Genomic DNA, 143,763 nt, shown 5'->3' with positions numbered 1-143,763 from the left:
ATACCGACTGTACCAGAGAGACTATACCGACTGTACCAGCGAGACTATACCGACTGTACCAGGGAGACTATACCGCGGCTGCAAACGAGACTCCAGAATGGTGTGTTGCCTCCCTGGTGCAAGGGTCAATGATGTCTCAGAGCGGCTGCAGAACATCTTGGAAGGGGAGGGTGAACAGCCAGTTGTCGTGGTGCTTATAGGTACCAACGATATAGGTAAAACCGGGATGAGGTCCTAAAAGCTGAATATAGGGAGTTAGGAGGTAAATTAAAAAACAGGACCTCAAACGTAGTAATCTCAGGATTGCTACCAGTGCCACGTGCTAGTCAGTGTAGAAACAGAAGGATATTTCAAATGAATACGTGGCTAGAGGAATGGTGCAACGGGGAGGGATTCAAGTTCCTGGGAGATTGGAACCAGTTCTGGGGGAGTTGGGACCAGTTCAAACTAGACGGTTTTCACCTGGGCAAGGCTGGAACCGATGTCCTAGGGGGAGTGTTTGCTAGTGCGCTGGGGGAGGGTTTAAACTAAACTGGCAGCGGGTTGGGAACCTGAGCAGGGAGACAGAGGAAAGGGAAACAAGGATAAAAGCAAAAGATAGTAAGGAGAAAAACAAAAGTGGCAGTCAGAGAAATCAACGGTTTAAATCAAATGTGGCCACAGTAAATAATAATTCTAATAGGTCTAAGAGCACTAAAAAACAAGCCTGAAGGCTTTGGCCTAGAAATTCAGTTGCTTGCGCCAGCCGTTAGCGCCTTAAGAGAAGTGAAATTTCGGGCGCTATGCGTGTAGCGTCCGGGCGCAGTGCGATCTGCGCCTCGCCCCAAATTAAGTAGACATTTAGCGCCGGCACAAAGTTTAGCGCGCGCAGAAAATGACGTCATATCCTCGTGCAACGCCCTTTGCGCGCCCCGATCCAGAACTTCAGTGGGACCGCCCCATTGTGCGGCCGGCGGCCCGCACGCTTGTTTAGTGGAACGCAACAGAGCCGACGCGGGCCCCGGGGAGCATAAATTAAAGGGCACTTACCCTGCACTATAAAGGGCAGGCATTTTGCAGCAAACACTCTTGTGCAACGGATTTCTGGAGAGAGACCAAGGAAGACAGCTTTCTGGTTTGGGCCAACACTAGCTCAGGTATTTTTGGCTTCAGGCCAGTGCGTTGCAAGTGGACTCTTGTATATTTGACTGTTTGGCAGCATATTATGAGGGCTGCATGGGGTGCCAACGCTGAGTTTCAGCGTCATGTCCGTAGGGCTCGCAGACGCGGTGTGAGAGGGGCAGCCCTGGCTAGACGCAGAGGGGGCAACAGGCGTCGGCAACATAGGCCTTACCCAGTCAGGGCATACCGCCAGCAGCGCACCTACCTCAACATGAGTGGCGCGAGATGTGTAAAAAGGCTGAGATTCCGAAAGGAGGTGGTTGCAGAGATCTGCCATCTGCTTCGCAGAGATCTGCGTCCAAAGCTCAGGAGCAGGACGTCTCTGTCAGTGGAGGCGAAGGTGACGGTGGCCTTGAACTTCTATGCCACCGGCTCCTTCCAATCCGCTGCTGGGGACATAGCTAACATATCCCAGTTCGCCGTGCATTGCTGCATCCGCCAGGTGACCGATGCCCTTTTCAGAAGGAGACGCCAATTCATCTCCTTCCCCATGGCCCTGGAGAGGCAGCATCAGCGTGCACTGGGATTTGCAAGATTCGCGGCCTTCCCCTTGGTGCAGGGCGCCATTGACTGTACGCATGTGGCTTTGCGGGCACCTGTGGAGCATGCCGAGGATTACCGCAACCGGAAGGGCTACCATTCCCTCAATGTGCAGCTGGTGTGTGACCACAAGCAGCGCATCCTAGCTGTCAATGCCCGCTTTCCAGGCAGCAGCCACGATGCCTTTATCCTGCGGCAGACAACTGTGCGTGACATGTTCGAGGCACAGCCTCCCCCAAGAGGATGGCTTCTCGGGGACAAAGGCTATCCTTTGTGTACCTGGCTCATGACCCCGCTCCGCGCGCCCAGGACCCCTGCTGAAGAGGCATACAACGAGAGTCATCAAGCGAGCAGGAACATAATCGAGCAAACAATTGGCGTCCTCAAGCAGCGGTTCCGCTGCCTGGATCGTTCCGGCGGATCTCTGCAGTATTCCCCGGACCGAGTGTCCCAATTCGTCGTTGTTTGCTGCATGCTGCACAACCTGGCTCTCCGCAGGACTCGGGCACTGCCACCTCACGTTGGACCACCACCTCAGGAGGAGGAGCAGGAGGAGCATGAGGAGGAGGAGCAGGAGGAGGAGGAGTACCATCCCAGGAGGGAGCGAGAAGGTCCAAGGGCCGTCCGTCAGCGGCTTATTGAACATCACTTCTAAGCCCCCTGTCAGGGAATGCCTTGTAGCCATGAAGGAACATGAACGCAGCCGCTCCGCAAGCCCTCAGCCGGCGAAGGCAACAAACACTTACAGCAACAAACATGGACACTGTCTGAATAAAGAGAAATCTTTATTTTAGACAAATGAAACCCCTTCACACATGAAACCCAGAAACATTAAATGGCCCCAAAAAACAGTACATCAAATGACTCACTCCCACAACCTGGGGAGGAATAACTGAACTTTTGTTCAAAAATGGCCTTCATCCTCGGCCTTAACCCAAAAAACATCCCCAGAAACAAAACAACCATGGCCAAAAGAAACATAGGCATCGCCATATAAAATAACACTTGGCCACACCGTCTACTTCTTGGGCCGCGAGGGCGAGACCTTGTCGAGCCTTTTGGGGCCCCTGCCCGGCCTGCTGCTCCTCCGCAAGCTCTGCCCAGTGGCTGCTGCGAGGCTGGGGAAAGGCTCCTGAGGGTTAGATGTCCTTCCAGCAGATGCCCTTGGGGGGCGGCCTAGACGGGGTTTGCCCCTCGAGGGGCCGGCTGGTGATTGGCGCAGCTGTGCCTGGCCAACATCATTCGCAGCCGCTTGCCGTTGAGGCGCCACTGGGGGAGTGGCGGTGACGGCTGGAGGAATGTGTGCAATCTGGCGGATGGTCGGCCCTGGCTGGTGATGTGCCACTCTGGCACTCGCACGGGCCCGCACTGCAGCATGCGCACCAATCTGCCGAAGGGCAGCCCGCTGTGCTGCTGCAGCGCGGCGGGTGTCCAGGCGATGCCTGGCTGATGCAGCGCGTGTGGCAGCAGTCAGTGCCCCTGTTGCCCTGGTCTGCGACCGCAACAGAGCAGCCACTGTCTGGACGGCATCACTGATCAGCCGGCCACTCGCGGCATGTGAGGCCCTGAACTCGCGCACACTACTAGCCAGGGACTCGATGGCCTCAGGCATCCGTGCCACTACCCCCATCAGCTCGGTGTGCCGGCGATCCGAATCCTGGGCCATTTGATCGAGGTGGCGCACCTCCTCTGAGTTGAAGGTGGCCGGACTGGAGTCCGGACTCTCCCGCTGGGGAGCAGGGGGCAGAGCTGGCCGACCCTTGCCACGTTGCCGGCGGCGACTGGGCCCAGCAACTGCACTCCCCTCCGATCCTTCCCCCCTCTGGGGGGAAGGCCGCGGACCAACCACAGCCCTCCTGGGTTGCTGGACGCCACTGGTCCCAGCAGCTCCACTCCCCTCCGACACTTTCTCCAGGCTCTCCTCCAGGGAAGACGTGTCCACTACTTCGGCATCTGCAGCCGCACCTGACTGCTGCCCTGATGGTCCGCCTTCCTGTTCCTCCTCCTCCTCCTCCTCGGAGGGGCTGTCACTGGCAGCTTCAGGGAGCTCCTCGTCACCAGCTGAAAGTAGGAAGGCACAAGAGTAGCTTTAGAGTGAGGAGAGGGCGTCAGCGAGGGAGGCATGACTGGTGGCATTCAGCGCATTGGTCGGACAATGGCAAAGGAGGTAGATCGGATGCGCAAGTGCGACGAGAGAGGTCCAAAAGGTGATGTCCATACCATTGTGGCCCAGAAGAGGGTCGGCATCTCCACAGGCGACGGGCCCAATCACCCGGGGTCCCATGAGGCGACTCACGCGCTCCTCCAGGGGAGTGAGCTCCTGGATCTGGGGGCGGCCTCCCCCGGTCTGCTCCTGGTGCCTTCGGTTGTTGGCAAGTTTTGCCTGCAAGAGAAAGGACGGCCTGTAAGTACGGTGTGTAGCCCTGATGTGGTGTGCGCTGCCTCCCATGGTGGAATAGCTTGGCCAGTGTGTAGCCCTGATGTGGTGTGCGCTGCCTCCCATGGTGGAATAGCTTGGCCAGTGTGTAGCCCTGACATGGTGTGCGCTGCCTCCCATGGTGGAATAGCTTGGCCAGTGTGTAGCCCTGATGTGGTGTGCGCTGCCTCCCATGGTGGAATAGCTTGGCCAGTGTGTAGCCCTGATGTGGTGTGCACTGCCTCCCATGGTGTAAAGTGCAGAATGTGCAATTGATGTTCATGACTGTCCCATAGCTGCTGGCTGAGGGCTGGCCATTAGGGCTTTCAGGTCCCTTTGCCCATCATGTCAGGTGTACATGCAAGGATGAGGAGGAGACTGTAAAGGGTACTCACCCTGACAATCCTGGTCAGGTCATTAAACTTCTTCCGGCATTGGACATTGTCCCTGGGGGCATCGCCGGTGGCCGACACCCAGCGGGCGACCTCCCTCCAGGCTTTCCTATAGACGCTGGTGGGAGGCTTCCTGCCAGTGTCCGGGAACAAGATGTGCTGTCTCTTCTCCAAGGCCCTCACCATCACCTTCAAGTCATGGGCTGAGAAGCGCAGGGCACGCTCACGGGCCTTCTGGACCGTTGCCATGGCTCCTTCTGATCACCAGCAGTGTTCAGGCCTAGCTGGAAGGCTGCAGTGTGCAGGCCGTTGCAGCAGAGCAAGTCGACCCTTCCCCCTTTAAGAGCTGGCCAGCGCCACGGTGTCTGCTGTCAATCAAGAAATGACCGCACCTGCGCTGCGCCCGGCCTCGGCGCTATCCCTCTGCACCGCCAGCTTAGCGCCTAAAGATAGGCGTGCAACGCCAGTTTTAGTGCTCAAGCAACCTCTTAGGGCGAAGCTACTGAATATCGGCGAAGTGCCATCGACTTTGCGCCGGGCGCAAACTTTAGCGCCCACCCGACTTTACCGCCCCAAAAGTGGCTATACTGAATTTCTAGGCCTTTGTGTCTTAATGCGAGGAGCATTCGTAATAAGGTGGATGAATTTGCTGCACAAATAGAGGTAAACGAATATGATTTGGTTGGGATTACAGAAAGGTGGCTCAAGGATGGCCAAGGCTGGGAACTCAACATCCAGGGGTATTCGATATTCAGGGAAGATAGGCAAAAAGGAAAGGGAGATGGGATAGCATTACTGGTTAAAGAAGGGATTAACACAATTGTAAGGAAGGATATTAGCTCTGATGATGTGGAATCTGTATGGGTAGAATTGAGAAATACTAAGGGGAAGAAGACGTTAGTGGGAGTGGTATATAGACCTCCAAACAGTAAGGTGGAGGTTGGGGATGGCATTAAAAGGGAAATTAAAGAAGCGTGCAATAAGGGCACAGCAGTCATCATGGGTGACTTTAATCTACATATAGATTGGGCTAACCAAATTAGTAACAATACTGTGGAGGAGGAATTCCTGGAGTGTTTACGGGATGGTTTCCTGGACCAATATGTCGAGGAACCAACCAGAGATCAGGCCATCTTAGACTGGGTATTATGTAATGAGAAAGGATTAATTAGCAATCTTGTTGTACGAGGCCCCTTGGGTCGGAGCGATCATAATGCTTCATTAAGATGGAGAATGAAGTAGTTGACTCAGAGACTAGGGTCCTAAATTTAAATAAAGGAAACTACGATGGTCTGAGGCGCGAGATGGGTAGGATTGATTGGGGAATGTCACTCAAAGGGTTGATGGTGGATAGGCAATGGCAAACATTCAAAGACTGCATGGATGAACTACAGAATTTGTTCATCCCAGTTTGGCATAAAAATAAAACAAAAAAGGTGGCTAACAAGGGAAATTAGGGATAGCATAAGATCCAAGGAGAGGACATATAAATTGGCCAGAAAAAGCAGTAAACCTGTGGATTGGGAGCAGTTTAGGATTAATTAAGAAGGGGAAAATAGAATATGAGAGTAAGCTTTCAGGGAACATAAAAACTGACTGTAAAAGCTTTTATAGATATGTGAAGAGAAAAAGATTGGTGAAGTCAAGTGTAGGTCCCTTGCAGTCAGAATCAGGGGAATTTATAATGGGGAACAAAGAAATGGCGGAACAACTAAATACATATTTTGGTTCTGTCTTCACAAAGGAGGACACAAATAACCTCCCAGAGATGCCGGGGAACATAGGATCTGATGAAAGGGTGGAACCGAAAGAAATCAGTATTTGTAGGGAAATGGTGTTAGGGAAATTGATGGGACTGAAGGCCGATAAATCCCCAGGGCCTGATAATCTACATCCTAGGGTACTTAAGGAAGTGGCCCTAGAAATAGTAGATGCATTGCTGATCATCTTCCAACATTCGATGGAATCTGGAACAGTACCCATGGATTGGAGGGTAGCTAATGTTACCCAACTATTCAAAAAAAGTGGTAGAGAGAAAATGGGGAATTATAGACCGGTAAGCCTGACATCGGAAGTGGGGAAAAGGCTAGAGTCCATTATAAAAGATGTAATAGCAGAGCACTTGGAAAACAGTGACAGGATCGGACAAAGTCAACATGGATTCACAAAAGGTAAATCGTGCTTGACTAATCTACTGGAATTTTTTGAGGATGTAACTGGTAAAATAGATAAGGGAGAACCAGTGGATGTGGTGTATCTGGACTTTCAGAAGGCCTTCGATAAGGTCCCGCATAAGAGATTAGCGTGTAAAGTTAAGGCACATGGGATTGGGAGCAAGGTATTGACTTGGAGAGAGAACTGGTTGGCAGACAGAAAGCAAAGAGTTGGAATAAACGGGTCTTTTTCCAAATGGCAGGCAGTGACTAGTGGGGTACCGCAGGGATTGGTCCTTGGACCCCACCTATTCACAATATATATATAAATGATCTGGAAAAGGGAACTAGATGTAATATCTCCAAATTTGCAGATGACACAAAGCTGGGTGGGCGTGTGTGCTGTGAGGAGGATGTCGAGAAACTCCAGGATGATTTGGACATGCAGAAACATGGCAGATGCAATATAATGTGGATAAATGTGAGGTTATCCACTTTGGTGGCAAAAACAGGAAGGCAGATTATTATCTAAATGGCAATAGATTGGGAGAAGGGGAAGTGCAACGAGACCTGGGTGTCCTTATGCATCAGTCGCTGAAGGTAAGCATGCAGGTGCAGCAGGCGTTTAAGAAGGCAAATGGTATGTTGGTCTTCGTAGCGAGAGGGTTTGAGTACAGGAACAAGGATGTCTTGCTGCAGTTGTACAGGGCTTTAGTGAGACCACATCTTGAGTATTGTGCGCAGTTTTGGTCGCCTTATCTGAGGAAGGATGTTCTTGCCATGGAAGGAGTTCAGCGAAGATTCACAAGGCTGATGCCTGGAATGGCAGGAATGACATATGAGGAGAGATTGGGTCAATTGGACTTGCACTCGCTGGAGTTTAGAAGAATGAGAGGTGATCTCATTGAAACTTATAAAATTCTGACCGGACTGGACAGACTAGTTGCAGGAAGGATGTTCCCGATGGTCGGGGAGTCCAGAACCAGGGGACACAGTCTAAGGATACAGGGTAGGCCATTTAGGACAGAAATGAGGAGGAATTTCTTCACCCAGAGAGTGGTGAACCTCTGGAATTCTCTACCACAGAAGGCAGTGGAGGCCAGTTCATAAAATATATTCAAGAAGGAGTTGGATATATTTCTTAAGCCTAAAGGGATCAAGGGGTATGGGAAGCAAGCCGGGACTGGGTACTGAATTTGGATGATCAGCCATGATCTCATTGAATGGCGGAGCAGGCTCGAGGGGCCGAAAGGCCTACTCCTGCTCCTATCTTCTATGTTTCTATGTACCAGGGAGATTATACCGACTGTACCAGGGAGACTATACCAACTGTACCAGGGAGACTATACCGACTGTACCAGAGAGACTGTACCGACTGTACCAGAGAGACTATACCGACTGTACCAGGGAGACTATACCGACTGTACCAGGGAGACTATACCGACTGTACCAGGGAGACTATACCGACTGTACCAGAGAGACTATACCGACTGTACCAGAGAGACTATACCAACTGTACCAGAGAGACTATACCGACTGTACCAGGGAGACTATACCGACTGTAGTAGGGAGACTAAACCGACTGTACCAGAGAGACTATATCGACTGTACCAGGGAGACTGTACCAACTGTACCAGGGAGACTATACCAACTGTACCAGGGAGATTATACCGACTGTACCAGAGAGAATATACCGACTGTAACAGAGAGACTATACCGACTGTACAAGAGAGACAAACCGACTGTACCAGAGAGACTATACCGACTGTACCAGGGAGAATATACCGACTGTACCAGAGAGACAATACTAACTGTAACAGAGAGACTATAAAGACTGTACCAGGGAGACTATACCAACAGTACCAGGGAGACTATACCGACTGTACCAGGGAGACTATACCGACTGTACCAGGGAGACTATACCGACTGTACCAGGGAGACTATACTGACTGTACCAGGGAGACTATACCGACTGTACCAGGGAGACTATACCGACTGTACCAGGGAGACTATGCCGACTGTACCAGGGAGACTATGCCGACTGTACCAGGGAGACTATACCGACTGTACCAGGGAGACTATACCGACTGTACCAGGGAGACTATGCCGACTGTACCAGGGAGACTATGCCGACTGTACCAGGGAGACTATGCCGACTGTACCAGGGAGACTATACCGACTCTACCAGGGAGACTATACCGACTGTACCAGGGAGTCGGTACCGACTGTACCAGTGAGACTTTACCAACTGTGCCAGGGAGACTATACCGACTGTACCAGGGAGGCTATAACAACTGTGCCAGGGAGACTATACCGACTGTACCAGGGAGACTATACCGACTGTACCAGGGAGACTATGCCGACTGTACCAGGGAGACTATACCGACTGTACCAGGGAGACTATGCCGACTGTACCAGGGAGACTATGCCGACTGTACCAGGGAGACTATGCCGACTGTACCAGGGAGACTATGCCGACTGTACCAGGGAGACTATACCGACTGTACCAGGGAGACTATACCGACTGTACCAGGGAGACTAGACCGACTGTACCAGGGAGACTATACCGACTGTACCAGGGAGACTATGCCGACTGTACCAGGGAGACTATACCGACTGTACCAGGGAGACTATACCGACTGTACCAGGGAGACTAGACCGACTGTACCAGGGAGACTAGACCGACTGTACCAGGGAGACTATACCGACTGTACCAGGGAGACTATACCGACTCTACCAGGGAGACTATACCGACTGTACCAGGGAGACTATACCGACTGTACCAGGGAGACTATACCGACTGTACCAGGGAGGCTATAACAACTGTGCCAGGGAGACTATACTGACTGTACCAGAGAGACGATACCGACTGTACCAGGGAGACGATACCAACTGTACCAGGGAGACTATACCGACTGTACCAGGGAGACTATACCGACTGTACCAGGGAGACGATACCGACTGTACCAGGGAGACGATACCAACTGTGCCAGGGAGACTATACTGACTGTACCAGAGAGACGATACCGACTGTACCAGGGAGACGATACCAACTGTACCAGGGAGACTATACCAACTGTACCAGGGAGACTATACCGACTGTACCAGGGAGACTATACTGACTGTACCACGGAGACGATACCGACTGTACCAGGGAGACGATACCGACTGTACCAGGGAGACTATACCGACTGTACCAGAGAGACTATACCGACTGTACCAGAGAGACTATACCGACTGTACCAGAGAGACTATACCGACTGCACCAGGGAGACGATACCGACTGTACCAGAGAGACTATACCGACTGTACCAGGGGACTATACCGACTGTACCAGGGAGACTAGACCGACTGTACCAGGGAGACTATACCGACTGTACCAGGGAGACTATACCGACTGTACCAGGGAGACTATACGGACTGTACCAGAGAGACTATACCGACTGTACCAGAGCGACTATACCGACCGTACCAGGGAGTCTATACTGACTGTACCAGAGAGACTATACTAACTGTACCAGAGAGACTACACCGACTGTACCAGGGAGACTATTCAAACAGTACCAGGGAGACTATTCAAACAGTACCAGGGAGACTATACCGACTGTACCAGGGAGACTATACCGACTGTACCAGGGAGACTATACCGACTGTACCAGGGAGACTATACCGACTGTACCAGAGAAACGGTACCGACTGTAGCAGAGAAATGATACCGACTGTACCAGGGAGACTATGCCGACTGTACCAGAGAGACTGTACCGACTGTACCAGGGAGACTATACCGACTGTACCAGAGAGACTATACCGACTGTACCAGGGAGACTATACCGACTGTACCAGGGAGACGATACCGACTGTACCAGGGAGGCTATAACGACTGTACCAGGTTGTCTATACCAACAGTACTAGGGAGACTATAACGACTGTACCAGGGAGACTATACCGACTGTACCAGAGAGACTGTACCGACTGGACCAGGGAGACTATACCAACTCTCCCAGGGAGACTATACCGACTGTACCAGGGAGACTATACAAGGGAGACTATACAAACTGTACCAGGGAGACTATACCGACTCTACCAGGGAGACTATTCCGACTGTACCAGGGAGACTATACCGACTGTACCAGAGAGACTATACTGACTGTACCAGAGAGACTATACTGACTGTACCAGAGAGACTATACCAGCTGTACCAGGGAGACTATACCGACTGTACCAGAGAGACTATACCGACTGTACCAGGGCGACTATACCGACTGTACCAGGGAGACTATACCGACTGTACCAGGGAGACTATACCGACTACCAGAGAGACAATACCGACTGTACCAGGGAGACTATACCGACTGTACCAGGGAGACTATACCGACTGTACCAGGGAGACTATACCGATTGTACCAGAGAGACTATACCGACTGTACCAGGGAGACTATACCAACTGTACCAGGGAGACTATACCGACTGTACCAGGGAGACTATACCGACTGTACCAGGGAGACTATACCGACTCTACCAGGGAGACTATACCGACTCTACCAGGGAGACTATACCGACTGTACCAGGGAGACTATACCATCTGTACCAGGGAGACTAGACCGACTGTACCAGGGAGACTATACCGACTGTACCAGAGGGACTATACCGACTGTACCAGAGAGACTCTACCATCTGTATCAGGGAGTCTATACCAACTGTACCAGAGAGACTATACCGACTGTACCAGGGAGACTATACCGACTGTACCAGGGAGACTTTACCGACTGTACCAGAGAGACTATAGCGACTGTACCAGAGAGACTATAGCGACTGTACCAGAGAGACTATAGCGACTGTACCAGAGAGACTATACCGACTGTACCAGGGAGGCTATACCGACTGTACCAGGGAGACTTTACCGACTGTACCAGAGAGACTATACCGACTGTACCAGGGAGACTATACGGACTGTACCAGGGAGACGATACCAACTGTACCAGGGAGACTATACCGACTGTACCAGGGTGACTATACCGACTGTACCAGGGAGACTATACCGACTGTACCAGGGAGACTATACCGACTGTACCAGGGAGACTATACCAACTGTACCAGGGAGACTATACCGACTGTACCAGGGAGACTATACCGACTGTGCCAGGGAGACAATACCGACTGTGCCAGGGAGACAATACCGACTGTGCCAGGGCGACTATACCGACTGTGCCAGGGCGACTATACCGACTGTACCAGAAAGACTATACCGACTGTACCAGAGAGGCTATACCGACTGTACCAGAGAGGCTATACCGACTCTACCAGTGAGCCTATAAAACATTATACTGCAGGACGCTGTGAAGTGTAACTGGGAGTAATTATTTAATCTTGTCTGAATCTCAGCTCCGTCATTTAATCAAATGCACTGTGCATCGTTGCAGCTGTCATCGCTCAGTGATTCTGTCAGAATGATCTGTTGAATTCGGCCGTGTGTAAACTTGTTTGATGGGCCATGTTGTTGCTGTTTAGAGAGAGAGAGAGTGGAGAGAGAGAGAGAGAAAGAGCGGAGGGGAGGGAGGGTGAGAATGAGAGAGAGTGGAGAGAGAGGGAGCGAGAGGGAGGGAGAGAGGAGGCGAAGGAGGGAGAGAGAGAGGGAGAGAGAGGTAGAGAGAGAGAGGGAGGGGGAGGGGAGAGAGCGAGGGAGAGAGCGAGGGAGGGAGAGGGGAGGGCAGAGGGGAGGGCAGAGGGGAAGAGGGGGAGGGGAGGGAGAGGGCGAGAGTTGGAGAGAGAGAGAGAGGGGAGGGGAGAGAGAGGGAGAGAGAGAGAGGGGAGTGGGAGAGAGAGAGAGAGAGAGGGGAGGGGAGAGAGAGAGAGAGGGAGAGGGAGGGAGAGGGAGAGAGAGGGAGAGAGAGGGAGAGGGAGGGAGTGGGAGAGAGAGAGAGGGGGAGAGAGAGGGAGAGAGTGTGAGAGAGTGAGGGAGAGGGAGAGGGGAGGGGAGAGAGAGGGAGAGTGAGTGAGAGAGGGGGAGAGAGTGAGAGAGAGTGAGAGAGAGTGAGGGAGAGTGAGGGAGAGGGGAGGGGAAGGAGAGAGAGGAGAGAGGGAGGGAGAGAGAGGGAGAGAGAGGTTAAATTCCTCCTCTATGCAGATGACCTGGTTCTGCTGTCACCAACTAAGGAGGGTCTCCAACAGAACCTGGATCTGCTGGAGTCATTCTGCCAGACTTGGGCCCTGACAATAAATCCCCAAAAAACCAAAGTCCTTGTGTTCCAGCAAAGATCCAGACATCAGGGACCCAAAATAAATTTCACACTAGGAACAACCAAAATTGAACAAACCACTAACTACACATACTTGGGCTTAAAAATCAGTTCTATGGGAAATTTTCATCTGGCTGTGAATGAACTGAAAGAGAAAGCAAGAAGGGCTTTCTATGCCATTAAAAAATCAATCCAAATAGAAATCCCAATTAGCATTTGGCTCAAATTTTTTAAATCAGCAATTGAACCAATTGCACTCTATGGCAGTGAGGTGTGGGGACCGCTAACACAACAAGAATTTGCAAAATGGGACAAACACCCAATTGAGATCCTACATGCAGAGTTCTGTAAAAGTATCCTCCGGACTCAAAGGAAAACCGGAAACAATGCATGCAGGGCAGAACTAGGCCAATATCCATTAATAATCACTATCCAAAAAAGAGCCACCAAATTTTGGAAACACCTAAAAATGAGCAACCCCCACTGCTATCATTACGAAGCCCTGAAATGACAAGAGAGGACCATAAAGAAGAATACCCTCAGTCAACTAGTCCTGGGACTCAGTGAAGTAACTACTAACACTACTAACAATAACCAGCCCCAGGACAGCGACAGCGTAATACAAAGAATTCGACCCAACACAATTGTCACTAAGCAAAAGGAAAAATATCTGTCATATTGGGCAGAAACAACAAAAACCCAAAACAAACTCAATTGCTACTTGGCCCTAAACAGACAATAAAACATGGCTGATTACCTGACCATGGTAAAGGATAGCAAACTGAGAAAAACCTTGACAATGTACAGACTTAGTGAACATAGCCTGGCGATCGAAAAAGGTAGACACAGGCAGACCCGGCTACCAAGAGAGGACAGGATATGCTCTCACTGCAGTCAGGGAGTGGTGGAGACAGAGATGCACTTCCTCACAGCTTGTAGAAAATATCAGGGCATAAGGGAGAATTTCTACCCAAAATTCACAAAAATATGCCCGGAATTCAGAAATTTGAATGACAACCAAAAACTCCCATACCTACTAGGGGAAGAGAGAAATTGTGTAACCTTAGCGGCACACTATGTTACAGCTTGACATAAACAGAGGGACAACCACTAAATATAAGAAAAGAGTATATACAAATTATATGAATGTATATTTATACACTCAGGGATATATCTGTTTATACACTGTATGAATAGACCTGCGTTTATGTGTTCAACCATAAATGTTTTTCGATGCTTTGGCAACATAAGATGTACCTTGTCATGCCAATAAAGTGATTTGAATTGAATTGAATTGAGAGAGAGAGAGGGAGGGGGAGGGAGAGAGGGAGGGGGAGGGAGAGAGGGAGGGGGAGGGAGAGAGGGAGGGGGAGGGAGAGAGGGAGGGAGGGAGAGAGAGAGGGGGGAGAGAGAGAGAGAGAGAGAGAGAAAGAGGGAGAGAGGGGGAGAGGGAGAGAGAGAGAGGGGGAGAGGGAGAGAGGGGGAGAGAGGGGGAGAGGGAGGGAGGGGAGAGAGAGAGGGGAGGGGAGAGAGAGAGAGAGAGAGAGAGGGAGGGGAGAGAGAGGGAGAGAGTGTGAGAGAGAGGGGAGGGGAGGGAGAGGGAGAGGGAGAGAGAGGGAGTGCGTGAGGGGAGAGAGGGAGAGGGAGAGAGAGGGAGAGGGAGATAGAGGGAGGGAGAGGGAGGGAGGGAGAGAGAGAGCGAGGGGAGAGAGAGGGAGAGAGCGAGAGAGAGAGGAGGGAGGGAGAGAGAGAGAGGGGAGAGAAGCAGATAAGAGAGGGGAGCATATGTGAAATAGGGAGGAGCGAGGGGGTGGAGAGAGAGGAAAGGAGAGAGAGGGGAGGGGGAGAGGGGAGGGAGGGGAAAGCAGATTGGAGCAGAAAGAAAAGGGGATCATATGGGAAGAAGGGAGGAGAGAGAGGGGAGAGGAGGAGGGGAGGAGAGAGGAGGAGGGGAGGAGAGAGGTGAAGGGGAGGGGAGGGGAGAGGGGGAGGGGAGAGGAGGAGGGGAGGGGAGGAGAGGAGGAGGGGAGGGGAGGAGGGGAGGGGAGGGGTGAGGAGGGGAGGGGGGAGTGGAGGGGTGAGGAGGAGGGGAGGGGAGGAGAGAGGAGGGGGGAGAGGAGGAGGGGAGGATAGAGGAGAGGAGGAGAGAGGAGAGGGGAGGGGAGGAGGGGAGGGGCGGGGAGAGGAGGAGCTGAGGGGAGGAGAGGAGGAGCTGAGGGGAGGGGAGGAGGGGAGGTGAGAGGTGTAGGGCAGGAGGGGAGAGGAGGAGGGGAGGGGAGGAGGGGAGGGAGGAGGGGGGGAGGGGAGAGGAGGAGGAGGGAGGGGAGGGGAGGAGAGGAGGAGGGGAGGGGAGGAGAGGAGAGGAGGGGAGTGGAGGAGGAGAGGAGGAGGGGAGGGGAGGGGAGAGCGACGGATGGGAGGAGAGAGGAAAGGGGAGGGATCATGAATGAAGGATAAATAGCCACTCCTGCATCACTATCCTTCATTCTACATTTCCTGCTCACAGATCTGCGAAGCTCAGCACTGAAGAAATGTCGATCCAACCACTGTGGAACTGGACTCCGGTAAGTAACATGTCTTCTGCAGGTGGAACGTGTGTCTGTAGATCACTAACTCTTATTTAAGGAATGTGAGATCTAAAGATCTGTTTGGCAGTGACTGGACAGGGAGGGGGAGAAGGGCTTGTGAGTCCTGCTACTCTCCGAATTTGAAACCAGAACTCAGCATCACGAGAATGGGACATTAATATTATTCTATCTAGCTCACTGCAAAAACTAACCACAATCTCTGATAGATCTCTCCAATTCACTCCATCCAACTTTCAATAAATAAGAACTAAAAGTGTGAGTTCCTCAGTTAACGGGAATGAGTAATGGAATGTTTTACAGCAGCTGTTCCTGTGATAAACCCGTTGGGCAGTGGGTGGACTGGAAGTGGCAGGGCGATTGGGAGGGTAGAGAAGGTGGGTGGAGGGGTGTGTTAGTGCAGCTGTGTGTGTGTCAGTGTGTGTTAGTGCATCTGTGTGTGTGTCAGTGTGTGATAGTGTCAGTGTGTGTGTGCGTCAGTGTGTGATAGTGTCAGTGTGTGTGTGCGTCAGTGTGTGATAGTGTCAGTGTGTGTGTGCGTCAGTGTGTGATAGTGTCAGTGTGTGTGTGCATCAGTGTGTGATAGTGTCAGTGTGTACGTCAGTGTGTGATAGTGTCAGTGTGTGTGATAATGTCAGTGTGTGATAGTGTCAGTGTGTGATAGTGGCAGTGTGTGATAGTGGCAGTGTGTGTGTGTCAGTGTGTGATAGTGTCAGTGTGTGATAGTGTCAGTGTGTGTGTGCGTCAGTGTGTGATAGTGTCAGTGTGTGTGTGCATCAGTGTGTGATAGTGGCAGTGTGTGTGATAGTGTCAGTGTGTGATAGTGTCAGTGTGTGTGTACGTCAGTGTGTGATAGTGTCAGTGTGTGTGTGCATCAGTGTGTGATAGTGTCAGTGTGTGTGTACGTCAGTGTATGATAGTGTCAGTGTGTGTGTACGTCAGTGTGTGATAGTGTCAGTGTGTGTGTGTGCGTCAGTGTTTGTGTATGTCAGTGTGTGATAGTGTCAGTGTGTGTGTGCATCAGTGTGTGATAGTGTCAGTGTGTGTGTACGTCAGTGTGTGATAGTGTCAGTGTGTGTGTACGTCAGTGTGTGATAGTGTCAGTGTGTGTGTGTGCGTCAGTGTTTGTGTATGTCAGTGTGTGATAGTGTCAGTGTGTGTGTACGTCAGTGTGTGATAGTGTCAGTGTGTGTGTGCATCAGTGTGTGATAGTGGCAGTGTGTGTGTACGTCAGTGTGTGATAGTGTCAGTGTGTGTGTGCATCAGTGTGTGATAGTGGCAGTGTGTGTGTACGTCAGTGTGTGATAGTGTCAGTGTGTGATAGTTTCAGTGTGTGTGTACGTCAGTATGTGATAGTGTCAGTGTGTGATAGTGTCAGTGTGTGTGTACGTCAGTGTGTGATAGTGTCAGTGTGTGATAGTGTCAGTGTGTGTGTACGTCAGTGTGTGATAGTGTCAGTGTGTGATAGTGTCAGTGTGTGTGTACGTCAGTGTGTGATAGTGTCAGTGTGTGATAGTGTCAGTATGTGTGTACGTCAGTGTGTGATAGTGTCAGTGTGTGTGTACGTCAGTGTGTGATAGTGTCAGTGTGTGATAGTGTCAGTGTGTGTGTACGTCAGTGTGTGATAGTGTCAGTGTGTGTGATAGTGTCAGTGTGTGTGATAGTGTCAGTGTGTGTGTACGTCAGTGTGTGATAGTGTCAGTGTGTGATAGTGTCAGTGTGTGTGTACGTCAGTGTGTGATAGTGTCAGTGTGTGATAGTGTCAGTGTGTGTGTACGTCAGTGTGTGATAGTGTCAGTGTGTGATAGTGTCAGTGTGTGTGTACGTCAGTGTGTGTGTACGTCAGTGTGTGATAGTGTCAGTGTGTGTGTACGTCAGTGTGTGATAGTGTCAGTGTGTGTGTACGTCAGTGTGTGATAGTGTCAGTGTGTGTGTACGTCAGTGTGTGATAGTGTCAGTGTGTGTGATAGTGTCAGTGTGTGTGTACGTCAGTGTGTGATAGTGTCAGTGTGTGTGTGATAGTGTCAGTGTGTGTGTACGTCAGTGTGTGATAGTGTCAGTGTGTGTGTACGTCAGTGTGTGATAGTGTCAGTGTGTGTGTACGTCAGTGTGTGATAGTGTCAGTGTGTGTGTGTGCGTCAGTGTAAAAACATAAGAAATAGGAGCAGGAGTCAGCCATTCGGCCCCTCGAGCCTGCTCCGCCATTCAATAAGGTCATGGCTGATCTTCTACCTCATCTCCACTTTCCTGCACTATCCCCATATCCCTTGGTTCCATTAATATCCAAAACTCTATCGATCTCTGTCTTGAATAGGCTCAACGACTGAGCCTCCACAGCCCTCTGGGTAGAGAATTCCAAAGATTCACCGCCCTTGAGTGAAGAAATTTCTCCTCATCTCAGTCCTAAATGGCCGACCCCTTATTCTGAGACTGTGACCCCTGGTTCTAGACTCCCCAGCCTGGGGGAAACATCCTCCCTGCATCTACCCTGTCAAGCCCTGTGCCAATTTTGTACGTTTCAATGAGATCACCTCTCATTCTTCTAAACTCTAGAGAATATGGGCTAAAAATTCAGTTGGGCGCCATTTGGGGAGCCACTTGCGCCATCCCGATATTCAGTTTCTGCGCCCCAAGCGGAAGCGGGCCGCTACTCGAGGCTCCCCGCGCCCCGCTTGGGGCGCTCACCCTGAATATCGCTGCGCTAAGGACCGCAGCGCCACCCGCTGCGGCATGGCACGCTGCGGTACTGCAGGCCTTCCTCCCACTGTTAAGGGGGAGGTGCCTGCAACAGCGCGATCCCCACTCGCGAGTGCCGGCAAATGAGCCCGGCACCAAGGAGAAGTGCCAGGCTCTCGGGAAACAGCTGGCAATGCCGCGGGGGGGGGGGGTTTAGGAGGCTGGGGACGGAGGTGCGGGGCGGGCGCCCCCCACCTCCACCTTAACTAGCGCCACTACCGCCACAGGTAGGCCCTGTGAACCGGTCGCGATTTGCGACCGGCGTTAAAGAGGCGGGCGCGACCAAATATGGTCATCGGGGCGGGAGCGGGGCGCTGCGCACACCGATGACGTCATCGGTGGCGGCGCAGCGCTACAGGCTAACGCCGCCATTAGCGCCCCGCTAAATATCGCGGGAGGTGTGGCCAGTGGCGCTAAAGCCACTGAGTGCCCTCTTTGGGCACAAACTGGTGGCGCAGCCGACTGAATTTCTAGGCCCTTAGGCCTAGTCTACTCAATCTCTCCTCATAGGACAATCCCTCCATCCCAGGAACCAGTCTGGTGAACCTTCGTTGCACTCCCTCTGTGGCAAGTGTATCCTTCCTTAGGTAAGGAGACCAGAACTATCCACAATACTCCAGCTGTGGTCTCACCAGGGCCCTATATAATTGCAGTAAGACGACTTTACTCTTAAACTCAAATCCTCTTGTAATAAAGGCCAACATACCAGTTTTTTGCGTCTTCTTCCATGAAGACAGACACAAAATATTTGTTTAATTTCTCTGCCATTTCCTTATTCCCCATTATAATTTCTCCTGTCTCAGCCTGTAAGTGACCCACATTTACTTTTGCTAATCTTTTCCTTTTTGCATACATACAGAAGCTTTTACAATCTGTTTTTATGTCTCTCGCTAGTTTACTCTCATTCTATTTTCCCTTTCTCTATCAATTTCTTGGTCCTCCTTTGCTGAATTCTAAAATCCTCCCAATCCTCAGGCTTACTACATTTTTTGGCAACATTATAAGCCTCTTCCTTTGATCTAATACCATCTTTAACTTCTCTTGTTAGCCACGGTTGGACCACTTTTCCTGTGGGGTTTTTGTGCCTTAAAGGATTGTATATTTGTTGTAAATTATGTATTAATTCTTTAAATGCTAGCCATTGCTTGTCTACCATCATACCTTTTAATGTAGTTTCCCAATCTACCTTAGCCAACTCGCCCCTCATACCTGTGTAGTTTGCTTGGTTTAGATTTAAGACTCGAGTTTCAGATTTAACTAAATCACTTTCAAACTCAATATAAAATTTTATCCCATTATGGTCACTCTTCCCTAAAGGCCCCTTTACTACAAGGTTATTAATTCTCATTGTCCAATACTAGATCGAAACTAGCCTGTTCCCTCGTTGGTTCCTCAACATACTGATCTGGAAAACTATCTTGTATACATTCCATGAATTCGTCCTCCACACTATTACTGCAAATTTGGTTTGCCCAGTCTATATGTAGATTAAAGTCCCCCATGATTACTGTATTACCCTTGTCACATGTGCCTCTAATTTCCTGATTTATACTCTGCCCTACAGTACAACTAATGTTTTGGGGGCCTATAAACAATCCCACCAATGTTTTCAGCCCCTTGCTGTTTCTTAGCTCCACCTAAACTGATTCTACTTCTTGATTTTCGGAGCTAAGATCCTTTCTCTCTGCTGTCTTTATCCCATCCTTTATTACCAGGGCTACCCCTCCTCCTTTTCCATTTTGCCTGTCTCTTCTAAAAGTTAGGTATCCTGCAATATTTAGTTCCCAACCTTGGTCACTTTGCAACCGCGTCTCCGTAATGACTATTAGATCAAACCTGTTCATTTCTACCTGGGCTATTAATTCATCTATTTTGTTGCGAATGCTTCATGCATTCAGATATAGTGCCTTTAGCTTCGACTTATTTCTATTTTTCCCTGATGTAACCTTAGTCACTGATGCCTTATTACCTGTTACTCTCTCTGTCCCTTCCTGACCCACGCTGCTTATTTTTACCCCAAACTCTGCTCTGCTCTCGAGCCTCGACATTTCTCTCGCTGCTTTTAAATTTACTCTTTCCTGAATCCTCCCGCCTCCCCTTCATTAGTTTAAAGCCTTGTCTACTGCCCTAGTTATTCGATTCACCAGGACACTGGTTCCAGCCCAGTTTAAGTGGAGCCCATCCCAACGGAACAGCTCCCTCTTTCCCCAGTACTGGTGCCAGTGTCCCATGAACCGAAACCCCTTCCTCCCACACCACTGTTTGAGCCACGCATTTAAACCTCTAATCTGTTTGTCCCTATGCCAATTTGCACGTGGCTCAGGTAACAATCCAGTGATTATTACCTTTGAGGTTCCACTTTTTAATTTGGATCCTAGCTCCTCAAACTCCCTCAGCAGAACCTCATTCCTAGTTCCACCTATGTCATTGGTTCCTATGTAGACCGTGACAACTGGATCCTCCCCCTCCCACTCCAAGTTCTTCTCCAGCCGCGAGGAGATGTCTTTATCCCTGGCACCGGGCAGGCAACACAACCTTCAGAACTCTCGGTCGCAGCTGCAGAGAACAGTATCTATCCCCCTGACTATGCTGTCCCCTACCACAACTACATTCCCTTTCACTCCCCCCACTTCAATGGCCTCCTGCACCATGGTGCCATGGTCAGCTTGCTCATCCATCCTGCAGGCTTTTCCCTCATCCACACAGGCAGCAAGAACCTCATACCTGTTGGACAAGGGCAAAGGCTGAGGCTCCTCCAGCACTGCACCTGGGGTCCCCTCACCTGCCTGAGTTGCAGTCACACTCTCCTGTCCCTGACCACTAACCAGACCTGTACAACTACCTAACCTAAGGGGTGTGACTGCCTCCTGGATCAAAGTGTCCAGGTAAATCTCCCCCTCCACGATGCCCCGCAATGTCGGCACCTCAGACTCCAGCTCAACAACTCTGAGCTGAAGTTCAAGATGCAGGCACTTACTGCAAACGTGGTTGTCCGGGATCACAATGCTCTCCGCAAACTTCCACGTGCTGCAGTTGCGGCACACCGCCGTGTATGTGTGCGCATGTCAGTATTTGTGTGTCTGTACGTGCGCGTGTGTGCGTCAGTGTCGGATAGTCAGTGTGTGTGTTTCAGTGGCTGTGCGTGTGGCAGTCCGTGTGTGTGTTTTCGTGTGTCAGTCTGTGCGTGTGGGCATGTGTCAGTCTGTGTGTGTGTCTTCATGTGTCAGTCTTCTTATGTTCATTAATAACTAGACATTCTTATTATGAACACAGCTAGCTTCTAGCTAGTCATTTATTCAGTACACGTTCTCTAGGTACAGTATCTGTAGAGATGCAGCATGTGTGCTCCTGTGTGCAGGCTGCCATCTTGACTGTTGCCTTGTGGGTAGCCTAGTGCCTCATGGGTAATGTAGTCTTAATATCTATACGGCTGGGTAGTGTAGTCTTATACATACAGCTATATACAGCTCTACGGCTCCACCTAGTGTCCACTATAGAATGACATGTTATTGATCACTACAAGTCTGTGTGTGTGTTTTCGTGTGTCAGTCTGTGCGTGTGTTTTCGTGTGTCAGTCTGTGCGTGTGTCAGTCTGTGTGTGTGAGTGTGTGTGTCAGTTGTATGTTTGCGTGCGTGCCTGTGCATGTGTCGGTTGCCATGTTCCGATCCCTCACCAGATGTCTGAGATTTATTGTCTGTCTCTTTTCCAGACTGTCCCATTCACCAAACAGTTCCCGACTGTGTTAAAGGAGCAGATGATGCTTGTGGTGTGTGGAAAGGTTCCAGCAGATGCCGAGCAGTAAGATCCCTCGGTCTCAGTGCCTCACGAGTTGTCTTGTTATCCCTCAGTATCTCACTGCCCCAGCGTCATTATTTGTGTCTGAGTATGGCTCATTTCCCCATCACCCAGTCTTTCCTGTCCTCACTCTCACCTTCTGTGCTGTGTTCAGTACGTCTGTCTCTTGTTCTGCACAATATAATTTATTGTGATAATAATAATAATTCAACTTTATTGTCATTGCACAAGTACATGAACAACGAAATGTGATCTTGCAAGCTCCCATGACTGGGAGAAGCAAAGCCGCTGCGTCTGTGCACGCCACCATTCCATTTCTACCATTCCTCCTGTCCGACAATCTTCAGCCCACCGCCCGGGCCTGCTCACCAGCCGCTCCTCCTTCCGTGACCTTCTCACCAACCGCCCCCCCTCGGGGCTCCTTCCGTGACCTTCTGCACCTGGTCTATCCCTGATGGTCACCCCTCCAGGATACTAACCAGGCCTGGCTCTAGCTTAGCTTCCAAGCCTTGCCAGTGACCCTGTCCCTAGTCCCTAGTCCCTAGTCCCAATGGCAAGTTCCTTGGCCAAAGGTGTGCAGTTAAAGATCCACTGTCTCCAATAAATGTTGGAAATCCTCAGTTTCACCTCTACAGAACACAGATCCTGCACCTCCCATACCTTCCTTGGTGAAGACAGATGCAAAGTACTCATTTAGTACCTCAGCTATGCCCTCTGCCTCCATGCGTAGGTCTCCTTTTTGGTCCTTAATTGGCCCCATCCCTCCTATTACTACCCGCTTACTATTTATATGCCTATAGAAGACTTTTGGATTACCTTTTATGTTAGCTGCCAATCTATTCTCATACCCTCTCTTTGCCCCATTTATTTTCTTTTTCACTTCTGCTCTGAACTTTCTATATTCAGCCTGATTCTCAGATGTATTCTCGTCCTGACATCCACCATACGCGCTCTTTTTCTGCTTCATCTTACTCTCTATCTCTTTCATCATCCAGGGAGCTCTGACTTTAGAGCATTGCACTGTCAGAGGGGCAGTACTGAGGGAGTGCTGTACTGTCAAAGGTGCCGTCTTTCGGATGAGACGTGAAACCAAGGCCCAGTCTGCCTTCTCTGGTGGATATCAAAGACCCCACAGCACTACACAAAGAAAAGCTGGGGAGTTCTTCCAAGTGTCAGGACTGGACAGACTAGATGCAGGAAGGATGTTCCCGATGGCGGGGGAGTCCAGAACCAGGGGTCACAGTCTAAGGATAAGGGGTAAGCCATTTAGGACAGAGATGAGGAGGAATTTCTTCACCCAGAGAGTGGTGAACCTGTGGAATTCTCTACCACAGAGGGCGGTGGAGGCCAGTTCATTAAATATATTCAAGAAAGAGTTGGATATATTTCTTAAGGCTAAAGGGATCAAGGGGTATGGGGAGAAGGCAGGGACCGGGTACTGAATTTGGATGATCAGCCATGATCTCATTGAATGGCGGAGCAGGCTCGAAGGGCCGAATGGCCTACTCCTGCTCTTATCTTCTATGTTTCTGTGTTCTGGCCAATTTTTAATCCCTCAACCAACATCACTAAAACAGATGATCTGGTCATTTATTTAAATGCTGTTTGTGGGAGCTTGCTATGTGCAAATTGGCTGCCGCGTTTCCTACAAGAGTGACCACTTTTTTATTTTTTTATTTTAAGTACTTCATTGGCTGTCATCACAGAAACCCCACAGTGCAGATAGAGGCCATTTCGGCCCATCGAGCCTGCACCGACACATATCCCACCCGATCCCCGTAACCCCTACACCAACACATATCCCACCCTATCCCCACGTATTTAATCCCCCCTAACACTAAGGGTCAATTTATCATAGCCAATCAACCTAACCCGCACATCTTTGGACTGTGGGAGGAAACCGGAGCACCCAGGGGATGTGAAAGGCAGTGCAAAGATGCAAGTCTCTCTTTCCTTCTGGCTGTGAGTTGTGTCATGTCGAGCCTGGTGTTTGCTTGCACTGTGAGCCTCTGCTATGTGATGGGTCTGTGATCCTCTGATGTAGACACCGAGCTCCTCTCGCATGCTGCTTTATTACTGGGCGATGTTCGTGTTCCAGGGTATTGACGATATCGGTTTCTCTCTTCAGTTTTATCATCAACCTCCAGCAGGGGCAGGAACCCAAAGCAGTTCCCTTCCAGTTCGCAGTCCGCTTTGACGGCAACAAGGAGAAAGTGGTCTACAGTTCGCAGGAAGGGAATACATGGGCTCCGATGTTAGATAAATGCTGCGACCTTGGCATCAAAGGGAAGGATTTCAAACTCACCTTCTTTATCTGGAACAATTGCTATCAGGTAGAGTCTCCGACTGGCACCCGGCAAGTTTAAGATTTGATAAAGTTAGAAAGGTTTTAGAAAACAAGGGTTTGTTTTTAAAATTGTTCTCTTGGATTGAGTCTAAAATGGGGGGACTGGGGATACAGCGACACAGATCCTGACTGGACTGGAGCGGGCTGGAGTGTTCCACTGAGGCGTCCCTTTCACTCCCGTCTGATTTTAATCTTCATTCAGATCAACAATTGTAAAATGGGCCAGGGTGGGGTCCGGGCAGGGTGGCGTCTGGGATGGGTGGGGGCGGGGTGGGGTGGGGACGGGCGGGGTGGGTGGGGACGGGCGGGGAGGGGACGGGCGGGGTGGGGATGGGCGGGGCAGGGTGGGGACGGGTGGGGCGGGGACCGGGCGGTGACCGGGCGGGGTGGGGACCGGGCAGGGACCAGGACAGGTGGTGACGGGGCGGGGTGGTGACGGGCGGGGTGGGGACCGGGCGGGGACCAGGACAGGTGGTGACCGGGCGGGGTGGTGACCGGGCGGGGTGGTGACCGGGCGGGGTGGGGGACCGGGCGGGGTGGGGGACCGGGCGGGGTAGTGACGGGCGGGGAGGGGACGGGCGGGGAGGGGACGGGCGGGGTGGGGACGGGCGGGGTGGGGACGGGCGGGGTGGGGACCGGGCGGGGTGGGGACGGGGTGGGGACCGGGCGGGGTGGGGACGGGCGGGGAGGGGACGGGCGGGGTGGGGACGGGCGGGGAGGGGACGGGCGGTGTGGGGACCGGGCGGGGTGGGGACGGGAGGGGACAGGCGGGGTGGGGACCGGCGGGGTGGGGACCGGCGGGGAGGGGACCGGCGGGGAGGGGACGGGCGGGGCGGGGTGGGGACGGGCGGGGAGGGGACGGGCGGGGAGGGGAGGGGATGGGCCGGGCGGGGTGGGGACCGGGCGGGGTAGTGACGGGCGGGGAGGGGACGGGCACGGGCGGTGAGGGAGGGGGACCGGGCGGGGTGGTGGACCGGGCGGGGTGGGGACCGGGCGGGGTAGTGACGGGCGGGGTGGGGACGGGCGGTGAGGGGACGGGCGGGGAGGGGACGGGCGGGGAGGGGACGGGCGGGGAGGGGACGGGCGGGGAGGGGACGGGACGGGTGGGGACCGGGCGGGGTGGGGACGGGCGGGGACGGGCGGGCGGGGACGGGCGGGGTGGGGACGGGCGGGGTGGGGACGGGGCGGGGTGGGGACCGGGCGGGGTGGGGACCGGGCGGGGTGGGGACCGGGCGGGGAGGGGACGGGCGGGGTGGGGACGGGCGGGGACCGGGCGGGGTGGGGACCGGGCGGGGTGGGGACGGGCGGGGTGGGGACGGGCGGGGACCGGGCGGGGTGGGGACCGGGCGGGGTGGGGACGGGCGGGGTGGGGACGGGCGGGGAGGGGACGGGCGGGGAGGGGACGGGCGGGGTGGGGACCGGGCGGGGAGGGGACGGGCGGGGTGGGGACCGGGCGGGGTGGGGACCGGGCGGGGTGGGGACCGGCGGGGAGGGGACGAGCGGGGACGGGCGGGGCGGGGTGGGGACGGGCGGGGAGGGGACGGGCGGGGGAGGGGACGGGCCGGGCGGGGTGGGGACGGGCGGGGACGGGCAGGGGCGTCGCGTAAATACAGCCCTTTCTCCCGCGAGATCAGAAGCTGAGCTCATGGACCACGTTTGCTTTCTTTAGGCGTGTGTGAATGGTGAACACATCCTGACCTTCGACATCAGAAAATCTGCCTCCAAGATCGACACCGTCAACATCTATGGAAATGTTCAAGTTGACAGTTTCAAGGCCTACGATCTAAAGTGCAGTCAGACAGTAAGTGGCTGAGGTCCCTCTGTTACTCCGGAGGGAAGTGTGAGAGCCAAGAGTGGATCTAACAAAGGGGCACTGACAGCGTAGAGCACAGAACCATTGGCGGGGCAGTACTGAGAGAGTGCTGCACTGTCGGAGGGGCAGTACTGAGGGAGCGCCGCACTGTCGGAGGGGCAGTACTGAGGCAGCGCCGCACTGTCAGAGGGGCAGTACTGAGGGAGCGCCGCACTGTCGGAGAGGCAGTACTGAGGGAGCGCCGCACTGTCGGAGGGGCAGTACTGAGGGAGCGCCGCACTGTCGGAGGGGCAGTACTGAGGGAGCGCAGACTGTCGGAGGGGCAGTACTGAGGGAGCGCCGCACTGTCGGAGGGGCAGTACTGAGGGAGCGCCGCACTGTCGGAGGGGCAGTACTGAGGGAGCGCCGCACTGTCGGAGGGGCTGTACTGAGGGAGCGCCGCACTGTCGGAGGGGCAGTACTGAGGGAGCGCCGCACTGTCGGAGGGGCAGTACTGAGGGAGCGCCGCACTGTCGGAGGGGCAGTACTGAGGGAGCGCCGCACTGTCGGAGGGGCAGTACTGAGGGAGCGCCGCACTGTCGGAGGGGCAGTACTGAGGGAGCGCCGCACTGTCGGAGGGGCAGTACTGAGGGAGCGCCGCACTGTCGGAGGGGCAGTACTGAGGGAGCGCCGCACTGTCGGAGGGGCAGTACTGAGGGACCGCTGCAGTGTCATAGGGGCAGTACTGAGGGAGTGCTGCACTGTCGGAGGGGCAGTACCGAGGGAGCGCAGCACTGTCGGAGGGGCCGTACCGAGGGAGCGCCACACTGTCGGAGGGGCCGCACTGAGGGAGCGCCGCATTGTCGGAGGGGCAGTACTGAGGGAGCGCCACACTGTCGGAGGGGCAGTACTGAGGGAGCACTGCATTGTCGGAGGGACAGTCCTGAGGGAGCGCTGCACTGTCGGAGGGGCAGCACTGAGGGAGCACTGCACTGTCGGAGGGGCAGTACTGAGGGAGCACTGCACTGTCGGAGGGGCAGTACTGAGGGAGTGCTGCACCGTCGGAGGGGCAGTACTGAGTGAGAGCTGCACTGTCGGAGGTGCAGTACTGAGGGAGCGCTGCACTGTCGGAGGGGCAGTACTAAAGGGAGTGCTGCACTGTCGGAGGGGCAGTACTGAGGCAGCGCTGCTCTGTCGGAGGGGCAGTACTGAGGGAGCGCTGCACTGTCGGAGGGGCAGTACTGAGGGAGCGCTGCACTGTCGGAGGGTCAGCACTGAGGGAGCGCTGCACTGTCGGAGGGGCAGTACTGAGGGAGCGCAGAACCATCGGAGGGGCAGTACTGAGGGAGCGCTGCACTATCGGAGGGGCAGTACTGAGGGAGCTGTGCATTATTGGAGGGGCAGTACTGAGCGAGCGCTGCACTGTCGGAGGGACAGTACTGAGGGAGCGCCGCACTGTCGGAGGGACAGTACTGAGGGAGCGCCGCACTGTCGGAGGGACAGTACTGAGGGAGCGCTGCACTGTCGGTGATGCAGTACTGAGGGAGCGCCGCATTGTCAGAGGCGCATTACTGAGGGAGCGCCGCGTTGTCGGAGGGACAGTACTGAGGGAGCGCTGCACTGTCGGAGGGTCAGTAGCTAGGGAGCGCTGCACTGTCGGAGGGACAGTACTGAGGGAGCGCCGCACTGTCGGAGGGGCAGTACTGAGGGAGCGCCGCACTGTCGGAGGGACAGTACTGAGGGAGCGCCGCACTGTCGGAGGGGCAGTACTGAGGGAACGCTGCACTGTCGGAAGGGCAGTACTGAGGGGGTGCTGCACTGCCGGAGGGGCAGTACTGAGGGGGCGCAGCACTGTCGGAGGGGCAGTACTGAGGGGGCGCAGCACTGTCGGAGGGGCAGAACTGAGGGAGCGCAGACTGTCGGAGGGGCCATACTGAGGGAATGCTACACTGTCGGAGCGGCAGTACTGAGGGAACGCTGCACTGTCGGAGGGGCAGTACTGAGGGAGCACTGCATTGTCGGAGGGCCAGTCCTGAGGGAGCACGGCACTGTCGGAGGGGCAGTCCTGAGGGAGCGCTGCACTGTCGGAGGGGCAGTACTGAGGGGGCACTGCACTGTCGGTGAGTCAGTACTGAGGGAGTGCCGCAGTGTCGGAGGTACAGTACTGAGGGAGCGCCGCAGTGTCGGAGGGGCGGTACTGAGGGAGCACCGCACTGTCGGAGGGGCAGTACTGAGGGAGCGCTGCACTGTCGGAGGGGCAGTATTGAGGGAGCGCTGCACTGTCGGTGGGGCAGTACTGAGGGAACGCTGCACTGTCGCAGGGGCAGTACTGAGGGAGTGCCGCAGTGTCGGAGGTACAGTACTGAGGGAGTGCTGCATGTCGGAGGTACAGTACTGAGGGAGCGCCGCACTGTCAGAGGGGCAGTACTTAGGGAGCGCTGCACTGTCGGAGGGTCAGTACTGAGGGAGTGCTGCACTGTCGGAGGGTCAGTACTGAGGGAGCGCTGCACTATCGGAGAGGCAGTACTGAGGGAGCGCTGCACCATCGGAGGGGCAGAAATGAGGGAGTGCTGCACCGTCGGAGAGGCAGTACTAAGTGAGAGCTGCACTGTCGGAGGTGCAGTACTGAGGGAGCGCTGCACTGTCGGAGGGGCAGTACTGAGGGGGCGCTGCATTGTCGGAGGGGCAGTACTGAGGGGGCGCTGCATTGTCGGAGGGTCAGTACTGAGGGAGCGCCGCTCTGTCGGAGGGGCAGCACTGAGGGAGGGCTGCACTGTTGGACGGGCAGTACTAAGGGAGCACCGCATTGTTGGAGGGGCAGTACTGAGGGAGCGCTGCACTGTCGGAGGGGCAGTACTGAGGGAGCGCCGCACTGTCGGAGGGGCAGTACTGAGGGAGCGGCGCATTGTCAGAGGCGCATTACTGAGGGAGCGCTGCACTGTCGGAGGGGCAGTACTGAGGGAGCGCTGCACCGTCGGAGGGGCAGTACTGCGGGAGCGCCGCACTGTCGGAGGGGCAGTACTGAGGGAGCGCCGCACTGTCGGAGGGGCAGTACTGAGGGAGCGCAGAACCATCGGAGGGACAGTACTGATGGAGCGCCGCACTGTCGGAGGGGCAGTACTGAGGGAGCACCGCACTGTCAGAGGCGCAGTACTGAGGGAGCGCCGCACTGTCGGAGGGGCAGTACTGAGGGAGGGCAGCACTGTCGGAGGGGCAGTACTGAGGGAGCGCTGCACTGTCGGAGGGGTAGTATTGAGGGAGCGCTGCACTGTCGGTGGGGCAGTACAGAGGGAGCGCTGCACTGTCAGAGGGACAGTACAGAGGGAGCGCTGCACTGTCGGAGGGGTAGTATTGAGGGAGCGCTGCACTGTCGGTGGGGCAGTACTGAGGGGGCGCTGCACTGTCGGAGGGGCAGTCCTGAGGGAGCACTGCACTGTCGGAGGGGCAGCACTGAGGGAGCACTGCACTGTCGGAGGGGCAGTACTGAGTGGGCACTGCACTGTCGGTGGGTCAGTACTGAGGGAGTGCCGCAGTGTCGGAGGTACAGTACTGAGGGAGAGCTGCACTGTTGGAGGGTCAGTACTGAGAGAGCGCTGCACTGTCGGAGGGGCAGTACTGAGGGAGCGCCGCACTGTCGGATGGGCAGTACTAAGGGAGCGCTGCACTGTCAGAGGGTCAGTACTGAGCGAGTGCTGCACTGTCGGAGGGGCAGTACTGAGGGAGCGCTGCACTGTCAGAGGGGCAGTACTGAGGGGGCACTGCACTGTCGGTGGGTCAGTACTGAGGGAGTGCCGCAGTGTCGGAGGTACAGTACTGAGGCAGCGCTGCTCTGTCGGAGGGGCAGTACTGAGGGAGCGCTTCACTGTCGGAGGGGCAGTACTGAGGGAGCGCTGCACTGTCGGAGGGTCAGCACTGAGGGAGCGCTGCACTGTCGGAGGGGCAGTACTGAGGGAGCGCAGAACCATCGGAGGGCCAGTACTGAGGGAGCGCTGCACTATCGGAGGGGCAGTACTGAGGGAGCTGTGCATTATTGGAGGGGCAGTACTGAGCGAGCGCTGCACTTTCGGAGGGACAGTACTGAGGGAGCGCCGCACTGTCGGAGGGACAGTACTGAGGGAGCGCCGCGTTGTCGGAGGGACAGTACTGAGGGAGCGCTGCACTGTCGGAGGGTCAGTAGCTAGGGAGCGCTGCACTGTCGGAGGGGCAGAACTGAGGGAAAGCTGCACTTTCAGAGGTTCAGTACTGAAGGAGCACTGCACTGTCGGAGGGGCAGTACTGAGGGAGCGCTGCACCGTCGGAGGGGCAGCACTGAGGGAGCGCCGCACTGTCGGAGGGGCAGTACTGAGGGCGCGCCGCACTGTCGGAGGGGCTGTACTGAGGGAACGCTGCACTGTCGGAGAGACAGTACAGAGGGAGCGCTGCACTGTCAGAGGGGCAGTATTGAGGGAGTGCTGCACTGTTGGAGGGGCAGTACTGAGGGAGTGCTGCACTGTCAGAGGGGCAGTACTGAGGGAGCGCCGCACTGTCGGAGGGGCAGTACTGAGGGAGCACTGCACTGTCGGAGGGGCAGTACTGAGGGAGCGCTGCACTGTCGGAGGGACAGTACTGAGGGAGCGCTGCACTGTCGGAGGGGCAGTACTGAGGGAGCGCTGCACTGTCGGAGGGGCAGTACTGAGGGAGCGTCACTCTGTTAGAGGGGCAGTACTGAGGGAGCACTGCACTGTCGGAGGGGCAGTACTGAGGGGGCGCTGCATTGTCGGAGGGTCAGTACTGAGGGACCGCTGCACTGTCGGAGGGGCAGCAATGAGGGAGGGCTGCACTATCGGAAGGGCAGTACTGAGGGAGCTGTGCATTATTGGAGGGGCAGTACTGAGCGAGCGCTGCACTTTCGGAGGGACAGTACTGAGGGAGCGCCGCACTGTCGGAGGGACAGTACTGAGGGAGCGCTGCACTGTTGAAGGGGCAGTACTGAGGGAGCGCCGCACTGTCGGTGATGCAGTACTGAGGGAGCGCCGCATTGTCAGAGGCGCATTACTGAGGGAGCGCCGCACTGTCGGAGGGACAGTACTGAGGGAGCGCCGCGTTGTCGGAGGGACAGTACTGAGGGAGCGCTGCACTGTCGGAGGGTCAGTAGCTAGGGAGCGCTGCACTGTCGGAGGGGCAGAACTGAGGGAAAGCTGCACTTTCAGAGGTTCAGTACTGAAGGAGCACTGCACTGTCGGAGGGGCAGTACTGAGGGAGCGCTGCACCGTCGGAGGGGCAGTACTGAGGGAGCGCCGCACTGTCGGAGGGGCAGTACTGAGGGCGCGCCGCACTGTCAGAGGCGCAGTACTGAGGGAGCGCTGCACTGTCGGAGGGGCTGTACTGAGGGAACGCTGCACTGTCGGAGAGACAGTACAGAGGGAGCGCTGCACTGTCAGAGGGGCAGTATTGAGGGAGTGCTGCACTGTTGGAGGGGCAGTACTGAGGGAGTGCTGCACTGTCAGAGGGGCAGTACTGAGGGAGCGCCGCAATGTCGGAGGGGCAGTACTGAGGGAGCACTGCACTGTCGGAGGGGCAGTACTGAGGGAGCGCTGCACTGTCGGAGGGACAGTACTGAGGGAGCGCTGCACTGTCGGAGGGGCAGTACTGAGGGAGCGCTGCACTGTCGGAGGGGCAGTACTGAGGGAGCGTCACTCTGTTAGAGGGGCAGTACTGAGGGAGCACTGCACTGTCGGAGGGGCAGTACTGAGGGGGCGCTGCATTGTCGGAGGGTCAGTACTGAGGGACCGCTGCACTGTCGGAGGGGCAGCAATGAGGGAGGGCTGCACTGTTGGACGGGCAGTACTAAGGGAGCACCGCACTGTCGGAGGGGCAGTACTGAGGGAGCGCTGCACTGTTGGAGGGGCAGTACTGAGGGAGCACCGCACTGTCGGAGGGGCAGTACTGAGGGAGCGGCGCATTGTCAGAGGCGCATTACTGAGGGAGTGCCGCACTGTCGGAGGGACAGTATTGAGGGAGCGCTGCACTGTCGGAGGGTCAGTACTGAGGGAGCGCTGCACTGTCGGAGGGGCAGTACTGAGGGAGCGCTGCACTGTCGGAGGGGCAGAACTGAAGGAAAGCTGCACTTTCGGAGCGGCAGTACTGAGGGTGCGCTGCACCGTCGGAGGGGCAGTACTGCGGGAGCGTCGCACTGTCGGAGAGGCAGTATTGAGGGAGCGCAGAACCATCGGAGGGACAGTACTGATGGAGCGCCGCACTGTCGGAGGGGCAGTACTAAGGGAGCACCGCACTGTCAGAGGCGCAGTACTGAGGGAGTGCCACACTGTCAGAGGGACAGTACTGAGGGAGCGCTGCACTGTCAGAGGGACAGTACTGAGGGAGCGCTGCACTGTCGGAGAGGCAGTACTGAGGGAGCGCTGCACTGTCGGAGGGACAGTACCGAGGGAGCGCTGCACTGTCGGAGGGGCAGTACTGAGGGAGCGCTGCGCTGTCGGTGGGGCAGTACTGAGGGAACGTTGCACTGTCGGAGGGGCAGTACTGAGGGAGCGCAGACTGTCGGAGGGGCAGTACTGAGGGAACGTTGCACTGTCGGAGGGGCAGTACTGAGGGAGCGCAGACTGTCGGAGGGGCAGTACCGAGGGAGCGCCACACTGTCGGAGGGGCCGCACTGAGGGAGCGCCGCATTGTCGGAGGGGCAGTACTGAGGGAGCGCCACACTGTCGGAGGGGCAGTACTGAGGGAGCACTGCATTGTCGGAGGGACAGTCCTGAGGGAGCGCTGCACTGTCGGAGGGGCAGCCCTGAGGGAGCACTGCACTGTCGGAGAGGCAGCACTGAGGGAGCACTGCACTGTCGGAGGGGCAGTACTGAGGGAGCACTGCACTGTCGGAGGGGCAGTACTGAAGGAGCGCTGCACTGTCAGAGGGGCAGTACTGAGGGGGCACTGCACTGTCGGTGGGTCAGTACTGAGGGAGTGCTGCACTGTCGGAGGGGCAGTACTGAGGGAGTGCTGCACCGTCGGAGGGGCAGTACTGAGTGAGAGCTGCACTGTCGGATGTGCAGTACTGAGGGAGTGCTGCACTGTCGGAGGGGCAGTACTGAGGGAGTGCTGCACCGTCGGAGGGGCAGTACTGAGTGAGAGCTGCACTGTCGGATGTGCAGTACTGAGGGAGCGCTGCACTGTCGGAGGGGCAGTACTAAAGGGAGTGCTGCACTGTCGGAGGGGCAGTACTGAGGCAGCGCTGCTCTGTCGGAGGGGCAGTACTGAGGGAGCGCTGCACTGTCGGAGGGGCAGTACTGAGGGAGCGCTGCACTGTCGGAGGGTCAGCACTGAGGGAGCGCTGCACTGTCGGAGGGGCAGTACTGAGGGAGCGCAGAACCATCGGAGGGGCAGTACCGAGGGAGCGCTGCACTATCGGAGGGGCAGTACTGAGGGAGCTGTGCATTATTGGAGGGGCAGTACTGAGCGAGCGCTGCACTGTCGGAGGGACAGTACTGAGGGAGCGCCGCACTGTCGGAGGGACAGTACTGAGGGAGCGCCGCACTGTCGGAGGGACAGTACTGAGGGAGCGCTGCACTGTCGGTGATGCAGTACTGAGGGAGCGCCGCATTGTCAGAGGCGCATTACTGAGGGAGCGCCGCGTTGTCGGAGGGACAGTACTGAGGGAGCGCTGCACTGTCGGAGGGTCAGTAGCTAGGGAGCGCTGCACTGTCGGAGGGGCAGAACTGAGGGAAAGCTGCACTTTCAGAGGTTCAGTACTGAAGGAGCACTGCACTGTCGGAGGGGCAGTACTGAGGGAGCGCCGCACTGTCGGATGGGCAGTACTGAGGGAGCGCTGCACTGTCGGAGGTGCAGTACTGAGGGAGCGCTGCACTGTCGGAGGGGCAGTACTGAGGGAGTGCTGCACTGTCGGAGGGGCAGTACTGAGGGAGCGCAGAACCATCGGAGGGGCAGTACTGAGGGAGCGCTGTACTATCGGAGGGGCAGTACTGAGGAAGCTGTGCATTATTGGAGGGGCAGTACTGAGCGAGCGCTGCACTGTTGGAGGGACAGTACTGAGGGAGCGCCGCACTGTCGGAGGGACAGTACTGAGGGAGCGCCGCACTGTCGGAGGGACAGTACTGAGGGAACGCTGCACTGTCGGAGGGGCAGTACTGAGGGGGCGCAGCACTGTCGGAGGGGCAGTACTGAGGGGGCGCAGCACTGTCGGAGGGGCAGAACTGAGGGAGCGCAGACTGTCGGAGGGGCCATACTGAGGGAATGCTACACTGTCGGAGCGGCAGTACTGAGGGAACGCTGCACTGTCGGAGGGGCAGTACTGAGGGAGCACTGCATTGTCGGAGGGGCAGTCCTGAGGGAGCACGGCACTGTCGGAGGGGCAGTCCTGAGGGAGCGCTGCACTGTCGGAGGGGCAGTACTGAGGGGGCACTGCACTGTCGGTGAGTCAGTACTGAGGGAGTGCCGCAGTGTCGGAGGTACAGTACTGAGGGAGCGCCGCAGTGTCGGAGGGGCGGTACTGAGGGAGCACCGCACTGTCGGAGGGGCAGTACTGAGGGAGCGCTGCACTGTCGGAGGGGCAGTACTGAGGGAGCGCTGCACTGTCGGAGGGGCAGTACTGAGGGAGCGCTGCACTGTCAGAGGGACAGTACAGAGGGAGCGCTGCACTGTCGGAGGGGCAGTATTGAGGGAGCGCTGCACTGTCGGTGGGGCAGTACTGAGGGAACGCTGCACTGTCGGAGGGGCAGTACTGAGGGAGTGCCGCAGTGTCGGAGGTACAGTACTGAGGGAGTGCTGCATGTCGGAGGTACATTACTGAGGGAGCGCCGCACTGTCAGAGGGGCAGTACTTAGGGAGCGCTGCACTGTCGGAGGGGCAGAAATGAGGGAGTGCTGCACCGTCGGAGGGGCAGTACTAAGTGAGAGCTGCACTGTCGGAGGTGCAGTACTGAGGGAGCGCTGCACTGTCGGAGGGGCAGTACTGAGGGGGCGCTGCATTGTCGGAGGGGCAGTACTGAGGGGGCGCTGCATTGTCGGAGGGTCAGTACTGAGGGAGCGCCGCTCTGTCGGAGGGGCAGCACTGAGGGAGGGCTGCACTGTTGGACGGGCAGTACTAAGGGAGCACCGCATTGTTGGAGGGGCAGTACTGAGGGAGCGCTGCACTGTCGGAGGGGCAGTACTGAGGGAGCGCCGCACTGTCGGAGGGGCAGTACTGAGGGAGCGGCGCATTGTCAGAGGCGCATTACTGAGGGAGCGCTGCACTGTCGGAGGGGCAGTACTGAGGGAGCGCTGCACCGTCGGAGGGGCAGTACTGCGGGAGCGCCGCACTGTCGGAGGGGCAGTACTGAGGGAGCGCCGCACTGTCGGAGGGGCAGTACTGAGGGAGCGCAGAACCATCGGAGGGACAGTACTGATGGAGCGCCGCACTGTCGGAGGGGCAGTACTGAGGGAGCACCGCACTGTCAGAGGCGCAGTACTGAGGGAGCGCCGCACTGTCGGAGGGGCAGTACTGAGGGAGGGCAGCACTGTCGGAGGGGCAGTACTGAGGGAGCGCTGCACTGTCGGAGGGGTAGTATTGAGGGAGCGCTGCACTGTCGGTGGGGCAGTACAGAGGGAGCGCTGCACTGTCAGAGGGACAGTACAGAGGGAGCGCTGCACTGTCGGAGGGGTAGTATTGAGGGAGCGCTGCACTGTCGGTGGGGCAGTACCGAGGGGGCGCTGCACTGTCGGAGGGGCAGTCCTGAGGGAGCACTGCACTGTCGGAGGGGCAGCACTGAGGGAGCACTGCACTGTCGGAGGGGCAGTACTGAGTGGGCACTGCACTGTCGGTGGGTCAGTACTGAGGGAGTGCCGCAGTGTCGGAGGTACAGTACTGAGGGAGAGCTGCACTGTTGGAGGGTCAGTACTGAGAGAGCGCTGCACTGTCGGAGGGGCAGTACTGAGGGAGCGCCGCACTGTCGGATGGGCAGTACTAAGGGAGCGCTGCACTGTCAGAGGGTCAGTACTGAGCGAGTGCTGCACTGTCGGAGGGGCAGTACTGAGGGAGCGCTGCACTGTCAGAGGGGCAGTACTGAGGGGGCACTGCACTGTCGGAGGGACAGTACTGAGGGAGCGCTGCACTGTCGGAGGGGCAGTACTGAGGGAGCGCTGCACTGTCGGAGGGGCAGTACTGAGGGAGCGTCACTCTGTTAGAGGGGCAGTACTGAGGGAGCACTGCACTGTCGGAGGGGCAGTACTGAGGGGGCGCTGCATTGTCGGAGGGTCAGTACTGAGGGACCGCTGCACTGTCGGAGGGGCAGCACTGAGGGAGGGCTGCACTGTTGGACGGGCAGTACTAAGGGAGCACCGCACTGTCGGAGGGGCAGTACTGAGGGAGCGCTGCACTGTTGGAGGGGCAGTACTGAGGGAGCACCGCACTGTCGGAGGGGCAGTACTGAGGGAGCGGCGCATTGTCAGAGGCGCATTACTGAGGGAGTGCCGCACTGTCGGAGGGGCAGTACTGAGGGAGCGCCGCACTGTCGGAGGGACAGTACTGAGGGAGCGCCGCATTGTCAGAGGGACAGTATTGAGGGAGCGCTGCACTGTCGGAGGGTCAGTACTGAGGGTGCACTGCACCGTCGGAGGGGCAGTACTGCGGGAGCGTCGCACTGTCGGAGAGGCAGTATTGAGGGAGCGCAGAACCATCGGAGGGACAGTACTGATGGAGCGCCGCACTGTCGGAGGGGCAGTACTAAGGGAGCACCGCACTGTCAGAGGCGCAGTACTGAGGGAGTGCCACACTGTCAGAGGGACAGTACTGAGGGAGCGCTGCACTGTCAGAGGGACAGTACTGAGGGAGCGCTGCACTGTCGGAGAGGCAGTACTGAGGGAGCGCTGCACTGTCGGAGGGACAGTACCGAGGGAGCGCTGCACTGTCGGAGGGGCAGTACTGAGGGAGCGCTGCACTGTCGGTGGGGCAGTACTGAGGGAACGTTGCACTGTCGGAGGGGCAGTACTGAGGGGGCGCTGCACTGTCGGAGGGGCAGTACTGAGGGGGCGCTGCACTGTCGGAGTGGCAGAACTGAGGGAGCGCTGACTGTCGGAGGGGCCATACTGAGGGAATGCTACACTGTCGGAGGGGCAGTACTGAGGGAGCACTGCATTGTCGGAGGGGCAGTACTGAGGGAGCGCTGCACTGTCGGAGGGGCAGTCCTGAGGGAGCACTGCACTGTCGGAGGGGCAGCACTGAGGGAGCACTGCACTGTCGGAGGGGCAGTACTGAGTGGGCACTGCACTGTCGGTGGGTCAGTACTGAGGGAGTGCCGCAGTGTCGGAGGTACAGTACTGAGAGAGCGCTGCACTGTCGGAGGTACAGTCCTGAGGGAGCGCCGCACTGTCGGAGGGGCAGTACTGAGGGAGCGCTGCACTGTCAGAGGGTCAGTACTGAGCGAGTGCTGCACTGTCGGAGGGGCAGTAATGAGGGAGCGCTGCACTGTCGGAGGGGCAGTACTGAGGGAGCGCTGCACTGTCGGAGGGGCAGTACTGAGGGGGCGCTGCACTGTCGGAGGGGCAGTACTGAGGGGGCGCTGCACTGTCGGAGGGGCAGTACTGAGGGAGCGCTGCACTGTCAGAGGGGCAGTACTGAGGGGGCACTGCACTGTCGGAGGGACAGTACTGAGGGAGCGCTGCACTGTCGGAGGGGCAGTACTGAGGGAGCGCTGCACTGTCGGAGGGGCAGTACTGAGGGAGCGTCACTCTGTTAGAGGGGCAGTACTGAGGGAGCACTGCACTGTCGGAGGGGCAGTACTGAGGGGGCGCTGCACTGTCGGAGGGGCAGTACTGAGGGGGCGCTGCACTGTCGGAGGGGCAGAAATGAGGGAGTGCTGCACCGTCGGAGGGTCAGTACTGAGGGAGCGCCGCACTGTCGGAGGGTCAGTACTGAGGGAGCGCTGCACTGTCAGCAGGGCAGCACTGAGGGAGCGCCGCTCTGTGGGAGGGGCAGCAGTGAGGGAGGGCTGCACTGTTGGACGGGCAGTACTAAGGGAGCACCGCACTGTCGGAGGGGCAGTCCTGAGGGAGCGCTGCACTGTCGGAGGGGCAGTACTGAGGGAGTGCTGCACTGTCGGAGGGGCAGTACTGAGGGAGTGCTGCACTGTCGGAGGGGCAGTACTGAGGGAGCGCTGCACTGTCGGAGGGTCAGTACTGAGGGATCACCACACTGTCAGAGGGGCAGTACTAAAGGGAGTGCTGCACTGTCGGAGGGGCAGTACTGAGGCAGCGCTGCTCTGTCGGAGGGGCAGTACTGAGGGAGCGCTGCACTGTCGGAGGGGCAGTACTGAGGGAGCGCCACACTGTCGGAGGGGCAGTACTGAGGGAGCGCTGCACTGTCCGAGGGGCAGTACTGAGAGAGCTCTGCATGTCGGAGGGACAGTACTGAGGGAGCGCAGAACCATCGGAGGGGCAGTACTGAGGGAGCGCCGCACTGTCGGAGGGGCAGTACTGAGGGAGCACCGCACTGTCGGAGCAGTACTGAGGGAGCGCTGCACTGTCAGAGGGGCAGTACTGAGGGAGTGCCGCACTGTCGGAAGGGCAGTACTGAGGGAGTGCCACACTGTCGGAGGGGCAGTACTGAGGGAGTGCCGCACTGTCGGAGGGGCAGTACTGAGGGAGTGCTGCACTGTCGGAGGGGCAGTACTGAGGGAGCGCTGCACTGTCGGAGGGGCAGTACTGAGGGAGCGCTGCACTGTCGGAGGGTCACTACTGAGGGAGCGCTGCATTGTCGGAGGGTCACTACTGAGGGAGCGCTGCACTGTCAGAGGGGCAGTACTGAGGGAGCGCTGCACTGTCAGAGGGGCAGTACTGAGGGAGTGCTGCACTGTCGGAGGGGCAGTACTGAGGCAGTGCTGCTCTGTCGGAGGGGCATCACTGCGGGAGCGCTGCACTGTCGGAGGGGCAGTACTGAGGGAGCACCGCACTGTCGGAGGAGCAGTACTGAGGGAGCGCTGCACTGTCGGAGGGGCAGTACTGAGGGAGTGCTTCACTGTCAGAGGGGTAATACTGAGGGAGCGCTGCACTGTCGGAGGGACAGTACTGAGGGAGCGCAGAACCATCGGAGGGGCAGTACTGAGGGAGCGCTGCACTGTCGGAGCGTCAGTACTGAGGGAGCGCTGCACTGTTGGAGGGTCAGTACTGAGGGAGCGCTGCACTGTCGGAGGGGCAGTACTGAGGGAGCACCGCACTGTCGGAGGAGCAGTACTGAGGGAGCGCTGCACTGTCGGAGGGGCAGTACTGAGGGAGTGCTGCCCTGTCAGAGGGGCAGTACTGAGGGAGCGCTGCACTGTCGGAGGGTCACTACTGAGGGAGCGCTGCATTGTCGGAGGGTCACTACTGAGGGAGCGCTGCATTGTCGGAGCGGCAGTACTGTGGGAACATTACAAGAAACAGGAGCAGGAGTAGGTCCTAGGGACCCTCGAGCCTGCTCTGCCCTTGAATAAGATCATGGCTGATCTTCAACCTCAACTTCGTTCTCCCGTTCGATCTCCATATCCCTTGATTCCCCTTGAGCTAAAAATCTATTTCAGCCTTGAATATACTCAATGATTCAGCAACCACAGTCCTTCGGGGTAGAGAATTCCAAATATTCACAACTCTGGGTGAAGAAATTCCTCCTCATCTCAGTCTTAAAATGCCGACCCCTTATCCTGAGATTATGCCCCCTAGTTCCAGACTCCCCAGCCAGGGGAAACAACCTCTCAGCCTGTCAATCCCCCCCAGAATCTTGTATGTTTCAATGAGATCACCTCTCATTCTTCTAAACTGCCGAGAGTATAGGCCCAACCTGCTCAATCTGAGGGAGCGCTGCACTGCCATCTTTTGGATGAGACATTAAATCGCAGCTGGATGTAAAAGTTCCCATGGTCACTAATGCGGGACGAGCAGGAGAATTCTCCCCGGTGGCCTTGCCAATATTCTGCCTCCAACCAATATCTGAAAGAGATGAAAAGGTTAATCAGCTCATTTACTGGTTGTTGGATCTTGCTGTGCACAGATTGGCGGATATGGTTGCACAGAGACTGCACTCCAAGCGCCAATGGCGAGGAAGAGCTTGAGATGTTGCAGAGAGCTGGATCATCCTTTCTAGAAAAAACAGAAAGGCAGAGTATTTCCTAAATGGTGAAAGATTGGGGAATGCAGATGCTCACAGGGACCTGGGTGTCCTTGTACATGAGTCACTGAAAGTGAATGTGCAGGTGCAGCAAGCCATTAGGAAGGCAAATGGTATGCTGGCCTTCATTACAAGAGGATTTGAGTACAGGAGTAAAGAAGTCTTACTCCAATTATATAGGGCCTTGGTGAGGCCACACCTGGAGTACTGTGTACAATTTTGGTCTCCTTACCTAAGGAAGGATATACTTGCCATAGAGAGAGTGCAACGAAGGTTCACGAGATTGATTCCTGGGATGGCGGGACTGTCGTATGAGAAGAGATTGAGTAAACTAGACCTGTATTCTCTTGAATTCAGAAGAATGAGAGGGGATCTCATTGAAGCATAAAAAATTATTACAGGTCTTGATAGGGTGGATGCTGGGAGAACGTTTCCCTTGGCTGGGAGTCTAGAACCAGGGGCCACAGCCTCAGGATAAAGGGTCGGCCATTCAGGAGTGTGATGAGAAGAAATTTCTTCACTCAGAGGGTGGTGAATCTTTGGAATTCTCTACCCCAGAGGGCTGTGGAGGCTCAGCCATTGGGTATATTCAAAACAGAAGTCGATAGATTTCTGACTAGTAAGGGCATCAAGGGATATGGCGATAGGGCCGGTGAATGGAGTTGAGGCAGAAGATCAGCCATGATCTCATTGAATGGCGGAGCAGGCTCGAAGGGCCGAATGGCCGACTCCTGCTCCTATTTCTTCTGTTCTTAGGTTCCTCCTGCGTGGGCTGTAGACCCTTCACACTGGATAATCCAGATTAATGATTGGGCACTAACCCTACTTGTCTTTGATTTTACTCCGCTCTGCATAGTGAGAAGTTAAGACAGCCGGAACCGTTCAACAGGCTCCAGCCCGCAGTGGAAGAAAGACTCCCTGCAGCCCGGGAATCGTCGCTCATTCATTGAGTCCGTGACCAGATGTGGCCGCCTTAGAACTAGTCACAGTATTTAGGATAGATTGAAACATTACGTTCTCTGTACAATGAATCTCTATTAAAGCAGCTGCTGATGTATTGACTGTCTCCATCCTTGTTGCACTCGTACAGTTTCGCTCCACGTCAAACAATGTGACCGTAAACTGAACAAAAATAACATTTCCACAGGCACTAACTATATTATGCACTATAAACTATCCGTGTTATTTGCACCACCTACATTCACCGCCCGCAGCATCCAAAATATAAACCGTCCGCATTCTCCGCAGTGTCTGCACTCTCCCCAGTATCACCGTCCACACTGATCACAGTCCACGCACTATCGGCACTAGAATCAGAATCATCGAAAGTTACAGCATGGAAGGAGGCCATTTCGGCCCATCGTGTCCGCGCCGGCCAACAAAGAGCTCTCCAGCCTAATCCCACTTCCCAACTCTTGGTCCGTAGCCCTGCAGGTTAGAGCATCCCAAGTGCACATCCAAGTACTGTTTAAATGTGGTTAGGGTTCCTGCCTCTACCACCCTTTCAGGCAGTGAGTTCCAGACCCCCACCACCCTCTGGGTGAAGGAATTTCCCCTCAAATCCCCTCTAAACCTTCCCCCAATTACTTTAAATCTGTGCCCCCTGGTTTTTGACCTCTCTGCTAAGGGAAATAGGTCCTTTCTATCCACTCTATCCAGGCCCCTCATAATTTTATACACCTCAATAAGGTCTCCCCTCAGCCTCCTCTGTTCCAAGGAAAACAGACCCAGCCTATCCAGTCTTTCCTCATAGCTAAGATTCTCTACTCCCAGCAACATCCTTGTAAATCTCCTCTGTACCCTCTCTAGTGCAATCACATCTTTCCTGTAATGTGGTGACCAGAACTGCACGCAGTACTCTAGCTGAGGCCCAACTAGTGTTTTATACAGTTGAAGCATAACCTCCCTGCTCTTGTATTCTATGGCACGGCTAATAAAGGCGAGCATTCAGTATGCCTTTTTAACCACCTTATCTACCTGGCCTGCTACCTTCAGGGATCTGTGGACATGCACTCCAAGGTCCCTTTGTTCCTCTACACTAGTCATGGAGGGATAGATAGGAACGTCTTAAAGGAGGAGAGAGAGGCGGAGAGGTTTAGGGAGGGAATTCCAGAGCTCGGGGCCCAGGCAGCCCATAGAGTTATACAGCACAGAAAGGGGCCCTTCGGCCCATCGTGTCCGCACCGGCCAACAAGCCCTGTCTATTCTAATCCCATTTTCCAGCACTTGATCCGTAGCCTTGTATGCTATGGCGTTTCAAGTGCTCATCTAAATGCTTCTTGAATGTTGCGAGGGTTCCTGCCTCTACCACCCTTTCAGGCAGTGAGTTCCAGATTCCAACCACCCTCTGGGTGAAAGTTTTTCTTCAAATCCCCTCTAACCCTCCTGCCCCTTACCTTGAAACTATGCCCCTGGTTATTGACCCCTCTATTAAGGGGAAAAGTTCCTTTCTATCTACCCTATCTATGCCCCTCATAATTTTGTACACCTCAATCAGGTCCCCCCTCAGCCTTCTCTGCTCCAAGGAAAACAAACCCAGCCTGTCCAGTCTCTCTTCATAGCTGAAGCGCTCCAGCCCAGGTAACATCCTGGTGAATCTCCTCTGCACCCTCTCCAATGCAATCACATCCTTCCTATAGTGAGGTGACCAGAACTGCACACAGTACTCCAGCTGTGGCCTAACTAGCGTTTTGTACAGCTCCATCTGGTGCATGAAACACAGAAGGGTAGTATGCAGGTACAGCAGGTGATCAGGAAGGCCAATGGAATCTTGGCTTTTATTGCAAGGGGGATAGAGTATAAAACCAGGGAAGTCTTGCTTCAGTTATACAGGGTACTGGTGAGGCCACACCTGGAATACTGCGTACAGTTTTGGTTTCCATATTTAAGAAAAGATATACTTGCTCTCGAGGCAGTTCAGAGAAGGTTCACTCGGTTGATTCCGGAGATGAGGGGGTTGACTTATGAGGAAAGGTTGAGTAGGTTGGGACTCTACTCATTGGAATTCAGAAGAATGAGAGGCGATCTTATCGAAACATATAAGATTGTGAGGGGGCTTGATCGGGTGGATACGGTGAGGATGTTTCCACTGATGGGTGAGATTAGAACTAGGGGGCATAATCTAAGAATAAGGGGCTGCCCTTTCAAAACTGAGATGAGGAGAAACTTCTTCACTCAGAGGGTAGTAAATCTATGGAATTTGCTACCTCAGAGAGCTGTGGAAGCTGCGACATTAAATAAATTTAAAACGGAGATAGACAGTTTCCTAGCAGATAAGGGAATTAGGGGTTACGGGGAGAGGGCAGGGAAGTGGACGTGAGTCTAGATTGGGATCAGCCATGATCCTATTGAATGGCGGAGCAGGCCCGAGGGGCCGTATGGCCTACTCCTGCTCCTACTTCTTATGTTCTTATGTTCTTATTTATCCCATATGCCTTTTTAACCACCTTATCTACCTGTCCTGCTGCCTTCAGGGATCTATGTACATGCACACCAAGGTCCCTCTGATCCTCTGTCCTTCCTAGGGTCCTACCATTCATTGTGTATTCCCTTGCCTTGCTAGTCCTCCCAAAATGCATCACCTCACACTTTTCAGGGTTAAATTCTATTTGCCACTGTTCTGCCCATCTAACCAACCCATCTATATCGTCCTGTAGCCTGAGGCTTCCCTCCTCGCTATTTACCACTCCACCAACTGTCGTGTCATCTGTGAACATACTGATCATACCTCCTACATTCATATCTAAATCATTAATGTGCACTACAAACAGCAAAGGACCCAGCACCGATCCCTGCGGTACACCACTGGACACAGGCTTCCAGTCACAAAAACAACCTTTGACCATCACTCTCTGCCTCCTGCCACTAAGCCAATTTTGGGTCCAATGTGCCAAATTGCCCTGAATCCCATGGGCTCTTACCTTCTTGACCAGTCTCCCATGTGGGACTTTGTCAAAAGCCTTACTGAAGTCCATGTAGACTACATCAACTGCACTCCCCTCATCCACACCCCTAGCCACCCCCTCGAAAAATTCAATCAAATTGGTCAGACATGATCTTCCCTTCACAAAGCCATGCTGACTATCCCTGATTAATCCTTGCCTCTCCAAGTGGAGACCAATTCTGTCCCTCAGAATTTTTTCCTATAAATTTCCCTACCACTGATGTTAGGCTCACTGGCCTGTAATTCCCTGGTTTATCCCTATTACCGTTCTTGAATAATGGCACTATGTTAGCTGTCTTCAGGCACCTCCCCTGTGGCCGAAGAGATTCTGAAAATTTGTGTCAGAGCCCCTGCAAACTCCTCCCTTGCCTCACACAGCAGCCTGGGATACATCCTGGCGATTTATCCACTTTTAAGCCCGCTAAAACTGCGAGTGTCTCCTCCCTCTCAATACTAATTCGTTCAAGTATATCACAACCCCCTGCCTGATTTCTATGCCGATATCGGCCTTCTCCATAGTGAACACAGATTAAAATATTCATTTAAAATCTCACCTACATCTTCCGGCTCTACACGCAGATTGCCACTTTGGTCCCTAATGGGCCCTACTATTTCCCTGGTTATCCTCTTGCCCTTAATCCACTTAAAAAACACCTTGGGATTTTCCTTTATTTTGCCCGCCAGTGTTTTTTCATGCCCCCTCTTCGCACTCCTAATTTCTTTTTTAAGTACCCCCCTGCACTTTCTATACTCCTCTAGGGCTTCCACTGCTGTTAGTCCTTTGTATCTGCCAAAAGCCTCCCTTTTTTTCCTAAACCATTCTTGTATGTCCCTCGACATCCAGGGTTCCCTGGGCTTGTTGGTCCCACCCTTGACCTTTACGGGAACATGTTGGCGTTGTACTTGCTCTATTTCCTTTCTGAAAGACTCCCACTGCTCTGGATTTTCCTACAGGTAGCTGATCCCAGTCCACTTTGACCAGATCCTACTTTATCATATTAAAATCGGCCTTCCCCCAATTTAGAACTTTTATTTCAAGTCCATCTTTGTCCTTTTCCATGACTACCTTTAATCTCACCGAATTATGGTCACTGTCACCAAAATGCTCCCCTAACACTTCTACCACTTGCCCGGCTACATTCCCTAGAATTAGGTCCAGTACCACCCCCTCTCTTGTAGGACTTTCTACATGCTGGCTCAGAAAGCTCTCCTGGATGCACTTTAAGAATTCTGCACCCTCTAAGCCTTTCACACTCTGACTATCCCAGTTAATATTGGGGAAGTTGAAATCCCCTACTATTATTACCCTATTATTTCTACACTTCTGAGATTTGCCTACATATCTGTTCCACTATCTCCCCCTGACTGTTTGGGGACCTATAGTACACTCCCAGCAAAGTGCTCGCCCCCTTTTTGTTTTTAAGTTCTACCCATATGGCCTCATTAGAGGAACCTGCTAAGATATCATCCCTCCTTACAGCAGTAATTGACTCCTTGATTAATATTGCAACACCCCCTCCTCTTTTACACCCCCCTCTGTCTCGCCTGAAGATTCTATACCCTGGAATACTGAGCTGCCAGTCCTGACCCTCCTTCAACCATGTCGCTGTGATAGTAACAATATCATACTCCCAGGTGTTCATCAACACCTTGAATTCATCTGCTTTACTCGCAAGACTCCTTGCATTAAAATAAATGCCATCCAGCCTTGCCATACTCCCTTGTGCCGTTACATATTTGCTCTGCCTTCCAGGCTGACTTGTTTTTTCCTCTATATTTGGCAGTGCATCACCCCCTACTATAGCTCCACTCTGTAACCGCCCCCCCCCCCACCAAGTTAGTTTAAATCCCCTCCAACAGCACTAGCAAACCTCCCCGCAAGGATGTTGGTCCCGTTCCGGTTCAGGTGCAACCCATCCGACTTGTACAGGTCCCACCTTCCCCAGAAGCAGACCCAGTGATCCAGGAAACTAAAGCCCTCCCTCCTGCACCAACTCTTTAGCCACGCATTCATCTGCTCTATCCTCCTATTCCTATACTCACTAGCACATGGCACCGGGAGTAATCCAGAGATTACAACCTTTGAGGTCCTGCTTTTTAATCTGCTACCCAGCTCCCTAAATTCTTGTTGCAGGACCTCATCCCGCTTTCTATCTATGTCCTTGGTACCAATGTGAACCACGACCTCTGACTGTTCGCCCTCCCCCTTCAGAATGCCCTGCAGCCATTCAGTGACACCCCTGACCCTGGCACCAGGGAGGCAACATACCATCCTGGAGTCATGTCTTCAGCCACAGAAATGTCTATCTGTTCCCCTTACGATAGAATCCCCCATCACTATTGCTCTCCCACTCTTTTTCCTCCCCTCCTGTGCAGCTGAGCCACTCGTAGTGCCACGGACTGGGCTCTTGCTGCATTCCCAAGAAAGCATCTCCCCCAGCAGTATCCAAAACGGAAAATCTGTTGGAGAGGGAGATGGACCCAGGGGACTCCTGCACTACCTTCCTAGTTCTTTTACTCTGTCTGGCGGTCACCGATTTCCTGTCTGCCTGTGCACTCTTTACCTGCGGTGTGACCACCTCATTAAACATGCTACCCACAAAGATCTCAACCTCGCGGATGCTCCACAGTGACTCCAGCCGCAGCTCCAGCTCCAAAATGCGGATTTCGAGCAAATGCAGCTGGAGACACTGCCTGCACACGTGTTCGTCCTGGACATTGAAAGTGTCCCTGGCTTCCCACATAGCAGAGGAGGAGCACTCCATGCAGCCGAGCTGCCCTGCCATGTCCTACCCTTAATTTACTCCCTTTACTTCCTTTAAATTAAAGAATATTAAATACACTAGGGACCTTACTTCCCTTTAAACACTACTTACTCTAAACTAGAGACCTTACTTTTACTTTACCGACTGGACCATAGAAATACTCACCAGGTCCTACTTACCAATCAGCTCCTTCCCTGGTTGTGACGTCACTTTAGCGGTTTCACAGTTGTTGTTGTTTGACTGCTCCCACTCTCGGACTCTTTCCTTGGTGTAAAGTAAGAATCAATTCCGACAGGGTGAAAAGTTAGGAAAAACAAAGGTGAAGCAAGGGAGCTCCTCCTTCCACTCCTCACCTAACTCCCTGACTCGCCCAACTCACAACTTTCCATTTAAACCGCACTCAGTGCAAAATCTCACTGCAAAGCCTGTTTTTATAGGTCCTGAAACAAAGGAGCTTGCTGCAGGAGAACCAGTTTAATCTAATTTCCCTAATTAACTGCCTTCAGCTGCTCTGAATTGTAGGCCTTGTATATCCCTTTATAACCCTGCTTAAAGCTGGGAAATTTAGATTTTTAAATAGTAAACAGTAACAGTAAATGTGAAAGAAACAAAAGTCTACAGAGGGCGATAACAACAGAAAACGCTGGAAAAACTCAGCAGGCCAGGGCAGCATCTGTGGAGAGAGAAACAGAGTTAACGTTTCAGGTCAAAACCCTTCTTCAGAACTGAGAAAAAAGCAGGAAATGAAACAGATTAAAAGGCCAGTTAGGGGGCTGGGAAATGGGGGAGGGGGTGAAAGAACAAAAGGGAAGGTCTGTGAGAGGTGAAGAGACATTAAGAGATATTCAAGGCAAGACGAGATGGTAATAGGACAGGTAAAGAGACAAAGGATGGCCCTAGATGCAGTGTGAACAAGGTTGAAGAGACGAACGGAGCTCCCGTCGAAGAGAAGAGCAGAACTTCTTCAAGGTAGGCATTCCTAGAAGAGAGGTGGCAGTGGACCAAACACTAAAGTCTACAGAGAGCTGGCATGGACTTGATGGGCCGAATGGCCTCCTTCTCTGCCGTTATGACTCTATGGGCTGGATTTTCATTGGGCCGTGGAGGCGGGATTGGAGGCGTGTGGGGGGTTTATAACACTGAAATCGGGGGTCCCGACCCCATCCCGCCCCCAACCCACCTCCATGCCAGTTTCAAAGGAGGCGGGTACCCACCCCGCACTGGGACCCGCCTCCCTGAGGCGGGAGGGGGATTAGTGCCAATTAACTGCCTGTTAACAGGCAGTTTTTAGCCTAATCCCTATTTTCATTGCTGAAATATGGGATTCCCGACGGCTCCAAATCACGGCAAGTTAGCGAGGCGGACCGTCGGGATGAAGGGCTTGGAGGGTTCGAGATGTCCGGTGTTCAGGTGAGTGATGGGTGCATGAGTGCAGAGGTAAGTGTGTTTGGTGTGTGTAAAGTGTTTAAATAAGTTCTACTAACCTTTACTTACCTTTACAGCCTTCCTTCCTTCAGGTCTATAACAAGCAATAATTCCCTTAAAAACAGCTATGGTGGACTATAATTCCACCCCTATCAACAAATTACCCAGTCGCATAAACCCCTTCACCTGGCTGAACCAAACGAAGCTCCCCCCCTCGGAATAGCCCAAAAACTTCATTTCTGAGAGACCTTAAGCCCCCTACACCTCACCCAGCTTGCCTAGGATATCTGGTTACCGGCTTGGCTCACTCGAGACTGTGCTTACCCCGGTTTCGATTGCTCTGCTCGTCGGCTTCTCTGGTACTTGTCTTGTTGGAGCAGGAGCGGGCGGGAGAGAATGGTGGAAAAGAATCTATCTTTATAGATAGTCTGCCTGTCTTTTCCCACCAATCTTAAAAATCCATTTGCTTCTGAGCCCTCAGGTGCTAAATCTGTGATGAGTCATCCTCAGACCCATGCATATTGGGTTAATGGCCCGAAGTCTGGGACATCTTTCGGTGTTTGCTGGGTGTAGCTAGTGGGTTCATTGTTCTGCTTCTCTTCTGAGATGGAGGTGAGAAGTGTTTTGCATATTAGAGTGGTTTTTCTGATCAAGTTCAATGGCCCCCTTCCTTTTTCCAGGACTGCCGGGCGAACCCATGCATACTGGATGAGTTCTTTTGTCACAGCCAATTGTCATGTGTTCTCTGGAGTTTTTTTTAACAAAACCAGTCTTTCACTTATCTGCACAGGGCGATCCCATAACAGGGAATATACCCTCAGGAAAATCCCATGAAGCCCACAAAAAATATTCTTGACTGAAACCATTCTTCAGAGACATTGCGATCTCTTCACCTGTTGCAGGCCCAACAAGGTCAATCAAGTCTAAATCGCGTGGGTTGGCTAAAACCCGATGGAGGCGGGACTACAACCCCAAAAGTTGTAGTCCCGCCTCCTACCCACCTCCTCAATGAAAATCCAGCCCTATGACTCTCTGGTTCTCTGGGAATTGGTCCTCAGTTTCTCTTACTGTTTCTCTAGGAATTTGGGAGTGATCAAATAGGAGAATGAAAAATGTTTTATTTAAATTTGGAGAGACAGGCGGTGACAGTCCCTGGGTTACATTCTGGGACCAGTGGGGTACACACGCAGGCTGTACACAGACTCGTGTCCTGTATCTCTAATACTTTCATTATATCTCTACCGCTCTCTCTATGTGCTTCTCTGTATATTGATCTCTCTGTATAGTTCTGTATCTCTCTGTACCTTTCCTTTATTACTTTATATTTTGTATTTCTTGAAATCCCTACACCTCTCTCTTTGAAACTCTCAGTATCTCTGTTCTCAATTTCTCTCAGGCCTATTATTTGAGAGAGACATTTTAAAGTTAAACAGAACCTGCTCCAAAGACACAAGAGTATCAGAACTAGAATGTGAGCCAACACCTTCTGCCTCATCTGGTCTGGGAACCTTGGGTTTTGTATATTCCACCATCTCCTGTGTTTGAAGTCTCTGGCATTGGCCAGACATTGTTTAACCATTTCATTGTCTTGGGCTGTTTACTATGATCACCTTAAACATGTTTCTGATCTACACAGGATGCAACAGAGTGCTGCCCTGGGCAAAAACTGCACCTCCATTCAACAATGCCATTTCCTGCCACTGCAAAGATATCATACTGTTCCACAATGCAGGAATGTCACAAACAGCCTTTGATCCCATATCCTAGATCAACTTTAAACACTCAAATCTTTCACGTAAAGAAACTAGATTTACCAGACAGATTCCGAGCCACAAACTGAATCATTTAAGACGTTAAAAATGTCACCGAAATGTGATTTATTGTTGTTATTTTAAACAGTCAGACTGAAATATTTCAGTGTACTTTTCAATCAAGAATTGAGTTAGATACAGAGTAAATTCTCTAAATTGTCCCCATCAAACACTCCCAGGGCAGGTACAGCATGGGTTAAATACAGAGTAAAGCTCCCTCTACTCTGTCGCATCAAACACTCCCAGGGCAGGTACAGCACGGGTTAGATACAGAGTAAAGCTCCCTCTACACTGTCCCATCAAACACTCCCAGGGCAGGTACAGCATGGGTTAGATACAGAGTAAAGCTCTCTCTACACTGTCCCATCAAACACTCCCAGGGCAGGTAAAGCACAGGTTAGATACAGAGTAAAGCTCCCTCTACACTGTCCCCATCAAACACTCCCAGGGCAGGTAAAGCACAGGTTAGATACAGAGTAAAGCTCCCTCTACACTGTCCCCATCAAACACTCCCAGGGCAGGTACAGCACGGGTTAGATACAGAGTAAAGCTCCCTCTACTCTGTCGCATCAAACACTCCCAGGGCAGGAACAACACGGGTTAGATACAGAGTAAAGCTCCCACTACACTGTCCCATCAATCACTCCTAGGGCAGGTACAGCATGGGTTAGATACAGAGTAAAGCTCTCTCTACACTGTCCCATCAAACACTCCCAGGGCAGGTAAAGCACAGGTTAGATACAGAGTAAAGCTCCCTCTACACTGTCCCCATCAAACACTCCCAGGGCAGGTAAAGCACAGGTTAGATACAGAGTAAAGCTCCCTCTACACTGTCCCATCAAACACTCCCGGGGCAGGTACAGCACGGGTTAGATACAGAGTAAAACTCCCTCTACACTGTCCCATCAAACACTCCCAGGGCAGGTACAGTACAGGTTAGATACAGAGTAAAGCTCCCTCTACACTGTCCGATCAAACACTCCCAGGGTAGGTACAGCATGGGTTAGATACAGAGTAAAGCTCCCTCTACACTGTCCCATCAAACACTCCCAGGGCAGGTACAGCACGGGTTAGATCCAGAGTAAAGCTCCCTCTACACTGTCCCATGCAGGTTGTTGTCAAAAGGAATCATAAAACTCCAGAAATGGTGTAATGATGGATTGTTAAAGAACAAAAACCTTAAGAAGGAGATGAAAGACCCATAAAATGTTTAGCTACCAATATCGGAAGTATTAGAAATTGCAAGCACAGACTGCATTACGGAGAGCACAGGTTTTATGCAGTTGAGGCTCGGTTAGATGTGGATAATGATCAAGAGATTTATTGAAAGGGTGGAGGAGGTCGTAAAGGTGGAGGAGGTCGGAAGGGTGGAGGGGTTTAGGGCTCATGGGATTGGGCTAATATACCAGCATGGATTGAGGATTGGTTAATGGACAGAAAACAGAGTAGGAATAAACGGGTCATTTTCAGGTTGCTGGCTGTAACTAGTGGAGTACCGCAAGGATCAGTGCTTGGGCCTCAGCTATTCACAATCTACATCAATGATTTGGATGAGGGGACTAAATGTAATATATCCAAGTTTGCTGATGATACAAAGCTGGGTGGGAATGTAAGTTGTGAGGAGGATGCAAAGAGGCTTCAAGGGGATATCGACAGGCTAAGTGAGTGGGCAAGAACATGGCAAATGGAATATAATGTGGAGAAATGTGAAGTTATCCACTTTGGTCGGAAAGATAGAAAAGCAGAGTATTTTTTAAATGGTGAGAGATTGGGAAATGTTGGTGTTCAGAGGGACCTGGGTGTCCTTGTACACAAATCACTGAAAGTTAACATGAGGTGAGGGAGGGGACCCGAGTAGGTCCCGCATTGGACTCATCAGTCAACTGCAAACTCATTTTTAATGTGGAAGCAAGTCATCCTCGGTTCCGAGGGACTGTCTAAGAGAGAAGAGACTACAGGTAAATCTCTCGCTCGCCCTCTGTAGGTTTATCAATGTCACTGCACTACAGGTAAATCTTTCGCTCGCCCTCTGTAGGTTTATCAATGTCACTGCGCACAGGTAACGCTCTCGCTCGCCCTCTGCTGGTTTATCAATGTTACTGCGCACAGGTAACGCTCTCACTCGCCCTCTGCTGGTTTATCAATGCGATAGCCAACGCCCCTCCGGAACCTTCTTCCCCTTCATTTTCCTCTGAACCTCCTTTTCCCAATCTCACCCCCTGCTGTGTTTTCACTATCCCCTCCGACCTTCCCCTCTCTGACCCCGAACGATCAGTCCTCAGCAAAGGACTGAGCTTCATCCCCTTACGCCCCTACCTCAATGAATTTCGAGCTCGGCACGATGTTGAGCTCTTTTTCCGCCGCCTTTGTCTCCGTGCCCACTTCACTGGCCAGGAGTCTTCCCCCCGCACGACTGACCCTTTCTCCCGCTTTCAGAATTCCCGTTCTACCTGGACCCCTCCCCCTGGCCTCTTACCCTCTCTAGATCTTTTCATCGCTAACTGCCGCCGTGACATCGGCCGTCTCCATTTCTCTGCTCCCCTCACTCACTCCAACCTACCTCCCTCTGAACTTGCAGCACTCCATTCTCTCAGATCCAACCCTGACATTGTCATTAAACCTGCTGACAAGGGCAGTGCTGTTGTTGTTTGGCGTACTGACCTCTACCTAGCGGAAGCTGAACGCCAACTCTCCGACACCTCCTCCTACCTCCACCTGGACCATGACCCCACTACCGAACATCAAACCACCGTTTCCAAGACTGTCACTGACCTCATCTCCTCTGGAGATCTTCCCCCCGCGGCCACCAACCTCATAGTTCCCCAACCCCGCACAGCCCGCTTCTACCTCCTTCCCAAGATCCACAAACAGGACTGCCCTGGTAGACCCATCGTTTCAGCCTGTTCTTGCCCCATGGAACTTATCTCTTCCTATCTCGACTCTATCTTTTCTCCCCTTGTCCAGTCTCTTCCCACCTACATCCGCGACTCTTCGGACGCCCTCCGCCACTTTAACAGTTTCCAGTTTCCTGGCCCCAACCGCTTCCTTTTCACCATGGACGTACAATCCCTCTACACCTCCATCCCCCACCCGGATGGCCTGAGGGCGCTCCGCTTCTTCCTTGAACAGAGGCTCGTCCAGTCCCCATTCACCACCACCCTCCTCCACCTGGCTGAACTTGTTCTCACATTGAACAACTTCTCCTTTGACTCCACTCAGTTCCTCCAATTCAAAGGTGTTGCTATGGGTACCCGCATGGGTCCTAGCTATGCCTGCCTTTTCGTGGGATATGTGGAACACTCTTTGTTCCAGTTCTATTCAGGTCCCCTCCCTCACCTCTTTTTCCAATACATTGATGACTGTATCGGTGCCGTTTCCTGCTCTCGCCCCGAACTGGACAATTTCATTCACTTTGCCTCCAATTTCCACCCTTCCCTCACCTTCACATGGTCCATCTCTGACTCTTCCCTTCCCTTCCTCGACTTCTCCATCTCCATCTCTGGGGATAGGTTATTGACCAATATTCACTACAAGCCCACTGACTCCCACAGCTACCTGGACTACACTTCCTCCCACCCCACCTCCTGTAAGGACTCTATTCCATTCTCCCAGTTTCTCCGTCTCCGCCACATCTGCTCCGACGATGCCACCTTCCACACCAGTGCTTCCGACATGTCTTCCTTTTTCCTCAACCGAGGATTCCCCTCTACCGTGGTTGACACGGCCCTCGACCGTGTCCGTTCTATCTCCCGCACTTCTGCCCTCACCCCTGCCCCTCCCTCCCGGAACCATGATAGGGTTCCCCTTGTCCTCACCATTCACCCCACCAGCCTCCACATTCAACAGATCATCCTCCGCCATTTCCACCACCTCCAAAGTGATCCCACCACCAAACGCATCTTCCCCTCCCCTCCCCTTTCAGCATTCCGTAGGGACTGCTCCCTCCGAGACACCCTAGTCTACTCCTCTATCACCCCCAACAGCCCTTCCCCTTCGCCCGGCACCTTCCCGTGCAAGCGCAGGAGATGTAACACCTGCCCCTATACCTCCCCCCTTCCCACTGTCCAGGGCCCCAAACACCCCTTCCAGATGAAACAGTGATTTACTTGTACTTCTTGCAATCTAGTATACTGTATTCGCTGCTCACGATGTGGTCTCCTCTACACTGGAGAGACCAAACGCAGATTGGGTGACCGCTTTGCGGAACACCTCCGTTCAGTCCGTAAGCGTGACCCCGAGCTTCCGGTCGCCTGTCATTTTAATTCACCGCTCCATTCCCACTCGGACCTCACCGTCCTTGGCCTCTTGCATTGTTCCACGGAAGCTCAACGTAAACTCGAGGAACAGCACCTCATCTTCCGATTAGGCACTTTACAGCCTTCCGGACTCAATATCGAGTTCAACAATTTCAGATCATAACCTCGGCCCCTATTATATTTTTACTTGTATTTTATCCACATATTTTGGCCTTTCCCTTCCCCCTTTTTCTCTCTCCCACATGGCAGCTGTCTCTCATTCTGCCAGCGCATTTCACACCTAATCTAGAGCCGTCTTTTGTCTCCACTAGTCCTATCACCATCTCGTCTGGTTTTGAATACCTCTTAATGTCTCTTCTCTTTTGTTCTCTCCCAGCCTGGCCTCTTAATCTATTTCATTCCCTGGGCCTCTTTAGTCTTGATAAAGGGTTTGACCCGAAACGTCGACTCTAATTTCTCTCCACGGATATTGCCTGGCCTGCTGAGTTTTTCCAGCATTTTCTGTTGTTATTTTAGGTTTATTAATGTACAGGTAGAGCTCTCGCTCGCCCTCTGTAGATTTATCAATGTCACTGCACTATTCAATTCAATTCAATTCAAATCGCTTTATTGGCATGACAAGGTACATCTTATGTTGCCAAAGCATCGAAAAACATTCATGGTTGAACACAAAAATACAGATCTATCCATACAGTGTATAAACAAATATATCCCTGAGTGTATAAATGTACATTCATATAATTTGTATATACTCTTTTCTTATATTTAGTGGTTGTCCCTCTGTTTATGGCAAGCTGTAACATAGTGTGCCGCTAAGGTTACACAATTTCTGAATTCCGGGCATATTTTTGTGAATTTTGGGTAGAAATTCTCCCTTATGCCCTGATATTTTCTACAAGCTGTGAGGAAGTGCATCTCTGTCTCCACCACTCCCTGACTGCAGTGAGAGCATATCCTGTCCTCTCTTGGTAGCCGGGTCTGCCTGTGTCTACCTTTTTCGATCGCCAGGCTATGTTCACTAAGTCTGTACATTGTCAAGGTTTTTCTCAGTTTGCTATCCTTTACCATGGTCAGGTAATCAGCCGTGTTGTATTGTCTGTTTAGGGCCAAGTAGCAATTGAGTTTGTTTTGGGTTTTTGTTGTTTCTGCCCAATATGACAGATATTTTTCCTTTTGCTTATTGACGATTGTGTTGGGTCGAATTCTTTGTGTTATGCTGTCACTGTCCTGGGGCTGGTTATTGTTGGTAATGTTAGTAGTTACTTCACTGAGTCCCAGGACTAGTTGACTGAGGGTATTCTTATTTATGGTCCTCTCTTGGCATTTCAGGGCTTCGTAATGATAGCAGTGGGGGTTGCTCATTTTTAGGTGTTTCCAAAATTTGGTGGCTCTTTTTTGGATAGTGATTATTAATGGATATTGGCCTAGTTCTGCCCTGCATGCATTGTTTATGATTTTCCTTTGAGTCCGGAGGATACTTTTACAGAATTCTGCATGTAAGATCTCAATTGGGTGTTTGTCCCATTTTGCAAATTCTTGTTGTGTTAGCGGTCCCCACACCTCACTGCCATAGAGTGCAATTGGTTCAATTACTGATTTAAAAATTTTGAGCCAAATGCTAATTGGGATTTCTATTTGGATTGATTTTTTAATGGCACAGAAAGCCCTTCTTGCTTTCTCTTTCAGTTCATTCACAGCCAGATGAAAATTTCCCGTAGAACTGATTTTTAAGCCCAAGTATGTGTAGTTAGTGGTTTGTTCAATTTTGGTTGTTCCTAGTGTGAAATTTATTTTGGGTCCCTGATGTCTGGATCTTTGCTGGAACACAAGGACTTTGGTTTTTTGGGGATTTATTGTCAGGGCCCAGGTCTGGCAGAATGACTCCAGCAGATCCAGGTTCTGCTGTAGACCCTCCTTAGTTGGTGACAGCAGAACCAGGTCATCTGCATAGAGGAGGAATTTAACCTTGGATTCATATAGGGTGAGGCCGGGTGCTGTAGATTGTTCAAGTAGTTTTGCCAATTCATTTATGTAAATATTAAAGAGTGTCGGTGAGATTGGCGAACCCTGCGTCACCCCCCACCCCTGTGGGAAGTATTTTGTTTGTTTGTCTCCAATTTTAACTGCACATTTGCTGTTTGTATACATTGATTTAATTACATCATATGTTTTTCCCCCTACCCCGCTTTCGATAAGTTTCAGGAATAGACCGTCGTGCCAGATGGAATCGAAAGCCTTCTGGAAATCTATAAAGCATGTGTAGATTTTGCTTTTGTTTTGATGAACATGTTTATCAATTAGGGTCTGTAGGGTGAAGATATGATCTGATGTTCTATAGTTTGGCAGGAATCCAATTTGGCTTTTACTCAAGACATTGTGCTCCTCAAGGAAGTTTATAAGTCTTTTGTTTATGATACTACAGAATACCTTTCCCAGGTTACTGTTTACACAGATGCCTCGATAGTTATTTGGGTCGACTTTGTCCCCACTTTTGTATATGGGCGTTATGAGTCCTTTGTTCCAGATATCAGGGAAGTGACCGACACTCAGAACCAAGTTGAAGAGTTTTAGGATAGCCAGTTTCATTTTATCGTCTGTGTGTTCAATCATCTCGCTTAGTATGCCGTCTGCACCGCAAGCTTTTCCTGGTCGCAGGTCCTTGAGTTTTTCAAATAGTTCTTTTTCTGTTATTATGGAGTCTAGCGGGTTTTGGTTATCTTTTATGGCCATTTCGAGCTTTTCCAGTTTTTTGCATATTTGGTGTTGCTCTGGCCTTAGTGTGTTTTTCTGGTATAATTTTTCAAAGTGGTTTACCCATGTGTCTCCATTTTGAATGGCCAATTTGTCGTGTTGTTTTTTGTGTAATGTGTTCCAGTTGTCCCAGAAACAATTGGAATCAATGGATTCCTCAATGGAGCTGAGTGTATTCTTAATATACTGCTCTTTTTTGGTTCTGAGTGTGTTTCGGTATTGTGTTAGTGTCTGACAATAAGTAAGGCGTAATTCCTCATTTTCTGGCTGTCTGTGTTTTTAGTTTGATATTTTTCTAAGTTTTTTCCTCATGTTATGGCAATCTGGGTCAAACCATTTTTCATAGTTTTTTGTTTTGGGTTTGTTCTTGCGAGCTTTCAAGTTTGACCTTGCTGCCAAATTATCAAAAATATTATTTAGGTTATTCACTGCCCAGTTTACGCCTTCTTTATTGTGAGTGTATATGTTATCCAGAAAGGTGTCCAAGAGAGCTTGAGTTGATTCATTGTTAATTGCTTTCTGATATTTTTCTGTGCTGTTTTTGGCCCATCTGTATGATTTTTTTGGTGTTGTACAGCTTACTGGGTTGTGTTTCTGTGTTGGTTGTTTCTGTCTTTTTAAGATACATAGTAATTTGACTGTGGTCTGACAGTGTTGTTTGTGGTTTGACTGTGAATGCTCTGAAAGAGGATGGGTCCAAATCCGTAATCATATAGTCTACGGCGCTACAGCCAAGAGGTGAGCAATAGGTCGATCTTCCTAGGAGGTCTTCCATGAACCTACCATTGACAATGTACAGACCCAGGCTTCGACAGAGCTGCAGGAGCTGTTTTCCGTTAGTATTTGTCTGCTTGTCGCAGTTATGCCTGTATGGATGGGAAGGGATATCGAAGTGGTTATTCCCGAATATGTAATTGTTTCCCTGATTATTGGTGAAGTCTGGTTCTTCGCCAGTTCTTGAATTGAGGTCACCACAGATCAACACGTTCCCCTGGGCCTGGAATTGGATAATCTCCCTCTCAATGTTGGAGAAGGTGTCCTCTTTAAAGTACGGGGATTCCATTGGGGGGATATAGAGTGCGCAAATGAAAACTTCTTGGGTGTTAGAGATAATCCCCCTCTCAATTTTGAGCCACATGTGGTTTTCGCCCTTTTTTATAAATTTGATGCAATTCTTAAGCTCTGTTTTAAACCAAATCAGTATGCCTCCAGAGTCTCTGCCTTGGGTTACTCCTGGCAATTTATTGGAGGGGACCACCAGCTCTGTGTACCCTTGGGGACGGCCAGTGTGTCCTTCTCCTCTATACCAAGTTTCCTGTAAAATGATAATATCCAGATCTTTAGTTTCACCTATGAACTCTGGGGTCCTACTCTTCACGTCGAGCACTGAAGAGCGTAGACCTTGGATATTCCAGGTCGAAATATATAAGGATTTCATGTTAAGTTTGATCTTTTACTATGATAGGTTAAAGAATGATATGCGTTTGTCGTATCTAAATGGGGGAAAAAAGATCATCTGAATTGTCTATAAATGCTAATACTACTTGGTTACAACTCTTTCTAGTAATTAGTCCTTAATTATTATTATTTTTTTTTTTTAATTTTCTGATCCATAAGGCGGAAGTAGATGCTGCTGCACGTCTGCTTAGTGTCTCTTAATGGATTGTCTCTGCCTGAGGTATTGCGTACACCCTGTGCATCTCTCCCTCTGTCTGGCTGGGGGCGGTCCTGTTCCCCTCTAGGACAGGAGTGGTGCAGGTCTGATATTGTTGTTGTGCATGGGGATCCTCTCTGGTCCCGGTTGGTGTGGTGGTGGTCTCTGTAGTATTCCTGGTATGTACCCCGTTGATCTCTGGTGGTCTGGGGGGGTCCTCCTGGAGTCTGGGTATGGACTCGGTTAAAAGCGACGTCCTTCAGGGCTTTAGCAAAGATCGATATTCGTTTCCTGTGGATATGGACGCGGTCGTGAAGACATTCCACATCGAGGGTGGGGTGTTGGGCCAGGTGCACATTGTGTTTTAATTCACAGTCTCTTGCTATGCTGGCATTTATCTCATGAATTGTTTTGCTGTTAAAGTCTGTTCTCGGCAATATTGTGGAAACAGTGATTCTAGTGTTTGGGAATGTATTGCTTGCCTTCTCAATCACTGCTCTGAGCGATGTTGCTACCCCTTTCTGCTGGGCCTTTAGGTCATTTGTGCCAGTGTGTATTATTATGTGTTGGGGGGAGCCTAATCGGGTTTTGGTCAGCCATTCCAGGCTCTGTCTGTTGTTGGGCACCGGATCTTTTTTACTATATGTCTAGGGAAGAGCTTTTTCTCCCATAGAAATTTCCCATTTGAGTCTATGAATATTACGATGTCAGCCTTGTTGGTGTTTACTGTCTGGTGGCTTTCGCCTGAACTCATAGGGTGTGTGTTGGACTGGGGTGGTCGTGTCTGGTGTGTGCGCTCCTCTTGTGTGCGGCTCGCTTGTCATCCCACAGTGGTGGGGGAAGACTGAGCTTCAGTATGCTGGTCGCTCTGTGTGGCACCCCTTGTATTGTGTGTCTGCTGCTGTTGTTCAGTGTGGGAGTGCAGCTGTTCAGTCGGGCTCTGTATTGTCTTATCTCTAGCCTCTGGCTGCTGGGCTAATGGTACTATCTCTCCTCTATGGCTCTCTTTGTTTTCCTGCAGCTCTTTCACCTGATTCCCAAGTAGATTCAGCTCTCTCCTGTATCTCTCTTGCTTTTGTTCATGTTTCAGTTTAAGGACCTCCTCTCTAAGTTTAACCAGCTCTGTCTCCAACTGGTTAAATTTATCCTTTAGTTTTTTCTGGCTGTGTGATCCCGGGGTGTGTGTCCGGTCGGCGCTGGAGGGCTCACTCACTTCCTGGCTAGGCTGCTCTTCTCTTGGTGAGCTGGAAGTGGTAGGGGGAGTATGTGTGGCTTCCTCCCTGGTAATTACGCTGGGGTTAGTCAGCTGTACCATGTGGCTGTGGGGCCCCGGGGTGAGTGTCTGGTTAGAACTGTGTGGCTCGTTCACCTCCTGATCAGGCTGATTTACTCCTGCTGAGTTGTCAATGGTGGGGGGAGTGCGAGTCGCTTTTCCCGTTAGCCACTCTGGGGCTGTTCCTTCCCCTCTCAGTTATTTCTTTCAGTGTCTCGAAGGCCGTTTCAAAGTCGTCGAGATTGCCTTGCACTAATATTGTTCCGTTATCGTACATGTTGACAGTCGTGGTTGCACTGTCCGGGTCCCCTGGTTTCTTAATTTTCAGTTTGAACCCATTAGCGGTTCCTTCCTGCTTAACCCTGGTATAGTGTGATTTTATTGCTGTGATCCAAACCGCTGACTGATCTGAGTAAAAAATGAGATTACACTTTTTCCCAGTGCTGTACCAGTCAGTAAAAAGAGTTTCTGGTTTTTCTCTCAGCTGCTTCTGCTTGATCGATTTTATAGCATTTTTTCTGGTGTTGGGGGGAATCTGGAAGAGGTTGCTCTCAGTGTGCCTCGGGAGCTGCTGTGGCTCCTCTGATTCGCTCATTTTTAGTATTTTTGAGGTAGAAATTATTGTTGACCTTAGAATATGCTTTTCTGGGGCCCCGGGTTTGGTGTTTCCCTCTCCCGGCTCGCGAACTTTCCCAGGCCCCGGACTCGCTCGCTCTCCAGGCCCTCCCCAGGCCCCGTACTCCCTGTCCTGGTCTGCGTCTGGGATTTGCTGTTTCCCGGTGTCTCCTGGCTGCTCCCCTCCCCCTCAGAGGTCTCTGAGCCTCTGTCTTGGCCAGGCTCCTCGGGCCTTTCCCTGACTTCAGGCTCCCTCCCCAGGACCCGTACTCACTGTCTGCGTCTGGGAGCCGGTGCCTTCGGGCTGCTCCCCTCTCCCTCAGAGGTCTCCAGGCCTCTGTCTCGGCCTGGCTCCTTGGGCCTTTCCCGGGCTTCTGGCTTAGTGTTGTGGCGGCCGCCGCTCCGGCTCTGTGTCCCGGCCGCCGCTCCGGCTCTGTGTCCCGGCCGCCACTCGGCTCTGTGTCCCGGCCGCCGTTCAGACTTAGTGTTGTGGCCGCCGCTCGGGCTTTGTATCCCGGCCGCCGCTCGGGCTCCTCCTTGGTGCCTCGTTCTCCCGGTTTTTCCCCGGGTTTATTCCTTTCCTTCTTCTGTCCCTTTGCTTTGTTTCTTTTTGTCTTTGTTTCTTTCTGATGTTTTCCTCGGGTTTTTTTTTCTCTGTCGGCTCTTGTCTAAACTAATCTAAACTAACCTAAACTTAAACTTAAACTAAGCTAAACTAACTTAACTAAAATTAAATTTAACTTTTAAACCTTTTAAAACTTGAAATGAAACTTTTCCCCCCACTTTAAACATTAAAAACACAAAAAATTCAGCAACCCATCTTCAGCGTGCGTGTATCTTCCCCTCCCCCCAGTCTCGCTCGCCCTCTGTAGGTTTATCAATGTTACTACACTAGAGGTAAATCTCTCGCTCGCCCTCTGTAGGTTTATCAATGTTACTACACTAGAGGTAAAGCTCTCGCTCGCCCTCTGTAGGTTTATCAATGTTACTACACTAGAGGTAAAGCTCTCGCTCGCCCTCTGTTGGTTTCTCCTTGTTACCTTTAGCAATCTCCCTCTGCTGGTGTTTCTCTGTATCACAGCACGCACTGTCACCTTTAGCAATCTCCCTCTGCTGGTGTTTCTCTGTATCACAGCACGCACTGTCACCTTTAGCAATCTCCCTCTGATGGGGTTGTGATTTATTTTTGTTATTGTCACTGAATTAAAAGCAAAAAGCAGGAAAAGCTGTGATTTAACAGAAATAAACATTTGTCTTTCTTCCTGGACAGCGGAACCAGTCAGGCAGGAAATATTTACTGATATGTTGATGTAAAGATTTATAATTTACCAATTTCACTTCTGATGTTTTTCTCTCAAACATTCTCCACAATATTAATCCCTGCTCTTATCACGAAAAGTGTTGAATTATTTTAGGTACTTTGCAATTAAATGTGGGAAACAAACTTCATTGTACACTCAATTTTTAATCTTAAAATAATATACTGGTCATATACGGGTAATATACTGGCATGGATTGAAAATTGGTTAACAGGAGATTGAACGGAGGGGGCGAGGGGGAGTGAAGGGAGGGGGCGAGGGGGAGTGAATGAAGGGAGGGGGCGAGGGGGAGTGAAGGGAGGGGGCGAGGGGGAGTGAAGGGAGGGGGCGAGGGGGAGTGAACGGAGGGGGCGAGGGGGATTGAAGGGAGGGGGCGAGGGGGATTGAAGGGAGGGGGCGAGGGGGATTGAAGGGAGGGGGCGAGGGGGATTGAAGGGAGGGGGCGAGGGGGAGTGAAGGGAGGGGGCGAGGGGGAGTGAACGGAGGGGGCGAGGGGGATTGAAGGGAGGGGGCGAGGGGGATTGAAGGGAGGGGGCGAGGGGGATTGAAGGGAGGGGGCGAGGGGGATTGAAGGGAGGGGGCGAGGGGGATTGAAGGGAGGGGGCGAGGGGGATTGAAGGGAGGGGGCGAGGGGGATTGAACGGAGGGGGCGAGGGGGATTGAACGGAGGGGGCGAGGGGGAGTGAACGGAGGGGGCGAGGGGGAGTGAACGGAGGGGGCGAGGGGGAGTGAACGGAGGGGGCGAGGGGGAGTGAACGGAGGGGGCGAGGGGGAGTGAAGGGAGGAGGCGAGGGGGAGTGAAGGGAGGGGGCGAGGGGGAGTGAAGGGAGGGGGCGAGGGGGATTGAACGGAGGGGGCGAGGGGGATTGAACGGAGGGGGCGAGGGGGATTGAACGGAGGGGGCGAGGGGGATTGAACGGAGGGGGCGAGGGGGATTGAACGGAGGGGGCGAGGGGGATTGAACGGAGGGGGCGAGGGGGATTGAACGGAGGGGGCGAGGGGGATTTTTCTTGAACATCTTATACCCTTGAAAATAAGTGCCCAGTCCTCACTGTTTTTAAGCCATGTTTCTGTTATTGCTACATCATCATATTGCCACATGGCTAATTGTGCTTGTAGCTCACCAACCTTATTCACCACACTTTGTTTGTTTGCGTACATGCATTCTAAGCCCATTTTCAAATTTTTCTTGGTCTTTCTTAGTCTGCTCCTATCTAATGTGGTACCACTTCCGCCTCTAGTACTACTTTCTTCTCTAGTACTATCCAACACACTCACTCTTTTATGCACCTTATTCCTCTTTTCTACTCCTATATGCTGGAGCCCACCCCCCTGCCAAGCTAGTTTAAATCCTCCCCAACAGCACGAGGAAACCTCCCCGCGAGAATATTGGTCCCGGCTCTGTTGAGGTGTATTCCGTCCGGCTTGTGCAGGTCTCACCTCCCCCAGAAACGGTCCCAATGCCTCATGAATCTAAAGCTCTCCTTCCTGCACCATCTCTCCAGCCACGCATTCATCTGCTCTATCCTCCTGCAAGTGTACATGAATTCACTCTCTTCTGTATAAGGTAAAAACACACAGTTTATTATACGAAGCGCTTTGGGAGAAGAGTTTAAAGACTCCGCAGTCTAGTAACCCTCTTCTTGCCGTCACAGTGGTAGTGAAACTCCTTTTATACATTTTATGAGCCGGATAAGCAAAATATTACACACAAATGTCTTCAGCCAATCACGTTCCCTTAGCAACAATTCCCTTGTCCAATTATACACTTTCAATACCAACTTAATTATAGTTTGTGCCTTAAACTGAGTTTGTTTTGTTACTTCCTTGGTGGACTTCATGTTGTTCTGCATGTACACAGTTTGATTGCTGATATTACTTGCTGCACTCAGATCGGCAGAGCCATTTTGTCTTGGTTCATGTCCCTTATTTATAATTTCACTTCTTGCACTCCTATTCCTGTACTCACTAGCACATGGCACCGGGAGTAATCCGGAGATTACTGCCTTTGAGGTCCTGCTTTTTAATCTCTTTCCTAGCTCCCTATAGTCTGCCTGCTGGACCTCATCCCTCTTTCTGCCTACGTCGTTGGTACCGATATGGACCACGACCTCTGGCTGCTCACTCTCTCCCCCCCCCCCCTCAGAGTGTCCTGCAGCCGTTACAGCGACATCCTTGACTCTGGTACCAGGGAGGCAACATACCATCCTGGAGTCACGTCTGCATCCACAGAAACACCTATCTGTTCCCCGAACCAATGAATCCTCGATCATGTTGAGGGGGTGAACAGTTCCTGCAAACTGAAAGCAAGATGGTGGTTGGAATCTGGAACTCACTGCCTGAAAGGGTGGTAGAGGCAGGAACCCTCACAACATTCAAGAAGCATTTGAATGAGCACTTGAAACGCCATAGCGTACAAGGCTATGGACCAAATGCTGGAAAATGGGATTAGAATAGACAGGGTCTGATGGCCGGCACGGACGTGATGGGCCGAAGGGCCCCTTTCTGTGCTGTATAACCCCATGAGCTACATTTTCCTCCAGATAGATCCCATTAACTGCTCGAGGACCTGGAGTCACTTTTGTGAATGATATTAAATACCTGCCTGGTGTGCGGTATCTGTATAGGCTAGTTGTCTCGGAGATCCATTTGTTTGGTTCATCTTTGCGATTGCTCTGTCTTGTCGTCTGAGAGTTGAGTGGGGCTGAGACAAGGACTATTTGCTTGTGTGGAGGGTAAACACTGACACGGACTGGATGGGTCGAATGGCAGGTTTCCATGCTGTAACCTCTATGTAGCAACGCCTGGTGTCCTATCTCCTGGAGACCAGCGGGTGAATTAAATGAATAAGGCCAGCTTTTCATTGATCTAAGCTGGGAATGCAACGGGTTCCATGAGCTGGATGGTCTTTTTCCATTCTTGATTGTTCCTCCTATAAGGATGGGAAATGAATCTTCTCGTGGGCCATGTTTACTCGTTGATCAATTCTCTTTTAAATCAGCCCATTCCCTAGAACCAGTAGTGGAGAGGAAATTGAAAATGTTTCCCGATCCAGTGTGTGAGCAGTGGTGGGAGGTGGGCGATCGGGTTACTTACTGTTTGGGGCACTCTGCTCCCCACTTCATTGCCAACAGACTGATTCGGGACACTGCCCTTTGTGGGATAATAAAACTATACAAGTAAACAATCTAAAGACATGAACATTTTATTATCTTCAGGCTATACTAGCTCAAGTATTTGAATCAATCTCTCTGTAGGTGATGCTCAGGATCTCCACAATCCCAATACAGTAGTTCCAATAAAAGACGAGCGAGAAAGCGGAGACACATACACGTGTAGAACGGGTCCTCCCTGGTATCAATGTTCCTGTGGAAGAAAGATGTTGTAGAGCAACATATCTCAAGAAGTTAATGCGATTAAATATTCCTAAAGTTGTGACAAGCATTGTCATCACAGATTGTGAACAGGTATCAGTACAATGCATTCAACTCAACCCCACCCTGATTCTCACTTCCTCCAAGTTCAATCTCTTTGAGCAGATCCCCCTTTCATTCTTCTCTGATGACCCCTCGTGTTACTGCCTCCAGTTTTCCCTTTGTTATACACACGCTGGGGGGAAAATTGGGTGAGTAGCGCCACCTGTTAGCTCCTAAAGAGGCAGTCAGTGGCTGTAGCACCACTGGCTGCGCCTCCCGTTATATTCAGTGGGGGCGCTAATGGTGGCGTTAGCCTGTTGCGCTGCGCCGCCACCGATGATGTCATCGGTGTGCGCAGCACCCCGATCGCGATATTTGGTAACGAACGCCGCTGCAGCGCCGTTCGCACCCCGCGCCCGGTTCACGGGGCCTTGCTGCGCTGGCAGAGGTGCAAGTTAAGGTGGAGGTGCGGGGCGGCTGCTTTTTTCAGCGGCCACCTGCCAGCACCTCCGTCCCCGGCCTCCTGATCCCCCCCCCCCCCCCCCCCCGGCGGCATTGCCGGCTGTCTCCCGAGAGCCCGGCTATTCTCCTCGGTGCCGGGCTCTTTTGCCGGCACTTGCGATCGGGGATCGCGCTGGTGCAGGCCCCGCCCCCTTAACAATGGGAGGTAAGGCCTGCAGTACCGCAGCGTGCCGTGCCGCAGCGTCTGGCGCTGCGGCACGTTGCGCTGCGATATTCAGTTTCAGCACCCTAAGAGGGACGCGGAGCGCCTCGAGCCTCGCCCCGTGTCCCTCTAGGGGCGCTGAAACTGAATTTAAGGCATTTGCTAATGCTCCGAACGCGGCGCTAAATTCAGCGCCCAGGCGAACTTGGCGCCTCCAGCGAATTTTTAGCCCTCTGTGCCAAAATACACTTTCTTTGCCAGCATTTCCTTATCAGGTCAGCTACATGTAATACGCTGATCTAAACTTCCACAAGATCACAGTAGTGGGCACGAGAGGAAGGGACAGGATTATTTGATACTGGTTGAATTGGAAAGTGGTGAATCTTTAAGGATGTTCTTGTGAAGGATAGGACCTTGTGATCTGAGAATCATAGACTCCTGGGGACCAACAACGTGATTCTGATCTGAAATCCAGCTTGGTGAAGTTCCACCACTTTCAGCTCAGAGGCTGTGTGTGTGTAGGAGAGAAAAAAGAGAGACTTGGAAAAAGTGTTTTGAATTTTGAGGCAAACAGCCTCTAATTATCTCACCTGACTAGTAACCTGTGTTATGTTGACAGTTTGAAAACAGAAACATTCCAATTACTTACAGCTCTCAGACAGAGACACACAGGCCTCTAATTTAAGCCCCACCAACGGGCAGGAAATCGGTTAAAATCTGAGAAATGTACCTCCCGGCTCCAACCCGCGCATTACCGTCCCGACAGAGACTCATCCCAGCGACGAGGCTCCCGCTGCAGAGAGACAAGAGCCTCATGAATAACCGAACTGGGCAGGTAAGTGGCAAATTAACCTCAACGTAGATAAAGGTGATGCACTTTGGTAGGAAAATACACCTTAGAAAATAAGAAACGGAATGGGCTAGAAGAGCAATGGGAGCTCGGGGCACAGGTGGCAAATCATTAACTGAGTGCAATGTAGCCAAATTTGCAGAAGATACAAAGATAGGTGGGTAAACAAATTGTGTGGAGGAAGCAAAGACTCTCCAAAGGGATATAGATAGGCTAAGTGAGTGGGCAAACATCTGGCAGATGGAGTATAATGTGGGAAAATGTGAGGTTATCCACTTTGGTAGGAAAAATAAAAAAGCAAATTATAATTTAAATGGGGAGAGATGACAAAATGCTGAGGTACAGAGAGATCGGGGGGGGGGGGTCCTTGTACATGAATCACATCCAGTCAGCACGCAGGTACGGCAAGTAATTAGGAAGGTAAATGGAGTGTTGGCCTTTATTGCAATGGGAATGGAGTATAAAAGTAGGGAAGTCCTGTTACAACTGCACAGGGCGTTGGTGAGACCACACCTGGAGTACTGCGTACAGTTTTGGTCTCCTGATTTAAGGAAGGATATACTTGCATTGGAGGCAGTTCAGAGAAGGTTCACTAGGTTGATTCCGGAGATGAAGGGGTTGACTTATGAGGAAAGGTTGAGCAGGTTGGGCCTATACTCATTGGAGTTTAGAAGAACAAGAGGAGATCTTACTGAAACATACAAGATTCTGAAGGGGCTTGACAGGGTAGATGCAGAGAGGATGTTTCCCCTCGTGGGGGAATCTAGAACTAGGGGGCATAATTTCAGAATAAGGGGAAACCCTTTTAAATCGGAAATGAGGAGGAATTCCTTCTCTCAGAGGGTCGTGAATCTGTGGAATTCTCTTCCCCAGCGAGCTGTGGAGGCTGGGTCACTGAATATATTTAAGGTGGAGATAGACAGATTTTTGAACGATAAGGGAGTCGAAGGTCACGGGGAGCGGGCGGGGAAGTGGAGTTGAGGCCAAGATCAGACCAGCCATGATCTTATTGAATGGCGGAGCAGGCTCGAGGGGCCCAATGACCGACTCCTGCTCCGACGTCTTATGTTCTTTTGTTTACTTGTACTTTACCTGACAACAGTATACAAAGATTTAACTGTAGGAACTCTCAGCTTGATACCAGTCTACTGAGCCTTTGAACTTTAGTCCATGACTTCACTGTAAATAAAATACGTAAGGCATTGTATTAATCACAGAATCACAGAAACCCCACAGTGCAGATAGAGGCCATTTTGGCCCATCGAGCCTGCACCGACACATATCCCACCTGATCCCCGTAACCCCTACACCAACACATATCCCACCCTATCCCTGTAACCCCACGTATTTAATCCCCCTAACACTAAGGGTCAATTTATCATAGCCAATCAACCTAACCCGCACATCTTTGGACTGTGGGAGGAAACCGGAGCACCCGGAGAAAACCCACGCAAACACGGGGAGAATGTGCAAACTCCACACACACAGTCGCCCGAGGCCGGATTCGAACCCGGGTCCCTGGCGCTGTGAGGCAACAGTGCTAACCACTATGCCACCGTGCTGCCCCATGTGTGAGTAACCTTCACTTTTATCTGAACTACTGACCATCAGCCTCAGAGTTACTGTGATAAAGGCTGTTTGATGAGGCACCACATCATTAACAACTAGACGGAGTAGATTGAGTTTTAGGGATAGTTTTGTGATTGATGTGATGGTTTCTTAAACAGGTGTGACTATTGGAAAATGTGCCAGTGTGAGAGTGATACCCCAAAATGTTACAACATGTGCCCAATGCACAGATTACCAATTCATTCTAATTTGACTTGATCTGTTCCAGTTCCAAATGTGCACCTCGATGTAAGGAGCCCAGCAGAATGAAGTGTTTTACAATTTAGGCTAACTATTGGTACACGTGTTTTCCGCTGTGATCTGTATATGTGTAACAGTGTAGAAGTTGGAGTCTGCTAATAAGTGACCGAGGGACAGGATCGGTGGTGGAGATGCCAGGGAGAAAGGAAGATTCGCCTGCCTCACTCGGCTTGCCGTGACAACAGGGACAGACTTGATCACCATTGCAGTGTTTGGAGAATTTCAGTGAGGGAATCTGGGAGACTCCTGATTGTGCCAGCTTTTGTTACTTTGAACTTCCATTGTTGCTATCGAAAGTTCTCCTTGGTATTTTGTTCCAGCTATAGTGGAGTCTAGATTATCCACCATCTCATTAACTGCACCTTTGATTATCGACAAGAATTATCGCTGCACTTGTGACTGGCAGTACTTTTGTGGGGAGTCCCACCTTCTTTAACGGATGGAGGTTTAATGATTGGAAGCCCAATGGCTAGAGGTTTAACAGTACTAGGACCACTGCTTTTCTGGTACTAGGACCACTGCTTTTCTTGATATACATGAATGATATCAAGAAACGGCTGAGCGCACTGCATACAGCAAAGGCTGTGGGCCCCAACAACATCCTGGCTATCGTGCTGAAGACTTGTGCTCCAGAACTAGCCGCGCCTCTAGCCAAGCTGTTCCAGTACAGCTACAACACTGGCATCTATCCGACAATGTGGAAAACTGCCCAGGTTATGTCCTGTCCACAAAAAGCAGGACAAATCCAACCCGGCCAATTACCGCCCCATCAGTCTACTCTCAATCATCAGCAAAGTGATGGAAGGTGTCATCAGCAGTGCTAGCAAGCGGCACTTACTCACCAATAACCTGCTCATTGATGCCCAGTTTGGGTTCCGCCAAGGTCACTCGGTTCCCGACCTCATTACAGCCTTGGTCCAAACATGCACAAAGGAGCTGAATTCCAGAGGTGAGGCGAGAGTGACTGCCCTTGACATCAAGGCAGCATTTGACCGAGTCTGGCATCAAGGAGCCCTAGTAAAACTGAAGTCAATGGGAATCAGGGGGAAAACTCTCCACTGGACGGAGTCATACCCAGCACAAAGAAGATGGTTGTGGTGGTTGAAGGTCAATCATCACAGCCCCAGGACATCGCTGCAGGATTTCCTCAGGGCAGTGTCCTAGGCCCAACCATCTTCAGCTGCTTCATCAATGACCTTCCCTCCAACATAAGGTCAGAAATGGGGATGTTCGCATAGTGTTCAGCGCCATTCACAACTCCTCAGATAATGAAGCAGTCTATGCCCACATACAACAAGACCTGGACGACATTCAGGCTTGGGCTGATTAAGTGGCAGGTAACATTCGCACCACAGAAGTGCCAGGCAATGACTATCACCAACAAGTGAGAGTCTAACCACCTCCCCTTGACATTCAATGGCATTACCATCGCCGAATCCCCCACTATCAACATCCTGGGGGTCACCATTGATCAGAAACTTAACTGGACCAGCCACATAAATACTGTGGCAACAAGAGCAGGTCAGAGGCTGTGTATTCTGCGGCGAGTGTCTCACCTCCTGACTCCCCAAAGCCTTTCTACCATCTACAAGGCACAAGTAAGGAGTGTGATGGAATACTCTCCACTTGCCTGGATGAGTGCAGCTGCAACAACACTCAAGAAGCTCGACACCATCCAGGATAAAGCAGCCCACTTGATTGGCACCCCATCCACCACCTTCAACATTCACTCCCTCCACCACCAGCGCACCGTGGCTGCAGTGTGGACCATCTACAAGATGCACTGCAGCAACTCCCCAAGGCTTCTTCGGCAGCACCTCCCAAACCCGCGACCTCTTCCACCTAGAAGGACAAGGGCAGCAGGCGTATGGGAACACCACCACCTCCAAGTTCCCCTCCAAGTCACACGCCATCCTGACTTGGAAATATATCACCGATCCTTCATTGTCGCTGGGTCAAAATCCTGGAACTCCCTCCCTAACAGCACTGTGGGAGCACCTTCACCACACGGACTGCAGCGGTTCAAGAAGGCGGCTCACCACCACCTTCTCAAGGGCAACTAGGGATGGGCAATAAATGCTGGCCTTGCCAGCGACACCCAGATCACATAAGAACGAATTTTTATTAAAATGACTTGGATGTGGGTGTACAGGGCACAATTTCAAAATATGCAGATGACACAAAACTTGGAAGTATAGTGAACAGTGAGGAGGAGAGTGATAGACTTCAAGAGGACATAGACAGGCTGGTGGAATGGGCGGACATGTGGGAGATGAAATTTAACGCAGAAAAGTGCGAACTGATACATTTTGGTAGGAAGAACGAGGAGAGGCAATATAAACTAAAGGGTACAATTCTAAAGTGGGTGCATGAACAGAGAGACCTGGGGGTACGAGTGCACAAATCGTTGAAGGTGGCAGGGCAGGTTGAGAAAGTGGTTAAAAAAGCATACGGGATTCTGGGCTTCGTAAATAGAGGCATAGAGTCCAAAAGCAAGGAGGTTATGATGAACTTTTATAAAACACTGGTTCGGCCACAACTGGAGTGTTGTGTCCAATTCTGGGCACCGCACTTTAGGAAGGATGTGAAGGCCTTAGAGAGGGTGCAGAAACAATTTACAAGAATGGTTCCAGGGATGAGGGACTTCAGTTACGTGGATGGACTGGAGAAGCTGGGGTTGTTCTCCTTAGAGCAGAGAAGGTTGAGAGGAGATTTGCTAGAGGTGTTCAAAATCATGAGGGGTCTGGACAGCGTAGATAGAGAGAAACTGTTCCCATTGGTGGAAGGCTCGAGAACCAGAGGACACAGATTTAAGGTGATTGGCAAAAGAACCAAAGGCGACATGAGGAAAAACTTTTTTACGCAGTGAGTGGTTCGGATCTGGAATTCACTGCCTGAAAGGGTGGTGGAGGCAGATTCAATCACCGCTTTCAAAAGGGAATTGGAGAAGTACCTGAAGGAAGACAATTGCAGGGCTACGGGGAAAGGGCGGGGGAGTGGGAGTAGCTGAAGTGCTCTTGCAGAGAGCTGGCACGGGCTTGATGGGCCGAATGGCCCCTTCTGTGCTGTAACCATTGTATGATTCTATGGATGGGGTTTAACGGATGGAGGGTTTCATCGACGGGGGGTTTCACCAATGGGGGTTTAATGGATGGAGGTTCAACCATTGGAGGTTTAATGAATCTTACAGCACAGGAGGAGGCCATTTGGCTTGTTGTGTCTGTGCCGGCATTTTGAAAGAGTTATCTAATTTAGTACCACACCCCAGCTTTTCCCCATAACCGTGCAAATAAGTCCTCTTCAAATACACGTCTTTTGAAAGTTACTATAGAATCTGATTCCACCACACTTTCAGGTACAGGAAACTTTGTGCTATCCAGCACCCAAGGGACCGAGCTGCTGCCGTTGCCTCAAAACTGCCGTACTCTCCAGAGTTAATGTTGAGAGATACGGAGATTCTTATCTCCATATTTGACAACAAACACTGTTGCTTAGCAACAGCTTCTAAACACTCGAGTGTGGCCCTAAAGCTCTGTAGCTGAAGCTGTTGCTATAGCTACAGACCTTGCACAGCTTGACTGTTCAAACAAAGCAAAAAAAACAAACAAAAAGAATAAAAAACGGCTGCTGATTTTTGCCGGTGGCTCCAGATTGCCGGATAGCTCACCTCCGGATAGCACAAAGTTTCCTGTAGTATGTTTCAGATCTTAATAACCCTCTGCGTGCAGAAATTTCTCCTCATTTCTCCTCTAGCTCTTTTGCCAATTATTTTAAATCTATGACCTCTGGTTACTGATCCACTTGACAGCGAAAACAGTTCCTCTCTACTTGCTCGATCAAAACACCTCATAATTGTGGGTCTCCCCTTAACCTTCTCTGCACTAAGGAGAACAATCCCAGCTTCTCCAATCTCTCCACATAACTGAAGCCCCCCATCCCTGGTACCATCCTGGTAAATCTCCTCTGCACCCTCTCCAGAGCCTTGACATCCTTCCTAAAGTGTGGTGCCCAGAATTGGACACAATACTCCAGCTGAGGACTAACCAGTGATTTATAAAGGTTTAGCATGACTTCCTTGTTTTTGTCTTCAATTCCCCTATTTACAAAGCCAATAATCCCATACAATTTCTTATCAACTTGCGCTGCCACCTTCAAGCGTTTGTGAATATGCATCCCCAAGTCCCTGTGCACCCTCAATATAGTACCATTTAGATTATACACCCTCTCCATGTAGCTTCACCCAAAGTGCATCACATCACACTTATCCACACTAAATTGCACTGCCGTGTGTCTGCCTATTTCACCAGTCTGTCTATATCCTCCTGAAGTCTGCTACCATCATTCTCACTACTTACTATGTTGCCAAGTTTTGTATCATCCGGAAACTTTGAAACTATACTCCCTGTACCCAAGTCCAGGTCATTTATATATAAGAAAAACAATGATCCTCCTACCCTGGGGGATCCCGCTGCATACTTCTCTCCAGTCAGAAAAACATCTGTTCACCACTACGCTCTGCCTCCTATCCCGTAGCCAATTTGTACCCAAGTTACCACCATCCCTTTACTACCATGTGGATCTATTTTCCAAATAAGTCTGTTATGCGGTACCTTTTGAAAGTCCATATAAACAACATCCACCGCACTGCCTGCATCGAAGAACTCAATCAGGTTAGTCAGACTTGATTTGTCTTCAACAAACCCGTGCTGGCTATCCCGTATTAACCCTTGCTTCTCCACGTGAGAATTAACATTGTCCTCAGCAATGGTCTCCAGTAATTTGCCCACCATTGACGTTAGACTGATTGGCCTGTAGTTACCAGGTTTATCACTCTCCCCTTTTTTGAACAGGGGGGTAATATTTGCAATCCTGCAGTCCTCTGGCACCACTCCCATATCAAGGAGGATTGAAAGATTGTGGTCAGTGATTCTTCTATCTCCACCCTAGCTTCCATCAGCAACCTAGGATACATCCCATCTAGACCAGGTGGCTTGTTAACTTGGAGTGATGCCAACCTATTTAGTACCTCCTTTCTATCTATTTTTATCCTATCCAATATTTCTACACCCCCCAGCTCTACTGCGACATTAACTTCATCCTCTTCTTTTGTGAAGACAGATGCTAAGTACTCATTCAGTCCCTCAGCCACACCCTCCGCCTCCACAAGAAGGTTTCCTTTCTGACCCTAATTGCCCCCACCATTACTTGAACTATCCTTTTAATTGTTAGATGTTGTTAAAAGATTTTTGGGTTCCCTTTTATGTTACCCGCTAATCTTTTCTCCTTAATCTATTCTACTGTATTTTTTACCTAACTGATGGAAGTTTATTGGGCAAAGGTTTAATTGATGGAGCTGCAATGATGGAGCTTTAATGGACGGCTGTTACTGGATAGAGGTTTAACGCTGGAGGTTCAATGATTGGAGGCTTGGTGGTTTGAGATTTAATAATGGACGCTTAATGACAGTTTTTTAGAATGGAGATTTAACTGATGGAAGTTTAACGGGCAAAGGTTTAATCAAGAGGGCAAGAGTTTAACAGATGGAGGCTCAACGATGGAGGTTTAATGACTGGAGGTTCAAGTATTGAGGTGTAATGGATGGTCAGCGATGGAGGTCTAATGACTGGAGGTTCAAGTATTGAGGTGTAATGGATGGTCAACGATGGAGGTTTAATGACTGGAGGTTCAAGTATTGAGGTGTAATGGATGGTCAACGATGGAGGTTTAATGACTGGAGGTTCAAGTATTGAGGTGTAATGGATGGTCAACGATGGAGGTTTAATGACTGAAGGTTCAAGTATTGAGGTGTAATGGATGGTCAACGATGGAGGTTTAATGACTGGAGGTTCAAGTATTGAGGTGTAATGGATGGTGAACAATGGAGGCTTAATGACTGGAGGTTCAAGTATTGAGGTGTAATGGATGGTCAACGATGGAGGTTTAATGACTGGAGGTTCAAGTATTGAAGTGTAATGGAGGCTCAACAATGGAGGTTTAATGACTGGGGTTCAAGTATTGAGGTGTAATGGATGGGGGCTCAATGATGGAGGTTTAATGACTGGAGGTTCAAGTATTGAGGTGTAATGGAGAGGGGCTCAGCGATGGAGGTTTAATGACTGGAGGTTCAAGTATTGAGGTGTAATGGATGGTCAACGATGGAGGTTTAATGACTGGAGGTTCAAGTATTGAGGTGTAATGGATGGTCAACGATGGAGGTTTAATGACTGGAGGTTCAAGTATTGAGGTGTAATGGATGGAGGCTCAACAATAGAGGTTTAAAGACTGGAGGTTCAAGTATTGAGGTGTAATGGATGGTCAACGATGGAGATTTAATGACTGGAGGTTCAAGTATTGAGGTGTAATGGATGGAGGCTCAACAATAGAGGTTTAAAGACTGGAGGTTCAAGTATTGAGGTGTAATGGATGGTCAACGATGGAGATTTAATGACTGGAGGTTCAAGTATTGAGGTGTAATGGATGGTCAACAATGGAGGTTTAATGACTGGAGGTTCAAGTATTGAGGTGTAATGGATGGTCAACGATGGAGGTTTAATGACTGGAGGTTCAAGTATTGAGGTGTAATGGATGGGGGCTCAACGATGGAGGTTTAATGACTGGAGGTTCAAGTATTGAGGTGTAATGGATGGTCAACGATGGAGGTTTAATGACTGGAGGTTCAAGTATTGAGGTGTAATGGATGGTCAACGATGGAGGTTTAATGACTGGAGGTTCAAGTATTGAGGTGTAATGGATGGTCAACCATGGAGGTTTAATGACTGGAGGTTCAAGTATTGAGGTGTACTGGATGGGGGCTCAACAATGGAGATTGAACAATGGAGATTTCAATCCTGGACGTTTGATAGGTAAAGGTTTAATTGATGGAAGTTTGCTGATGGGTGTTTAATAGATGAGGAAGCATGTATGAATTAATTTTTTCACTGAAAAAATTGCAAGTACATTTTATATTGGGCAAAATGGGAAGAATGTACAAACTGAACAGAACTAACCGCCATAACAATAAAGTAATTAACATATTCAATGCAATTTCTCATTATTGATAATGCATGAATGGAATCAGCACTTACTGTACTTGACCAACAGGACAAATAGTATCCCTGCAACAAACACGTAAACCACCACTGAAGCCGCGATGGTTCCTGAAATGTAACTGATAGAAATCTGGCATTCTGTAACTGTAAGTAAAGAATGAATATTGTTTGTGAAATTATTGAAGAATTGATACTGTTAATGTTTCAGCTAAAATTCAGTCTCAAGTTTAAATAATTATTTTGATAAAAAGGAAATATATTGGGTAACTAACAAATATATTGCCCCTTAGACATGCTTCATTGTGTGACGGTTGGTCAATACAGCCCTAATCGGTTGGCACATAATTTACACGCAGCATGGTTTACAGTGTGGGACTTTAACTGATAACAGATATCACAGAAAACACTCACTGTAGAAACATGATGGGCTGGAGTTTGATACTGGAGGCGTGTAGGAGGCGGGACTACAACTTTCGGGGTTGTAGTCCCGCCTCCATTGAGTTGTGGCCAACCCACGTGATTTTCACTTGATTGGCCCTGTTGAGCCCGCCCAGCGGGCTGATTTAGAGATCTCTCCGGAACAGAAAGCTGAATGCTGCAACTTTTGACAGCTGGCGGCCATTCTACTTTCCGTGCCGGTGAGATGAGGGACTCCCGAGACCTGAAGGAAGGAAGGCTGTAAAGGTAAGTAAAACTTCTTTAAACACTTTACACACACCAAACACACTTACCTCTGCACTCATGCACCCATCACTCACCTGAACACCGGACATCTCAAACTCTCCAAGCCCTTCAGCCCGACGGCCCGCCTCGCTAACTTGGCGTGGTTTGGAGCCGTCGGGAATCCCACACTTCAGGAATAAAAATAGGGATTAGGCTAAAAACTGCCTGTTAACAGGCAGTTAATTGGCACTAATTCCCTTCCTGCCTCGGGGAGGCGGGTCTCAGTGCGGGTCGGGTATCCGCCTTCTTTGAAACTGGCATGGAGGCGGGTTGGGGGCGGGATGGGTTTGTGCCCCCCGATTTCAGGATTTTAACCCCCCACACCCCAATGAAAATCCTGCCCGATATCTTTGTATGGTTCAATCTAAAACACCAGAAATAACAGCCTGTGCACATCGACCAGGTTATTTCTGAAAGACCAAAACACGCAGGATGATTGGAGTGTAGAGGAGCTAAGGATCCATGGGCCACATCAATGGCAACCGTCTTGGTTCCCCCAGACTCTGATGAGTAATGCGAATTACCTCCCATTGCTCCACCCAAAGTACACACAAAGGTGACTGACAGTTGAAGGGGAGAAATCACTTGGAGGGAGTGCTGATCTTTACTGGGTAAGGTCCAGTGGGTGCCAGCAGCCCTTTGTACCTTCCCCAACTGTGATTCTTCATGGGGAACCTGGATATAGGGTACTCAAATGTGGAGGCACAAAGGGGCACAGGTGGGGCACGGTACAAAACATAGGCCTGAAACAAGGAGAGGGGCTGGAGCTCCCGTCGATACATATGGAAAACTGACTGAAGGTCCCATATGAATCAGGTGGGAGACTGAGTGAATGTCCCATATGAACCAGGTGGGAGACTGAGTGAAGGTCCCGTATGAACCAGGTGGGAGACTGAGTGAAGGTCCCGTATGGACCAGGTGGGAGACTGAGTGAAGGTCCCGTATGGACCAGGTGGGAGACTGAGTGAAGGTCCTGTATGGACCAGGTGGGAGACTGAGTGAAGGTCCCGTATGGACCAGGTGGGAGACTGAGTGAAGGTCCTGTATGGACCAGGTGGGAGACTGAGTGAAGGTCCCGTATGGACCAGGTGGGAGACTGAGTGAAGGTCCCGTATGGACCAGGTGGGAGACTGAGTGAAGGTCCCGTATGGACCAGGTGGGAGACTGAGTGAAGGTCCTGTATGGACCAGGTGGCAGACTGAGTGAAGGTCCTGTATGGACCAGGTGGGAGACTGAGTGAAGGTCCTGTATGGACCAGGTGGGAGACTGAGTGAAGGTCCTGTATGGACCAGGTGGGAGACTGAGTGAAGGTCCCGTATGGACCAGGTGGGAGACTGAGTGAAGGTCCCGTATGGACCAGGTGGGAGACTGAGTGAAGGTCCTGTATGGACCAGGTGGGAGACTGAGTGAAGGTCCCGTATGGACCAGGTGGGAGACTGAGTGAAGGTCCCGTATGGACCAGGTGGGAGACTGAGTGAAGGTCCCGTATGGACCAGGTGGGACACTGACTGAAGGTCCTGTATGGACCAGGTGGGAGACTGAGTGAAGGTCCTGTATGGACCAGGTGGGAGACTGAGTGAATGTCCCGTATGGACCAGGTGGGAGATTGAGTGAAGGTCCCGTATGGACCAGGTGGGAGACTGAGTGAAGGTCCCGTATGGACCAGGTGGGAGACTGAGTGAAGGTCCCATATGGACCAGGTGGGAGACTGAGTGAAGGTCCCGTATGGACCAGGTGGGAGACTGAGTGAAGGTCCCGTATGGACCAGGTGGGAGACTGAGTGAAGGTCCTGTATGAACCAGGTTATAAGTTTCAATGAGATCCCCTCTCATTCTTCTAAACTCCAGTGAGTATAAGCCCAATCGACCCAATCTCTCCTCATACGTCATTCCTGCCATCCCAGGTATCAGCCTGGTGAATCTTCGCTGCACTCCCTCCATGGCAAGACCATCCTTCCTCAGATAAGGCGACCAAAACTGCACACAATACTCAAGGTGTGATCTCACCAAGGCCCTGTACAACAGCAGCAAGACATCCTTGTTCCTGTACTCGAACCCTCTCGTTATGAAGGCCAACATACCATTTGCCTTCTTAACCGCCTGTTGCACCTGCATGCTTACCTTCAGCGACTGGTGCACAAGGACACCCAGGTCTCATTGCACTTCCCCTTCTCCCAATCTATTGCTGTTCAGATAATAATCTGCCTTCCTGTTTTTGCCACCAAAGTGGATAACCTCGCATTTATCCACATTATACTGCATCTGCCATGCATCTGCCCAATCACCAAACCTGTCCAAATCATACTGGAGTTTCTCGGCATCCTCCTCACAGCACACATGCCCACCCAGCTTTGTCTCATCTGCAAACTTGGAGATATTACATCTAGTTCCCTCATCTAGATCATTTATATATATCTTGTGAATAGCTGGGGTCCAAGGACCGATCCCTGCGGTACCCCACTAGTCACTGCCTGCCACTCGGAAAAAGAGCCGTTTATTCCAACTCTTTGCTTCCTGTCTGCGAACCAGTTCTCTATCCAAGTCAGTACCTTGCCCCCAATCCCATGTGCCTTAACTTTACACGCTAATCTCTTATGCGGGACCTTATCGAAAGCCTTCTGAAAGTCCAAATACACCACATCCACTGGTTCGCCCTTATCTATTCTACCAGTTAAATCCTCAAAAAATTCCAATAGATTAGTCAAGCACGATTTACCTTTTGTAAATCCATGTTGACTTTGTCCGATCCTGTCACTGTTTTCCAAGTGCTCTGCTATTATGTCTTTTATAATGGACTCCAGCATTTTCCCCACTACCGATGCCAGGCTTACCGGTCTATAATTCCCCGTTTTCTCTCTACCACCTTTTTTGAATAGTGGGGTAACATTAGCTACCCTCCAATCCATGGGAACTGTTCCAGAGTCTATAGAATTTTGGAAGATGACCAGCAATGCATCTGCTATTTCTAGGGCCACTTCCTTAAGTACCCTAGGATGTAGATTATCAGGCCCTGGGGATTTATTGGCCTTCAATCCCATCAATTTCCCTAACACCATTTCCCTACAAATACTGATTTCTTTCAGTTCCTCCCTTTCATTAGACCCTATGTTACCCGACATCTCTGGGAGGTTATTTGTGTCCTCCTTTTTGAAAACAGAACCAATGTATGTATTTAATTGGTCTGCCATTTCTTTGTTCCCCATTATAAATTCCCCTGATTCTGACTGCAAGGGACCTACGCTTGACTTCACCAATTTTTTTCTCTTCACATGTCTATAGAAGCTTTTACAGTCAGTTTTTATGTTCCCTGGAAGCTTACTCTCATACTCTATTTTCCCCCTCTTAATTAATCCCTTTGTCCTCCTTTGCTGAATCATAAACTGCTCCCAATCCTCAGGTTTGCTGCTTTTTCTGGCCAATTTATACGTCCTCTCCTTGGATCTTATGCTATCCCTAATTTCCCTTGTTAGCCACAGTTGAGTCACCTTTTTTGTTTTATTTTTATGCCAAACGGGGATGAACAACTTCTGTAGTTCATCCATTCGATCTTTCAATGTTTGCCATTGCCTATCCACCGTCAACCCTTTAAGTAATGTTCCCCAATCAATCCTACCCAACTCGCGCCTCAGACCATCGTAGTTTCCTTTATTTAAATTCAGGACCCTAGTCTCTGAATCAAATACTTCATTCTCCATTTTAATGAAGAATTCTATCATATTATGATCGCTCCTCCCCAAGGGGCCTCGCACAACAAGATTGCTTATTATTCCTTTCTCATTACATAATACCCAGTCTAAGATGGCCTGATCTCTAATTGGTTCCTCGACATATTGGTCCAGGAAACCATCCCGTAAACACTCCAGGAATTCCTCCTCTACAGTATTGTTACTAATTTGGTTAGATACGGGGGGAGGTGGCTGAGGGTTGGAAAGTGGCAAATGTGACACTATTGTTCCAGAAAGGGTGTAAGGATAATCCTAGTAACTACAGGTCAGTCAGTTTAACATCAGTGGTGGGTAAAGTTTTAGAAACAATAATCAAGGAAAAAAATTAACGGGCACTTGGAGAGATTTCAGCGAATTAAGGAGAGCCAACACGGATTTGTAAAAGGCAGATCGTGTTTGACTAATTAATTGAATTTTTTGATGAAGTAACAGGGAGGATTGATGAAGGGAATGCAATGGATGTTGTCCACATGGATTTTAGGAAGGTGTCTGACAAAGTACCACATAGAAGGCTGGTTAACAAAATTAAGGCTCATGGAATAGGTGGGTCAGTGGCAGCTTGGATAAGGAATTGGCTTAAGGACAGAAAACAGCGAGTTGTGGTAAATGGCTGTTTTTCAGACTGGAGGATGGTAGACAGTGGTGTTCCCCAAGGGTCAGTGCTGGGTCCAACTGCTTTTTTTGATATATATAAATGACCTGGACATTGGAACACAGAGTAGAATTTCTAAATTTGCTGATGATGCCAAACTTGGGGGTGTGGCAAACAGTGATGCCGATACCAATCGACTGCAACAGGATATAGAAAGACTAGCAGAATGGGCAGACAAGTGGCAGATGGAATTTAATACACAGAGAAGTGTGAGGTGATGCATTTTGGCAGAAGGGACAGTGAGAGGCAATATACACTTAATGGAACAGTTTTAAAGAGTGTGTAAGGATAGAGGGACCTGGGAGTAAATGTGCATAGGTGGCAGGACATATTGAGAGAGTGGTTAACAAAGCATAAGGGGGGAAAAATTCAGTTGCTTTGCGCCTCCCGTTAGGGCCATAAGAGGGCGCCAACAGGGCGCAAAGCAACTAGCGCCCGGGCCCGGCGCCACCCGCAAAATTCAGCGGGAAGTTTGCGGCGGTGCTAACCGTTAGAGCCCCACGGTACTGCGCCGCCGGCGATGACGTCATCACCGTGTACAGTGCCCCGGCCGCGATCTTCGGTTGCGTCCCCTGACTTACCGCTGGACGCTATGTCCGACGGGGTCAGGGGGGCCTACCTGCAGCCGGGGCGGCGCTATTTAAAGGCGAGGTGCCGGGCGGCCACTTTTGTTGCTGGCCGCCTGCCAGCACCTGCCTCCGCTGCCGTCCCCGTCCTCCTTACCCCCCCACCCCCGGCGGAGTGCCAGCTGAGCTCCATGAGCCCGGCACTTCTCTTGAATTTCACGGGAGGCGTTGGCAGCGACGTGCCCAGGCGCTAGTTGCTTTGCGCCCCATTGGCGCCCTCTTAGGGAGCTAACGGGAGGGGAAAGCAACTGAATTTTCCCCCCATGACTATGACTCTATGACATATGGTCAGCCTACTTCATCAATACTCACTGTTTAGTTGTCCTTGGTAAACTGGTGCACTTGAAATGATTGTAGCAATGGCTCCATGCACCATAAAAATATTACGATGTTCTGTCAATGAATTAAATTTGAAGAAATAACACAGGTACATGGGGAACATATGACACATACACAAGCTGATGCCAATGACAATTTACTTGCCTATTTTAATTTAGTACTGGGACAATCCAGATTTTCTATGGATTTGACTGTTCATTCTCACAATCCCAGCATAGCAGTTTGCACTGGTGCTAATAAGAACATAAGAAATAGGAGCAGGAGTAGGCCAATCGGCCCCTCGAGCCTGCTCCGCCATTCAATAAGATCATGGCTGATCTGATCCTAACCTCAAATCTACTATCACTCTCCATCCCACCCGAACCCATGTGATCTCCCGGGAGAGGTGAAAAACCAGATAAAAAAAACAATGGCCAATTTGGGAGAAAAAATCTGGGAAATTCCTCTCCGACCCATCTAGGCGATCGAAACTCGTCCAGGAAATCACGCTGTCCCTGTATTTCCTGCAGTACTTACCTTCTGTAAAAGGTGATCTCCACCCCAGCCAGGAACAGGCCCAATTTACTCTTGAAGGACTCCTAGCTGGCAGCCTGTTCCCAAGGTCTCCACTAATCCCTGTGAATAGAACCATCTCCTGAAATCTAACACAGAATTAGAACACAAGAAGTAAGAGCAGGACCAGGCTACACGGCCCCTGGGCCCGCTCCGCTACCCACAGGGCCATGACCGATCCGAACCTAGACTCATGTCCAATTTCCTGCCCGCTCCCCGTAACCCCTAATTCCCTTTACTTCTAGGAAAACTGTCTATTTCTGTTTTAAATTTATTTAATGATGTAGCTTCCACAGCTTTCTGTGGCAGCAAATTCCACAGACCTACTACCCTCTGAGTGAAGAAGTTTCTCCTCATCTCAGTTTTGAAAGAGCAGCCCCTTATTCTAAGACTATGCCCCCTAGTTCTAGTTTCACCCATCATTGGGAACATCCTCACCGCATCCACCCGATCAAGCCCCTTCACAATCTTATATGTTTCAATAAGATCGCCTCTCATTCTTCTGAACGCCAATGAGTAGAGTCCCAATCTACTCAACCTCTCCTCGTATGTCCACCCCCTCATCCCCGGGATTAACCGAGTGAACCTTCTTTGTACTGACTCGAGAGCAAGTATGTCTTTTCTTAAGTATGGACACCAAAACTGTATGCAGTATTCCAGGTGCGGTCTCACCAATACCTTGTACAACTGCAGCAATACCTCCCTGTTTTTATATTCTATCCCCCTAGCAATAAAAGCCAACATTCCATTGGCCTTCTTGATCACTTGCTGCACCTGCATACTAACTTTTTGAGTTTCGTGCACCAGGACCCCCAGATCCCTTTGTACTACAGTACTTTCCAGTTTCTTGCCATTAAGATAATAACTTGCTTTATGATTTTTCCTGCCAAAGTACATAACCTCACACTTTCCAGTAATGTATTCCATCTGCCAAATCTCTGCCCACTTACTTAGCCTGTCTATGTCCCTTTGCAGGTTTTTTATGTCCTCCTCACTCACTACTTTCCCTCCCATCTTTGTATCATCTGCAAACTTTGATATGTTACACTCGGTCCCCTCCTCCAAATCGTTAATATAGATTGTAAAGAGTTGGGGACCCAGCACTGACCCCTGCGAAACACCACTAGTTACTGATTGCCAGTCTGAGAATGAACCATTTATCCCAACTCTCTGCTTTCTGTTAGATAGCCAGTCCTCCACCCATGCCAGAATATTACCCCCAATCCCATGATTTTTTTTATCTTGAGCAATAATCTTTTGTGTGGCACCTTGTCAAATGCCTTTTGGAAGTCTAAATACACTACGTCCACTGGTTCCCCTTTATCCACCCTGTGTGGAGTTTGCCCATTCTCCCCGTGTTTGCGTGGGTTTCCTCCGGGTGCTCCAGTTTCCTCCCACAGTCCAAAGATGTGCGGGTTAGGTTGATTGGCCATGATAAAAATTGGCCCTTAGTGTTAGGGGGGATTAAATACGTGGGGTTACGGGGATAGGGCTTGTGTGGGATGGCTGTCAGTGTAGGGACCGGATGCTAGGGTTTGGATGATCAGCCATGATCTCGTTGAATGGCAGAGCAGGCTCGAAGGGCCGAATGGCCTACTCCTGCCCCTAGTTTCTATGTATGTTACTTCCTCAAAGAACTCAAGCAAATTTGTCAAACATGACTTCCCCTTCATAAAACCATGCTGACTTTGTCCTATTAAATTATGTTTATCCAAATGTCCCGTTACTGTCTCCTTAATAATGGACTCTAAAATTTTACCAACCACAGATGTTAGGCTAACAGGTCTATAGTTTCCAGCCTTCTGTCTACTGCCCTTTTTAAATAAGGGTGTTACATTAGCAGTTTTCCAATCTGCCGGGACCTTTGCTGAGTCCAGGGAGTTTTGGAAAATTACCAATGCATCCACAATCCCTACCGCCACTTCCCTCAAGACCCTAGGATGTAAGCCATCAGGTCCAGGGGATTTATCCGCCTTGAGTCCCATTATTTTACCGAGTACCACTTCCTTAGTGATTTTAATCATATTTAGCTCCTCCCCCCCAGAGCCCCCTGTTTGTCCAGTGTTGGGATATTCTTAGTGTCTTCTACTGTAAAGACTGATACAAAATATTTGTTCAGTGTTTTTGCCATCTCCATGTTTCCCACCATTAATTTCCCGGTCTCATCCTCTAAGGGACCAACATTTACTTTAGCCACCCTTTTTCTTTTTATATAACTATCGAAACTCTTGCTATCTGTTTTTATATTTTTTGCTAATTTACTTTCATAATCTATCTTCCCTTTCTTAATCAATCTTTTAGTTATTTTTTGCTGTCTTTTAAAGACTTCCCAATCTTCTATCCTCCCACTAGTTTTGGCTACCTTATATGCCCTTGTTTTTAGTCAGATACTATCCTTAATTTCTTTACTTAGCCACGGATGGCTGTCTTTTCTTTTACACCCTTTTTTCCTCAGTGGAATATATTTTTTTGGAAGTTGTAAAATAACTCCTTAAATGTACACCACTGATCATGTGCCATCTTACCCTTTAATCTATTTTCCCAGTCCACTCTAATCAATTCCGCTCTCATACTTTCATAGTCTCCTTTATTCAAGCTCAGCACGCTTGTTTGAGATCCAACCTTCTCACCCTCTAATTGAATATAGAATTCAACCTTGTTATGGTCACTCATTCCAAGGGGATCCTTTACTAGGACATTTTTAATTAATCCTGTCTCATTACACAGGACCAGATCTAAGGTTGCTTGCCCCCTGGTCGGTTCAGTTACATACTGCTCAAGAAACCCATCCCTAATACACTCAATGAACTCATCCTCAAGGCTGCCCTGCCCAATTTGATTTGTCCAGTTAATATGATAGTTAAAATCCCCCATAATTATAGCTGTTCCCTTATTACAAGCCTCAACTATATCCTGATTAATACTCTGTCCAACAGAGTTGCAACTGTTCGGAGGCCTATAGACTACGCCCACTAGTGTTTTTTTCCCCTTATTATTCCTTATCTCCACCCAAACTGTTTCACTATCCTGATCTTTTGACCCAATATCATTTCTCTGTATTACAGTGATTCCTTAATGAGAAGGAATAACATGTTGCTGCCACTGAGTGGTGTGGGGACACAAACTGGAGCACCAACACAGGCTAGTGGGATGCCTGTCACCCCTTTTTTCCCAGCTGGAGGTGTTTAGTCATCACCAACCATTTCCCAGCCTCAGTACGAATCCCAATATTCGGAGTTGTTGATGCGAAACAGAAGTGTTTGGCACCAAAGAAACCACCAAGCTACTTGGAGGGAGCTTTTGCAATGGAGGAGTTCCACTGGAGATCAGAGGAGGTAGTCGGGCCGAGGGGGAAAGATTTCCTGGCTTGTAGGCTTGCCTCATTCTTTCACACACTGGCAGACTCGAGTCAGCGTCAGATCACATTGTGGGAAACAAAGTGACGGGACAAGCTTCCTCTAAACCTTCGGATCTCGGCGTTCCTCCTCCTAATGTGTCCTACTCTCGGGAGCATTGTTACTTTTACCTCCGCAGAAGCAAGAACACAACATTCAGAGGAAGGTGGCCCAGCAGAAGAGATTCCAGGGATACAATCACCGGGACGCATCCCTGGAAATTCCCAGCTCGGTCATTCAGCCCATCATTAGGCCGAGGGTCGATTAGGTTTATATTCGCTTGGGTTGATTGGGCTTGTACTCGCTGGAGTTTAGAAGAATGAGAGGGGATCTCATTGAAACTTATAAAATTCTAACAGGACTAGACAGACTAGATGCAGGAAGGATGTTCCCGATGGTCAGGGAGTCCAGAACCAGGGGTCACAGTCTAAGGATAAGGGGTAAGCCATTTAGGACAGAGATGAGGAGGAATTTCTTCACCCAGAGAGTGGTGAACCTGTGGAATTCTCTACCACAGAAGGCAGTTGAGGCCAATTCATTAAATATATTCAAGAAGGAGTTAGATATATTTCTTAGGGCTAAAGGGATCAAGGGATATGGGGAGAAAGCAGGGACAGCGAATTTAGATGATCAGCCATGATCTCATTGAATGGCGGAACAGGCTCGAGGGGCCGAATGGCCTACTCCTGCTCCTATCTTCTATGTTTTTATCATTATCACTCACCGGCCCAGAGACATGTGGAGTGAAATTACACAGGATATACGGCACAGAAACAGGCCATTCGGCCCAGCCAGTCCATGCCGGCGTTTATGCTCCATTCGAGCCTCCTCCCGTCTTTCCTCATCTAACTCTATCAGCATAACCCTCTATTCCCTTCTCCCTCATATGCTTGTCCAGCCTCCCCTTAAATGCATCGATACTATTCGCCTCAATTACTCCCTGTGGTAGCGAGTTCCACATTCTCACCACTCTCTGGGTAAAGAAGTTTTGCCTGAATTCCCTATTGGATTTCTTGATGACTATCTTATATTGATGGCCTCCAGTTTTGCTCTTCCCCACAAGTGGAAACATTCTCTCTCTGTATCCACTCTATCAAAACCTTTCATAATTTTAAAGACCTCTATTAGGTCACCCCTCAGCCTTTTTTCAAGCGAAAAGAGACCCAGCCTGTTCATCCTTTCCTGATAGGTATACCCTCGCATTTCTGGTATCATCCTTGTAAATTTTCTCTGCACCCTCTCCAGTGCCTCTATATCCTTTCTATAATATGGCGACCAGAACTGTACGCAGTACTCCAAGTGTGGTCTAACCAAGGGTTATGTGGAGACCAGAACTGTACACAGTACTCTAAATGTGGTCTAACCAAGGTTCAATACAAGTTTAGCACAACCCTACTACTTTTCAATTCTATCCCCCTAGAAATAAACCCAAGTACTTGGTTTGCTTTTATGGCCTTGCTAACCTGTGTCGTAACTTTTAGTGATTTGTGTATTTGTACTCCGAGATCCCTTTGCTCCTCTACCCCACCTAGACTCGCACCCTCCAAGTGATAAGTGACCTCCCTATTCTTCCTACCAAAATGTAATACCTCACATTTGTGTGTTGAAATTCATTTGCCAATTATATGCCCATTCTGCAAGTTTATTAATGTCCTGCTGTAATTTGTTGCAGTCCTCCTCAGTATTGACTATCCCCGCACCCCCCCCACCAATTTGATGTCATTCGCAAATTTAGAAATTGTGTTTTTGATTCCAAAGTCTAAATCGTTAATGTAAATTGTGAACAGTAGTGGTCCCAGCACTGATCCTTGTGGAACACCACTACCCACTCTCTGCCACTGTGAACGGTAGCATAGTGGTTATGTAACTGGACTAGTAATCCAGAGGCCTGGAACTAATGATCTGGTAAACGTGAGTTCAAATCCCACCACGGCAGCTGGGGAATTTAAATTCAGTTAATTAAATAAATCTGGAATAAAAAGCTAGTATCGGTAATAGTGACCATGAAACTATCGGATTGTTGTAAAAACCCACCTGGTTCACTAGTGTCCATTAGGGGAGGAAATAGGCCCATGGTGTCCACACCGGCCATCAAGCCCTGTCTATTCTAATCCCATTTTCCAGCACTTGGTCCGTAGCCTTGTATGCTATGGTGTTTCAAGTGCTCATCTAAATGCTTCTTGAATGTTGTGAGGGTTCCTGCCTCGACCACCCTTTCAGGCAGTGAGTTCCAGATTCCAACCACCCTCTGGGTGAAAAGGTGTTTCCTCAAATCCCCTCTAAAGCTCCTGCCCCTTACCTTGAAACTATGCTCCCTGGTTATTGACCCCTCTACTAAGGGGAAAAGTTCCTTTCTATCTACCCTATCTATGTCCCTCATAATTTTGTACACCTCAATCAGGTCCCCCCTCAGCCTTCTCTGCTCCAAGGAAAACAACCCCAGCCTGTCCAGTCTCTCTTCATAGCTGATGCGCTCCAGCCCAGGTAACATCCTGGAGAATCTCCTCTGCACCCTCTCCAATGCAATCACATCCCTCCTATAGTGTGGCGACCAGAACTGCACACAGTATTCCAGCTGTGGCCTAACTAGCGCTTTGTACAGCTCCATCATAACCTCCCTGCTCTTATATTCTATGCCTCGGCTAATGAAGGCAAGTATCCCATATGCCTTTTTAACCACCTTATCTACCTGTCCTGCTGCCTTCAGGGATCTATGTACATGCACAACAAAGTCTCTCTGATCCTCTGTCCTTCCTAGGGTCTTACCATTCATTGTGTATTCCCTTGCCTTGTTAGTCCTCCCAAAATGCATCACCTCACACTTTTCAGGGTTAAATTCCATTTGCCACTGTTCTGCCCATCTGACTAACACGTCTATATCATCCTGCAGCCTGAGGCTTCCCTCCTCGCTATTTACCACTCCACCAATTTTCGTATCATCTGCCAATTTACTGATCATATCTCCTACATTCATATCCAATTCATTAATGTACACTACAATCCCTGCGGTACACCACTGCACACAGACTACCAGTCACAAAAACAACCTTCGACCATCACCCTCTGCCTCCTGCCACGAAGCCAATTTTGGATCCAATGTGCCAAATTGCCCTGGATCCCATGGGCTCTTACCTTCTTGACCAGTCTCCCATGTGGGACTTTGTCAAAAGCCTTACTGAAGTCCAGGTAGACTACATCAACTGCACTACCCTCATCCACACACCTAGTCACCCCCTTGAAAAATTCAATCAAATTGGTTAGACATGATCTCCCCCTGACAAAGCCATGCTGACTATCCTTGATTAATCCTTGCCTCTCCAAGTGGAGACTAATTCTGTCCCTCAGAATTGTTTCCAATAATTTCCATACCACTGATGTTAGGCTCACTGGCCTGTAATTCCCTGGTTTATCCCTACTACCCTTCTTGAATAATGGTACTACGTTAGCTGTTCTCCAGCCCTCTGGCACCTCCCCTGTGGCCAGAGAGGTTCTGAAAATTTGTGTCAGAGCCCCTGCAATCTCCTCCCTTGCCTCACACAGCAGCCTGGGATACATCTCATCAGGGCCTGGGGATTTATCCACTTTTAAGCCTGCTAAAACTGCTCTTGTTGCCACAGTATTTATGTGGCTGGTCCAGTTAAGTTTCTGGTCAATGGTGACCCCCAGGATGTTGATGGTGGGGGAATTCAGTGATCATAATGCCATTGAATCTCAAGGGGCGGTGTTTAGATTCTCGCTTGTTGGAGATAGTCATTGCCTGGCACTTCTGTGGTGTGAATGTTATCTGCCACTTATCAGCCCAAGCCTGAACGTCGTCCAGGTCTTGTTGCATGCAGGCATGGACTGCTTCATTATCTGAGGAGTTGTGAATGGCACTGAACACTATGCAGTCATCAGCGAACATCCCCACTTCTGACATTATGTTGGAGGGAAGGCCATTGATGAAGCAGCTGAAGATGGTTGGGCCCAGGACACTGTCCTGAGGAACTCCTGCAGCGATATCCTGGGGCTGTGATGATTGACCTTCAATCACCACAACCATCTTCCTTTGTGCTAGGTATGACTCCAGCCAGTGGAGAGTTTTCCCCCTGATTCCCATTGACTTCAGTTTTACTAGGGCTCCTTCATGCCACACTCAGTCAAATTCTGCCTTGATGTCAAGGGCAGTCACTCTCACCTCACCTCTGGAATTCAGCTCCTTTGTCCATATGTTTGGACCAAGGCTGTAATGAGGTCGGGAGCCGAGTGGTCTTGGCGGAACCCAAACTGGGCTTCAGTGAGCAGATTATTGGTGAGTAAGTGCCACTTGAAAGCACTGTCGACAACACCTTCCATCACTTTGCTGATGATTGAGAGTAGACTGATGGGGCGGCAATTGGCCGGATTGGATTTGTCCTGCTTTTTGTGGACAGGACACACCTGGGCAGTTTTCCACATTGTCGGATAGATGTCAGTGTTGTAGCTGTACTGGAACAGCTTGGCTAGAGGCATGGCTCGTTCTGGAACACAAGTCTTCAGCACGACAGCCGGGATGTTGTCGGGGCCCACAGCCTTTGCTGTATCCAGTGCGCTCAGCCGTTTCTTGGTATCACATGAATTGAATTGGCTGAAGACTGGCTTCTGTGGTGGTGGGGACCTCAGGAGGAGGCCGATATGGATCATCCACTCGGCAATTCTGTCTGCAAACGCTTCAGCCTTGTCTTCTGCACTCATGTGCTGGACTCCACCCTCATGGAGCCTCCTCCTCCCGTTAGTTGTTTAATGGTCCACCCCCATTCACGACTGCAGAGCTTTGATCTGATCCGTTGATTGTGGGATCGCTTAGCCCTGTCTATAGTATGCTGCTTCCGATTTTTAGCATGCATGTAGTCCTGTGTTGCAGCTTCCCCAGGTTGGCACCTCAGTTTTAGGTACACCTGGTGCTGCTCCTGGCATACTCTTCTGCACTCCTTATTGAACCAGGGTTGGTCCCCTGGCTTGATGGTAATGGTAGAGTGAGGGATATGCTGGGCCATGAGGTTACAGATTGTGGTGGAATGCAATTCTGCTGCTGCTGATGGCCCACAGCGCCTCATGGATGGCCAGTTTTGAGCTGCTATATCGGTTGTGTATCTATCCCATTTAGCACGGTGGTAGTGCCACATAACACGATGGAGGGTGTCCTCAGTGTGAAGATGGGACTTCGTCTCCACAATGACTGTGCAGTGGTCACTGCTACCAATGCTGTCATGGACAGATGCATCTGCGACAGGTAGATTGGTGAGGACGAGGTCAAGTAGGTTTTTCCCTCGTGTTGGTTCTCTCACCAACTGTCGCAGGCCCAGACTGGCAGCTATGTCCTTAAGGACTCGGTCAGTAGTGGTGCTACTGAGCCACTCTTGGTGATGGACAATTGAAGTCCCCCCACCAGAGTACATTCTGTGCCCTCGCTGCTCTCAGTGCTTCCTCCAAGTGGCCCTTCCTGACTGTATGCCACTACCCCTGGTGGGTCTGTCCTGCCAGTGGAATGGTGATGGAGGAGTTTGGGACATTGGTTGAAAGGTATGATTCTGTGAGTAGGACTATGTCAGGCTGTTGCTTGACTAGTCTGTGGGACAGCTCTCCCAATCTTGGCACAAGTGCCCAGATGCTGGTGAGGAGGACTTTGCAGGGTTGACTGGGCTGGGGTTGCCGTTGCTGTAGCCAAGGTTGATGCCGGGTGGTCTGTCCGGTTTCATTTTTATTATTTTGTATCGTAGCAGTTTGTTCTAACTGAGTGGATGCTAGGCCATTAAGAGTCAACCACATTGCTGTGAGTCTGGAGTCACATAGGCCAGACCAGGTAAGGACGGCAGATTTCCTTCCCTAAAGGACATTAGTGAACTAGATGGGCTTTTATGACAATCCGGTACTGATACTAGTAATTTATTTAATTAACTGAATTTCAATTCCCCAGCTGCCGTGGTGGGATTTGAACTCGCGTCTCTGGATCATTTGTCCAGGCCTCTGGATTACTAGCCCAGTGACATTACCACTACACTACCCTGCCCACTGCTGCCAGGGTACCGGGCATTGACCTGGATGATACACTGCCGACTGTCACACACCAGCTGGACATTGAGGGTGTGGAATCCCTTTTGGTTCCAGTACCTGGCAAGGTTGAAATGCGGCGCCAGCAAAGCAATGTGCGTGCAGTCAATGACACCCTGCATGCAACAGTGGACTGCAAACAGCGAAATGTTGCGGATATCTCCAGCAGCAGCCCGGATGGAGCCAGACGCATAAAAGTTCATAGCCACGGTCACCTTCACAGCCACTGGCAATGTGACTCTTGCCCTGCTTGGAGGTTGGAGTTGTGGCTGCAGTAGTTGGCAGATTTCAGTGAGGACCTCCTTAGTGAAGCACAGACATCTCAGACATTGGTTGTCACTGAGGTTCAGGTCAGAGAATTGCTGCCTGAACACCCTGGGCAGATATGGCCTCCTGTTGAGAGCCCTTCTCCCCCTCCCTCTTCTAGCAGCTTGTCCTGCTCTGAGTGGCATCTGCTCATTCTCTCACTCATGTTTGATTGTAAGAGGATGGCCTACTGGTGCAGCTGTGTCTGGATGCAACTGGTCTGTGCAGAAACCTTGAATCCAGCAAAAAGTACTTCAGCACCTGCCACACCATTCCATGTAGACGTTTAAACATAGAAACCTAGAAGATAGGAGCAGGAGTAGGCCATTCGGCCCCTCGAGCCTGCTCCGCCATTCAATGAGATCATGGCTGATCATCCAAATTCAGTACCCTGTCCCTGCCTTCTCCCCATATCCCTTGATCCCTTTAGCCTTAAGAAATATATCCAACTCCTTCTTGAATATATTTAATGAATTGGCCTCCACTGCCTTCTGTGGTAGAGAATTCCACAGGTTCACCACTCTCTGGGTGAAGAAATTCCTCCTCATTTCTGTCCTAAATGGCCTACCCCTTATCCTTAGACTGTGACCCCTGGTTCTGGACTCCCCGACCATCGGGAACATCCTTCCTGCATCTAGTCTGTCTAGTCCTGTTAGAATTTTATAAGTTTCAATGAAATCCCCACTCATTCTTCTAAACTCCAGCGAGTACAAGCCCAATCAACCCAATCTCTCCTCATACGTCATTCCTGCCATCCCAGGTATCAGCCTGGTGAATCTTCGCTGAACTCCTTCCATGGCAAGAACATCCTTCCTCAGATAAGGCGACCAAAACTGCACACAATACTCAAGATGTGGTCTCACCAAGGCCCTGTACAACTGCAGCAAGACATCCTTGTTCCTGTACTCAAACCCTCTCGCTACGAAGGCCAACATACCATTGGCCTTCTTAACCACCTGCTGCACCTGCATGCTTACCTTCAGCGACTGGTGCACAAGGACACCAAGGTCTCGTTGCACTTCCCCATCTCCCAATCTATTGCCATTCAGATAATAATCTGCCTTCCTGTTTTTGCCGCCAAAGTGGATAACCTCACATTTATCCACATTATACTGCATCTGCCATGCTTCTGCCCAATCACCCAACCTGTCCAAATCATCCTGGAGTTTCTCGGCATCCTCCTCACAGCACACACGCCCACACAGCTTTGTGTCGTCTGCAAATTTGGAGATATTACATCTAGTTCCCTCGTCTAGATCATTAATATATATTGTGAATAGCTGGGGGTCCTAGCACTGATCCCTGCGGTACCCCACTAGTCACTGCCTGCCACTCGGAAAACGACCCGTTTATTCCAACTCTTTGCTTTCTGTCCACCAACCAGTTCTCTATCCAAGTCAATACCTTGCCCCCAATCCCATGTGCCTTAACTTTACACGCTATATGAGCTTAAGAGAGGGCGCCAGCTGGAGCGTGGCACTCCAAAATGGCAGCGCGGGCATCAAATTAACGTTGTATGCTGATTGACGCCATGATCTGCCTGCTCGGCATACTTCCTGACATGAATCAACTGAGCGGCCTGCGGGTGGCGCTGTCCAGGGAGAGTATAAATACTCGGGCACGGGCCCAGCTTGCGCAGGACATTCTTAACAGGAACTAGTGAAGGACACAACTAGACCTCCATGCTGTAAAACAGTTTATTGAAGCTTTGTTTAACGCTTGGACCAAGTGCCTAGTAGTTTTCTTATGTCACTTCCGTCAGACGTTAACTGCGCAAGCGATAACACCTTTACCAAGATGGTGTCTGGCATGCTTTGCATCAGAAGTGCGCGCGCATGTAATTTTGGATCCTTAATGGCACTCGTAGCGCCCAAATAACGGGCGCTACCAAGCCCAACTTCTTGCCAAGTGTGTCAGAGTTTTAGGGATCTCCATTAGGTCTGTTCTCTCACAGACCAGCAGTCACCAGTGTCCTGACCCCACTTACAGTGGGATAGTGAGAGAGTGCGCCATGGAGCCTGCTCTCCCTCATGGCAGCAGCACAGGAGAACTCACAGGACTATCCCCTCAGTTGCCTTCAGACGTGGGAGTTAGTCTGAGGATCCAAATTTGCAGGCCCATCCTATCAATTAGTGCCCTGAGAGGAGGAGTACACTCACCAAGAGGATCACTACGAAGTGGTTTTAACACTGCTCGAGCAACAAGAGGTCGTGCGTGGAAATCCCACCACCGAAAATTGTGAAACTGAACTCAATACGTCTGGTAAATAATGGGCTGGCACCAGGAAACTAACCATGAAAAGTGTTGGATTGTTGCAAGAAACACAACTGGTTCACTAATGTCCTTCAGAGAAGGGGGTCTACCACCTCTATTTGGGCTACATGTGACTCCAGTTCTTCACTACATAGTTAATGCCTAATGCCCTCTGAAGTGACCCAGCAAGCCACTTAGTTGTAATCAATTTCGACCAAACTCAAATAAGAGGGAAAAAAATGTGATTGAACCTACAGCAGTGGGCTGAAATCCATCGCCTCCGACACTGGGGCCCGGTGGCTGCAGTGGGTATAATCTACGGAATCCAGTGCAGCAACTCACCAAAGTTATTTAACGCACATTCCAGCCCCGTGAGCTCTACCATCGAGAAGTACAAGAGCAACATTGTCATTGGAAAACTAGCTCCAACTTCCCTTTAGCCACACATCATCCTGACTTGGACATTTATTGCTGATTCCTTCACCGCCACTGGGTCAATGACCCGGAATTCCCTCATTAACACCATCATCGCAGCACAATCGACAGAAGGCCTTTTCAAACTGGTCTCTTCTCCCGGGGTAAATGTCATCGGAGTGCAAATGGGGTGAGAATCCATGGTCCATCCCAAATTCTGGTCTCCGGGTGGATCCGCCCTCCCCTCCCTGGAATTTCAGCTCCCCAGGATTCCAGGGCGAAACTTATGAGCTGGGGGAAGAGGGAAAATACCGGAAAAAATAATCACAAACAAAATGTTACTGTTCAAACTTACGCTTCTTTATCAAAAATGATCTTTTGAGCTGATATTCAGGAAGCAGATAAAGGAAGAGAAGATAAACAATCATTGCTGAAACCAAGAGAAATCCAATCCCTGCGATAGCTCGGTATGCTTTGGGGTACTCTGGAAAAGGACAAAATAAAGAGTGTGTGAAATGAAGAGTGCATTGAGCAATAGCAAAATACTGCGGATGCTGGAAATCTGAAATAACAACAGGAAATCTGAAATAACAACAGAAAATGCTGGAAATACTCAGCAGGCCAGGCAGCATCCGTGGAGAGAGAAAGAGAGTTAACATTTCAGGTCTGGGACCCTTCATCAGAACTGGAAAAAGCTGGAGATGTAACAGATATGAAGCAGGTGCAGAGACCAGGGTGTGTGGGAGGGGGGAGGGGAGGAAGGAATTGAAGGAACATACTGTGAAAATGTTGCAAATGGGAATGGCAAAACCATGCAGCATGAAAAATGGGGGCAGGGGTTATAATCTGAAATTGTTGAACTCGATAGTGAGTCCGGCAGGCTGTAAAGTGCCTGATCGAAAGATGAGGTGCTGTTCCTCGAGTTTACGTTGAGCTTCATTAGAACAATGTAATAGGCCGAGGGCGGAGAGATCAGAGTGGAAGTGAAGCAGAGAAACATAGAAACGTAGAAACATAGAAGATAGGAGCAGGAGTCGGCCATTCGGCCCCTCGAGCCTGCTCCGCCATTCAATGAGATCATGGCTGATCATCCAAATTCAGTACCCTGTCCCTGCCTTCTCCCCATATCCCTTGATCCCTTTAGCCTTAAGAAATAAATCTAACTTCTTCTTGAATATATTTAATGAATTGGCCTCTACTGCCTTCTTTGGTAGAGAATTCTACAGGTTCACCACTCTCGGTGAAGAAATTCCTCCTCATCTCAGTCCTAAATGGCTTACCCCTTATCCTTAGACTGTGACCCCTGATTCTGGACTCCCCGACCATCAGGAACATCCTTCCTGCATCTAGTCTGTCTAGTCCTGTGAGAATTTTATACGTTTCAATGAGATCCCCTCTCATTCTTCGAAACTCCAGCGAGTACAAGCCCCATCATTCCAATCTCTCCTCATACATCATTCCTGCCATCCCAGGTATCAGCCTGGTGAATCTTCGCTGCACTCCTTCCATGGCATGAACATCCTTCCTCAGATAAGGCGACCAAAACTGCACACAATACTCAAGGTGCGGTCTCACCAAGGCCCTGCACAACTGCAGCAAGACATCCTTGTTCCTGTACTCAAACCCTCTCGCTACGAAGGCCAACATACCATTTGCCTTCTTAACCGCCTGCTGCACCTGCATGCTTACCTTCAGTGACTGGTGCACAAGGACGCCCAGGTCTCGTTGCACTTCCCCTTCTCCCAATCTATTGCCATTCAGAGAGATTGGGTCGATTGGGCTTGTACTCGCTGGAGTTTAGAAGAATGAGAGGGGATCTCATTGAAACTTATAAAATTCTGGCAGGACTGGGCAGACTAGATGCAGGGAGGATGTTCCCGATGGTCGAGAAATCCAGAACCAGGGGTCACAGTCTAAGGATAAGGGGTAAGCCTTTTAGGACAGAAATGAGGAGGAATTTCTTCACCCAGAGAGTGGTGAACCTGTGGAATTCTCTACCACAGAAGGCAGTAGAGGCCAATACATTAAATATATTCAAGAAGGAGTTGGATATATTTCTTAAGGCTAAAGGGATCAAGGGGTATGGGGAGAAAGCAGGTACCGGGTACTAAACTTGGATGATCAGCTATGATCGCATTGAATGGCAGAGCAGGCTCGAGGGGCCGAATGGCCTACTCCTGCTCCTATCTTCTATGTTTCTATGTTTCTATCGTGGTTCTGTGAGGGAGGGGAAGGGGTGAGAGCAGAAGTGCGGGAAATGGAACGGACACAGTCAAGGGCAATGTCAACCACAGTAGAGGGGAATCCTCAGTTGAGGAAAAAGGAAGACTTGTCGTAAGCACTGGTATGGAAGGTGGCATCGTCAGAACAGATGCGGCGGAGACGGAGAAACTGGGATAATTTCCACCCTTCCCTCACCTTCACATGGTCCATCTCCGACTCTTCCCTTCTCTTTCTTGACTTCTCCCTCTCCATTTCTGGCGATCGGCTTTCGACAAACATCCACCACAAGGCCCTCGACTCCCACAGCTACCTGGACTACACTTCCTCCCACCCCGTTTCCTGTAAGGACTCTATTCCATTCTCCCAGTCTCCGCTGCGTCTGTCCTGACGATGCCACCTTCCATACCAGTGCTTCCGACATGTCTTCCTTTTTCCTCAACCGAGGATTCCCCTCTACTGTGGTTGACATGGCCCTCGACCGTGTCCGTTCCATTTCCCGCACTTCTGCTCTCACCCCTGCCCCTCCCTCCCAGAACCACGATAGGGTTCCCCTTGTCCTCATCTTCCACCCCACCAGCCTCCGCATTCAACAGATCATCCTCCGCCATTTCCGCTACCTCCAACGTGATCCCACCACCAAACACATCTTCCCCTCACGTCCCCTTTCAGCATTCTGAAAGGACCGCTCACTCCGCCACACCCTGGTCCACTCCTCTATCACCCCCAACAGCCCTTCTCCTTCACCTGGCACCTTCCCGTGCAAGCGCAGGAGATGCAACACATGCCCTTTTACCTCCTCCCTTCCCACTGTCCAGGGCCCCAAACACCCCTTCCAGGTGAAACAGCAATTCACTTCTACTTCTTGCAATTTAATATACTGTATTCGCTGCTCACGATGCGGTCTCCTCTACATTGGGGAGACCAAACACAGATTGGGCGACCGCTTTGCGGAACATCTCCGTTCAGTCTGTAAGGGTGACCCTGAGCTTTCGGTCGCCTGTCACTTTAATTCTCCGCTTCATTCCCACTCTGATCTCTCTGTCCTCGACCGATTACATTGTTCCAATGAAGCTCAACGTAAGCTCGAGGAACAGCACCTCATCTTTCGATCAGGCACTTTACAGCCTTCCGGACTCTCCTAAACCACGCCCCCCCCCCCCCCCCCCCGTCTCCGCACCTGCTTAATATCTGCTACATTTCCAGTTATTTCCAGTTCTGATGAAGGGTCCCAGACCTGAAACGTTAACTCGGTTTCTCTTTCCACGGATGCTGCCTGGCCTACTGAGTATTTCCAGCATTTTCTGTTGTTATTTTAGTGCATTGAGCAGATTGTGTAACAGAAGATTAATGGCTACTTGTCGGAGGAAAACTTGGTCTTCAAGATTAATTGTAAGCCTCGACTGGTCTCAGAGTGAGAAGTTTGTGGGTTCACGCCTCACCCCGGGGCTCGAGCACCTAACCTAGGGTGACACTTCAGTGCGACACTCCCTGAATACAGCACTGACTTTCGGATGAGATGTTAAGCTGAGGTCCATCTGCCTCTTTTGATGGACGTAGAAGGTCCAATGACACTAACTGAAGAGCAGGGAAGTTCTCCTGGCCAACATTTACCCCTCAACTAGGACAACCAAAACCAGATGTGATGTTTGAGACCTTGCGTGCAATTTGTGTGCTGTGTCTGACTACATAACAACAGTGACTACACGCCAAATGGAATCAATTGGCTCTAAAGTGCTTTGGCACATCCTGAGGATGTGAAAGGTGTTCTATAAATTCAAGTTCTCTCTTCATTAGAATGCTTCTATAATAAACATTTTCATTGAGATGAAAACATACCACAGGAAAAATGTCCCACTGCCTGCTGTTAGAAATGTCATGTAGACCTCAATACTAATAGCAATGAATGTACAATTCCACTATTAGTGTCACACCACAGTGAATTTGTCCACCAAGGCACAAACATTAGCTAGGTGTCTTATTGTCCTCTGGCCCATAATGAGTTGGATAATAACAACAGAAGACGCTGGAAAAACTCAGCAGGCCAGGCAACATCCGTGGAGAGAGAAACCGAGTCAACGTTTCAGGTCGAAACCCTTCGTCAGGACTGAGAAACAAAGCACAGGAAATGAAACCGATTAAAAGGCCAGTTTGGGGGGCTGGGAAATGGGGGATGAAAGAACAAAAGAGAAAGGAAGAGACATTAAGAGGTATTCAAAACCAGACGAGATGGTGATCGGACTAGTGGAGACAAAAGACGGCTCTAGATTAGGTGTGAAATGCGCTGGCAGAATGGGAGACAGCTGCTGTGTGGGAGAGAGAAAAAGGGGGAAGGGCACAAAACAAAGGTGTGGATAGAAAATACATATAAAAATGTAATGGGGCCGAGGTTATGATCTGAAATTGCTGAACTCGATATTGAGTCCGGAAGGCTGTAAAGTGCCTAATCGGAAGATGAGTTAGATAATGTTCAGTGTAAATCATTATAATCATTGGCCCAGAAATTCGGGTCGGGGGTTCCCGCGGGATCAAGCCCCCGACCTGCACTTACCTACCGCGCCGGCCGTTGAGCTGTGGGCTCCCGTGGGATTCCGATCCTGGGCCTCCTCCAACTGCCGGCGCGCAGTGCTTGCGTATCCCAGGGGCGCAGTTAGTTCGATGCGTCCCCTGGGATCACGTGGGCCATGGGCAGCCAATCGGAGCAGGGAATGCTCCATTCATAAGTCTGACAGGAAGAGCTGTCAAACCTATAAATACTATAAGCCCCAAAACATCACTAAAACTTCAAATACATTTTTTTTTAAATCACATTTTTAAAATAACTATAAATTACATGAAATAACTATTTTAAACAATGATATAAATTTTTGAAAAAATTAATTACATTTTCTAACAGGTCTAAAAATAAACGTACCTTTCTTTAAAGTATTTAAAAATAATAAACCTGTGGGAAAAAATGTTTTAATTTTAATTAATTCACCACTTACCTTGTTAAAAACAGGCCTTGTGCCTGCCTTTTAAAAGTGTAACTGCTGGAGACTTACCCTCCCGGAGAAACCTGCAAAAAAACGTAAGTTCGATGCGCACGCGCTGCCTCTCCGGCGCACGCGTTCCACCTGTCAACCCCTTCTTTCAGGGGAATGGAAGTGCCGGTTTCCCGCACATGCACGAAACCGGCACTTTCGTTGGGCCTACGGGTGAGTACCCCGTGCGTACTCGCGCGTTGGGACCCAAATTTCTGGGCCATTAACCTCAAACAAGGGAAAAAGTGGTCAGGCTCCTGATACTTTCAGGTTGGTACTTGGTGGGGGCGCGCGGGGTGGGGTGGGATGGGTTATATTGCTTATGGCTCCAAAGGGAAGATCCACATTGCTTGGTGTGGTGTACACGAGACACCCTGACTGCTGCAGCTCCTGTATGTTGGTGATGGGGCTTCACCACAACAAAGAGATGCATTTTCCTGCCATCAGGAGTGAAGGTTGTGCCAGATCAGGAGAATCACTAGATTTGGCCAGCTCCTGCACAAAGGCCTTCCAATAACTAAAAGACAAACTCCACCTCAACCAACAGGGCTCAGTTAGTCATTCAAGAGCATCTTTATGATTTAATTAGGGATACCCAACAGAGGAAATAGTCAAACACATCTGATTAAAAATCATGCCCTAGAAATTGGAGCACGCCTAAAGAGGCTGGTGGCAAGAGCATGGTAAATTGGTCCTCCAGCCTCATTCATTCATTATCGGTGAGCTGCAGGCGCCCCTCGTGGCTCCAGAGGCAGCTCACCGGTCCCGGGATGCACCAAGATCATAATGTGTGCCCCAAGGGTGGGGGGTCGATGGGGAGAACTGTAGTCGGCAGCGGTCCTTGGGTTTCATGTGAAGCCAAGAGCATCACACCTGCCGTAGACGCACTCTCACCCCTCGGGTCAGAGGGTGTGAATTCAGGCCCACTGCAGACACGAGTTCATTATCTAGACTGACATTCCAGGGCAGTATTGAGGGAGTGCTGCATTATCAGAAGTCTTGTCTTCCAGTTGGGCCATTAAGGTGAGACCCAGTCTGTCATGGAAAAGATCCCTTGGTACTATTTGAAGAGCAAATAATTGCCCGGGCCAATGTCCTTCCCTCAACCAACATCACCAAAACAGATGGCCTGGTCATTCATACATTTGCTGTTTGCTGTGGTTTGCCTACATAGCCACAGAGACTACACCACGTGCTTTGGGATGTCCCGGGGACTTCATAAGGCGCTATATAAACGCAAGTTTTGCGTTCTCCTTTCACAACTGCTGGGACAGCGGGAAGGTGGGTTGGAGGGACCATGGTCTCTTCCTGCCTTCAGACTTGCCATGTTTCTGTCTGATGAACGGAATAGAAATGTGGCTGGAGTGTGAATTTAAATACAAACAAAACAGGACACTCACCTGGATCAAGCATACAGAACAGGGCTGCTGTCAACTGAAAGATAAAGGAGAACATTTGGAAGAGCACAAAAACAGCAGTGAGCTGCATGTGTCGCTTGTGAACTAGAAATACAAACAAATGGAAGGAGATTCAGTTCACAGAATATCAATAATCATAATCAGAATCAACTTTGTCATTGTTAGTGCACAAGTGCAGTACAACGAAATGTAGGCTTGCGGCTCCCGAGAGTGTACATTTAGATTAAGACATTTAAACATTCAACATTCATTTGGCTTGTAATACATTAACATAAACATAACCACAATAAAGTGCATTGGCAGATGTGCAGGCTTTAGAGTTTATTTGTGGAGTTCAGTAGGATGACAGCCCTGGGAAAGAAGCTGTTCCTAAATCTGGTCGTTCGGGTGCGAATGCATCTGTAGCATCTCCCAGATGGCAGGGGGGGCGAACAGACCGTGGCTGGGGTGGGTAGGGTCTTTGATGATGGACCGTGACCTCCGTAAACAGCGTTTCTGGTATATGTGCTCTATGGTCGGTAGCCGGGTGCCGGTAATGCGTTGGCCAGTTTTGACTACCCGCTGCAGGGCTTTCCGGTCAGTTAAAGTCTGAGAAGATTGTTAAGTGCACAGGCTTGTGATATAATAGGAAGCAGAGAAAGTGCAGCTTACCTCTGTAAGTTCTCAGGGCAAAGAAGATGAAAACTGCTGCAGCAAAGGATGTTGACGTGCTAACCAGAGCAATGACCGATGCCATGAGGGACAATTCATGGAGTAACAGCAATCCTGAAACATGAAACTGATATCAATCGATCACAGCACAAATCACGGAAATATATGTCACAGCCCAATGTAACATGAAGACAGCAGTCACTACCTGGGCTTATTCATTCCATTTTGCTGTTTACAATCTTATCCTTGCCGCTTTATTAACTTGTTTTACTCATCATTGCAGGAGAGGGATTTATACATAAGAACGTAAGAAATAGGAGGAGTCGGCCATTCATCCCTCGAGCCTGCTCCGCCATTCAATAAGATCGTGACTGATTTTCTACCTCAACTCCACTTTCCCACCCTATCCCCATATCCCTCGATTCCCTAAATATCCAAAAATCTATCAATCTCTGTCTTGAATATACTCAACGACTGAGCCTCCACAGCCCTCTGGGGTAGAGAATTCCAAAGATTTACCACCCTCTGTGTGAAGAAATTTCTCCTCATCTCAGTCCTGAATGGCCGACCCCTTATTCTGAGACTGTGACCCCTGGTTCTAGACTCCCCAGCCCGGGGAAACATCCTCCCTGCATCTACCCTGTCGAGCCCTGTAAGAATTTTGTATGTTTTTATGAGATCACCTCTCATTCTTCTAAACTCCAGAGAATATAGGCCTAGTCTCCTCAATCTCTCCTCATAGGACAAGCCGCCCATCCCAGGAACCAGTCTGGTGAACCTTTGTTGCACTCCCTCTAAGGCAAGTATATCCTTCCTTAGGTAAGGAGACCAAAACTGTACCCAATACTCCAGGTGTGGTCTCACCAGGGCCCTATATAATTGCAGTAAGACGTCTTTACTCTTATACTCAAATCCTCTTGTAATAAAGGCCAACATACCATTTGCTTTCCTAATTGCTTGCTGTACCTACATGTTAACTTTCAGTGATTCCTGTACAAGGACACCCAGGTCCCTCTGAACACCAATATTTCCCAATCTCGCACCATTTAAAAAATACTCTGCTTTTCTATCTTTCCTACCAAAGTGGATAACTTCACATTTCTCCACATTATATTCCATTTGCCATGTTCTTGCCCACTCACTTAGCCTGTCTATATCCCCTTGAAGCCTCTTTGCATCCTCCTCACAACTTACATTCCCACCTAGCTTTGTGTCATCATTATACCATTTAGTCTTACATCCAAGGGTACATTTCTTCTTCGGTAATAGCCAGAAGAGCCAAGGGCGGCTAGCAGAAGCGCTGCTGCGGTTTCCTTTCCTTGTTCCCAAACAAATCCGTGCCGGAGGCAGGCCTCGGCTGGGAGGATGCCCGGGCCATGCTAATGGACATTTGGACCCTCTACTTTCTTTACAGGCAGAGCACCTGCCTGGTGCCCAGTGGGATAGGAAAGAAAAATCATCAGTTTTAGTATTTTAGTGAAGGATTCATTTGTCAGGGCCCAGAGATTTATTTCCTGTTTCTTAAAAGTGATACTCTGCTAATTGCTGCTGTGCTGTGATTTGCTGAACTTAGAGACACTCCCACATGTTCCGAAATCTTCACGTTTGACGACAAATAGGTCTGTTAGAGACCCAAATTTCCAACAAATGAATATTCAACCCCAAAGAGTCTACTGCTGAGACAGAAAACTTGGAAGTATAGTGAACAGTGAGGAGGATAGTGATAGACTTCAAGGGGACATAGACAGGCTGGTGGAATGGGCGGACACGTGGCAGATGAAATTTAACTCAGAAAAGTGCGAAGTGATACATTTTGGTAGAAAGAATGAGGAGAGGCAATATAAACTAAAGGGTACAATCCTAAAGGGGGGTGTAGGAAGAGAGACCCCTGGGGGTACGAGTGCACAAATCGTTGAAGGTGGCAGGGCAGGTTGAGAAAGTGGTTAGAAAAGCATACGGGATCCTGGGCTTCATAAAAAGAGGCATAGAGTACAAAAGCAAGGAAGTGATGATGAACCTTTATAAAACACCGGTTTGGCCACAACTGGATTATTGTGTCCAATTCTGGGCACCGCATTTGAGGAAGGATGTGAAGGCCTTAGAGAGGGTGCAGAAAAGATTTACGAGAATGATTCCAGGGATGAGGGACTTCAGTTACATGGATAGACTGGAGAAGCTGGGGTTGTTCTCCTTGGAGCAGAGAAGGTTGAGAGGAGATATTTGATAGAGGTGTTCAAAATCATGAGGGGTCTGGACAGAGAGAAACTGTTCCCATTGGCAGAAAGGTCGAGAACGAGGGGGACACAGATTGGCAGAAGAACCAAAGGCGACATGAGGAAAAACGTTTTTACGCAGCGAGTGGTTATGATCTGGAATGCACTGCCTGAAAGGGTGGTGGTGGCAGATTCAATAGTGCCTTTCAAAAGGAAGTAGTGAGACCACACCTTGAGTATTGTGTGCAGTTTTGGTCGCTTTATCTGAGGAAGGATGTTCTTGCCATGGAAAGAGTTCAGCGAAGATTCACCAGGCTGATACCTGGGATGGCAGAATGACGTATGAGGAGAGATTGGGTCGATTGGGCTTGTACTCGCTGGAGTTTAGAAGAATGAGAGGGGATCTCATTGAAACTTATAAAATTCTGACAGGACTGGACAGACTAGATGCAGGAAGGATGTTCCCGATGGCGGGGAGTCCAGAACCAGGGGTCACAGTCTAAGGATAAGGGGTAGGCCATTTAGGACAGAAATGAGGAGGAATTTCTTCACCCAGAGAGTGGTGACCCTGTGGAATTCTCTACCACAGAAGGCAGTGGAGGCCAATTCATTAAATATATTGAAGAAGGAGTTGGAAATATTTCTCAAGGCTAAAGGGATCAAGGGGTATGGGGAACAAGCAGGGACCGGGTACTGAATTTGGATGATCAGCCATGATCGCATTGAATGGCGGAGCAGGCTCGAGGGGCCGAATGGCCTACTCCTGCTCCTATCTTCTATGTTTCTATGAATGCACCAATTTGGCATTACATAAGTTAAAAGTGGGTTAAAGCCACTTATTCTTCTTGGAGTTTGAGCTTGTTGCTAACTCAGGTGGATTGTTCCACCATTGCTTAGTCCACACTTTCTGACTATGATCCCTCCTACTCAAATAGGGAGCATCCATTACCAGCAGCAGCCAAGGAGATGGTGCCTGTTGCCACACGTCTCCTGGGACAACAATCTGCGATCCAGAGCAGATCTTTGGTCTACATCCACTAGCTGTTACAATGGAGCACAGCTAGGGAACCACTGGTCAAGCAGTCACAACTGTAGGGATCTCATGAATAGTCTAACATTGGGAACTGCAAAAATAGTTGCTTCCATCAGAGATATTGTTCTACTGCAGTCAATTCTCTTCCTGAATTATGGAAACCAGGCCATGTAGCGACTACAAATTGGTCTGGGGGAATTAATGGCAGCAGCCTCTGCCTTGATTTATAAACTAGGTGGAGTAGTTTGTGGTGGGCTTCTCTGCCCTTGGGTGTTGTTCCCGGAATAGCTCTAAGGCTCTGCTGAAGGCTTCTACAGGCCTCAGGATCTCTGCGTTGCACAGCTCTTTCGTGTCAAGCCCATCAAAGAAAGTTCCCTCTCTTTGCAGATTTGACCCCAGGATGAACATCACGGGTCTAATGAACAGAACCGGCACAGGCACAATGGGCTTCCTTCTGTGCTGTATTTTTTTTAATTCGTTTATGGGATGTGGGCGTCGCTGGCAAGGCTACCATTTATTGCCCATCCCTAATTGCCCTTGAGAAGGTGGTGGTGAGCCGCCTTCTTGAACAGCTGCAGTCCGTGTGGTGAAGGTACTCCCACAGTGCTGTTAGGGAGGGAGTTCCAGGATTTTGACCCAGCGACGATGAAGGATCGGCGATATACTAAGTCAGAGTGGTGTGTGACTTGGAGGGGAACTTGGAGGTGGTGGTGTTCCCATGCGGCTGCTGCCCTTGTCCTTCTAGGTGGAAGAGGTCGCGGGTTTGGGAGGTGCTGTCGAAGAAGCCTTGGGGAGTTGCTGCGGTGCGTCTTGTAGATGGTACACACCGCAGCCATGGTGGTGGAGGGAGTGAATGTTTAAGGTGGTGCCAATCAAGCGGGATGCTTTGTCTTTAGTGTTGTTGGAGCTGCACTCATCCAGGCAATGATTTGGATGATGGGACCAAATGTAATTTATCCAAGTTTGCTGATGATACAAAGCTAGGTGGGAATGTAAGTTGTGAGGAGGATGCAAAGAGGATTCAAGGGGATATAGACAGGCTAAGTGAGTGGGCAAGAACATGGCAAATGGAATATAATGTGGAGAAAATGTGAAGTTATCCACTTTGGTAGGAAAAGTAGAAAAGCAGAGTATTTTTTAAATGATGAGAGATTGGGAAATGTTGGTGTCCTTGTACATGAATCACTGAGTTAACATGCAGGTACAGCAAGCAATTAGTATGTTGGCCTTTATTACAAGAGGATTTGAGTATAAGAGTAAAGATGTCTTACTGGAATTATATAGGGCCCTGGCGAGACCACACCTAGAGTAGTGTGAACATAAGAACATAAGAAATAGGAGCAGGAGTAGGCCAATCGGCCCCTCGAGCCTGCTCCACCATTCAATAAGATCATGGCTGATCTGATCCTAACCTCAAATCTTCTATCACTCTCCATCCCACCCGAACCCATGTGATCTCCTGGGAGAGGCGAAAAACCAGATAAAAAACCCAATGGCCAATTTGGGAGAAAAATTCTGGGAAATTCCTCTCCGACCCATCTAGGCGATCGAAACTCTTCCAGGAGATCACTCTGTCCCTATATTTTCTACAGTACTTACCTTCTGTAAAGGCGATCTCCACCCCAGCCAGGAACAGGAATAAAACCATCTCCTGAAATCTAATACAGAATTAGAACACAAGAAGTAGGAGCAGAACCAGGCTACACGGCCCCTGGGCCCGCTCCGCTACCCACAGGGCCATGGTCGTTCCGAACCTAGACTCATGTCCAAATTCCTGCCCGCTCCCCGTAACCCTTAATTCCCAGGAAACTATCTATTTCTGTTTTAAATGTATTTAATGATGTAGCTTCCACAGCTTTCTGGGGCAGCAAATTCCACAAACCTACCACCCTCTGAGTGAAGAAGTTTCTCCTCATCTCAGTTTTGAAAGAGCAGCCCCTTATTTTAAGATTATGCCCCCTAGTTCTAGTTTCACCCATCATTGGGAACATCCTCACCAAATCCACCCGATCCAACCCCTTCACAATCTTATATGTTTCAATAAGATCGCCTCTCATTCTTCTGAACTCCAATGAGTAGAGTCCCAATCTACTCAACCTCTCCTCATATGACCACCCCCTCATCCCCGGGATTAACCGAGTGAACCTTCTTTGTACTGACTCGAGAGCAAGTATGTCTTTTCTTAAGTATGGACACCAAAACTGTATGCAATATTCCAGGTGCAGTCTTGTACAGTTTTGGTCTCCTTACCTAAGGAAGGATATACTTGCCATAGAGGGAGTGCAAGGAAGGTTCACCAGACCTATTCCTGGGATGGGGGGATTGTCATAGAGGCGAGATTGAGTAGACTAGGCCTATATTCTCTGGAGTTTAGAAGAATGATGGGTGATCTCATTGAAACATACACAATTCTTACAGGGCTTGACAGGGTAGATGCAGGGAGGATGTTTCCCCTTGTTGAAGAGTGTAGAACCGGGGTCACGGTCTCAGAGTAAGGGGTCGGCCATTCAGGACTGAGATGGGGAGAAATTTCTTCACTCAGAGGGTGGTGAATCTTTGGAATTCTCTGCCCCAGAGGGCTGTGGAGGCTCAGTCGTTGAGTATATTCAAGACAGAGAGCGATAGATTTTTGGATATTAAGGGAATCAATGGATATGGGAATAGTGCAGGAAAGTGGAGATGAGGTAGAAGATCAGCCATGATCTTATTGAATGGCGGAGCAGGCTCGAGGGGCCAAATGGCCTACTTCTGCTCCTATTTCTTATGTTCTTTAGGGAAGGAAATCTGCTGTCCTTACCTGGTCTGGTCTATGCGTGACTCCAGACGCACAGCTGCCAGACTGGGCCTGCGGCAGGTGGTGAGAGTACCAACACGAGGGAAAAAGCTACTTGATCTCAATCTACCTGTCGCGACCTCTACCACCAAGATGGACAAGGGCAGCAAGCGCATGGGAACACCATCACCTGCAAGTTCCCCTCCGAGTTACACACCATCCTGACTTGGAATATATCGCCGTTCTTTTTATGGTCAAAATCCTGGAACTCCCTTCCCTGACAGCACTGTGGGAGTACCTTCACCACACGGCCTGCAGTGGTTCAAGAAGGTGGCTCACCACCACCTTCTCAAGGGCAATTAGGGATGGGCAATAAACGCTGGCCCTGTCAGTGACGCCCACATCCCACGAACAAATTAAAAATAAACGCGTCGGTTTTTGGTCCCATTCATTTCTCCAGTCCTAATTTCGTTAAGTTCATTCTCACTCGACTTTTCGTTCCCCACTGTTTCCGGAATTTATTTTGTGCCTTCTTACATGAAGACAGACACAATGGCCCAGAACTTGGTGTCGGGGGCTTGCCGCGCGTGCAAGCCCCCGACGTGCACTTACCCAGCGCGCCGACATCTGAAACCTGGCCCGCAGTGGATTTCCTGTCAGTGGCCCAGTTCTGATCTCGGCGCGCTGTGCTAACCTGACCCAGCGGCGTAGTTAGTGCGATGTGCCGGCTGGGATCAGGTGAGCACTGTTCAGCCAATCAGGGGAGGGGAAACTTCATTCATAAGTTTGATAGTAAAGACTGTCAAACTCATGAAAAGTACGGCACCCCAAAACACTACTTAAACTTTAAATAAAATTTTAAAAAACATCCCAATAATTAAATTAACTATGAATAACTTTAAAAAACTATTTTAAACAATTAATCAAATTTTTGAAAAAAATAAATTTTTTAAAAATAGTGTCTAAAACTAAACTTACCTTACTGTAGATTCTTTAAAAATAATAAACCTGTGGAAAAAAAAATTCTAAATTGTACTAAAAGACCACTTACCTGTAAAACTAAGTACTTACGTGTGGTTTTTCAATGCGTAAAAACCAGAGGCCTTTACACATGCGCAAATCTGTAAAAATACAGGAAATCCAAGTCGCACGCGCTGCCCAATACCGCGCATGCGTTCAGCCTCTTAACCCCTTGGGTCAGAGGACAGGAAATGCCGGTTTTCAGCGCATGCGCTGTGCATGCTGAAAACCGGCAATTCCTCCTGGCACACGCGTGAGTACCCTGTCCGTACTCACGCGTTGTGACAGGAATTACTGGGCCAATGTATTTGTTTAATGTCGCTACCATTTCCTATTCTCCATTATAATTTCTCCTTTCTCTGCTTGTCAGGGACCTACATTTACTTTTGCTAATATCTTCCTTTTTACATACCTATAGAAGCTTTTACAATCTGTTTTTATGTCTCTTGTTAGTTTACTCTCATGTTTTATTCTCTCTCTCTCAATTTCTTGGTCCTCCTTTGCTGAATTCTAAAATCCTCCCCATCCTCAGGCTTACTACTCTTTGCAACATTATAAGCCTCTTCCTGCAATCTAATACTAGCTTTAACTTCTCTTGTCAGCCACGGTTGGACCATTTTTCCCCATGGATTTTTTTATTCCTCGAGGGAATGTATACGTGAATTATGAATTATTTCATTAAATGTTTAAATTGTTGCCGTTGCTTGTCTACCGTCATATCGCTAATCTAGTTTCCCAACCCACCTTAGCCAACGTGCCTCTCATACCTTAACAGTAAACAGTTGTTTATCAGACTGGAGGAAGTATACAGTGGTGTCCCCTAAGGGTCAGCATTAAGACAACTGCTCTTTTTGATATATATTAACGATCTGGACTTGGGTATACAGGGCATAATTTCAAAGTCTGCAGATGACACGAAACTCGGAAATGTAATAAACAGTGAGGAGGATAGTAACAAACTTCAGGAGCATGCAGGCAGACTTGATGAAATGGGCAGACAGGTGGCAAATGAAGTGTGAAGTGTTTCATTTTGGTAGGAAGAATGAAGAGAGGCGCAATATGAACTAAATGGTACAATTTTAAAGGGGGTGCGGGAACAGAGAGGAAATTTCTTTTGTGCAGCGAGTTGTTGTGCTCTGGAATGCGCTGCCTGAAAGGGCAGTGGAAGCAGATTCAATAGTAACTTTCAAAAGGAAATTGGATAATACTTGAGAGTGAAACATTTGTAGAGGTATGGGCAAAAAATGGGAGTGGGACTAATTGGATAACTCTTTCAAAGAGCCAGCATAGTCACAATGGGCCGAATGGCCTCTGTAAGAACCGGGTTTTTCTGGTCCTCTTCTTGAGTTCCGTAGTACGAAGAATTCCAGGCTCGAGGGTTCGGAGAGTTAAAACATCATTTTATTCATTACTGTTCGGAGTGGTCACACAGCATATCGACAGTACATTCGTGTCCCGAGGGTCACACCGGGTTAGACACGTGGTGCCAGCATTTACGTCCCCGGGAGATGTCTGACCCTCTTGATGTTCCACACGCCTTCTGGCTAAGAGAGAGAGAAAATACCGGTGGGGAAGCCCCTATTATACCGTTGGACAAGGGTCACTACATCACTTCCCTGGCAACAAGTGTTTCCTTACATCACTTCCCTGGCAACAAGCGTTCTCCAATAAGGGATCACTCAAGCCCTTTCGGTTTGACCATGATCTGGTCTTCAGTCTGGCAGGCAAGTCCTGACTTGCCTCACTGCTGTGGGCACCGAACAATGGCTAGTCAATCATTGTCTAGTCAGCAGTTAGGCTTTTTCAGTGGCCCTGATCTGGTCGTTAGCACTTCGTTAACACTTGGCCTCAGGCTGAGGCAGATTCTCTCTGTTCTGCTAGCTTTTGCACTTTGCAAAGCTGGGGCTGCTTTTTAATCTAATTGATGTGCCTCAATAATCCCGAGACTCGATGTTAGCGAAACAAAACAAGGCTTTTATTAACTTAGAAGTGGAGAGAGGTATCTTCCCTGGAGGTCTGCAGTACTGGCTGTGAGGCCAGACTGAGCTGGCTTACATAGAGGCCAGGTATGGGCGGAGCCCTACACACAACACATTCCATACATTCCAATACACAATACAATGGTGAGGAGAAACCTGAAACCAACCACAGTCACAGGCAATACAATGGTAAGGGGGAACCTGAAACCAACCACAGTCACAGGCAGTGATGAATGGAATATTTCATCACACTAATCTAGACTTTTCTTGTGTGAAGCCATTTTGTGAGCCAATTCATTGCCCATTTTATTCCCATTTCCAAATCCAAACCATTTTTGTAAGCCAATTCATTGTCCATTTTATTCACGTTTCCACACCTCCTTCTACACTGTATCATTTTATGATTCTATTCTATGAGTCTAATTCTGCCATACGCTGGTCTGTGTATAAGGGAATATTCCACAGTGTGTTGGTGTGCACACAAGGTAATATTCCAGTCTTTTATTCTGGCTACATGCTTGTTATACATTACGCTGGTCTTGCATGAGATATCCTCTCAGGTTTACTGTCATTGGTCACACGTCCCATTTAATCCAGAGTTCATCTTTACTAACCAATAAGGTTGTGAGAGACCCCTCCGCAAGATCCTGCAAATCCATTGGCAGGATAGACGCACCAACGTCAGTGTTCTTGCTCAGGCCAACATCCCCAGCATCGAAGCTTTGACCACGCTCGATCAGCTCCGATGGACGGGTCACATTGTCCGCATGCCCGATACGAGACTCCCAAAACAAGCGCTCTACTCGGAGCTCCGGCACGGCAAGAGAGCCCCAGGTGGGCAGAGGAAACGCTTCAAGGACACCCTCAAAGCCTCCTTGAAAAAAATGCAACATCCCCACCAACACCTGGGAATCCCTGGCCCAAGACCGCACAAAGTGGAGGAGAAGCATCCGGGAAGGCGCCGAACACCTCGAGTCTCTTCGCCGGGAGCAAGCGGAAGCCAAGCGCAGGCAGCGCAAGGAGCGCACGTCAACCCAAGCACCCCACCCACCCGCCCCTTCAACCACCGTCTGCCCCACCTGTGACAGAGACTGTAGGTCCCGCATTGGACTCATCAGTCACCTGAGAACTCATTTTTAATGTGGAAGCAAGTCATCATCAGTTCCGAGGGACTGCCTAAGAAGAAGTAGTTATATACTGGCGACTGTGATCTTTGTTTAAGGTCTATCTGGCTTTAATGTTGAGTCAAACATTAAAGCCACAGTAATATGAATTTAATCCTATGGCAATATCAGAACATCACTTAAAACAAAATCTCTTTCAGGCTGTACAGGTAAAAATCCCACTGCACATCGCTCTTAAAATCCCTATCATGTAACACATTAACACTAAATAGGACCATTATAAAACCTACCTTCCAGAACAAGCAAATGGGAGTTCTTGGTTTGGCTGACCTTGTTTCTGATCACACAAGTAAGCGTCTCGCATGTTGAAAGTCCTTCAGTTTTAACAATCAGTGTTCTGTTGTCAAACGACATTTCGTAAGTTGCATCACTTTGAAGTGGTTTACCGTCTTTTATCCACCAGATTGCATTTGCTTCCCCATTTTTCACAACACAATTAAGAAGGACAACATTCGCTGCATGGGCGGGATTTTGAATTATCAACGGAATTAGTAAAATGTCTGTTGAAGGAGAAAGATCACATGAAGGCAATAATTGAACTTGGTGTGTTAGTCTTTAAACACTGTTCTGTTGGTAAATTCCTTCACTGACCCTCTCTAAAGGGCATCTTACAACATTGGGAAAGCTGCAACATGACTTACTGCCAGGTCTAAATAAAGATACCGTTAGAAGGCCGTTGTCATTATTCAGATCTATCTGTCGCCTCAGGAGTACTAATAATTATTTCATGTAATTAGGAGTGCTAATAATTAGAAAGTAACGTGGCTTCCTACACTGCTGCAGTTAAAGGTACTAAACAGACTTCAGAAGGAGTCAGGGGCTCAACCACAATTTATTGTTTCCTGAAGTGATTTGCAATTTGTTGAGAATTCACACAATGGGGTGTGGTCCTAAGGGCAAATTCAATGCATCAAAGGGAAGGTGAGAGAAAGGGGAAAAAAAAACTTGGGAACAATGATAGATGGTTCAAAGAACATCGCTGGAGCACAGTCCCATCAAAAGTACTGTGGTGGCCGGTGACAGATTGAAAGCCATACTGTGACTGATAATTCGACCCCAGAGTGTCGTTGTCAGCTACGGTTATTACTGATTGCATTGGGAGGAGAAAGTCTAAGAGTAAAATAGCTGATTAGTGCTGTGTTTAACTTGTACCTCAAGCAGCTAGCTAGCAGCAAACTCAAATCAAATCAACTTTTATTGTCACTGTCACAAAGAGCAATATATTAAGAATACACTCAGCTCCATGGAGGAATCCATTGATTCCAATTGTTTCTGGGAAAACTTGAAAACACTACACAAAAAACAACACGACGATTTGGCCATTCAAAATGGGGACACATGGGTAAACCACTTTGAAAAATTATACCAGAAAAACACACTAAGACCAGAGCAACACCAAATATGCAAAAAACTGGAAAAACTAGAAATGGCCATAAAAGATAACCAAAACCCGCTAAACGCCATAATAACAGAAAAAGAACTTCTTGAAAAACTCAAGGACCTGCGACCAGGAAAAGCCTGCGGGACAGACGGCATACTAAACGAGATGATTAAACACACAGACAACAAAATGAAACTGGCTATCCTAAAACTCTTCAACTTGGTTCTGAGTGTCGGTTATTTCCCTGATATCTGGAACAAAGGACTCATAACGCCCATATACAAAAGTGGGGACAAAATCGACCCAAACAATTATCGAGGCATCTGTGTAAACAGTAACCTGGGGAAGGTATTCTGTAGCATCATAAACAAAAGACTTATAAACTTCCTTGAGGAGCACAATGTCTTGAGTAAAAGCCAAATTGGATTCCTGCCAAACTATAGAACATCCGATCATATCTTCACCCTACAGACCCTAATTGACAAACACGTTCACCATAACAAAAGCAAAATCTACGCATGCTTTGTAGATTTCCAGAAGGCTTTCGACTCCATCTGGCATGACGGTTTATTCCTGAAACCTATCGAAAGCGGGGTAGGAGGGAAAACATATGATGTAATTAAATCAATGTATACAAACAACAAATGTGCTGTTAAAATTGGAGACAAACAAACAAAATACTTCCCACAGGGGCGGGGGGTGACGCAGGGCTCGCCAATCTCACCGACACTCTTTCATATTTACATAAATGGATTGGCAAAACTACTTGAACAATCTACAGCACCCGGCCTCACCCTATATGAATCCAAGGTTAAATTCCTCCTCTATGCAGACGACCTGGTTCTGCTGTCACCAACTAAAGAGGGTCTACAGCAGAACCTGGACCTGCTGGAGTCGTACTGCCAGACTTGGGCCCTGACAATAAATCCCCAAAAAACCAAAGTCCTTGTGTTCCAGAAAAGATCCAAACATCAGGGACCCAAAATAAATTTCACAGTAGGAACAACCAAAATCGAACAAACCACTAACTACACATACTTGGGCTTAAAAATCAGTTCTACGGGAAACTTCAAACTGGCTGTGAATGAACTGAAAGAGAAAGCAAGAAGGGCTTTCTATGCCATCAAAAAATCAATCCAAATAGAAATCCCAATTAGCATTTGGCTCAAAATTTTCAAATCAGTAATTGAACCAATTGCACTCTATGGCAGTGAGGTATGGGGACCGCTAACTCAACAAGAATTCGCAAAATGGGACAAACACCCAATTGAGATCCTACATGCAGAATTCTGTAAAAGTATCCTCCGGACTCAAAGGAAAACAGTAAACAATGCATGCAGGGCGGAACTAGGCCAATATCCATTAATAATCACTATCCAAAAAAGAGCCACCAAATTTTGGAATCACCTACAAATGAGCAACCCCCAATGCTATCACTACGACGCCCTGAAATGCCAAGAGCTGACCATAAAGAAGAATACCCTCAGTCAACTAGTCCTGGGACTCAGTAAAGTAACTACTAACAATAACCAGCCCCAGGACAGTGACAGGGTAACACAAAGAATTCGACCCAACACAATCGTCGCTAAGCAAAAGGAAAAATATCTGACATATTGGGCAGAAACAACAAAAACCCAAAGCAAACTCAATTGCTACTTGGCCCTAAACAGACAATACAACATAGCTGATTACCTGACCATGGTAAAGGATAACAAACTGAGAAGAACCTTGACAAGGTACAGACTTAGCGAACATAGCCTAGCGATCGAAAAAGGCAGACACAGGCAAACCAGGCTGCCAAGAGAAGACAGGATATGCTCTCACTGCAGTCAGGGAGTAGTGGAGACAGAGATGCACTTCCTCACAGCCTGTGGAAAATATCAGGACATCAGGGAGAATTTCTACCAAAAATTCTCACAAATATGCCCTGAATTCAGAAATCTGAATGACAACCAAAAACTCCCATTCCTACTGGGAGAGGAGAGAAGCTGTGTAACACTGGCGGCACACTATGTTACAGCTTACCATGAACAGAGGGACAACCAGTAAACTAAGAAATGAATATATATAAACAATGCGAATGTATATTTATACACTCAGGGATATACCTGTTTATACACTGTATGAATAGAACTGCGTTTATGTGCTCAACCATAAATGTATTTTGATGCTTTGGCAACATAAGATGTAACTTATCATGCCAATAAAGCGATTTGAATTGTGAATTGTGAATTGTAGTGCACAAGTGCAGTACAACGAAATGTAGGCTTGCGGCTCCCGAGAGTGTACATTTAGATTAAGACATTTAAACATTCAACATACATTTGGCTTGTAATACATTAACATAAACATAACCATAATAAAGTGCATTGGCAGATGTGCAGGCTTTAGAGTTTATTTGTGGAGTTCAGTAGGATGACAGCCCTGGGAAAGAAGCTGTTCCTAAATCTGGTCGTACGGGTGCGAATGCATCTGTAGCGTCTCCCAGATGGCAGGAGGGCGAACAGACCGTGGCTGGGGTGGGTAGGGTCTTTGATGATGGACCGTGACCTCCGTAAACAGCGTTTCTGGTATATGTGCTCTATGGTCGGTAGCCGGGTGCCGGTAATGCGTTGGGCAGTTTTGACTACCCGCTGCAGGGCTTTCCGGTCGTAGTAGCTACAGCTGCCATACCATACTGTGATACAGTTTGTCAGGATGCTCTCTATTGTGCAGCGGTAAAAGTTAGAGAGGATCAGGGGTGACAGGTTACATCCCTTCAGCCTCCTTAGGAAATATAGGCGCTGCTGGGCCTTCTTCACCAGAGAGGAGGTATTGAGGGACCAGGAGGGTTAGGCTTTATAAAGTTGTATAATATCTCAGTTATTTCTGTCTGCCTAAATCTACTCCAATATGGTGAGTGCAGCGGTCAGTCTCCAGTACCAGTCCATGCCTGCAGGTGGCCAACAATTATAGACCTGTTGCCTCCATGCAGCTCTGCTTCATCTATCAGGAGATCAGCACCATTTCTGGGGAAATCTGCAGCTGAGTGCCCAGAAGATCCACCGCTGATCGCTGGATTCTCCCCAGGACCTGTCTGGAGATACCGAAAGCATCTGGAAGGATGCGCATTGGCAGGAAACCGCACAAGGGAGATGGTGGCCTTTGGACATCACTCTCCCAAAGTCCCTTGCAGAGAAGGTTCTCTCCAGGCCTTTGACTATATTCATGCCAGTGTGAGATCTTGGAATACTCAGATACAGCACAACATATTCGCCTGTGTAACATTATGGGGTTGATTTTAACCCACCCCATCTGGTAGGAACAGGTTAGGGGGGTCTTTAGAAATGAAGTGTTGAGAATTACCGCCCCATTCCCACTGTAATCACGCTGGCCACCATTTTAACTGCTGCCTACAGATGCCTGCCAGAGGGGAGCGGGAGCCTCATAAGAACATAAGAATTCAGAGCAGGAGTAGGCCATATGACCACGCGAGCCTGTTCTGCCATTGAATAAGATCTTGGCTGATCTTCAATCCCAACCTGCTCACTGATGCCAGTTTGGGTTCCGCCAGGACCACTCGGCTCCCGACCTCATTACAGCCTTGGTCCAAACATGGACAAAGGAGCTGAATTCCAGAGGTGAGGTGAGAGTGACTGCCCTTGACATCAAGGCAGAATTTGACTGAGTGTGGCATCAAGGAGCCCTAGTAAAACTGAAGTCAATGGGAATCAGGGGGAAAACTCGCCACTGGCTGGAGTCATACCTAGCACAAAGGAAGATGGTTGTGGTGGTTGAAGGTCAATCATCACAGCCCCAGGACATCGCTGCAGGAGTTCCGCAGGGCAGTGTCCTAGGCCCAACCATCTTCAGTTGCTTCATCAATGACCTTTCCTCCAACATAAGGTCAGAAATAGGGATGTTCGCTGATGACTGCACAACGTTCAGCGCCATTCACAACTCATCAGATAATGAAGCAGTCCATGCCCGCATGCAACAAGACCTGGACGACGTTCAGGCTTGGGCTAATAAGTGGCAGGTAACATTCGCGCCACAGAAGTGCCAGGCAATGACTATCTCCAACAAGCGAGAGTCTAACCATCGCCCCTTGACGTTCAATGGCATTACCATCGCAGAATCCCCCACCATCAACATCCTGGGGTTCACCATTGACCAGAAACTTAACTGGACCAGCCACATAAATACTGTGGCAACAAGAGCATGTCAGAGGCTAGGTATTCTGCGATGAGTGTCTCACCCCGACTCCCCAAAGCCTTTCCACCATCTACAAAGCACCAGTACAGAATGTGATGGAATAATCTCCACTTGCCTGGATGAGTGCAGCTCCAACAACACTCAAGAAGCTCGACACCATCCAGGACAAAGCAGCCCACTTGATTGGCTCCCCATCTACCACCTTAAACACTCACTCCCTCTATCACCGGCGTACCGTGGCTGCAGTGTGTACCATCTACAAAGTGCACTGCAGCAACTTGCCAAGGCTTCTTCGACAGCACCTCCCAAACACGCGGCCTCTTCCACCTAGAAGGACAAGGGCAGCAGGTGCATGGGAACACCACCACCTCCAAGTTCCCCTCCAAGTCACACACCATCCTGGCTTGGAAGTATATCGCCGATCCTTCATCGTCGCTGGGTCAAAATCCTGGAACTCCCTACCTAACAGCACTGTGGGAGTACCTTCACCACACGGACTGCAGCGGTTCAAGGCAGCTCACCACCACCTTCTAAAGGGCAACTAGGGATGGGCAATAAATGCTGGCCTTGCCAGCGACACCCTGATCCCATAAACGAATTAAAAAAAACTTTCCGCCCAATCCCCAGATTCCCTTAGAGTCCAAAAATCTATCTATCTAACATAAAACATAAGTAGAAGCAGGAGTAGGCCATACGGCCCCTCGGGCCTGCTCCGCCATTCAATAGGATCATGGCTGATCTGAACCTAGACTCACGTCCACTTCCCTGCCCTCTCCCCGTAACCCCTAATTCCCTTATCTGCTAGGAAACTATCTATCTCCATTTTAAATGTATTTAATGTTGTAGCTTCCACAGCTCTCTGGGGTAGCAAATTCCATAGATTTACTACCCTCTGAGTGAAGAAGTTTCTCCTCATCTCAGTTTTGAAAGGGCAGCCCCTTATTCTAAGATTATGCCCCCTAGTTCTAGTCTCACCCATCAGTGGAAACATCCTCACCGCATCCACCCGATCAAGCTCCCTCACAATCTTATATGTTTCGATAAGATCGCCTCTCATTCTTCTGAACTCCAATGAGTAGAGGCCCAACCTACTCAACCTTTCCTCATACGTCAACCCCCTCATCTCCGGAATCAACCGAGTGAACCTTCTTTGAACCGCCTCGAGAGCAAGTATATCTTTTCTTAAATATGGAAACCAAAACTGCACGCAGTATTCCAGGTGTGGCCTCACCAATACCCTGTATAACTGCAGCAAGACTTCCCTGTTTTTATACTCCATCCCCCTTGCAATAAAAGCCAAGATTCCATTGGCCTTCCTGATCACCTGCTGCACCTGCATACTAACTTTGTGTTTCATGCACCAGGACCCCCAGATCCCTTTGTACTGTAGCACTTTGCAGTTTTTCTCCATTTAGATAATAACTTGCTCTTTGATTTTTTCTGCCAAAGTGCATAACCTCACACTTTCCAGTGTTATATTTCATCTGCCAAGTCTCTGCCCACTCACTTAGCCCGTCTATGTCCTTTTGCAGGTTTTTTATGTCCTCCTCACTCACTGCTTTCCCTCCCATCTTTGTATCGTCGGCAAACTTGGATATGTTGCACTCGGTCCCTTCCTCCAAATCGTTAATATAGATTGTAAAGAGTTGGGGTCCCAGCACTGACCCCTGCGGAACACCACTAGTTACTGATTGCCAGCCCGAGAACGAACCATTTATCCCAACTCTTTACGATAGCAAAATACTGCAGATGTTGGAAATCTGAAATAACAACAGAAAATGCTGGAAAAACTCAGCAGGTCAGGCAACATCCGTGAGAGAAATTTGAGTTGACGTTTCGGGTCGAACCCTTCTTCAAAACTGGAAAGAAAAGAAGTTAGATCAATGGCAGGGCTGCGATCGGACAAAAGAAGTGAAAGAAACAAAAGAGCTAGACCAGATGGTAATAGGCTGAGATTAGGTGTAAAGTGTACTGGCAGGGCAAGAGATAGCTCATCTTCCGATTAGGCACTCTGCAGCCTTCCGGACTCAATATCGAGTTCAACAATTTCAGATCATAACCTCGGCCCCTATTACACATTTTTTCTTGTAATTTTTCCACTCCTTTTCCGCCCCCCCCCCCTTTCCTTTTGTTTCTCTCTCACACCTGGCAGCTAAATAAGGGCGTTACTTTAGCAGTTTTCCAATCTGCTGGGACCTTTCCAGAATCCAGGGAGTTTGGGAAAATTACCACTAATGCATCCACATTCCCTACCGCTACTTCTCTCAAGACCCTAGGATGTAAGCCATCAGGTCCAGGGGATTTATCCACCTTTAGTCCTATTATTTTACCGAGTACTGTAGTGTATGTACCTTTAAGGGGAGAACTACTTTTTACAGCTCCTGTATACTGTAGTACCAGCAGTGAGGCAGTGACCACACCTGTATATAACCCTGAGTAGGGATCTGTACTGTTTAGTTTTAGAGCAACCCTGATCCAGTAAACACCTGTTGATTGTTATCTGCAGCCTCTGTCGATTATTTGAAGGACACACGACCTAAAGATATCCAGATTTAACATTGGCGACGAGTCGTTTCGAACCTACCTGCAACTCTGAAGAAGAAGGCCGATTCCACCAGTGCGGGCGTCGACCATCCAGGGAGAACCTGAGCATTGCAGAGGAGGCTGTAGAGAGCTGGGCTTGGTTCTCCAGCCGCGACGATCCAGCGCAGCAGGCTGGCAGCAGGTACGGCGCAGACCCTTCCCAGACAGCGGTGGCGGGAGCCGACCGACGGCACAGAAAAAGGCTGAGCAGCGTCGACGGGTAAGAGAGGGTAAAGCGCACAGGGCGCAGCCGGGGTTGAAGACCGAGCGGCGTCAACGTGAGAGGGGAAAACGTGTTCAAGGTGTTCAAGGGCTGAGCAGCGTCCGCGGGGGAAGAAAAGAAGAGCCGCAGTGGAGAAGAAGGGAGCGCGCGGGAGACGCCATTTTGAGCCAGTGGAGAAGAAGGGAGAGCGCGGGAAGAATGGAAAGCGCGGGAGACGCCATTTTTAGCCAGTCTAACCACACCCAGGGATGCCGATGAGTGGCAGTGTCACAGCGTTCGACAATGAAGTTGAAGATTGGGCGACATATATAAAACGCATAGAAGTGTACTGCAAGGCGGATGAAGTGCCAGATGCCAGGAAAGCACTGGTATTGTTGAATTCCATGGGTGCAAAAACGTACGGCTTACTGCGAAACCTAGTAACCCCAGAGAAGCCAGTGGAAAAGGATTTTGAAAGCATAGTGGCAATCCTACAGGAACACTTAAACCCCACACCGCTGCTGATAACAAAGATTTAAGTTTCACAAAAGGAACCAGCATAAAGATGAAAGTAATGCTGAGTATTTAACGGAACTGCACAAGCTATCGAAACACTGCCAGTTTGGAACGGGACTAGCAGATACTTTAAGGGACAAGTTTGTGTGTGGGCTTCAAAGTGAAGGAACCCAGAAACGGCTTCTATGAGAAAAGGATCTTACGCTGGACAAGGCTTTCAGCATTGCAGTATCACACGAAGCAGCCGCACGGGGCGCTGCAGAGATACAACGGAGACCGCAAGAATATGGCACAAATGAAATGTCATATGAAGCAGTGAAGTGTTATCGCTGTGGCAGAACAACACACGACCATAAGGATTGTTGGTTTAAGGACCAAGTGTGCAGACAGTGTGGAGAAGTAGGACACATAGCAAGAGTCTGCAGGTCGGGAAAGAAAACCAGCAGCAAGAAATCTCCACAGGAGAAGTACAAAAAGGTACATAAGGTGACGGAGAGTAGTTCAGACGAACAGAAAAGTGATACAGACTCCGGAAGCAAGGAGCTGGGTTGTCTGAAACTACATAATGTAATCAAAATGGAGGATCACCAAACTATCTGGGTCACGCTCAAGATAGACGGAGTCCAAGTGAAAATGGAATTGGACACAGGATCAGCCCTAACAGTCATAAACCGAAGGGACTACAAGCGGCTAGTCTCACATATACCCTTGAGAGATACAGAGATTGTCTTGAAGATGTACACGGGGCAAAAAGTCTACCCCAAAGGAAAAATAAGGGTGAACGTGATATACAATGGAAAGGAAACACCAAAAATGGACCTATATGTATTGCCAAATGGAGGACCACCACTACTAGGACTTGAATGGATCCAGAAGATAGTTAGATTGGCATGCCATACAAGCACTGACGGTAGATGCCAAAAAGGATGACGACGTCACACCTGGACGACTGTCAAAAATGCTAACTGACGCACAAGAAGTGTTCCAGGAGGGACTCGGAACACTAAAAGGCATAACAGCGATGATCAAAATAGAGGAAATGCAAGCCCAAAGATTTTTAAGGCCAGACCGGTGCCTTATGCAATCCGCCCAGCCGTCGAAGCAGAGCTGGAAGGTTTGGAACGTTCTGGAGTACTGTCCAAAGTGGACTGGAGCGAGTGGGCTACACCCATCGTTCCTGTAATGAAGAGGTTGTTGAGTAATACGCCTGGGGAACCAAAGAAGATTCGCATCTGTGGGGACTTTAAGGTGACAGTGAACCCAGTCCTTCACACGGTACAATATCTGCTTCCGCGGATTGAAGATATTTTCGCCTCGCTATCTGGAGGAAAACGCTTCACTGAGATTGATCTGGCCCAGGCGTACCTGCAAATGGAGGTAGAAGAAGCCTCGAAACAGTACCTCACGATCAACACTCATAAAGGTCTCTACCAATACAACCGGCTGGTGTTCGGGGTAGCATCAGCTCCGGCTATTTGGCAAAGGGCAATGGATCAAGTCCTGCAAGGGATTCCAGGGACCCAGTGTTATTTGGACGACATCCTGGTCACGGGTGAAAATGACAGTGATCACCTCGCCAACCTGGAGCAGGTGCTCACCAGATTGAAGGAATATGGGCTCTGAGCTAATCGCCACAAATGCGAGTTTTTCCAGAAGCAGATCTCGTATTGTGGCCACGTTATTGATGAAGAGGGGTTACATAAGTCCCCTGAAAAGATTGAGGCAGTAGTCAAGGCTCCAGCACCGGAAAACGTGTCACAACTGAGGTCGTTCCTCGGGCTGGTGAACTACTACCATAAGTTCTTGCCGAATTTGTCTACAGTACTACACCCACTGAACACCCTACTGCAAACTGGGGTACCATGGAAGTGGAATGACTAATGTAAACGAGCTTTCCAGAAATGCAAAGAATTGATCACATCAAAAGAGGTGTTGGCTCATTTCAACCCAGCACTACCAATTCGGTTGGCGTGTGATGCATCACCCTATGGTATTGGAGCGGTGCTGTCGCACAAATTCCCGGACGGCTTGGAGAGGCCAGTAGCCTTAGCGTCTCGGTCACTAACCTCAGTCGAGCGTAACTACGCCCAGATTGACAGGGAGGCCCTCAGCCTAGTGTGGGGAGTGAAAAAGTTCAACCACTATCTGCACGGGCAGAACTTCACCTTGCTGACTGACCAACCACTGGTCTCCATCTTTAATCCAAAGAAGGGCGTTCCGGTGATGACTGCGCAATGGCTACAAAGATGGTCCCTTTTTCTAGGGGCGAACCAATATGAAATAGAGTATAAGGGCACGAAACAGCATGGAAACGCTGATGGGCTATCACGCCTGCCACTGCCCACTGCGGAGGAAGCACTAGCAGTGGACCCTGTCGAAATATTTTATTCATCTATAATTGAACGCTTGCCAGTAACTAATGCGGATATAGAGAAGGAGACCCGAAATGACCCGGCACTGTCTCGGGTATATGATTTGACGGTGAAGGGATGGCCAACACATGGCGACTCACTGTTGCCAGCATTCTCATCCAGAAGAGAACAGCTGTCAGTATGCCAGGGGACCTTGATGTGTGGATCCCGAGTGGTAATTCCACCCAAGTTAAGGGAGAGAGTGCTCAATGCGCTTCACGAAGGGCATCTGGGAGGGGTGAAAATGAAAAGCCTTGCTAGGGCTTATGTGTGGTGGCCGGGGATTGATCAGCAAATCGAGGACCTGACAAAGAGCTGCTCAGGATGCCAGAAGGTCCAAAATGCACCACCACATGCCCCTCTACACCCATGGGAGTGGCCCTCCTCTCCATGGCAACGGGTGCATATTGATTTTGCTGGTCCATTCATGGACTCAATGTTCTTAATAGCAGTGGATGCGCACTCGAAATGGCCTGAGGTGATCAAAATGTCCTCCACCACCACGGAGAAAACGATTGCAGTCCTACGGACCATATTTGTCAGGAACGGCTTGCCAGTGCAGATTTGCTCTGATAACGGACCACAGTTTGTGTCCAAAGAGTTTCGGAAATTTATGAAAAGGAATGGGGTAAGGCATTACACATCCGCCCCGTATCATCCAGCCACAAATGGATTGGCTGAGAGGTTCGTACAAACTTTTAAAAAGGCAGTAAGGGCCATGTGCGATGACGACATTCCACTGCAGCATAAGGTGGACAATTTCCTGTTAGCCTACAGAAACGCGACACATGCAGTTAGCAACCAGACCCCGGCCATGATGTTCTTTAACCAAAGGTTGAGATCTCGTCTGGATTTGCTCAGACCAAATGTGCGAAGAGATGTTGAGAATAAGCAATTCCAGCACATCAATGAGAAGCCGACAAGGAGCTTCAATGTAGGGCAACCAGTCTTGGCCCGCGACTACTGAACAGAGAAATGGCAACCAGGAACGATATGCACACGGCAGGGGCCACTAATGTACACAGTGGATGTTGGGGAGAACATTGTGAGACGCCATGTCGACCAGATCCTAGCGTCACAGGAACGCGTCAACCCCATGTCTCGTGTACCTGGTAATGAACCCGACATACAGGTAGCATCTACCCCAGAAACAGTATCGGAAGCTGATGAACCAACCGACGACAGGGGGCCAGAATCGCCTCCGCACCAAGAGTAAGACACTCAGGAAAGGCGCTATCCAGAAAGAATCAGGAAGCCGCCCCAAAGACTGAATTTATAAATGGACTATTTTCAGTTAATGTTGCATGTTAAAAGTGTTAATTGTTAAATGAATGTTATGGTACTGTTAATCTAAAAGGGGAGGAATTGTAGTGTATGTACCTTTAAGGGGAGAACTACTTTTTACAGCTCCTGTATACTGTAGTACCGGCAGTGACCACACCTGTATATAACCCTGAGTAGGGATCTGTACTGTTTAGTTTTAGAGCAACCCTCATCCAGTAAACACCTGTTGATTGTTATCTGCAGCCTCTGTCGATTATTTGAAGGACACTACCTAAAGATATCCAGATTTAACAAGTGCCACTTCCTTAGTGATTTTAATCGTGTTTAGCTCCTCCCCCCCCCCCATAGCCCCCTGTTTGTCCAGTGTTGGGATATTTTGTGTGTCCTCTACTGTAAAGACTGATACAAAATATTGGTTCAGCGTTTTTGCCATCTCCATGTTCCCCACCACTAATTTCCCAGTCTCATCCTCTCAGGGACCAACGTTCACTTTAGCCACCCTTTTTCTTTTTATATAACTGTAGAAACTTTTGCTATCCGCTTCTATATTTTTTGCTAGTTTACTTTCATAATCTATCTTCCCTTTGTTAATTAATCTTTTAGTTATTCTTTGCTGGCTTTTAAATGCTTCCCAATCTTCTATCCTCCCACTAGATTTGGCTACTTTTAATGCCCTTGTTTTCAGTTAGATACTATCCTTTATTACTTTACTAAGTCACGGATGGCTATCTTTTCTTTTACTCCCCTTTTTCCTCAGTGGAACATATTTTTCTTGAAAGTTGTGAAATATCTCCTTGAATGTAGGCCACTGCTCTTGTACCGTCTTACACTTTAATCTGTTTTCCCAGTCCACTTTAGTCAATTCTACTCTCATACCTTCATAGTCTCCTTTATTTAAGCTCAGTACGCTGGTTTGAGATCCAACTCTATCACCCTCCAACTGAATTTGGAATTCAACCATGTTATGGTCACTCATTCCAAGGGGATCCTTTACTAGGACATTTTTTTTTATTAATCCTGTCTCATTACACAGGACCAGATCTAAGATTGCCTGCCCCCTGGTTGGTTCAGTTACATACTGCTCAAGGAACCCGTCCCTAATGCACTGAACTGTTCCTCAAGGCTGCCATGCCCAATTTGATTTGTCCAGTCAATATGAAAGTTAAAATCCCCCATGATTATAGCTGTCCCCTTATTACAAGCCCCAACTATTTCCTGATTTATACTCCGACCAACAGACTTGCAACTGTTAGGAGGCCTATAGACTACGCCCACTAGTGACTTTTTCCCCTTATTATTCCTTATCTCCACCCAAACTGTTTCACTATCCTGATCCTTTGACCCTATATCATTTCTGGCTATTGCAGTGATTCCATCCTTGATTAACATAGCAACCCCACCTCTCTTTCCTTCCTGTCTGTCCTTCCTAATTGTCAAATACCCCTGGATGTTTAGTTCCCAGTCATGGTCACCTTGCAGCCATGTTTCTGTAATGGCCACCAGGTCATAACCATGTGTAGTTATTTGTACCGTCAACTCATCTATTTTGTTACGAATGCTGCGTGCAGTCAGATAAAGAGCTTTCAAATATGTGTTGTGACAATTTATTCCTGCTTTTACCCCTTTTACTACTTTACCTTTATACATTCTGTCCCTTCCTGACACACTCTGGTTTTTAATTCCCCTGCTGCCTTGCTCTATTGCCTTCTCCGCTGTCATTTTTATTTTTTGCTCTCTTAATACCTCCCCCCAACTAATTAGTTTAAAGCCCTCTATCTCAGCCTTGAATATACTCAACGATTCAGTATCCACAGCCCTCTGAGGCAAAGAATTCCAAAGAGTGTCAACCCTCTGAGTGAAGAAATTACTCATGTCTTAAATGGCTGACCCCTTATCCTGAGACGATGCCCCTAGTACTATACCCTCCAGTCAGGGGAAGCAGGGAATTATAGACTGGTAAGCCTGACATCGGTAGTGGGGAAAATGCTAGAGTCCATTATAAAAGATGTAATAGCAGAGCACTTGGAAAGCAGTGACAGGATCGGACAAAGTCAACATGGATTTACAAAAGGTAAATCGTGCTTGACTAACCTACTGGAATTTTTTGAGGATGTAACTGGTAAAATAGATAAGGGAGAACCAGTGGATGTGGTGTATTTGGACTTTCAGAAGGCTTTCGATAAGGTCCCGCATGAGAGATTAGCTTGCAAAATTAAGGCACATGGGATTGGGGGCAAGGTATTGACTTGGATAGAGAACTGGTTGGCAGATAGAAAGCAAGAGTTGGAATAAACGGGTCGTTTTCTGAGTGGCAGGCAGTGACTAGTGGGGTACCGCAAGGATTGGTCCTAGGACCCCAGCTGTTCACAATATATATTAATGATCTGGACGAGGGAATTGGATGTAATATCTCCAAATTTGCAGACGACACAAAGCTGGGTGGGAGGGTATGCTGTGAGAGGATGTCGTGAAACTCCAGTACGATTTGGACAGGTTGGGTGATTGGGCAGAAACATGGCAAATGTATTATAATGTGGATAAATGTGAGGTTATCCACTTTGGTGGCAAAAACAGGAAGGCAGATTATTTGAATGGCAATAGATTAGAAGGGGAAGTGCAACGAGACCTGGGTGTCCTTGTGCACCAGTCGCTGAAGGTAAGCATGCAGGTGCAGCAGGTGCTTAAGAAGGTAAATGGTATGTTGGCCTTCGTAGCAAGAGGGTTCAAGTACAGGAACAAGGATGTCTTGCTGCAGCTGTACAGGGCCTTGGTGAGACCGCACCTTGAGTATTGTGTGCAGTTTTGGTTGCCTTATCTGAGGAAGGATGTTCTTGCCATGGAAGGAGTGCAGCGAAGATTCACCAGGCTGATACCTGGGATGGCAGGAATGACGTATGAGGAGAGATTGTGTCGATTGGGCTTACACTCACTGGAGTTTAGAAGATTGAGAGGGGACCTCATCGAAACCTAAAAAATTCTGTCAGGCTTGGACAGACTAGATGCAGGAAGGATGTTTCCAATGGCCAGGGAGTCCAGAACCAGGGGGTCATAGTCTAAGGATAAGGGGTAAGCCATTTAGGACTGAGATGAGGAGGAATTTCTTCACCCAGAGAGTGGTGAACCTGTGGAATTCTCTACCACAGAAGGCAGTTGAGGCCAATTCATTAAATATATTCAAGAAGGAGTTGGATATATTTCTTAAGGCTAAAGGGATCAAGGGGTATGGGGAGAAGGCAGGGACAGGGTACTGAATTTGGATGATCAGCCATGATCTCATTGAATGGCGGGGCAGGCTCGAGGGGCCGAATGGCCGACTCCTGCTCCTAACAACTTCTCAGTATCTACCCTGTGAATCCCCCTCAGAATCTTATACATTTCAATGAGATCGCCTCTCATTCTTCTAAACGCCAGAGAATTTAGGCCCAATCTACTCAACATCTCCGCATAGGAGAACCCTCTCATCTCAGGAATCAATCTAGTGAACCTTTGTTGTACCGTCTCTAAGGCAAGTATATCCTTCCTCAGATAAGGTGACCAAAACTGTGCACAGTACTCCAGGTGTGGTCTCACCAAAGCCCTGTACAACTGCAGCAAGACTTTCTTACTCCACTCCAAACCCCCTCGCAATAAAAACCAATATGCCATTTGCCTTTGTAATTGCTTGCTATACCTGCATTCGAATCCTGTGTTTCCTGTACGAGGACATCTAAATCTCTCTGAACACCAACATTTAATAGTTTTTCACCATTTAAAAAATATTCTGTTTTTCTATTCTTTCTACCAAAGTGAAAAACCTCACATTTCCCCACATTATACTCTATCTGCCACCTTACTGCCACTCACTTAACCTGTTTATATCTCTTTGCACTCTTTGTATCCTCACAGCTTACTTTCCCACCTAGCTTTGTATCGTCAGCAAACTTGGATCCATTACACTCGGTCCCTTCATCGAAGTCATTAATATAGATTGTAAATAGCTGAGGCCCCGGCACTGATCCTTGCGGCACCGCTGCTAGTTACAGCCTGCCAACCTGAAAATTACCCGTTTATTCCTACTGTCTCTTTTCTGTCTGTTATCCAATTCTTGATCCATGCTCATACAGTACCTCTAATCTATGTTCCCTGTAATTTTTTGTGGCCCTGCGCGGCCCATTAAAAATACCGCGCATGCACAGTTTTTACATTGAAATCTCGGCAAGTCGGCTGCACGGATTCCCTGGAGCAGTGCGACACAACCTTTTATGTGGCACCTTATCACATGCCTTTTGGAAATCCAAATATACTACATCCACTGGTTCCCCTTTATCTACCCTGCTAGTTACACCCTCAAAAACACTTGAATAAATTTGTTAAAACATGATTTCCCTTTCTTGGAGTTATGCAAACCGGAGTGCTATTACGTCAATGGGACTCCGACTGCATTTTAACTGCAGTCTAACATAGAAACATAGAAGATAGGAGCAGGAGTAGGCCATTCGGCCCCTCGAGCCTGCTCCGCCATTCAATGCAGTCATGGCTGATCATCCAAATTCAGTACCCTGTCCCTGCTTTCTCCCCATACCCCTTGATCCCTTTAGCCTTAAGAAATATATCCAACTCCTTCTTGAATATATTTAATGAATTGGCCTCTACTGCCTTCTGTGGTAGAGAATTCCACAGGTTCACCACTCTCTGGGTGAAGAAATTCCTCCTCATTTCAGTACTAAATGGCCTACCCCTTATCCTTAGACTGTGACCCCTGGTTCTGGACTCCCCGGCCATCGGGAACATCGTTCCTGCATCTAGTCTGTCCAGTCCTGTCAGAATTTTATAAGTTTCAATGAGATCCCCTCTCATTCTTCTAAACTCCAGCGAGTATAAGCCCAATCGGCCCAATCTCTCTTCATACGTCATTCCTGCCATCCCAGGTAGCAGCCTGGTGAATCTTCGCTGAACTCCTTTCATGGCAAGAACATCCTTCCTCAGATAAGGCGACCAAAACTGCACACAATACTCAAGATGTGGTCTCACCAAGGCCCTGTACAACTGCAGCAAGACATCCTTGCTCCTGTACTCGAACCCTCTCGCTACGAAGGCCAACATACCATTTGCCTTCTTAACCACCTGCTGCACCTGCATGCTTACCTTCAGTGACTGGTGCACAAGGACACCCAGGTCTCGTTGCACTTCCCCTTCTCTCAATCTATTGCCATTCAGATAATAATCTGCCTTCCTGTTTTTGACACCAAAGTGGATAACCTCGCATTTATCCACGTTATATTGCATCTGCCATGTTTCTGCCCAATCACCCAACCTGTGAGTGGCGAAGCTGCCTCGGTTTTCCCACCTGGTGAAAGCGGGTTGGCAGCTGTTGAGAAGGACAAAGAGGCCCTCCAAGGGAAGTGAAAAACTTTCCTTTGTGGGGCCAGCAGGAGCATAAGTATTTCAGGCCCCACAGTGAAAGTCGGGGCTTCCCTTGCACCCTTCCCTCCCGACGACTCACCCGCTCGTCAGCGAGCCATTCTTTGGTGCTGGCCGGTGGCCTCGAGCTGTCCTAACTTCTCCCGCCCAACGGTCAGCTGCCCAACAGGTTCGAGTTCTTGGGTTATTTTTGTGGCAATATTTTCATGTGTGGGGCTGCTCTTGGTCGCTGGGGCTTCAGCTTTGCAGACATAGCCGTTAGGGAATAGGACCAATGCTTGACAGGCTGCATTGCTGATGTGACTGCATGTTGTGGGCTGAATTCCTGGTGCATGCACAGTACAGGCACTGCTTTCCTTCGATTGGACACCCTTTGAACCAACCCCTTCTTGGCATTCTTCCTCATTCCAGGGATTTGCTCCTCCAACCTATGCAGTGGGGAAACTGCGTTTACTCTGTTGGCGACCTCTGCCATGCTCACTGTGCCCTGGTTGTTTGGAGACTTTCATCATCATCGGCGACCACTCGAATTCGAGTATGGTATGTCCTTCATCAGTCATCTACTTGTGGGTCTTCAGGTGGCTGTGGAGGCCAATCCGAGATCCACAGACTCTACTACAGTGTGGGCATGTAAGACTATTGGTAGTGACTGGAGTATGGGTCGTCTTAAGATGTTGTCACTCCTTACGGCGCTGGCGTTTATCCTCAGCGGCACGCTGGAGATTCTTTTCATGTAGTGCGGCACCGTTGTGGATGCATTTTCTCCAATTGTCTCTGTCCAGTGCGATTTCCTCCCAGTTATTAATATCGATATGGAACTTTTTAAGGATTACTTTGATGTTATCTTTGTAACGCTTCTTTTGACCACCAGGAGACCTCTGCCCTTCCTTCAACTGGGAGTACAGAACCTGTTTTGGGAGACGTGAGTCTGACATGCGAATGTCATGTCCAATCCATCGGAGTTGATGCTGCATGATGAGCGTAGTGATGCTGTAGATATTGGCCTTCAAGTATACTCCAGTTGGCATGCTTGTCCTCCCAGCTGACCCTCAAGATTTTGCGTAGAGAGCGTTGGTGGTATTGCTCTAAGGCTTTGAGATGTCTACTGTATGTAGTCCAGGTTTCAGCTCCATATAAAAGGGTGGGAGGGATGATGGCTTTGTATACAAGGATTTTAGTTTGGACTTGGGAGGTCATGATTTTCAAAGACTCTCCTCCTCAGTTTTTGGAGACTTTCATTAGTGTCATAAATAGACAGTTTGCTGCAGTCCTGCAGCAGCAACCCCAGGCTTCCTCCTGTGAAGGGGCAGTTCTCACATCTCCGACTGATCTCTTCTCTGGCACAGTTGGGAAAAGCATACATCGGCCCTTTAAGAGCTGCTGCATTCCTGATTCCGCACCCACCATCTCACAGAGGGCTCCCTGCAAGCCCGGGAAATGCACAGAAAGTGTAGTTAAATTCTAAAAATTACTCAGACGGTCACTCCAATTGTGGGACACACATTGGAACTCATGAGTTTGGATGATTTTCGAATTGGCACTTCTATGGAGTAAAATCACTTGTTAGCAACATGGTGTTGGCAGAACCTTTAGACATGTTCATTGTTGGGAACAATCTTATTCAAAGATGGTAAAAAGGCAGATGATGACAATGAGTAAACAGGTCAGCGGGGGGGGGGGGGCGGAGAGAGAGAGAGAGAGAGACAGTGAGGATGAGGCAGCAGACTAAAAGTGAGAACAAGCTTTTAACAAATAGAAACATAGAAGATAGGAGCAGGAGTAGGACATTCGGCCCCTCGAGCCTGCTCCGCCGTTTAATGAGATCATGGCTGATCATCCAATTTCAGTACCCTGTCCCTGCTTTCTCCCCATACCCCTTGATCCCTTTGTAAGGCAGGGAGGGACAGAAAGCTCTGTTTCCAACATATGGTACAACAGATATCAGTTACCTTTACCTTGAACTTCCAAAATTCTATCATGATAAGTCCTGTTACCGGCAGTCCCAAAGGTTGTTAGGGTGTTCTCATAAAGGCCACTGTCGGCCAGATCTGCATTTCTCAGCTCGAGAGACCCATCGTGTATATTGTAATTTATTCGGTGTATGTAATAGTCACTGAGACGAACTTCAGTTGTCCCGAAGGTATGAATCACCATGAATGAACGCCGACGAGATAGAACAAGCGACCATTTGATCAAAGCTCCGTCTGGAATCCTTCCAGCTCTGGATATGGTCAGTAAAACAGAGGAATATCTGGCAGCAACAATATATTCTGTATCAGCAGCAGGTGCACGCAACAGCGAACAAGCTGCGAAAAAAAATCACGACATAACTTGTTGCTATATCGATAAATTAAACACAATAATTGAAGGGCAGCAATCCATGACGTGGGCAAGGGAGACAGAAAAAGAAATGCCTCCAATTCCCCCTCCAAAGTCAGTGTAAATACTCCTAATCTGGGCAGGTGGAAGAGAGATTAGGGGCAGAATTCAGTTAAACTGTCTCCCATCCCACAAAGTTTCTGCAGAAAGTTACATAACGTACCCACCCAAGAATGGGCATTAAAATAACATGCCCACCCGAGAATGGGCAGTCCCCTTTCTCACGCTCACAGACCCGGGCCCCTCTCCCCTTTCTCACAGTGACAGACCCGGGATCCTCTCCCGTCTCTCACCCTCACAGACCCGGGCCCCTCTCTCACTGTGACAGACCCGGGCCCCTCTCTCACTGTGACAGACCCGGGCCCCTCTCTCGCTCACAGACCCGGGCCCCTCTCCCCCACTCACCCTCACAGACCCGGGCCCCTCTCCCCTCTCTCACGCTCACAGACCCGGGCCCCTCTCCCCCACTCACCCTGACAGACCCGGGCCCCACTCCCCTCTCTCACCCTGACAGTCCCGGGCCCCTCTCCCCTCTCTCACCCTGACAGACCCGGGCCCCTCTGCCCTCTCTCACCCTGACAGGCCCGGGCCCCTCTCCCCTCTCTCACTGTGACAGACACGGGATCCTCTCCCCTCTCTCACCCTCACAGACCCGGGCCCCTCTCCCCTCTCTCACCCTGACAGACCCGGGCCCCTCTCCCCTCTCTCACAGCGACAGACCCGGGCCCCTCTCCCCTCTCTCACTGTGACAGACCCGGGCCCCCTCTCCCCCCTCTCACCCTCACAGACCCGGGCCCCTCTCCCCCCTCTCACCCTCACAGACCCGGGCCCCTCTCACCCTCACAGACCCGGGCCCCTCTCCCCTCTCTCACCCTGACAGACCCGGGCCCCACTCCCCTCTCTCACTGTGACAGACCCGGGCCCCCCTCCCCTCTCTCACTGTGACAGACCCGGGATCCTCAACCCTCTCTCACCCTCACAGACCCGGCCCCTCTCCCTCTCTCACCCTCACAGACCCGGGCCCCTCTCCCCTCTCTCACCCTCACAGACCCGGCCCCTCTCCCCTCTCTCACCCTCACAGACCCGGGCCCCTCTCCCCTCTCTCACCCTCACAGACCCGGGCCCCTCTCCCCTCTCTCACCCTCACAGACCCGGGGTCCCTCTCCCCTCTTCTCACCCTCACAGACCCGGGCCCCTCTCCCTCTCTCACCCTCACAGACCCTGGCCCCTCTCCCCACCTCACGGACCCGGGCCCCTCTCCCCTCTCTCACCCTCACAGACCTGGGCCCCTCTCTCACCCTCACAGACCCGGGCCCCTCTCCCCTCTCTCACCCTCACAGACCCGGGCCCCTCTCCCCCTCACAGACCCGGGCTCCTCTCCCCTCTCTCACCCGGACCCCCCGACAGACCCGGGCCCCTCTCCCCTCTCTCACCCTCACAGACCCGGGCCCCTCTCCCCTCTCTCACCCTCACAGACCCGGGCCCCTCTCCCCTCCTCACCTCACAGACCCGGGCCCCTCTCCCACCCTCACAGACCCGGGCTCCTCTCCCACCCTCACAGACCCGGGCCCCTCTCCACCCTCACAGACCCGGGCCCCTCTCCCACCCTCACAGACCCGGGGCCCCTCTCCCACCCTCACAGACCCGGGCCCCTCTCCCCCCTCACAGACCCGGGCCCCTCTCCCCTCTCTCCTCTCCACCCTCACAGACCCGGGCTCCTCTCCCACCCTCACAGACCCGGGCCCCTCTCCCACCCTCACAGACCCGGGCCCCTCTCCCACCCTTCACAGACCCGGGCCCTCTCCCACCCTCACAGACCCGGGCCCCCCTCTCCCACCCTCACAGACCCGGGCCCCTCTCCCACCCTCACAGACCCGGGCCCCTCTCCCCACCCCTCACAGACCCCGGGCCCCTCTCTCACCCTCACAGACCGGGCCCCTCTCCCACCCTCACAGACCCGGGCCCCTCTCTCACCCTCACAGACCCGGGCCCTCTCACACCCTCAACAGACCCGGGCCCCTCTCTCGCCCTCACAGACCCGGGCCCCTCTCTCGCCCCTCACAGACCCGGGGCCCCTCCCTCACCCTCACAGACCCGGGCCTCTCTCACCCTCACAGACGGAGGTCAGACTGATCCAGATGCGGATCCACATTCCGCTCCCGCGGTAAAGGCCCGCCCCCACTGCCCGTCTCCCGGGAGACGGCGCCGCGCGTTGCCAGGACAGGGGGCGTGGCTATGACTGGGCGGGGCCTGAAGAGGGGGGCGGGGCTCCGAGAGTGGCGGATCTCAGACTGGGCGGGGCTCGGTAGGGCGTGCTCGGAGGGCGTTGTTTCAGTGAGCGTGGCCTGGAGAGGGGCGGTGCTCAGAGAGCGTGGCCTGGAGAGGGGCGGGGCCAGGAGAGGGGTCGGGTCTCAGAGGAGTGGCGAGTCTCAGACTGGGCGGGATCGGTGGGCGTGCTCGGAGGGCGTTGTTTCAGTGAGCGTGGCCTGGAGAGGGGCGGGGCCAGGAGAGGGGGCGGTGCTCAGAGAGCGTGACCTGGAGAGGGGCGGGGCTCGGAGCAGGGGGCGGGGCTCAGAGAGCGTGGCATGGAGAGGGGCGCGGCCAGGAGAGGGGGCGGGGCTCAGAGGAGCGGCGAGTCTCAGGCTGGGCGGGGCCCGGTGGGCGTGCTCGGAGGGCGGGGTTTCAGTGAGGGGGCGGGGCTACAGTGAGGAGGCGGGGTTTCAGTGAGGGGCGGGGTTTCAGTGAGGAGGCGGGGTTTCAGTGAGGGGCGGGGTTTCAGTGAGGAGGCGGGGTTTCAGTGAGGAGGCGGGGTTTCAGTGAGGGGGGCGGGGTTTCAGTGAGGGGGCGGGGTTACAGTGAGGAGGCGGGGTTTCAGTGAGGGGGCGGAGCTACACTGAGGAGGCGGGGTTTCAGTGAGGGGGCGGGGTTCCAGTGAGGAGGCGGGGTTTCAGTGAGGGGGCGGGGTTACAACGCCACTCTGTGGACCGTTGGTTGGGCGGATGTGGCGGTTCGAGCCTGGAGTTGGGCCGGTGAGAGAGGGAGTGAGGAGTAAGGGAGGAGTGAGTGAGGGGAGATTGAGGGAGGGGCGAATGGGAGGGGAGATTGAGGGAGGGGAGATTGAGTGAGGGGGAGGGGAGATTGAGGGAGGGGTGAATGGGAGGGGAGATTGAGGGAAGGGGCGAATGGGAGGGGAGATTGAGGGAGGGGTGAGGGTGAGGGGGAGGGGAGATTGAGGGAGGGGCGAATGGGAGGGGAGATTGAGGGAGGGGCGAATGGGAGGGGAGATTGAGGGAGGGGGGAGGGGAGAAGGGGGGGAGGGGAGATGGGGGGAGGGGAGAGGGGAGATGGGGGGAGATGGGGAGATGGGGGAGAGGGGAGATGGGGGGAGATGGGGGGGAGGGGAGATGGGGAGGGGAGGTGGGAGGGGAGATGGGGGGAGGGGAGATGGGGGATGGGGGGAGGGGAGATGGGGGGAGGGGAGATGGGGGGAGGGGAGATGGGAGGGGAGATTGAGGGAGGGGGGAGGGGAGATTGAGGGAGGGGGGAGGGGAGATTGAGGGAGGGGGGAGGGGAGATTGAGGGAGGGGGGAGGGGAGATTGAGGGAGGGGGGAGGGGGAGATTGAGGGAGGGGCGAGGGGGAGGGGAGATTGAGGGAGGGGTGAGGGGGAGGGGAGATTGAGGGAGGGGGGAGGGGAGATTGAGGGAGGGGAGATTGAGGGAGGGGGGAGGGGAGATTGAGGGAGGGGGAGGGGAGATTGAGGGAGGGGGGGAGGGGAGATTGAGGGAGGGGGGGAGGGGAGATTGAGGGAGGGGCGAATGGGAGGGGAGATTGAGGGAGGGGCGAGGGGGAGGGGAGATTGAGGGAGGGGTGAGGGGGAGGGGAGATTGAGGGAGGGGCGAATGGGAGGGGAGATTGAGGGAGGGGAGATTGAGGGAGGGGGAGGGGGAGGGGAGATTGAGGGAGGGGCGAATGGGAGGGGAGATTGAGGGAGGGGCGAATGGGAGGCGTGATTGAGGGAGGGGCGAGGGGGAGGGGAGATTGAGGGAGGTGAGGGGAGGGGCGATTGAGGGAGGGGAGATTGGGGGGGGTGAATGGGAGGCGTGATTGAGGGAGGGACGAGGGTGAGGGGAGATTGAGGGAGGGGCGAGGGGGAGGGGAGATTGAGGGGAGGGGCGAATGGGAGGGGAGATTGAGGGAGGGGCGAATGGGAGGGAGATGAGGGAGGGGCGAATGGGAGGGGAGATTGAGGGAGGGGCGAATGGAGGGAGATTGAGGGAGGGGCGAATGGGAGGGGAGATGGAGGGGTGAGGGGGAGGGGGAGATTGAGGGGAGGGGGAGGGGAGATTGAGGGAGGGGGAGGGGAGATTGAGGGAGGGGCGAGGGGGAGGGAGATTGAGGGAGGGCGAATGGGAGGGGAGATTGAGGGAGGGGCGAGGGGGAGGGGAGATTGAGGGAGGGGCGAGGGGGAGGGGCGATTGAGGGAGGGGGCGAATGGGAGGGGAGATTGAGGGAGGGGTGAGGGGGAGGGGAGATTGAGGGAGGGGCGAATGGGAGGGGAGATTGAGGGAGGGGTGAGGGGGGAGGGGAGAGGGGGAGGGGAGATTGAGGGAGGGGCGAATGGGAGGGGAGATTGAGGAGGGGGGAGGGGAGATTGAGGGAGGGGGCGAATGGGAGGGGAGATTGAGGGAGGGGCGAATGGGAGGGGAGATGAGGGAGGGGTGAGGGGGAGGGGATTGAGGGAGGGGGAGGGGTGAGGGGGAGGGGAGATTGAGGGAGGGGCGAATGGGAGGGGGAGATTGAGGGAGGGGCGAATGGGAGGAGAGATTGAGGGAGGGGCGAACGGGAGGGGAGATTGAGGGAGGGGCGAACGGGAGGGGAGATTGAGGGAGGGGCGAACGGGAGGGGAGATTGAGGGAGGGGCGAGGGGGAGGGGCGATTGAGGGAGGGGCGAGGGGGAGGGGAGATTGAGGGAGGGGCGAATGGGAGGGGAGATTGAGGGAGAGGGAGGGGAGATTGAGGGAGGGGCGAATGGGAGGGGAGATTGAGGGAGGGGCGAATGGGAGGGGAGATGGAGGGGTGAGGGGGTGGGGAGATTGAGGGGAGGGGGAGGGGAGATTGAGGGAGGGGTGAGGGGGAGGGGAGATTGAGGGAGGGGCGAATGGGAGGGGAGATTGAGGGAGGGGTGAGGGGGAGGGGAGATTGAGGGAGGGGTGAGGGGGAGGGGAGATTGAGGGAGGGGTGAGGGGGAGGGGAGATTGAGGGAGGGGCGAATGGGAGGGGAGATTGAGGGAGGGGTGAGGGGGAGGGAGATTGAATGAGGGGGAGGGGAGATTGAGGGAGGGTTGAGGGGGAGCGGAGATTGAGGGAGGGGCGAATGGGAGGGGAGATTGAGGGAGGGCTGAGGGGGAGAGGAGATTGAGGGAGGGGGGAGGGGAGATTGAGGGAGGGGCGAATGGGAGGGGAGATTGAGGGAGGGGCGAATGGGAGGGGAGATTGAGGGAGGGGCGAATGGGAGGGGAGATTGAGGGAGGGGCGAGGGGGGGAGGGGAGATTGAGGGAGGGGTGAATGGGAGGGGAGGATTGAGGGAGGGGCGAGGGGGAGGGGGAGATTGAGGGAGGGGCGAATGGGAGGGGAGATTGAGGGAGGGCCGAATGGGAGGGGAGATTGAGGGAGGGGCGAGGGGAGATTGAGGGAGGGGCGAATGGGAGGGGAGATTGAGGGAGGGCCGAATGGGAGGGGAAATTGAGGGAGGGGGCGAGGGGGAGGGGAGATTGAGGGAGGGGCGAATGGGAGGGGAGATTGAGGGAGGGGCGAATGGGAGGGGAGATTGAGGGAGGGGGAGGGGGAGGGGAGATTGAGGGAGGGGGAGGGGGAGGGGAGATTGAGGGAGGGGTGAATGGGAGGGGAGATTGAGGGAGGGGTGAATGGGAGGGGGGATTGAGGGAGGGGCGAATGGGAGGCGTGATTGAGGGAGGGGTGAGGGGGAGGGGAGATTGAGGGAGGGGCGAGGGGGAGGGGAGATTTAGTGAGGGGTGAATGGGAGGGGAGATTGAGGGAGGGGTGAATGGGAGGCGTGATTGAGTGAGGGGGAGGGGAGATTGAGGGAGGTGAGGGGAGATTGAGGGAGGGGCGAATGGGAGGGGAGATTGAGGGGGGGGTGAATGGGAGGCGTGATTGAGGGAGGGGCGAGGGGGAGGGGAGATTGAGGGAGGGGCGAATGGGAGGGGTGATTGAGGGAGGGGCGAATGGGAGGGGAGATTGAGGGAGGGGCGAATGGGAGGGGAGATTGAGGGAGGGGTGAGGGGGAGGGGAGATTGAGGGAGGGGTGAATGGGAGGGGAGATTGAGGGAGAGGCGAATGGGGGGGGAGATTGAGGGAGAGGCGAATGGGGGGGAGATTGAGGGAGGGGTGAGGGGGAGGGGAGATTGAGGGAGGGGCGAGGCGGGGGGAGATTGAGGGAGGGGCGAATGGGCGGGGAGATTGAGGGGGGGCGAATGGGAGGGGAGATTGAGGGAGGGGCGAATGGGAGGGGAGATTGAGGGAGGGGCGAATGGGAGGGGAGATTGAGGGAGGGGCGAATGGGAGGGGAGATTGAGGGAGGGGTGAGGGGGCGGGGAGATTGAGGGAGGGGCGAGGGGGAGGGGAGATTGAGGGAGGGGCGAGGGGGAGGGGAGATTGAGGGAGGGGCGAATGGGAGGGGAGATTGAGGGAGGGGCGAGGGGAGGGGAGATTGAGGGAGGGGTGAGGGGGAGGGGAGATTGAGGGAGGGGTGAGGGGGGCGGGGAGATTGAGGGAGGGGTGAGGGGGCGGGGAGATTGAGGGAGGGGCGAGGGGGAGGGGAGATTGAGGGAGGGGCGAATGGGAGGGGAGATTGAGGGAGGGGCGAGGGGGAGGGGAAATTGAGGGAGGGGTGAGGGGGAGGGGGAGATTGAGGGAGGGGCGAATGGGAGGGGAGATTGAGGGAGGGGCGAATGGGAGGGGAGATTGAGGGAGGGGCGAATGGGAGGGGAGATTGAGGGAGGGGGAGGGGAGATTGAGGGAGGGGCGAGGGGGAGGGGAGATTGAGGGAGGGGCGAATGGGAGGGGAGATTGAGGGAGGGGCGAATGGGAGGGGAGATTGAGGGAGGGGCGAATGGGAGGGGAGATTGAGGGAGGGGGAGGGGAGGATTGAGGGAGGGGGGGAGGGGAGATTGAGGGAGGGGGGAGGGGGGAGGGGAGATTGAGGGAGGGGTGAATGGGAGGGGAGATTGAGGGAGGGGCGAATGGGAGGGGAGATTGAGGGAGGGGCGAATGGGAGGCGTGATTGAGGGAGGGGTGAGGGGGAGGGGAGATTGAGGGAGTGGCGAGGGGGAGGGGAGATTTCGTGAGGGGTGAATGGGAGGGGAGATTGAGGGAGGGGTGAATGGGAGGCGTGATTGAGGGAGGGGTGAGGGGGAGGGGAGATTGAGGGAGGTGAGGGGAGGGGAGATTGAGGGAGGGGCGAATGGGAGGGGAGATTGAGGGGGGGGGTGAATGGGAGGCGTGATTGAGGGAGGGGCGAGGGGGGAGGGGAGATTGAGGGAGGGGCGAATGGGAGGGGTGATTGAGGGAGGGACGAATGGGAGGGGAGATTGAGGGAGGGGCGAATGGGAGGGGAGATTGAGGGAGGGGTGAGGGGGAGGGGAGATTGAGGGAGGGGTGAATGGGAGGGGAGATTGAGGGAGAGGCGAATGGGGGAGATTGAGGGAGGAGTGAGGGGGAGGGGAGATTGAGGGAGGGGCGAGGGGGGGGAGATTGAGGGAGGGGCGAATGGGCGGGGAGATTGAGGGAGGGGCGAATGGGAGGGGAGATTGAGGGGGGGGCGAATGGGAGGGGAGATTGCGGGAGGGGCGAATGGGAGGGGAGATTGAGGGAGGGGCGAATGGGAGGGGAGATTGAGGGAGGGGCGAATGGGAGGGGAGATTGAGGGAGGGGTGAGGGAGGGGAGATTGAGGGAGGGGTGAAGGGGCGGGGAGATTGAGGGAGGGGCGAGGGGGAGGGGAGATTGAGGGAGGGGCGAATGGGAGGGGAGATTGAGGGAGGGGCGAGGGGGAGGGGAGATTGAGGGAGGGGTGAGGGGGAGGGGGAGATTGAGGGAGGGGTGAGGGGGCGGGGAGATTGAGGGAGGGGCGAGGGGGCGGGGAGATTGAGGGAGGGGCGAGGGGGAGGGGAGATTGAGGGAGGGGCGAATGGGAGGGGAGATTGAGGGAGGGGCGAGGGGGAGGGGAGATTGAGGGAGGGGTGAGGGGGCGGGGAGATTGAGGGAGGGGCGAGGGGGAGGGGAGATTGAGGGAGGGGCGAATGGGAGGGGGAGATGAGGGAGGGGCGAGGGGGGAGGGGAGATTGAGGGAGGGGTGAGGGGGAGGGGAGATTGAGGGACGGGTGAGGGGGGCGGGGAGATTGAGGGAGGGGCGAGGGGGCGGGGAGATTGAGGGAGGGGCGAGGGGGAGGGGAGATTGAGGGAGGGGCGAATGGGAGGGGAGATTGAGGGAGGGGGAGGGGAGATTGAGGGAGGGGCGAATGGGAGGGGAGATTGAGCGAGGGGCGAATGGGAGGGGAGATTGAGGGAGGGGGTGAGGGGGGCGGGGAGATTGAGGGAGGGGTGAGGGAGAGGGGAGATTGAGGGAGGGGCGAGGGGGAGGGGAGATTGAGGGAGGGGTGAATCGGAGGGGAGATTGAGGGAGAGGTGAGGGGGAGGGGAGATTGAGGGTGGGGTGAGGGGGAGGGGAGATTGAGGGAGGGGCGAATGGGAGGGGAGATTGAGGGAGGGGCGAATGGAGGGGAGATTGAGGGAGGGGCGAGGGGAGGAGATTGAGGGAGGGGCGAGGGGGAGGGGCGATTGAGGGAGGGGCGAGGGGGAGGGAGATTGAGGGAGGGTGAGGGGGAGGGGAGATGGAGGGGGGGCGAATGGGAGGGGAGATTGAGGGAGGGGCGAGGGGGGGGAGATTGAGGGAGGGGCGAATGGGAGGGGAGATTGAGGGAGGGGCGAATGGGAGGGGAGATTGAGGGGGGGCGAATGGGAGGGGAGATTGAGGGAGGGTCGAATGGGAGGGGAGATTGAGGGAGGGGCGAATGGGAGGGGAGATTGAGGGAGGGGTGAGGTGGAGCCGAGATTGAGGGAGGGGTGAGGGGGAGCGGAGATTGAGGGAGGGGTGAGGGGGAGGGGAGATTGAGGGAGGGGGAGGGGATATTGAGGGAGGGGTGAGGGGGAGCGGAGATTGAGGGAGGGGTGAGGGGGAGCGGAGATTGAGGGGGGGTGAGGGGGAGGGGAGATTGAGGGAGGGGTGAGGGGGAGCGGAGATTGAGGGAGGGGTGAGGGGGGAGCGGAGATTGAGGGAGGGGGTGAATGGGAGGGGAGATTGAGGGAGGGGTGAATGGGAGGGGAGATTGAGGGAGGGTGAGGGGAGGGAGATTGAGGGAGGGGGAGGGTAGATTGAGGGAGGGGGAGGGGAGATTTAGGGTGGGGTGAGGGGGAGGGGAGTTTGAGGGAGGGGCGAGGGGGAGCGGAGATTGAGGGAGGGGCGAATGGGAGGGGAGATTGAGGGAGGGGTGAGGGGGGACTGGAAACATATAAGATAGGAGCAGGAGTAGGCCATTCGGCCCCTCGAGCCTGCTCCGCCAGTCAATGAGATCATGGCTGATCATCCAAATTCAGTACCTTGTCCCTGCCTTCCTCCCCATTTCCCTTGCTCTCTTTAGCATTAAGAAATAGAGCCGTTTATTCCCACTCTTAGCTTCCTTAACTTTAAACGCTAATCTCTTATGTGGGACCTTATCGAAAGCCTTCTGAAAGTCCAAATACACCACATCCACTGGTTCTCCCCTATCTATTCTACCAGTTACATCCTCAAAAAATTCCAGTAGATTAGTCAAGCATGATTTACCCTTTGTAAATCCATGTTGACTTTGTGCGATCCTGTCACTGTTTTCCAAGTGCTCTGCTATTATATCTTTTATCTGGCTCCTTCTTCAATATATTTAATGTATTGGCCTCAACTGCCTTCTGCGGTAGAGAATTCCACAGGTTCACCACTCTCTGGGTGAAGAAATTCCTCATCTCAGTCCTAAATGGCTTACCCCTTCTCCTTAGACTGTGACCCCTGGTTCTGGACTCCCCCGCCATCGGGAACATCCTGCATCTAGTCTGTCTAGTCCTGTGAGAATTTTATAAGTTTTGATGAGATCACCTCTCATTCTTCTAAACTCCAGCGAGTATAAGCCCAATCAACCCAATCGCTCCTCGTACGTCATTCCTGCCATCCCAGGTATCAGCCTGGTGAATCTTCACTGAACTCCTTCCATGGCAAGAACATCCTTGTTCCTGTACAACTGCAGCAAGACATCCTTGTTCCTGTACTCGAACCCTCTCGCTACGAAGGCCAACATACCATTTGCCTTTTTAACCGCCTGCTGCACCTGCATGCTTCACTTCAGCGACTGGTGCACAAGGACACCCAAGTCTTGTTGCACTTCCCCTTCTCCCAATCTATTGCCGTTCAGATAATCTGCCTTCCTGTTTTTGCCACCAAAGTGGATAACCTTGCATTTATCCACCTTATTAGTGCATCTGCCATGCTTCTGCCCAATCACCCAACCTGTCCAAATCATGTTTCTCGGCATCCTCCTCACAGCACACACGCCCACCCAGTTTTGTGTTGTCTAGTTCGCTCGCCTAGATCATTTATATATATTGTTAATAGCTGGGGTCCTAGGACCGATCCCTGCGGTACCCCACTAGTCACTGGGGAGAGCGGGGGGAGAGAGGGGGAGGAGGGGGGAGAGGGGGAGGAGGGGGGAGGAGGGGGAGAGGGAGGGGGAGAGTGGAGGGGTGGGGGGGAGAGTGAGGGGGAGAGTGAGGGGTGAGGGGGGAGGGGGAGAGTGAGGGGGAGA

The 143,763-nt window shown here is 50.8% G+C and overlaps 2 protein-coding genes across 4 annotated transcripts; one reads left to right on the top strand and one right to left on the bottom strand.

Moving 5' to 3' along the window:
* The first annotated feature begins 15,323 nt into the window (after window positions 1-15,323).
* LOC147096520 (galectin-8-like) lies at window positions 15,324-41,332 on the top strand. Of its 2 annotated transcripts, XM_085974135.1 has the most exons (5): window positions 15,324-15,462; window positions 21,930-22,018; window positions 24,144-24,348; window positions 26,032-26,163; window positions 41,132-41,332. In XM_085974135.1, the coding sequence occupies exons 1-5, from the start codon at window positions 15,430-15,432 to the stop codon at window positions 41,132-41,134; spliced, it is 462 nt and encodes a 153-aa protein (XP_085830261.1). In that variant the 5' UTR covers window positions 15,324-15,429; the 3' UTR covers window positions 41,135-41,332. The 2 variants fall into 2 exon arrangements, with proteins under 2 accessions (XP_085830261.1, XP_085830260.1); XM_085974134.1 differs by lacking the exon at window positions 41,132-41,332 and having other exon boundaries at window positions 26,032-26,175.
* A 23,944-nt stretch (window positions 41,333-65,276) lies between these two features.
* LOC147096519 (uncharacterized) lies at window positions 65,277-135,056 on the bottom strand. 2 transcript variants are annotated; one of them, XM_085974133.1, is made up of 10 exons: window positions 134,962-135,056; window positions 132,429-132,779; window positions 112,733-113,002; window positions 102,301-102,414; window positions 101,632-101,733; window positions 95,344-95,472; window positions 81,973-82,053; window positions 75,972-76,079; window positions 68,110-68,196; window positions 65,277-65,453 (listed from the first exon to the last, which is right to left on the bottom strand). In XM_085974133.1, exons 1-9 carry the CDS (start codon window positions 135,002-135,004, stop codon window positions 68,147-68,149), a joined length of 1,248 nt encoding a protein of 415 aa, XP_085830259.1. In that variant the 5' UTR covers window positions 135,005-135,056; the 3' UTR covers window positions 65,277-65,453; window positions 68,110-68,146. The 2 variants fall into 2 exon arrangements, with proteins under 2 accessions (XP_085830259.1, XP_085830258.1); XM_085974132.1 differs by lacking the exon at window positions 68,110-68,196.
* Window positions 135,057-143,763: the final 8,707 nt, after the last annotated feature.

This window comes from Somniosus microcephalus, unplaced genomic scaffold (genome assembly GCF_052327205.1).
Source record: "Somniosus microcephalus isolate GS21.2 unplaced genomic scaffold, FLI_Smic_1.0 unresolved_chr1, whole genome shotgun sequence".
NCBI lineage: Eukaryota > Metazoa > Chordata > Chondrichthyes > Squaliformes > Somniosidae > Somniosus > Somniosus microcephalus.
The sequence above is the reverse complement of the archived record's forward strand: the minus strand, read 5'-3'. Positions and strand labels throughout refer to the sequence as shown.

Coding starts and splice junctions, on each gene's coding strand:
- LOC147096520 (XM_085974134.1), top strand. CDS start 15,430: ATGTCGATCCAACCACTGTGGAACTGGACTCCG. Junction 15,463..21,929: donor CACTGTGGAACTGGACTCCG/GTAAGTAACATG, acceptor TCTCTTTTCCAG/ACTGTCCCATTCACCAAACA. Junction 22,019..24,143: donor GTTCCAGCAGATGCCGAGCA/GTAAGATCCCTC, acceptor TTCTCTCTTCAG/TTTTATCATCAACCTCCAGC.
- LOC147096519 (XM_085974132.1), bottom strand. CDS start 135,004: ATGTGGATCCGCATCTGGATCAGTCTGACCTCCGTCTGTGAGG. Junction 102,415..112,732: donor CCATTTGCTTGTTCTGGAAG/GTAGGTTTTATA, acceptor TTCATGTTTCAG/GATTGCTGTTACTCCATGAA. Junction 95,473..101,631: donor GTTCTGTATGCTTGATCCAG/GTGAGTGTCCTG, acceptor GTCCTTTTCCAG/AGTACCCCAAAGCATACCGA.